The sequence below is a fragment of the Myiozetetes cayanensis genome, unplaced genomic scaffold (genome assembly GCF_022539395.1).
Source record: "Myiozetetes cayanensis isolate MyiCay16 unplaced genomic scaffold, myiCay2020 scf34, whole genome shotgun sequence".
NCBI lineage: Eukaryota > Metazoa > Chordata > Aves > Passeriformes > Tyrannidae > Myiozetetes > Myiozetetes cayanensis.
Genome location: NW_026087566.1, coordinates 457,955 through 599,268, shown reverse-complemented (window position 1 = coordinate 599,268; position 141,314 = coordinate 457,955). Strand labels below are relative to the sequence as shown.

At 44.4% G+C, this 141,314-nt stretch overlaps 10 protein-coding genes, 1 long non-coding RNA gene and 1 pseudogene across 19 annotated transcripts; 8 read left to right on the top strand and 4 right to left on the bottom strand.

Moving 5' to 3' along the window:
• Nucleotides 1–1,083: 1,083 nt before the first annotated feature.
• LOC126646257 (von Willebrand factor A domain-containing protein 5A-like) lies at nt 1,084–12,056 on the top strand. Of its 8 annotated transcripts, none has more exons than XM_050327462.1 (18): nt 1,084–1,146; nt 3,406–3,464; nt 3,809–4,056; nt 4,135–4,384; nt 4,741–4,883; nt 5,041–5,155; nt 5,585–5,712; nt 5,966–6,054; nt 6,492–6,636; nt 6,912–6,991; nt 7,489–7,600; nt 7,913–8,077; nt 8,222–8,325; nt 8,660–8,841; nt 9,021–9,227; nt 10,394–10,617; nt 10,807–10,933; nt 11,098–12,056. In XM_050327462.1, exons 2-18 carry the CDS (start codon nt 3,416–3,418, stop codon nt 11,175–11,177), a joined length of 2,448 nt encoding a protein of 815 aa, XP_050183419.1. In that variant the 5' UTR covers nt 1,084–1,146; nt 3,406–3,415; the 3' UTR covers nt 11,178–12,056. The 8 variants fall into 8 exon arrangements, with proteins under 8 accessions (XP_050183419.1, XP_050183418.1, XP_050183422.1 ...); XM_050327461.1 differs by lacking the exon at nt 1,084–1,146 and adding an exon at nt 1,493–1,682; XM_050327465.1 differs by lacking the exon at nt 1,084–1,146 and adding an exon at nt 1,695–1,889 and having other exon boundaries at nt 8,276–8,325.
• Nucleotides 12,057–18,936: 6,880 nt separating this feature from the next.
• On the top strand, nt 18,937–21,189 carry LOC126646268 (uncharacterized). Of its 2 annotated transcripts, none has more exons than XR_007630254.1 (2): nt 18,937–20,024; nt 20,807–21,189. It is a non-coding gene; the product is annotated as an uncharacterized LOC126646268 (long non-coding RNA). The 2 variants fall into 2 exon arrangements; XR_007630255.1 differs by having other exon boundaries at nt 20,792–21,189.
• A 2,981-nt stretch (nt 21,190–24,170) lies between these two features.
• Nucleotides 24,171–31,040, bottom strand: SDR39U1 (short chain dehydrogenase/reductase family 39U member 1). The gene is made up of 6 exons (XM_050327477.1): nt 30,991–31,040; nt 30,400–30,506; nt 29,983–30,065; nt 29,291–29,412; nt 28,115–28,258; nt 24,171–27,891 (listed from the first exon to the last, which is right to left on the bottom strand). Exons 1-6 carry the CDS (start codon nt 31,004–31,006, stop codon nt 27,476–27,478), a joined length of 888 nt encoding a protein of 295 aa, XP_050183434.1. The 5' UTR covers nt 31,007–31,040; the 3' UTR covers nt 24,171–27,475.
• A 16,765-nt stretch (nt 31,041–47,805) lies between these two features.
• Nucleotides 47,806–50,770, bottom strand: LOC126646263 (acrosin-like). Its single transcript, XM_050327470.1, has 5 exons — nt 50,685–50,770; nt 50,274–50,474; nt 49,672–49,937; nt 49,246–49,391; nt 47,806–48,381 (listed from the first exon to the last, which is right to left on the bottom strand). Exons 1-5 carry the CDS (start codon nt 50,768–50,770, stop codon nt 47,806–47,808), a joined length of 1,275 nt encoding a protein of 424 aa, XP_050183427.1.
• Nucleotides 50,771–56,355: 5,585 nt separating this feature from the next.
• Nucleotides 56,356–67,116, top strand: LOC126646233 (ubiquitin carboxyl-terminal hydrolase 42-like). Its single transcript, XM_050327434.1, has 13 exons — nt 56,356–56,442; nt 61,028–61,037; nt 62,137–62,337; nt 62,745–62,855; nt 62,931–63,033; nt 63,171–63,238; nt 63,393–63,463; nt 63,985–64,067; nt 64,329–64,440; nt 64,775–64,915; nt 65,125–65,225; nt 66,043–66,109; nt 66,412–67,116. The coding sequence occupies exons 1-13, from the start codon at nt 56,356–56,358 to the stop codon at nt 67,114–67,116; spliced, it is 1,860 nt and encodes a 619-aa protein (XP_050183391.1).
• A 2,074-nt stretch (nt 67,117–69,190) lies between these two features.
• Nucleotides 69,191–70,038, bottom strand: LOC126646232 (olfactory receptor 4N5-like). Its single transcript, XM_050327433.1, is given in 5 exon segments — nt 69,191–69,396; nt 69,517–69,633; nt 69,636–69,692; nt 69,695–69,897; nt 69,899–70,038. Coding segments are annotated over 5 exon segments (723 nt in total).
• A 7,062-nt stretch (nt 70,039–77,100) lies between these two features.
• Nucleotides 77,101–78,036, bottom strand: LOC126646231 (olfactory receptor 10A4-like). The gene has a single exon (XM_050327432.1). It carries the CDS (start codon nt 78,034–78,036, stop codon nt 77,101–77,103), a length of 936 nt encoding a protein of 311 aa, XP_050183389.1.
• Nucleotides 78,037–82,151: 4,115 nt separating this feature from the next.
• LOC126646230 (olfactory receptor 10C1-like) lies at nt 82,152–94,655 on the top strand. The gene is given in 3 exon segments (XM_050327431.1): nt 82,152–83,043; nt 85,903–85,964; nt 94,542–94,655. Coding segments are annotated over 3 exon segments (1,068 nt in total).
• On the top strand, nt 90,193–123,373 carry LOC126646227 (olfactory receptor 1009-like). Its single transcript, XM_050327428.1, is given in 3 exon segments — nt 90,193–90,299; nt 122,355–123,069; nt 123,071–123,373. Coding segments are annotated over 2 exon segments (942 nt in total). The 5' UTR covers nt 90,193–90,299; nt 122,355–122,430.
• LOC126646229 (olfactory receptor 6B1-like) lies at nt 106,338–107,367 on the top strand. The gene has a single exon (XM_050327430.1). It carries the CDS (start codon nt 106,411–106,413, stop codon nt 107,365–107,367), a length of 957 nt encoding a protein of 318 aa, XP_050183387.1. The 5' UTR covers nt 106,338–106,410.
• LOC126646228 (olfactory receptor 6B1-like) lies at nt 109,766–111,331 on the top strand (annotated as a pseudogene).
• Nucleotides 116,196–117,131, top strand: LOC126646261 (olfactory receptor 6Y1-like). The gene has a single exon (XM_050327469.1). The coding sequence runs from the start codon at nt 116,196–116,198 to the stop codon at nt 117,129–117,131; it is 936 nt and encodes a 311-aa protein (XP_050183426.1).
• Nucleotides 123,374–141,314: the final 17,941 nt, after the last annotated feature.

The window sequence follows — 141,314 nt, the reverse complement described above, 5'->3', positions numbered from 1 at the left end:
ACATGAGCTGTTGAGAAGAAAGCAAGAAAAAAGGGCCTGTCCCCACTGTTACCCAACTTGCCAGCTGAGCACTGACTGTGCCTGATCCTGGCCCCTCTCTCTGGAACCGGTCCTGACCCTGAATTACCTCCCAGCATCCTGGTTCTGTGTTTGTGAAGTCACTGCTCCTGCCCACCCTGCTGGTGCATTTGGCTCCCAACTCCCCTTCCCTGGAGCAGCAGTTGGTCTTTGCTGCTCCCTGGCAGGGCCCTCCATGCTCAAATCTGCAGCCTTAAGAAACCAGTGGAAACACAGTGCCCTGAATGGTTCCATGGATTTGTACCCAGAGCCACAGTCTCTGCACACCTCAGTTCCTCTCCTTTCTGAGCTTGCACTTCAAAAGAGGTCCAGATTCAAGGGGGCTGACATCCTTCAGAGATGCTCAGAAGAGAGATACTGGAGGTTCAGCACCTGAAAACCATTCACTGGCACAAAGTCATGAGCCTGTGAGAATCTTCAACTATGCATCCAGCTGGACACAAGTTTTGGGAAGGTGAAGCTGGATTCAGAGGTCAGCAGCTCAGTGTTTGTGGCCCTTTTTGACCAAGTGTGCCACTTACTCATCCCCTGTGCCGAGGAAAGGATGATCCAAGAGGCAAGAATATGTTCCCTGGATGCTCAGATGCAGCATGTAACATCTATACCTGGGACTCCTTTGGCTACCCATAAGCATCAGAACTATTGAAGACAACATGGGGTGTTCCACCAGTTTCTGAAGGTCGAGTCATGGGTCTCATCTGCTAGCAGCACACAAATGTTGGTCACCCTCTTCCTCAGAGACACTGCGATAGAACTTGAACAAAGGCAGAAACTGGAAAAAGGCATCTTGAACTGCCTGTGCTGGCCACAGCTGTCACACTGCCAGCACAGCCCTTGGAGTGGTCTGATCTGAGAATCACACCAGTCCTGCAAGGCAGAGTGGGGGAAGCTGCCCAGGTCTGCTGGAGAAGCAAGAGCTCAGTGCTGGGAGCAGCATATCTGAAGTCAAATGCAATTTGGCCCCTTGAGTGTCTAGAGACCAGCAATGAGGTGGGTTGTCTCAGCCAGGGAGGGAAGAGTGTGGGCTGGCTGGGAGGAAGGAGGAGATGCACCATCCCAATTCAGCAGGTGAGAAGAAACACTTGTCTGCCAATTCTTCCCATTCCTCAGCTGGCCAGCAGGCCAGTTTTGCTTCTTTGCAATTCAGTGTCCACTTAACAGCCTGGCACTAATCAGTGAATGGACCTCCAAATGTGCAGCCAGCGCTGCAGGCCTGGCAGGGACAGGTTCCTGGGGTTGGAGTGCCACCTCCCTGCGTGACACAGACGAGACTGCTCTGATTGCAGGGGCCCTTGGCAGCCGCTGCCCATTGTGTCAGATGTGAGGACAGGGTGGAAGGGCCCGGGGGCGGGGGCAGGTTCGGCACACCCGATCCTGCCGGTGCTCTGCAGTCCCGCCCGTGGCCGTGCCCGGATCGACCCGCGCGGGGGATGCTCAGCCCGTGGGTGCCGCGGCCCGCAGCGCAGCGGGGAGGGGGATCCAGGGACCCGGTCAGACCTCTCCGCCGGGGTGTCCCTCACCCTTCCCCATCCCCCAACCTCCCAGGCTCCCCGATAGCCAAGATCTCCACAGCCCGCACGGAGCTCAGCGCCGGCTGCTCGGAGGTTTGCAGCGATCTGTCTCCGCCCCCAGCCCGTCGCTCTGTCCGGCTGCGCTCGCCTCTCCCCATCACAGTCACCGCTCAGCTGATGTAGCACTGCATCTCCCTGTCTGCCTGGACACCTCTCGCTCTGTCTTTCCATCTCTCTCTCCCTCCCTCTTCCATCTCTCCCTCCGTCAGTCGCTCCCTGCTGGCTCTGGCCTTGGTTCTGGTGAGTGTTTACTTGGTTGTGCTTCACCTCGTTATTCTGATCCTCTTCTCTGTGAACTGTCCTTGTTTACATGGAGAGCTGGTGCTTCATCAGTCCATCCCCCTGACCATCCCTCACCCTTTTCCCCCCAGGACTTACACCGTATTTGCTCTGGCTGTCCACTCTGTCAGTGTGATGGCAGGGTAGGGATGTTTCTGGTGCTTCCCACCCTAACATCCGAGAGCAGAAATGGGAAACTGAGGCGTGTCTGAACCAGAGAGATTTATGTGGAAGGGTTTGGGATGGAGGCCATTCCCTTACACCTTCTGGCATTGGCTTGAAGACAGCCAGATATCACACCTTCCCCCACTGCCTTTCAGGGAATCGCTCTGCAATCATGGAATGCCTGAACCTAACCTCATTTCTCTCTTCATCATATTCCCATTATTATCTGGACTTTCAACCTGCCCTCACGAGCTACTCCATGAACATATCCTCACAATAGCTATCCCTTGTGCAGCTGCACTCACACAATACTGTTTGGGATGGGTACCTGCCCATCCATCCATTTCAACTAAAATTCTTATGTCTCTCTGACTGTCCACCCATACATCCATCTGTCCTAAAATAGACCTTAACTGCCAGTCCCTTCCATCCATCCACCCATCCATTCACCTATCCAGTCTTTCTTTCACACCTTCTCCCCTTGCTCTCTCTCATTTCTCTGGTGAATAAAAAAGGTGGACATGAGCTAGCACCCTGTGCTGGCAGTTCAGAAAGCCAACTGCATCCTGGGCTGCATCAAAAGAGGTGTGGCCATCAGGTTGAAGGGGGGGATTGTCCCCTTCTTCTCTCTCCTCATGAGACCCCACCTGGAGCACTGTGTACAGGTCTGGGGTCCTCAGCAGAAGAAGTCATGGACTTCTTATAGAGGGTCCAGAGGAGGTCTTGCAGATACTCAGAGTGCTGGAGTACCTCTGCTCTGGAGACAGGCTGAGATAGCTGGGGGTGTCTAGCCTGGAGAAGAGAAGGCACTGGGAAGACCTCGTGGCCTTTCAGTATTTAAAGGGAGCTTATAAAAACAACAAAGTGCAACTTTTACATGGGCAGGTACTCTGGTAGGACAAGGGAGAATGACTTTAAACTAGAAGAGGGGAGACTGTGTTAGACATTAGGAGGAAATTCTTTACCCAGAGGGTGGGGAGGCCCTGGCACAAATTGCTCAAAGAAGCTGTGGATGCCCCATCCCTGGAAATATTGAAGGCCAGATTGGAGAGGGCTTGAACAATTTTAAACCATTGATAACTCTGTGATTCTTCAAGATTCTCCCATGGTGGGGATGTGGTGCAGAGACACTCCTGGTGACATCTCAGTGCTAATGAACAGGCATATCTCAATCCCTGGGTTTTCTCTGGCAGGGCACAGTGGGTTGGGGCTTTCCTCTATGTTTGTAGGGATGGGCAAATGACAAGGATCATCAGATAGGGGCTGCCTGGTGTGGATCTCTCCTCTTACATAAGACCTTCCTTCTCTGCAGGTCTCCAGAAATGTGGCGTCAAAGCTTTGGACTTCTAGGAAAATCCTACACCCATGACAGTGAGCTGGGGATCAGACAGGGATGTCTGGGGGATGTGGGATGCTCCCAAAATGAAACAAAGAAAGGAGGAGGTTGGGCAGCCTTAGAGGGAAATAGCTGGACTGGATCTTCCCAGAGTGAAACTTAGATGGGAATGATCAAGAGCATTTCCACAGAAAATGGATGGGAAACAGAGACCTGGAGGAAAAGGGAACTTGAGAGGATGGGAGGCAGACACTGTTCTGTGCCAGGCTCACACTGTACCCTTGCTAACATTGGTCACCTGGTTTTGGTTTCATGGGTGGGACCACCTCCTTGTGTCCTTCATGTGTGCCTGATGGAAAGTTTGCCTGTCTCTCTACAGCAACGGGATCCTTTTTGCTGGGGAAGTGGCTCTACACGTCCCTGTACTCAGTGCCTCTGTGTAGTGCTGTGGTAGATGTTGCTATCCAGGATTATGTGGCTGATGTGGCCTCAGAACTCACGTACCAGAACAAGAGTCCCATCTCCACAGAAGTCCTCTTTGCCTTCCCCTTGGGCCCACAGATGTCCATATACTCCTTCCAGGCCTGCAGTGAGGATGCCAAGGTCCAGGCCATGCTGCAGGATGAGGTACGAGCATCCAGGCACGAATGGGCAAACCCCCACAAGGGTGTGGGAGGAGCAGCCCATGGTCTGCCTGGTGATCAGCTCTCTGTGCTTCCCCTTCCCACCCAGGCCCAGCAGCTTCATGAAGCTACAGGGAGCTGGGAGGATCTGGAATACCTTCAGGATCAGTCTAGGTACCCAGGCGAGGTGTTTGCCTGCTTCCTGGGCACACTGTCCCCCGGCAGGGAGCTGGTGGTGTCGCTCCGCTATGTCCAGGAGCTGCCACGGGAGCCTGATGGAGCAGCGCGGTTTGTGCTGCCACGCACCCTGCACCCCTACACAGAACTCCATGGTGAGTGAGCCTTCAGGGAACCTGCCATCCCAGTCACACACCATGTCAAAGGGACACAGGGTCCTCATGTATTTATGAACAGACCTGATGCAACTTCACTTTACATCCATAGGGGACCCACATTTTTCCCCCATGCCGCCCCTGGGCAGATCCACATGACCTTCCTTGTACCCCAGGAGGGGATCCACACTTCCCATACACATTTCCCTTAAACAGACTCATGGACCCCTCTAAGCACTCACTGATAACCCCCAGTTGTCTCCATATGTCATATATACGAATGCCAAATGCTGTCCACCTGCCCACTCCTGCAGGGACAGCCTGTGCCCTACCTAGTACCATGTTTCTCCTTGCAGCCTGGAACTGTCTCAGTAGCCAACTGCCCTACAGCCTGCTGCTCACAGCTAGCCTGCAGTCCCCCCGTGGAGTGGTCGATGTCCAGGCCAACTGCTCCCTCACCCCTTTGATCTACACTGCCCAGGACCGCAGCACTGCCCAGGTTTGCTTTCCTGCATGTAAGGATCCCAGGGAAGCTGGGGATGTATGTCAACACTGAGAAACAGGGGATGGGATGAGAAACTGGGATCAGTGCCTGTGCTCTTGGTCCAAAGATGAGTCTGGTCCCTACTGTGTATCACCAGGCATCTGTTCTTCAGGTCTCACTGGCTGGCAGCCCCCCAGGACAGTGTGATTTGGAGCTACTGGTGTATTTTGGAGACCCCAGTGCAGTCAGTGCTGTGGTGGAGAAGGGAAACCCTGAGGCCCCTCCAGGTGAGTGCAGCTGGAGAGGGAATATGAGGGCAGCTCTGACAGAAGGCATAGGGACATAGTGAGACACTTGGGATTCTGGGGGATAAGAAGTCACTGGACACTGTTTTGGAAATGGAAGGCACTCAGATGGAATCAGCTGGGTCCTGGGTTGTCACTGTGGAATGCTGGGGAAACTGTGATGAGGTATCAGATACAACAGGATGTGTAACAGGAGGTTTTATGTTAGAGATCACTGGCCAGCTCTGTTGGAGGCACTGGGTTGAAATACATGAGCTGTGCAATTTGCAGACAGTGCAGCAGTGCATTGAGGTACCAGTGTGGGGTATCACAGCCTCTGGCATGGGGGAAGCTGAAAGCACGATGAGAGTCAGAAGCAGGATGAAGAGGAGGGTCCCTATCTGGCCTTTATCTCATTCCTCTCTCCTCCAGGCTCCCTGCTTGGTGATCCCATGGTTTTGGTGACACTGGCACCCAGCATCCCTGAGGCAGTGCCTGGGCAGCGCCAGTCTGGAGAGTTCATCTTCCTCCTGGACACCACTTTCCTTGAGCATGCCCAGGTACCCTTGCAGAGCACAGACCAGGGTAGAGAAGCAGGTTGACAGCCAGAGCAGGCATTTAGAGAGGGACAGAGATGTGAGTAGGGGCTGGTGGGACTACTTGAAATGGTCCTGAAATATCTTGGGTGCCCAGGGGACTTCAGTACACTGTCCAGAGGGAGTCCAGAGGCTTTGGGAGGATGAGTCTATGGTCAAAGGTATCCACTACCCCCACAAGTGCCTCCCATGACCTGCCTGCTGTGTCTTTCCACAGGACTCCCTGCTCTTCCTCCTCAAAAGCCTGCCTCTGGGTTGCTACTTCAACATCTACTGCTATGAAGCAGCATCTGTGGGCATCTACCCGTGAGCAAACATGGGGCAGGCTGGGTGCTGTGGGTCTGCAAAGGGTCCTTGTGGGTATGGTTGGATACTGTGGGGCATGGCTGGGTGCTGTGGCACTGACGTGGGCACTATGGGGCAGAGTTAGAAGCTGGAGGGCAGGTATACATGCTCTGAAATTGGCTAGCGAGTATGGGGCAAGGTTAAATGCTGGAGGGCATGAGTGACTACTCAGGGCAAGGCTGGATTTTGGGATGGCATCTTGGCTTTATGGAATAGCACCTCTTGGGGTTCTGTTGAGCAGTCCTGTAGGAGTTATGAAACAAGGTTTCTTCAAGAACTAGTGTGGGGTAGGGACTTGCAGAGGAATCTGGGGCATAGCTGTGGGAAGTGCTGCAGAGCAGAGTTTCAGAGAGAACTAGGGAGGGCACAGAGCTCCAAACATGCTGTGCTTCCTGCAGGCAAAGTGTTGAATATACTCAAGACAACGTGACTGAGGCCATGCAGCTCATCCCTTCCACTGGCTCCACTCCGGGTGACACCAACCTGCTCGGGACCCTCCGCGCTGTCCACGGCACCCCCCGCCCCCCCGGGCATGCACGCCAGGTTTGGGGCAGCAGCATGAGGGGCAGGGGGAGGTGTCCTGGGGAGAGAGGACACACCAGTGTGGGTGAAAGGACCCACCAGAAGTATACTGGTGTATGTCAGGGAATGGAGAAGTGGGTCTGTAACTTTGGGGGTTTCTGTCCCTCAGTGAGTATCTCCCCCTAGTTTTTGTACAGGGCCACTCTTCTTGGCTCCTCTCTCCAGTTTAAGGGCCTGCTTTCCCCATTTTCGGGTTCCTGTGGAGGACCCCACTATTCATGTTTGCTGTCTCTCAGCTCTTCATCTTCATGACTGGGCTACCCTCTGACAAGGAAGCCATCGCAGCTGAGGTCTGTCGGCATCGCAACAGCCACCGGTAATGGGGATTCTCTGTCCTGGGTCCTCCAGTTACCTTTTGGTTGTCCAGTCATTTCCATCCCAGATGAGGGCCCCTGTGCTTTAGTGTCTGTTCCAATCCTTGAGCTCCTTCAGTATCCCAAAGACCCTTCTCAGTCAGCTCTCTAGTGCCAAGACCCCACGAAGGACTTGCTTACTACTCTCACAACCAAGGCATCCTCCCCAGAGTAAGCAGGGAGACTGAGGCACAGGGCTTGTATACCCCAATGTGCCCCCAAGCTCTGCTCCAGCCCCATGAGACTAATCCCAGTTCTATCCCAAGCCCCAGCTCTCCTCTGCAAGCTCCCTATCTAACCCCAGCTCCAACCCAGTCCCTCACTCCCTGCTCTTCTTCCTGATCCTTTGTTCTGCACCCTGGCTTTCTTCCCCCAGCGTTAACTCCAGCCTGTGTATCCCAGCATAGTTGCATCCATCTCTGGCTCTCATTTCTGACATCTTTCCCTACTTTCCCCATAGGTGTTTCTCCTTCTCCTTCTCTGAGGACAGCGCTGCCCTGGCTACAGCCCTGGCCAGGGAGACAGGGGGTGAAGCTACCTACGTCTCCTCCAACAACAGTATGACAGCTGCGGTAGGAACCCAGGAGCCCTAGCAGGTTCCCCTCTATTCAACAGACATGTTGACTTCCAATCACCACAGCACATGAACTACCCACACACAGCAATTGAGACCCAGCTGCCCCAGGAACCCAGGCACACAGACTGCCCCTGACTGTACCCCATGGACAACCCGGGGCTCTGGGCTTCTGCAGCACTGTAACCACAGATCTGGCTGTGCCCAGGGAATCCAGGTGGTGCAGGCTACTCCACACATTCCACTCTCCCCCCACAGAACCCTGACACTGGAAGCCAAGTTGCTGCAAACAATGGTGTTCTGCCCTCAGGTGTTGCAGTGCCTGAAGAGGGCCCTCAAGCCAGCAGCTGAAGTAGTCTCTCTGAGCTGGACCCTGCCACGTGGCCTGGAGGTTGAAGTGCTGGGGGGTACCCCTCAGTTTATCTTTCAAGGTCAACACAGACTTCTCTATGCCCAGATCCATGGACAGGCACAGGTGAGAGCTGGGACCACAGTCACCCTCAGCTATCTCCCAATAGCCTCCCAGTAACCACCAGTAATCTTTCAGTAATTTTCCGATATCCCCTAGTAACCATCTTATGTCCCCAGTAATCTCCAGTAGCTTCCCATGTGTTTCCAGGATATGACGGGGGCCAAGGGGGTCATGACTTTGCAGTGCAGCCTGGATGGCCAGGATGTCACTCACAGGATTGAATTCCAACTCTGCTCACAGGGAGATGGAAGGTGAGAGCCTGTCCTCAGGGAAGATGCATTCCCCTTATTTCTAACATGGACTCCAATCGAGAGGGGGCACAGATAACTTGTGCATTTCCACCTTCCACACACCATCATAAACCTTCAGAGAACCCAGGTGTCCAAGTGTGCCCTCCTTTCCTACTTTGACCCAACAGGGATAAGACCCAGGCACCTGGGCACCACTTTCCTCCAGAAAGACAAGGACCCAGGCATCCAGGTTTTCCCTCTGTCCATCCTCAGCCCTGAGGAGAGACAACCCAGATGTCCAGGCTCTTTCCTCAGTACAGAGATGATCCAGGTGCTTACCCCACTCTGTTCCCAGGCTGGCTGGGCATCGTCTGGCTGCAAGGTCCTTACTGCAGAGGTTGTTGCCCGAGGCTGCGAGTGGGTCAGGGGATGAACCCAGGCATCGTGCAGTGGAGATCAGCCTCGCCTCAGGGATCATCTGCCCCTTTACCAGCTATGTGGGCATTCGTACATCACAGAGGGTCCCCTGGTACCAAGGTAAGGAAAGCCACCAGCAGAAAAGAGCTGGTGGGGCAGCTCCATGGGATGTCCTTATTCCACTGGCACTGGAACCTCAGCCGTGGGGCACTCTCAGGTTCCTGGGGCAGGCCCCATCACCACCAGGTGCTTCTTTCCCATGTGATTAATTCGGTCCCTTTTCCTGTTTGCTCTCAAAGGGCCTCTGGCACTGTTGACACCCTGGCAGTCGCACATCTCCTGCCAGATAGTTGAGCTTCGTGGCTCGTGTAAGGACTCTTCGTGCTATCCTGTGACCGTGTGGGTCCCACCTGGCTGGCTGACAGCGGTGCAGGAGTCATGGCGTGCCCTCCGTCAACTCACCTGTGGCATCACTGCCCTGCCCAACCGCGGGGCTTGCTCAAAAGGTATGGGGCCTTCACTCAGTTGGGAGATGTAGGGAGAATGCGCTGTCTTACAGGAGGGTTATGGTGCCATGTCTTGCTCATGGTGTGGAAACCCATGAATTTTGCCTTTAATCTTGCCTTAGTTACCCTCGTATCTGAAAGTCCTTCGGTAAATACAAGGCCCAGCTCAGGGACACCCAGGGAGGGGGCAGGGATGGTGCTGAACCATACACACACGTTTGAACAAAATTTGTTGGGGTGTATCAAGAGAGCTAGGTATTGGGACATAGCTGACCAGGAATGCAAGGAGAAGAGGCAATGGTCAAGGCTGGGGATGACTTAAGGGTGTCCAGAAGGTGCTAAGGATCGGATTGCTTTGGAGACGTGTAGGGCGAACTCTGGGCAGCAAGAAGCTGCCCAAAGGAGAGCAGAAATAATACCCTGAGACATTGCACGTGTTATAAGTGAATGAAATTAGGCTGAAATATAGTAATAAAATTTATTGAAGATTTATGTAAAATGCAAATAAGCAAAACAGCATGCTGGGCAGCCGGGGAGGCTCCTGCTCCACTCACTGCACACAAGCGCAGTAGGCAAAACCAGTAACTTTTATTTCCTTATCAGTTCTCCTCCCATAGTCACTTGCTGGTTGGCTTCCCTGCAGGCCCATTTCAGTTGCCAGGTGCTTTCCTTTCCATAGTTTTAATTAGTCCTTAGTCCTTGAGGCCTAGTGTGTAGGTATCTCCAGATGTCCATCTTGGACACTCTGTATCGTTCTCATTCTTGACTCTTTGATCCTTGTCCTTCCCTTCGTCACTTTATGCGTGTGCTATGAGACAATAAGCTTTTTATAAAAGTAAGATACAAAATACTTATTCAGCCAGGTACAATAATTTGTCTTTCCAGTTTAAGAACTGCAAGCTGCATGACTATCAGCTTACAATGCTGACAGATTAATGAACCATTCTGCAACATACAGTCTCCTAACCTTAACAGAACATTGATTATAATAACATATATATGTATATAAGAATATAACATGCAATACAATTTAATGAGTAAACTACTACTACAAATTTGATGAGTAAATTTAAACTACTACTACTAATTTATTACACACAGAGGAGTAGAGAGGAGTCAGCTTCCTGTGATTTTCCCAGTACTCCTGTTCACATCTTCTCCCACAGCATATAAACCACTACCAGCATCTGTTTCTTCTCTCAAGTATGTGGATCCTACAGCATATGTGTTGTGCTCTCCAATTTTTGCACCATGGTCCACTGAAGCCTTGGCTGAGTGCCAGAAGCTGGTAGTGCTGCAGAGAGAAGATGGCTCCTGGGCCCTCAGCTCAGGACTGGCCTCTGTGCTGGAGGTCAGTGAAGCTGAAATCAAGAGAAAGATGCCTGGTGAGGTAATGGGGGAACCTCTTATGTTGACAGTGGGACAGTGGGGCAGTGGGAAAACCTTGGCTGGTAGCAACACTGGCATCCCAAGGGATGAATGAAGGGATCAGAAACCATAAGCTCCAATGGACGAGGGGAAGCAGTGAGGGGACAGGCAAGATGTCAGCAGTGCATGGCAGTCCATTGCTTTCCTATAGGTCATGGAACCAAGCATTTGGGCCACGGTGCTGGCTGTGACCTGGTTGCACAGACCTGACAAATGTTACCAAGACTACTGTGAACTTCTGGAGGCCAAGGCCGTGACCTGGCTGTGCAGCCAAGCTGGTAAGTTTTGAGCGTTCTTTTCCTGCTGATTCCCTTCTCTGTCCAGTGGGACCTGCCATGATTTCCTGTGGACACATGAAGAAGTCCTGTGTCCCCTTGCTCCTTCCACCTGTGGGCTCTTCTCCCCTGCCTGAGCCATCTAGAGCCTCTGTCCCTGTCTGCAGGGTCCCAGCTGGACAAGTGCCTGGAGGCAGCCAACAACCTCCTTGGGAGCAGCACACAGCCAAGTATCTTCAGGCTCTGAGTTCACATCTGCCTTGATACAGACCAACAGCACCTGCAGAGCTGAAAAGGGCCAGAAGGTATAACCCCAATTCACATACTGTGCTGGGATACCACTTTTGCTACCAGCTGGAGTCTTACATTACAGATTATTTCTCTGCTTATATCTTATACTGCTTGGACTGGATCTGTATCATGCTGAACTCCTCAAGAGAAAAGCTCCAATTCATCCCCTTCAGAGTGTTTAGTCTTGGTAGAGGTGGGAGTGGGAAGGAAGAATCACATTCTGTAGTACCTGCCCTTCCTGAATTAAACTTTGGCAAAATGGCTACTGGCTCCCACAAAGGTGATGCTTAGGGACATGGTTGGACCTAGCTGTGGACTTAGAAGTGCTGGTTTAACCATTGGACTCAACGATCTTGATGGTCTTTTCCAAACTAAATTATTTTATGATTCTATGGTTTCTGTTTTGACAAGAAAATACTTTGCACACTAGAAAAGATCAGTGTTTAGAGGTGTCAACAGGAGGTACCATTGCAGAGGCTCACAATGAAGGACTCCTGCTGCACCTCAGTTGCTGATTTGCTTTATCCTGAAAGTCCAGATTGTGTCAGGAACTCCCATATCTTTCCTTTGCCATGTAAACCAATCATTTTGTAAGTTAAACTCTCATCTTCATCAGACTCAGCCCATCATAAGGCTTAAAAGAGCTCAAGTGATGTGAGACTGATTAAAAAATTATCAGTATGTTGGAGGTGGAACTGCAGGAGCTCTTGATTAACAAACCAGTCATGCAATTTACTCCCTCTGCCTCTGGGTCCTTAATTCATGGGTGTCACTTCATGTTGGCAAAGTCTCTGCTTCTCTTCCCAATAAACAGTGAATCTTCTGTAATGCAAAAGGTGTGACATAGCCTTGATTTCTCTTGGCCTTATGATGCTTCCTTCCAGGGACCATCTATGATCCACCAGGAGGGACGGGAAAGGACGTCCTGTGTATTGTAATACACAAAATAAGCTGCTGCCATCGGTCTTGGAAGAGCACAGAGTTCTAGGTTAGCAGGACAGGAGCTGAGGACTTGTCAGACTTTTTCTAGACACCTTTTACCTTTATTTCAGCTTTATTCCAGTGGTTGTAGCAACCCTTTGCCCACCAGATACATGACTGATGCCTAATTTATTCTAGCTGAATTATTCTAGGAGAAAAGTTTTCAGGTGATTAATGTTGAACTTGGTTTTAGCTTTAATTTTTTAACTCCATTGGAGTTTACATCTCTGAAACTAAATGCTCTTCTCCCTTGAATATTCACCTCTGCTGTCTAGAGCAGACAGTGAAAATGTCTCTGTGCACTCAAACCAATCTCTTGCCTTGGAAGTCCGTGGGGAGACATAGGAGTCACTTTTCTCAGAGAAGCAAATGCCTTGGGAAATGTGCCCTCCCACAGGGCACATTGGGGTGCAGAAGGAGGAAAGAAGGGCACTGGCGACCTCACATTTTGGAGAGGTGAATCATGACTGTGATGAAATACCCGTAGCTTAGCTTACTTCAGCCACCAACAAATGTATTGTTTATCCAGGAAGAGGTTTTGGATTCTTCCCTCCAATATACTCCCAAGGGTGATTCATCTGATGGAACTTAATCAGTTTACATGGCCTGGAAGAATACCAGGATCTGCTTTCTCCATCCTGACCATTGGAAAGGCTGAAAAGGCAGCCCCAGTGACCGACACAGCTGCCAAATTCTGAAGGTATTAACCCCATTATGGTCTTCTGCAAGATTGGAGCTGAGTGCCCTTCTCAGAGCCTCATCAGGTTCTGCAGCAGTTTAGAAAAGCCAGTGTTTGCTGCCCCACCCCAGTTTCTCTTTCTTAGAGCAGGCTGAAATGCTTTGGAGGTTTGGGAAAGGACAACCATTGCCCAAGATGTAGAAACAGTCTGTGCCAGCTCATAACTTTCACCTTCCACAGAGATACACTTGTGCAGTGCTCCCTTCCTGAAACCCTAAGGGAAAGATTCCTGGACACTGATTACAGCCATAACATTAGGAAATGGTATCCAGCTGCTTCAGGCCCAGAGCTCCATCTGTGGAAGGAAAAATGAAAAAGTTAAACTTTTTACTGTGAGAGAAAGGTTTTCAGACTGAATAGGGAGGGAAGTGACATGGGACAGAACAGGTGACAGCCAGGCCTGAGTCTTCATTTCCAGGCACCACCACAGGAAAGGTCCTCATGCTCTTCATTCAGTGTTGAATGAGGGAACCTCTCCTAATAGGACTTGTCATCAGTGTCTTCAGACACAGTTCATCCTGGCCTGGGGAAAAGTTGTATTAAACTTTGGGACCATCACTTTTTTGAACAAATTTTTCAACCTGAGACTTTTATGGACCACCTGGGCGCTTTCCCATCTCCCTGTGAAAGCTCAAAAGTCATAGGAAGAAAACTAGCAGTAATATCATTGTGCTTACCCACAACTGTTACAGTTCTACACCTTTTTGCTTTGTCCTAGTGAATTTTCCCATGCCAACATCTTCTTGCTAGCAAACTAAGATGCTGTTGTTAGGTGAGGCCTGGGCTTAAGGACTGCTTCACTGGACTGCTAAATAACCTCGACACAGCAGGTAAGTTGCGTGAGGGAAAGCCCATCCCCTGTAACCACCCCTGGGGGAGGGAGGGCTCAGGAGACACCGCCCCCTCCCCTCCAACAGCGCCCCCTGCCAGCCGTGGTTACAACTGCCCCGAGAGGCAAAAAGGACTGAATTGTTTTGGGGGGCAGTCTGGTTACAGGATTGGTTACAGGATTATTGCTTGCTTCTGTTGTGTTACCTGTTATAAGTTAGTATAAGAATTTAGACAACTCAATTCCAATTATAATAATGGCCAGTCTTCGCGAGCGAAGATCTGGGGAAGGTCTTTACACCTTCCAGCCTGTGCATTGGATTTTTTAGGTGAGACACAGTGTGCGCGGAACTGAGCCCACCCTTTAATCCTAAGGTTCATCTGCCGGGGCCAAGCGAGCTTGGACGGTGGCAGCGAGGTCCTTAGGACATAGATGGGTTGCCTTTTTAAGGGTTAACGAGCTCCATCTGCCCAGGAGTGGCCCTGACCGGGAATCAAACCCGGGTCTCAGCGGTGACAGCGTCGCGCCCTTACCACTAGACCACTAGGGGCTCCTCAATTCCAATTAAACATTGATAAATTTATTAAGCAAGCAATAATAAAGCAAAACAGCGCTGGGTGGCCTGGAGGGCAGTGCCCTGCCAAGGCACACACCCAAATAAAGTCAGTGTCTCTTTTTATACACGTTCGTGGTTGTTAAGTACATGTTAAGTGGTGTCTGGCATTGGCTTTTCGGATGTAAATTTGTTTGTTGCTTGAGTTTGGTGGCTGGGTAAGTGGTCGTCTGGTATTTGTCAGAGATGAAAAGGTGCAGTTCTTATCAGTTGTTTATTGACACTTGCTTGATTAGCAAGCTGTCTGTGAAACTCCTCTTGTTTAATTACAACAAAAAGTTTCTGACTCCCTCATACACATAAGATTTTATGGACAAAGTTAACCCTTCTATTACAATCCCTCTTTTTTTTTTTTTTTTTAAATAATGGTAATAAATGTATTAAAAATACATGGTTTAAATGTTAGTTTTAAAATTAATAAAATAAGAGGTTGACAACAGAGTAATTAACCAAGGTACATAGTTAAATATAGATTAGTATTTAAAGGGTTGATGATTATTAGTTATTTTTTTGTGTTTGTTTTTGAAATGCTTACTTTTAAATTATTGGTGGAGACCTTGAGGAAGTATAATTAAGGGTCAATTTTTTTTGTTGTTTGGCTTTGTCCTTTTTATTTTACGGGGTGTTAGTTTTAGTTCAGTTTATTGAGAGGCTTTGTTATATATTTACGGACCTACTCTAGTACGTCTCTGCCTCCCTTCGCCTAACTCGGTGGCATGAATCAGCGAGGTATTTTGTAATCTTCTCGGCAGCAGTCGTATTCTTCAGGGTTTATATGGCCTCTAAGTTTAAGATGTTTTGAAGGAGAAAAAAAAACCCACTCCCAAAGTATTACAGACAAAGTATTTCAATTATTATTGTTTGTTCTTTTTACTTCAAAGGGTAGAATAATTTTTTTTTCCTTAAGTGGCACTTTATAATGTGCTTCCACCAATAATTTTATAGGTGTATATACTTTATAGACATTTTTCATGTCCTTGGGACTGATAGATGTATATTGACAAACTATTCATCCTTTATGATTTAAATGGGGATGTTTTAAACAGGGTATGCTTCTAGGTATTCCATGAAGTACAGGAATATTGGTTTTTATTTTACAACAGTGGGGCAAAGGGATATGGGTTTCTATTATTTTAAAGATTGCCCCTGATTCGAGAGGAATTCTGTTTGGATGTTAAGGTATATAGTGGGTTATTTGTAAAGTATATGGAGGAGGTATTTGGAATCTTTTGTACAGCAGGGGGGATGCTTTCTTAGAAATTTTGAAATGAATCATTATTTATTCACCAGTCTTTTCCTTCTCAAGATTAATTTCAGACCATCCGTAGTTCTCTCCGTAGTCCAACGGTCACTTGGGAGAGGTTCTGTCATTCGGGAGGGATGTGTCCGTCTTTGCTTTGCAGTAGGGATCGCAGTCTCTGTTGTGTGCAGTTCCTGGAATGGATTCTCTCAACAAGGGGTTAAAGATGTTTCCTTCCCAATTCCCAGGGTTTATCCTATGCATTTTGAAATTTAAGGGTGCTGTTTGGGCTAAGGTCCCCCTTTGCTTTCTTTCCAATTCTGTCACAGCTTCTTCCACTTTTACACTGAGTTCAATTAGGATTTAGAAAGTACGAATAGTCCCAGGCTGTGAATATGCTAGTATACAGGAATTAATACAATTAGTCTCAGTCACTACAGTGATCTGTTGACAGTCAGCAGCAGGCTTTAGGTCATAAATATAATTCTGTTTAATTGGGCTGTTACATTGTCTTTTTTCATTTTAACAATATGGGTTTCAGTATAGAATAAATGCTAAAATCACTCTTTAAGGTTGTGTTTAGGAAGGAAAAAGAAAATATTTCTTTCTCTCTTCTTCTCACAATGCATAGAAATGAAACTTTATTTAGGGCAGCTGCATCTGCCCTGCCAGGTAGCCACCCATTTAGGGCAGCTGCATCTGCCCTGCCAGGTAGCCACCCCCCAGAGTTCCCTCCAGGCTAGGAACCCCCAAGAGAAATACGGTAAATAAGTTTATGGAAAAGAAACAAAAATAAAAGTATATGATTCAGTATACAAACTCCATTTTTTTTTTTTTTTTTTTTTTTAAAGATATGTTTATGTACCATACAGGGCAATATAAATAGACTAGTAATAAACAGTTTAGAAGTTATTCTACAGAGCTAGTGAGAAGAAGAAACATTTTCCTAGTGAAATTAGGGTAGATTAGGCTTGATGCAATCAATGGGCACTCAGTTCACATACATGAGGTACACAAAGTCCTCTCTCCAGGTGGAAGGGAGAAGAAGTAAAGGCGATATTAATACTGAAGTTTTTGTTAAAAGTATGGCCTTCAGTACAGAATACACATAAAAGTTATTTCCGTGTACATATTTCAAGATAACGAATAATTGGTACAACTCTAGGTCTGTGAGAATATTCAAAGGCACAGACACATGCAATGAAAGTAATATTATTTTCCCATTTAATACATTTATAAGAATTATGATTACAATAGCCCATGATATTAACAATGGCTCTACTGCATCTCCTTTAAAAATGAAGTTTTTAACAGCAAAATTATACAACATTTTCTTATGTCACACTGGCAAATATAATCACAGACTTATTATATCAGAGTTTCTAATTTCAATTCAGATTTTTAATAAAAGTATTAACTAATCAATTAACTTGAAATCCCATCTCCTTTCCCCAGTTTGTCTGGAGTGGGGAAGTACTTATTCTCCTCTTCTCTCTGACTTTCTCTTCTCAATCTACTACATGCAATTCTTTCTTTCTCTATAGATTCTAACACTGTTCTTATCTTTTCCTTTTAAAGATTACAAAAGTAACTTCCCTCTTCCTAAACCATCAAAATTAAACTTGCAGACTTTTCTTTTCATCACAGTAGACACCGTTTCTTTAGCGCGCTCTCTCTCTCCCCCCTCCCTTTTCTTTTCTCAGTTTTCGACACTGTGGTCTCAATTTTGGCACGATTTTTGTTCTTAGATTTAAACTTGTTTTATGAGAAGCTTGGTACATTTTTCCCTTTTTTTTTTTTTTTTTTAAACAATAAAAAACATTTTATTATTTGGACTTTCGGGCCAATTTGCTGAGACCTGTTCATGTATACTTTTTGGGCTTCTTTTATTAAGTTTTTGAGGCCTCTGTTTTGCTACTCACTTAATTTCTTTAGTGTTTTTTTTTTTTTTATATATATTATTTTAGGTATGATTTATAAAGTAGATTATTAGTAATATTTGACTAGTTGGGGTGTTAGGATTATTGCCTAAATATTGTTGTAAAATTTTTTTTAGTCTTTTTAAGTATGTTTTAGGTGTTTCATCATTTTTTTTTGTTCATTTTCTAATGCTATTATATTTTGTTCATGGGGGTTAGTTACTCAAAGTCCCCAGATTAATGAAGTATAATAATTAGTTACGTGTTGTTAATTTAGGGTTGAGTTATAGTTCCCACTGGGAGGGTCGTTAGATTGCATTTTCTCCCAGGTATAGATATTAGGTTTTAAAATTTGGTTTAACTGTTCTGCTACTCCCAAGAGGTTTTTTAATAATAAAGTTCTGACTTCTCTTGGGGTTGTCCACCTCTTTCTAAGAGTTTTAGTGCTTTCGGGATTTTCGCACCTCTGATCTGATAAGGCAGTGAGATCTGCAGAGGGGATGGGGGGGGGTGTAACAGGGGATTTAGCAGTGCTGTAGAAACAACAGCTGAAGGAATGTGAAGAGAGGTTTGTGGAAAGGGAGGGTTAATGAGGGATTCAGCGGGTGGGGGGGGGTAATGGGGGATTACACGGTGCTGCGGGAATAGGGACTGAAGGAGACTGGAGAGGGGTTTGTGGAAAGGGGGGGTAATGAGGGGCATAGAGGGGGGGTCATAAAGGATTTTCATTTGGGGTTTTTGGGCTTGTTGACATACCCAATCCTCGGAAGATCCGAATATAGGTTATATAATATGGGGATTAGAGAGTGACTTCTCTCCCCAAACTTCGATATAATAATGTATCAATTTTTTTTCTTAGATTCATCTTTTCTTCCTAGGGGAATTACTTTAATGTTTTATCCTTAATCCTAATGGGCTTTGTGGGGAAATATCGGGTAACTTATTCTGTTTTCCCTTCCCCATGGGATCAGAAGGCTTGCTTTTCTTCTGTCCCATCTTCTAAGGTGCCTTGAAACGTACACACACTCGCTTTCTCTTGGTCGTGACTCATTCCCTCGCGGGACATGAGAGCTGCACTACAGGAGAGTCCACACTCGCGTGGTCTCGTATCGAGACCTCTCACACAGGCACACCTTAGGATTACCCCCCAACCAAACGGCTCACCAAAAAAGAAAACTCTATACTTACCCCTCCCTGGGGTCCTCGTTTGGTCTTCGTGCACAAAATTTAAGGGGTCTGCAGATTTCTTTTGCTTTATTATCGAAATTTTACTAGGTTCATTGATCTAGGGTTTGGTGAGAACAACTTTCAGAGCAGGGCTATCCGGAGATAGGGCGCCTCCCTGTTCTGCAGGAGTTCACACCAAGCAAATTGGATTCCCGGCCAACGCACCAAAATTGTTATAAGTTAGTATAAGAATTTAGACAACTCAATTCCAATTAAACATTGATAAATTTATTAAGCAAGCAATAATAAAGCAAAACAGCGCTGGGTGGCCTGGAGGGCAGCGCCCTGCCGAGGCACACACCCAAATAAAGTCAGTGTCTCTTTTTATACACCTTCGTGGTTGTTAAGTACACGTTAAGTGGTGTCTGGCCTTGGCTTTTCGGATGTAAATTTGTTGCTTGAGTTCGGTGGCTGGGTAAGTGGTCGTCTGGTATTTGTCAGAGATGAAAAGGTGCAGTTCTTATCAGTTGTTTATTGACACTTGCTTGATTAGCAAGCTGTCTGTGAAACTCCTCTTGTTTAATTACAACAAAAAGTTTGACTCCCTCATAGACATAAGATTTTATGGACAAAGTTAACCCTTCTATTACATTACCTAAGTATATACAGACATATATTATTTACTAAAGAGCTGTTATTTTTCTTTTCCACACCTTTTCAACTGGAGCCTCTTAATTTTGAAGTTATAATTACTCAAAGGGAGGAGCTTGGTTTTTCTCATATCCCACCCTCCTTAGCAAACATTTCTGTCTCATTAAACTGAGATAACAACATTGGAAAACGCTTGGATAGAGTCTGGCCAGAGAGTTCTGCTCCTCATGCACAGGTGCTGTTATAGGTTACCAGCAATGCCTTAAAGGAATTGAAGAAGCCAATTTACAATAGCAAGCAAATTTATTAATAAGCGGTAGATAAACAATCGGCGCGCCGGGAGGGGGGGAGCTGTTTAGAACAAAAGAGAGCTCTCTCACAACTCGCCGCCGCCCGCCCCAAGCTCTCAAACGTCCCCTTTTGAACCCTCCAGGTTCCTGTCCAGACATGCTCAGTACATAGGTTCTTATCCATACATAGTCCGGGGCATGTGCTTTTTGCACATGCTCAGTTGCAAAGTTTTCCCCATGCATGTTCCTGGGCTGTGTTACCGGCGTCCGTGGTCTGGGGGTTTCTTTGTGGGCCGGGATTTCTGTGATGAAGATTTTTAGTCTTCCTCGATGTCCGCAAGATGAACCCGGCTTGGAGCATGCGCCTTTAATAGGTATTTTTCCTCCCCTTCCAGTCTTATCGTCTATATAAATCACTTTGACTCCTTGTTTAGAGGAAGCTTCTCAGTGTCCCCAGCTGGTGTAGTTTAATTACACTGCCAGACTTCCCTCCCCCCTTTATACTATATCAGCTATATCAGCCTCGGGAACAAACGGCAGCTTGTTAGAAGCAGTTAACAGCTATGTGGGAAATACACACGGAAATCACACATCAATGTCCTGAAGTTTTACTAAGCTTAACAAAAAAAAAAGAATCCCCTTTAAAATATAGTTTATTACAGGTGCTACCTGATGCTTCTTTCCCCCTTCACTCCCTGTTTACTCAGCCTCTTACTGGCAACATGGATCACAGAGTCCCAAAGCCATAGTTAAAAGCTCAGAGGAACTCGGTACTGTAGTGCCAGTTCTTCTACTGGCAGAAGGGCAGCTGACATGACATCAGCTATGTGTTTTCCTCAGTTTTTTTCATGACACAGGGTTTTCAAGATTGTTATAAATTAGTAGTAGTAGTTTAATTTACTCATCAAATTAGTAGTAGTAGTTTACTCATTAAATTGTATTGCATGTTATATTCTTATATACATATATATGTTATTATAATCAATGTTCTGTTAAGGTTGGGAGACTGTAAGTTGCAGAATGGTTCATTAATCTGTCAGCATTGTAAGCTGATAGTTATGCAACTTGCAGTTCTTAAACTGGAAAGACAAATTATTGTACCTGGCTGAATAAGTATTTTGTATCTTACTTTTACAAAAAGCTTATTGTCTCATAGCACATGCATAAAGTAACGAAGGGAAGGACAAGGATCAAAGAGTCAAGAACGGGAATGTTACAGAGTATCCAAGATGGACATTTGGAGGTACCTACACACTAGGCCTCAAGGACTAAGGACTAATTAAAACTATGGAAAGGAAAGCACCTGGCAACTGAAACGGGCCTGCAGGGAAGCCAACCAGAACCAGACCTGCAAAACTCAGATCCAATGGAAGGATAACAAATGACTATGGGAGGGGAACTGATAAGGGAATAAAAGTTACTGGTTTTGCCTACTGCGCTTGTGTGCAGTGAGTGGAGCAGGGGCCTCCCCGGCCGCCCAGCATGCTGTTTTACTTATTTGCATTTTACATAAATCTTCAATAAATTTTTATTGCTATATTTCAGCATAGTTTCATTCACTTATAACAAGATCATCCTACCTAACGGGTTGAGATGTCTAGAGAAGATCTTTTCCTCCTGTACTGCACTCCGAGGTGCTGTTGTGCTGTGGTAAGAAAAGCACTCAGACTCTGTAAGCAATTATATGTTAGGGTTTTCACTGATGATTTTCTTGCTACTCTCACTCCGGGACATTTGAGCTGGCCTTGAGAAGCCCAGGCTGGAGCAGGTGGGTGCAGGAAGGAGGCTGTGACCCCGTGGGAGGACCAGGATGGAGCAGGGTTCTGGCAGGGACCTGCAGCCCGTGCAGAGGGAAGCCCAGGCCGGTGCAGGTTTGCCCCAGGTAGGACTCGGGGGGACCACGCCAGTTCAGCTCATTCCTGAAGGACTGACCTCATGGAGGAGGGACCCACAAGACAGCAGATTGGGAAGAGCTGCTGCCCAAGGGATGGACTCACGCCAGAGAGGTCAGTCCAGGACTGTCTCCTGTGGGAGGAACCCACAGAAGCAGGGGAAGGACTCCCTCTGCAGCAGCAGAAACAACTGATCATAAACCCTATTCCCGTCCCCTTGCACCGCTGGGGGGGAGGGAGAACGTGGAAGGAAGGAGAGGTGGGGGGGAAGGTGTTTTTCAGATTTATTTCTCACTCTTTGGCCCTTATCCTGTCAGTAATAAATTTAACTACTATCCCCCTTTGAGTCTGTTTTGCCCATGCAGGTGATCAGTCTCTCCCAGCTCTTATCTCATGAATCGTTAGCTGGTTTTTTTCCTCTCCCCTGTCCAGTTGCAGGGGGGAGAGTGAGGGAGTGGCTTTAGTGGGTACCTGTCATCCAGCCAGGGGCAACCCACTACATCCCTCTAATTTCCTGCGAGTTTCTGTACTTCCAGTTTCTCCAGACAGCTTGTTATTTATTGTCCCTCTTAAGCCAGTTCCGCCTTTCCCCAAGTTGGCCCTTGTCCTGCAGATGTTCTTTTATTGATGTTATTGTAGGATCCATCCTACATTGTGATAATTAGCTGGGTACACTCATAAAGCAGTTCTGCAATCAATGTTAACTACTGCCTCACCAGCAAAAAGCCAAGTTTATTTGCACTGGACCCTCTTTCACTTACCGTGAATCTGAGATTTAAATCTTCTCTTGCTCATTAAGTTGCCTTTCTCCTGCTGACAGTAAAAGGAATTCTGTCCTTCGCACCTGGGAAAAACATACTGGGAGTAACTTCAGGCATAACAGTTGGGCTGTTAAAACCTGAGCAAATGCCCATTCCTTTTTTGTTCCATAGAGAGTAATAGGTACCTCCACGGGGCAACTCATCTGTCTGCTGGAAAGGAGTGTTCCTAGGATGAGATCTCTCCAAGAACCCTGTCCTTTTTGTGCACTACACATGGAGCCCCTACAGGGAACGTGAACACAGCTGCATGTGTGCAGAACTCTGCTTTCTCTCTAATAACATTGTCCTTCACAAACATTCCCTTGCTTGTAGGCACCCTTTCTGACAAGAGGGGAATAGAAAAATTGAAAATACTGCCTGGAAAAGGGGAATGGGAAAAGCAGATGTCACTGAGAGAGTTTCTCCTGCTAGGATTCAGGAGCACACCTGATTCCAGGTGCTTCTCCTTCTCTCTCTCATTGTCTGTGCTCAGGAACATCATCACTGTGCTGGTGGTGACACAGCAGCACCCCACCGCCCACTGTATTTCTTTTCAGTGAAAATGTGCAACTTGGAGATCTGCTAAATTTCCATCTAACATGCCCAGGCTGCTGACTGGGGACAGGACCACCTCTGCTCAGGCCTGTATGCTTGGCTCTATTTCTCTGAAACTCTTGCAGTGTTACCTGCTGGCCACCATGTCCTACAGTCAGTACCTGGCCATATGTCACCCCATGCTGTGTACAAGCAGGATGAACTGCAAGGTGTGTTTCCAGCTGGTGGCTGGTTCTTGGCTTGCAGGAATGACTAGTTCCACAATCATCATATACATCTCAAACCAACTGAAGATTTGTGGCTCCAGCCCAATTGATCACTTCTGTGATTTGATCTCTTTGTAGAGCTCTCCTCCAGTGACACCAGGTGCTGTAATGATCATCCCAGACACAGTCTTGACAGTTTTGTTCACCCTGGTGTCCTGTGTGTGCATTACAGATGCCATCCAGAGCATCCCATTGAGCACTGGGAGGCAGAAGGGTTTCTCCACCGTGTGTGAGAAATGAAAGCCTTCTCATACATCATTGTGGTCAGCATTTGTAAGGGACACTTCTGTGGCCTTCAAATAGAGATATTGTCTATTTGCTGCCTGAGAAAACTGAACAAAATTTCCTTTTTCTACACCATCCTCATAGCCCTGGTCAACCCACTGTAAGCCTGAGGAAGAGAGTGGTCAAGCAAGCCTGGAAAAGCTATCAGGGAAGCTGTTGCCTGCACTGAGAGCACACTGGCTGTCACTACGGCTACTCCTATTTCTCCTCAAGACTGTAGGGTTGATGTGGAGGGAATATATGATGTATCAGGTCTGTCTCTGAAGGTGTCTGGCTTTAAATCCCTGGGTGTTTGAGATAGTAAAAAAAAAGAATATCAAGCATCGTAGCCTAAAGGTGGTGAGACAAATGTCATAGAAAAACCTGTTTAATAGTTTGTGAAAGCCTTTGAAGTTTGGTAAGTTTGGGAAGAAAAAACTTACAGAGACCAAAACCCTTTGGTGTTTTGTTTTTGCCAGTGTAAATATTTGAAACTTCAAATGGAAGCTGATGTAACTGAGGTAAAGCCCAAAATGAGGAAAGCTTCTGTATGAAAGCTCTTAAGTCAGTTTAAACCAAGATCATCCTATTTATTTACTGTTGTAAAAAATTCCCTGGTTCTATGCTGAATCAACATGAGCTGCTGCTTTTTGCTGTCAACAGGGTTAGCTTCCTATGGGCACTGAGGAGAAAATGAGGCTGCACATGCACAGAGTTCAATTTCAGGACTTGTCCACCCATCCTTTTCGGTGTTCCCGTTTTATTCATATTCTCTCGTAAGCAGCACCTGGTGTTTTTCTTTTAGTCCACTGGAATTCCCAGGATTGTCCCAAACCAGTGCCTTGATCCCACACATTCACACTCACATCATGTGGTGGCTGTGTTCAGCCATGAGAGAAAAACACACACTATCATGCAGACTGTTTGAAGTAGTTTTCCAATTTGAGACATAACATTCTGTCAAAGCACTTAGCCAAAGTCGATCCTCCTTTTTGATTCCAATTAACTAAATGCAGGTGCAGTGACTCAGCTTGTTCCCACAGTTTACTTAATAGGCACCAAAGTCTTTATCAGATCATTAATGCTCCCCTGTTTTGCATATGTAGATATCTGCTTTTATTTCTGCATATCTGTGCAATTATGTGCACAAAATACTCCTGTCCTGTCCTGTCTGTCCTCAACTGTGCTGTCTGTTCATAATCACACAGCAATCTACACTTCTTCACAGTGAAAACAGCTTTGGCTTTTACTTTCTCTTGGCACTGAAGGAATGTAATGTTTTAACTCCCAATGGAAGCTTTCAACTTAAGTGTCAAACAAATCTCAGAACATCCAGAGCCCATCACCCACGGCCTCCCATTCAGAGCAAGTGGATGTGCTCCTTCCTTGTCCAAGGACTTCCTTCAGGAGTGCTGAGATGGGAACTAAGCAGAACAGAGACTGTGGGATACAAACCCTCTTTCAGAAGAGTAGCAGATTGACAGTTCTTCTCCAGCCACCTTGTTTTCATTTCCGATCACAACCCAAAGCTATTGTAATCACCAAGGTGCATACTGCTAGAAACACCTTAACTGGGCTGGCTAATCATCTTGGAGGACAGAAGGATGCTGCAGGCCACAGCATTTGTGAGAGATGACTGAAGCCTGAGCCCGAAAAAAAAGCTGGAGTAACCAGAGCAGCACTGCTGATTGTCCCACAAGGAACTGGGTCTGTACCTCACAGTAGGTCAGCCTGCTCTCATGGACAGGAGGCTGAAGCACATGGGAAGAAGGAACCTGCACCTAACTTACAGGCAGCACAGACACAGTGCAAGCAAACCACATTTATCTCAGACCACGTTGCTTTCATGGCTATTCCTGAAGTGCCATTTCACCTACCTCTTCTTACACTGACTGCAAGGACTATCTCCAGTTCCATCTAGACAGTCACATTCTAATTTTCCTGCCTGGAAAGTCAGCAGATTGCCATTCTATTTCCAGTGCAGACTGAGCAAAGAGGCAAGAGAGTGGACTTCACCAGTTCTGATCCTTCAGCTACTGCAACTACATTAACCTGACCTAAACCAGAAATACATGGATTGCTTTGTTCTGGATGGTTTCTTATTTCAGAAACAAAGCAGGTTTTTTTATCTGCCTGAACTACCTTTTAATGGAATTTTCTAGCCCCAATTTACATCACACTAAGAATATTTCCCCAGAAGCAGTGCTATACTGAAGGTACCTGCTCTGTGGATTTCACAGAGGGTTAAGGGAAGCAAAGGGATACCTTTCCTTACAGTATGAGATGATGAAACTGCAGTCTTCTCCATGAGAGGTACTGCTCCCCAATGCAGCCCAGGCAGCCTGGATATTCTCACTGCCCAGTCAGGGGGAACCCCCTGAGCACAAGTACCACCTCATGGGATGAACACAAGAAAACCACACTGGTCTGAGATAAGTACAATGGCAATAGCTGAAAATGCTCCTTCAGACTAAAGCAGTGACTGGCACTTTCTCACACCAAGATGAACCCAGTTTCTCCTCAGCACAAGCTCGGATGTAGTGGGCATTTAGCCAAGGCCTCAAGAGCAGTCCAGGGACCACAGTCCCATTGCACCCTTTTCCCTAAAAAAGTAGTGTTCTCCTTCATCCCTGCCACAGCATGAGGGGCATGCAACCCTGGAGGGGTGTGACTCTTGGGATTTGACTCACCTGGAGGTACCGACACATCAGCTTGGTACCAGCCACAAGAAAAGAGATGGCAGAGTCTCCATGCAATTCAGCACCCTTTGTACTCCCAGAGATAATGGATCTGAATCTCACTGCATGGTTGACATGGGTTGGAACCAACTGTGAGTGTGTGTGTGAAGAACAGCTGGGTGTACACCTGCAGGAACACTGTAAGGCCTGCTGAGAGCACCTGGCAGAGCTGAGGGCCTGTAGCTGGGCTGTCAGTCAGGGCAGAGCTGAAGGCAGCCCACCCACACCACACCCCTGGAGCCTGTCAGTGGCTACAGCACAACTCACTCTGGCCTGGAAAGCTCTAAATGGTGATATCCTGCCTGGGAGGGAAAACTGAACTCTATAAATACACGAGACTCTACATGAGCCGCCGCCTTCTCTCCTTTCCTGCAGCCTGAACTATGTGAACCATCAGATTTTGTCAGTAACCATTTTTGCTTTTCTCTCTCTCTCCTCTTTTCCTTCTCTCTCTTTACTCTTTTAATCCCTTTTCTTCTTTTACTCTTTCCCTGCTCTTGTGGGTAACAACACCAATGAACTGTGTTTCACTAAAGCTGGTATATTGATTGATTGTAGTGAGTGTTTTCTGTGGAATGGGTTTTTGTGCTGAATGTTTTAGTGAAATGCTTTTTTCCTGGTTGTATTTTACTCCTGTAAAACCCTTTGCCAAAATATCTTATTTTCCTCACTAAATTAGAAGAATTTCTCTTAGAGAAGAGTGTGTGACTCTTTCTCCAGACACTAATTTGAGGTTATAATGAACCAAAAGGCTTTTTAAAAAGTCTTAAATAAAAATATAACCACTCTAGGCATCTTACAGCTTAAAAACTGGAGTGTAACATCCTCTAAAGATGGATCTTCTCCCACAACCACTGAGAATGAGACAGGCAAAGCAGAAGAGCATAAGTAGGTTTCTATGTCATCATGGAGGAAAGACAGGAGGGAAAACTTCCATGGAAGAATTACAAAGCTGATAATTACAACCAGTTTCCTGATGCCAGCCACCTCTCAGGGAAGAAGACATTACAGCCCCAGCTGCTTTGCCAGCAGTTCACATGCACATTGTGGAAAAGGAGATATGCAATTCCACAGACACAATCCTTAGAGGGGCTTGTGCCCTTCCCCAAATACAGGTAACGCAGAGATTGCAGATGGCAGTAAGAGGGATGACTCACACTGGGAGTGCATACAGTGAGGCAGAGGGGGAAAACATCGCTCACCCTCTCTGGATGGGAATGGGGAAGTGTCCAGGGGCAGGGCTCCTCTCCTTCACCCAGGGGAACGCATGTGAGCTCACAAAAACAGGGCCCAGCCCAGCCGAGGAGGCCTCAAGACACAATGTCCTTCAGAGCTCCAGCCAGGTCAGGGAAGATGAAGTGGTAGCCACTCTCCAGGGTGCGTTTTGGCAGCACCCTCTGTCCCTCCAGCAGCATAACAGCCCGCTCTGCCCCAAAGGCAGCCCGCACAGCCCAGGCAGGCACTGGCAGCAGGGCTGGGCGCCCCAGGGCTGCAGCCAACTCCCGAGCAAAGGTGCCATTGGAGGTGGCAGGGGAGGATGGGGCGACACCGTTGAGGACACCTCGCAGGCTCTCACTCTCCAGGGCGTGACACACGATCCCAGCCAGGTCCCGAATATGGATCCATGGGAAGGGCTGCAGCCCAGAGCCCAAGGGGCCTCCAAGTCCCAGACGGAAAGGCCAAAGCATCTGAGAGATTGCACCACCACCTCGACCCAGCACTACACCTGTGGGGACAAGAGAGTGATACCAGGTCCCCTGCCTAAAAGGGCAAAAGTACCCTTCATGCCCAGACCTGCAAGCAGGAGACAATCCTTAGAGGGTTGGACTGGAACAAGACCCCAGCAAGAACAGATGGAAGAACTCATGTCCTTTTCCCACCTCCTCACCCTCCTGCCCCCAAACCAAAGCAGAGTCACCCAAACAGGCCCCTCAGGGACCTGATCTCACCTGATCTCACCACAACTCCACGAGTTGGGCTCCCAGGGATGAGAGCTGCAGCCTCCCAGGAGCTCACCAGGCGTGAGAAGAAGTCAAAATCCCCTCCGGGACTGTCTTCAGTATACTCAGCTGTGGGGCTGGGGCAGTAATAGCCTGAAGGGTAACAGCAGAAATGGGGTCAGGGTTGAATGATGAAACCAACCCCCCTTCCCCAATGGACCATCCCCCCTGCCTTCAGGAGCCCAGAACTCCTATGAGAAAAGGCTGAAACAATTGGGATTGTTCAGCTTGGAAAAGAAATGGCTTCAGGCTGACCTACCTGTGGCCTTCCATTGCCTGAAGGGAGCTGACAAGAAAGCTGAAGAGACACTATTTACAATGACCGACAGGAGAAGGGTGAATGGCTTCAAACAGTAGTTTTAGACTGGATACAAGGAAGAAATTCCTCCCTGTGAGAGGGGAAGGCACTGGCACAGGTTGTCCAGAGAAACTGTGGCTGCCCCATCCTTGAAAGCATTCAAGGCCAGGATGGATGGGGCTTGGAGCTACCAGGTCTAATGGAAACTGTCTCTACCTATGGCACAGGGGTGGAACTGGATGGTCTTTAAGGTCCCTTCCAGTCCAAACCATTCTGGGATTCTATGATTCTCTGAACTCCATCACTCCACCAAGGACACCCCCATATGAATAGCACAGGGTCTCTCTAATGGCAATGCTGAAGAGTTTTTAAACTACCAATGTGCTTAACGAGTTCAGTGGGATACACTGATACTGAGATTGAGCTGGCAGCCCCAAAAGCCAAATAGGCCTGCAAGCAACACGCTGAACTGGCTGCACAGAACAGCACCTGCTCTAAAATTGGGCATTACATCAACTTTCAAGACTGTAGCAAGCAAAAATGCAAAGCTGTAGATATGCAGAGGGATTCAGCTGAGGCCCTACAATTTGTCTAAACAAACTGGTTCTACAGGATACCGAAAGGCTTTCCCAGAAAAACACAGAAAAGGTTCTGTCCTAATGACACCAAGAGAAAGCTGATCAAGGCTTGCCTAAACACAGTGACACTGATGGCAAAAAAGTTGACATTTCAGGGCAAGATGTGTTCCCCTGGAAGTGTGTTTCTGTCTGGAGGTAAAACCTCTCCAGGTCAGCACGAGTCATGTCCTGGCCGGGCCCAACCAATACCTACGCCAGTGACGAGGACCCAAGCACGGGGTGGCTGTTCAGCATCAACAATGGCTTTGGCCAAGGTCTTTGTGGTCTCAACCCGGCTGCTGATGACTTCCCTGCAGAAGGCAGCACCCCATCTGGGAAAGAGAGAGCCACAGATGATACTCCTCACAAGGAGGAACCAGGAAACAACAGCACCAAGGAGGGCCCCAGCAGACACCTGCTCCCAAGCACAGGAGAAGTCATGGGAACTCCCCCCACCCCAGAGCAGTGGGAGGACATGTGATCTTACAACTTAAATGCAGGGGAACTTTGGGAGATGGTGGCTCTTCACTTCCTTCAAAACACTGTGAGTTTTGGACTGCCTCAGGACAAAGGCAGCAGAGCAGCTGGACACCAGAGATGGTGTTCCTCATGGAAGTCAAACTTTGGTTCTGATTTTGCATTATCTAATGCCCTTTTGGAAATACGAAACTAATTTTTCTGACTTCCAGCTGTAGATTCAGAATGGAATCTTTCTTCCAAAGGTCTCTCAGGACCTAACAGACCCACAGAAATGTTTTGGATATTTAAGGCTACAGATGTCAACAGTTAGTTAACCCAAGAGCTTCCTGGACATGTTGTTTCCTCCCTTTCCACATTCTCTGACAACACAGGACTGTCTTGCCTTCACCTTGTCCCAACAGCACTGTGGGAGATCAAGTCACCTGCGGAAAGGGTTGAGCACATTTTCGCCAGCCAAGTTGACCACGGCATCGCACAGGGGCAGTCCAGTGCGGGACACGTCTTCCTAGGCAGGAGTAACAGAGACACCACATAGCAAGCCTGCCCTCTGCTCAGGCCTTCCCAACAACCAAGCAGGGCAGGCTCCTGAGAACTCCAGCTAATTCCTTCCTGACACTGCCTGGAGCACAAGCATGAACCGAGAAGGTTTTGCTCCTGGGAACTACAGCAGTACCCGTCCCAATGACTGTGACCCATGGAGCACCCAGCAGCCCAAAAGTACATCCACAGGAGCCAGATTCCCTGCGGAAGATTCCCTCTATGCCACGGCAGGTCAGGGCAAGCGGGCTCGTTCTTCAGCCCTGCCAAGGCTCCCTCCTGTGACCGCTCTCCTCTCGCACCCAGCTGATCCGATCCTTGCCCCCCTGTCGAGACACATGGGTCACTTGGTGCCCGCGGCTCCGCAGCAGCTGGGTCAGAGTTCTGCCCACGAAGCCAGTCCCTCCACCTGGGGAGAGATAGACAGGCCGTCACCCGGGACCTGCACCGCGGCTGGGGGGGCATCCCTGCGGGCCAGGGAGCCCCCGCCGGGCCCCGCACCACGGGCGGGACAGGGGGCTGGCTCTCTGCAGAGCTGCGTCCCGATCACAGGGTCCCCCGCTCACTGACCCCGCACGCTCACTGTCCTCCCCCTCCCTCACTGTCCCCGCACACTCACGGTGTCCCCGCACACTCACGGTGTCCCCGTCCCTCACTGTCCCCGCACACTCACGGTGTCCCGCACACTCACTCACGGTGTCCCGCACACTCACGGTGTCCCCGTCCCTCACTGTCCCCGCACACTCACGGTGTCCCCGTCCCTCACTGTCCCCGCACACTCACTCACGGTGTCCCGCACACTCACGGTGTCCCCGTCCCTCACTGTCCCCGCACACTCACGGTGTCCCCGTCCCTCACTGTCCCCCCCCCCCAGCAAAGCCCCCCCCACTCACCCACCACCACCCTCATGGCTGAGCCGCGCACGCGCCAGGCAGCGCCGACAGCGCACGCGCCCTGCCGCCGCGCGCAGACGGCGCCCCCCGGCGGGCGGGAGGGCACCTGAAGGGCCGGCCCCGCGGGGGAGGCTCCGCTCCGGGACCGGGCTGGGACACCCGCCGGGAAAGGACAGGGGCAGCAGCCACAGCGCGGGGCTGGGCGGGAGCGGGCAGACGGCAGCCCAAGGAGTTCGTCAGGGCGTGAATTAGTTCGTTAAAAGAGCTGAAATAAATGCTCGGAGAAGCTGTGGCTGCCCTGTTCCTGGTCGGACGGGGCTTGGAGCAACGTGCTCTAGCGGAAAGTGCCGGTGCCCATAGTAGGGGCGTTGGGCAGGATGGCCTTTAAAGGCCCCTTTAAACCCAAACCCGTCTGGGATTCTATGATTCTGTCATCCTATGAACTGGTTATTGCTAATCAAAAGCAAAGAACTGTGCGGTTGGGAATGAGGCTGGGGCTGTTCTCATTGACCCCAAGCTTCCCTTCCCTCTTGACACCTTCCTTGCTGCATGTCTCCTCACGGGCATGGGAAAAGAAATTCCTTCGAGGGTGTAATTCTGCCACTGCACTTGAAATGTCCATTCTGAGATGTGATAAAACACACACTGGAGACACGACTGCCCATCTGCAGGTAGCGGGGTCAGCCTTTGCTTCACGCAGAAGCCTGTTGTGTCATCTGCTGTTATCCATGGCCTGTGAGGAGCAGAGGGTGACACCAGCGTGTAAGCAAGATCTCTATGCATTGGTACCCGTTCTGAAGCAGTAAGTGCTGGAGATATTTCTGCCTACCTATCTGCAGCTCAGTCTGTCCTTGTCTGCACACACAGCCATAGCCATTGCTCCACCTCTCTGTCCATCTGTCCTCCTTCCCCCATAGCCCGCTCTGTCATAGAGTCACAGAATCATTAAGGTTGGAAAAGACCTCCAAGATCATCAAGTTTGACCAAATACCACCATGTCAGCTAAATTGTTGCACTAGGTGTTGTGTCCACTCTTTTCTTTGAACACTCCAGGGGTGGAAGTGGCTCCACCACTTCCCTGGGCAGCCCTCAGCTGTCCTTATCCCTTTCACCACCAGCTGTATAAAAGAGGCAGGTCCTGTGGTAAGCAAAGCAGGAACTGGGTTTCTAGGAGGAGCCAGCTGGAAATATGAGACTAGGAGTTATTTGCACAGGAAAAGGCATCCCTGTGGTTCGGAGGATGAAAGGTGGAGATGAACACCTGGTTTCTTGTGTGGCATGTACTGGTAGATGTGTGGGTGAGCAGGAGCTACTCTCCATACACAGTGTGGTCTGCTCAGCCTCTGTCTGCTGGATGGGTCCCAGTGGTGATGTTAGCTGGAGGTGCTTGCACATTCTCCTTCTAACTCCCCCATAAAGTACAGATGGCTGTGCCTGAGTGCAGCCTAGTAGGTCCTACAATGTAAAATGTCAAAAAAAACAGTTGTAAGGGACCTTTGGATATGTCTCAAACTTGTATTTTCCCTCCACATGCATCTATCTCATGGAGTTTCACTGGATAGAACTTCCTAGAAAAACAAAATCCAGCATGCCATTTCTCACTTCCTCCTCACAACTGCACTTATCCATTGTTGTGGTTTTGCCTTGGGTTAATTTGCATTTACACCTTCCATACAATTACCATTAGTTGAGAGAAGGTTTATGCAGATAAAAGAGACTGAATTTGGGGAAAATAGTATGAGCATTTATTACTAATAAGTTAAAACTAAAGAACTATATCTACGACAATTCTATTTAAGTAAAAGGTGCTATGTATTTACAGAAAAATACTTCTCCCCCCCCCTTTATATCAGTCCAAGGAGGAGAAGCAGTTTCCATCTCCATTCTTGGAGTTCCAGCTCTCTCTCCAGTAACTCTGCAGCACCCTCGTCACAGCTGGAACTCTTTCTCTGTGTCGGCCTCCAGGGCTGGGCCTACCCCCCACCTCCTGGGTTAAGGCCGGAGGCTGGGGGATTACTCTGGTCCTGAAGGTTTTTCTTCTATAGGCTTGCAAGGGGACACTTGCTTACTATGCATCTTCTTCCACAGGGTTACAGGGGATAATGGTTTAAGAGTCCACCCCTGTTTCCCTATGGAGGTCCTTCTCCATGGGAGAACCGTCCTTGATAGACCTCTCCAACACGGTCTAGCACGGATCCCTTACTTGGATCTCCACATCTTACCCGGGCCGTCCTTGCTCTGGCGTAAGTCTCTTTCTCAAGGATACAAATCTTTAGTAGTAGCATGGATCCCTCACTTGGATCCCAAGCTTACCCGAGCTGTCTGCTCTGGCGTAAGCCTCATTCCTTTAGGGCTATAAATCTTTAAGAGCAGTATGGATCCCACACACAGATCCCAGTATCCCACCTGAGCCGTCATCACTCCAGCATGGGTTTCCCTCAGGGTCACAAAGTCTTCAGCAGGACTTTGCCTTATCTCAGTCCTTTTCGTGAAGTTTCAATTCTCTGGTACATCCACAAGCTCCTCTGTGAGCTGCATGGGGGTCTCCTCACCCCAACAAAGTTTCACAGGTAGCAGGGATTTTATTTTTCAGTCTTTTCCCTGATGAAGGGAGGGAGAGCGAAAGGGGGAAGAAGCAGCCCCCCTCCTTTGAGTCTTTCTTCTTTCTCCTCCGGCTGCCAGCGTCGACCTTGAACACTTTGTTATCTCTTCACTGGAATTTCTCTGCAGCGGTTTCTGTCCAAGTAGTCAGTCTTTTAAACTTTTTTTTTTCATCACTCTCTTACAGAAGAGAAGGGGAGCTTCAGTGCCGCACCTGCCCCCCACCCCGACCCAAGCCGGGGGAGGAGGGGACCTGGCTCTTCTCGGGCCCGCTGCTCTTCTGCATGGCTGCTGCCCCTAATTTCAACTGCGACACAACCCTTCTCTTCCGTTTTCTTAAAGATGTAATTAGCAAAGGCGTTACTGAAAGTTTTGATTGTTTTTTATGTCCGGAAACCCACTTGGACAAAACCATCCACAGCCCCAGGGATGGGCTGCTGGGCAAAACCACGACACAGTCCCCCTGTATTCCAGGAGGAAATAGTCAGTGACTTACTGAGCCACCTGGATCCACACAAGTCCATGGGACCAGATAGGATCCATCCTAGGGTGATGAGGGAGCTGATGGAAGGGCTCACCAAGCTGCTCTCCATCATTTCCCAACAGCCCTGGCTCTCTGGGGAGGCCCCAGACGATTGGAAGTTGGGGAATGTCACACCCATCCACAAACTGGGCTGCAAGGAGGACCCGGGAAACTCCAGGCCTGTCAGCCTGACCTCAGTGCCTGGCAGGGTTATGGAACAGATCATCCTGAGTGCAATCACACAGCACCTACAGGATGGACAAGGGATCAGACCCAGCCAGTACAGGTTTAGGAAGGGCAGATCCTGTCTGAGCAACCTGATCTCCTTTTATGATCAGCTGACCTGCCTGGTAGATGAGGGGCAGGCTGTGGATGTGTCTATCTGGACTTCAGCAAAGCCTTTGACACCGTCTCCCACAGCACACTCCTGGAAAAGCTGCAGCCCAGGGCTTGGACAGGGCACTCTCTGCAGGGTTAGGAACTGGCTGGAGGGCCAGGCCCAGAGAGTGGTGGGGATCAGGGCTGCATCCAGTTGGGATCCAGTCACCAGTGGTGTCCCCCAGGGATCAGTGTTGGGCCCAGTCCTGTTTATCATCTATATTGATGATTTAGATGAGGGGATTAAGTCCACCATTTCCAAATTTGCAGATGACACCAAGCTGGGGTGGAGTGTTGATGAGCTGGAAGGCAGGAGGGCTCTGCAGAGGGACCTGGACAGACTGGAGAGTTGGGCCGATTTCAGCGGGATGAGGTTCAACCAGGCCAAGTGCCGGGTCCTGTCCTTTGGCCACAACAACCACTTGCAGCGCTACAGATTGGGGACAGAGTGGACGGAGAGCAGCCAGGCAGAAAGGGACCTGGGAGTTTGGATCGACAGGAAGCTGAACATGAGCCAGCAGTGTGCCCAGGTGGCCAAGAAGGCCAGTGACATCCTTGCCTGGATCAGGAACAATGTGGCCAAGGAATTGATTCCCTGAGTCCAGGGAAGTGATTCTTGCCCTGAACTCAGCACTAGTGAGGCCACACCTTGAGTATTGTGTTCAGTTCTGGGCCCCTCAGTTCAGGAAGGATGTCGAGGTGCTGGAGGAGGTCCAGAGAAGAGCAACCAGGCTGGGGAAGGGACTCGAGCACAGGTCCCATGGGGAGAGGCTGAGGGAGCTGAGGGCTGTTTAGGCTGTAGAAGAGGAGGTTCAGGGGAGACCTCATCAAGCTCTACAACTACCTGATATGAGGTTGTAGCCAGGTGGGAGTTGGTCTCCTCTCCCAGGCAGCTATCAGTAAGACAAGAGGGCATGGTCTTAAGCTCTGCCAGAGCAGGTTGAGGCTCGATATTAGGGAGAAATTCTTTGCAGAGAGGGTAATCAGACATTGCAATGGGAGGCCCAGGAAAGTGGTGGATTCTCCGTCCCAGTAGGATTTTAAGATGAGACTGGATATGGCACTTTGTGCCAGGGTCTATTAAGCGCAGTGGTAGTGTTGGTAGTGTCATCAAGACTTGGACTTGATGATCTCAGAGGTTTTTTCCAACCCAGCTGATGCTCTGATTCTGTGATTCATTGTGTGACCGACCTTTTGTTCTTTCTTTCGAGGTGGGATGCAGGCAGTTGTTGGGGCTATCGGCACCCGAGGTCAGATGAGCAAGATGAGCATTTTCCTGCCAGTAAGAACCAGATGGTACTTCTGGCGGGTTGTATTTTTGGTGACTCCAAGCATATCCTTTGTCATTTGTTTTTTTCCAGTGGTGCACAACCTGACAAGCGTCAGCAGAATGGGAAGTAGGTCCTTGCAGTAAGAGGTGAGCGTAAAGGAACTTGAGAGGGGAACTTTGGTGAGAATGTTGCACTCTAAGGGGATTCGTCTGTATGTGCCTTTGCCTCTGTGATTTCTTTGCAGTGCCCATCTGTATTCCCAGAGGAGCAGAGCCACGGGCTGAGGAGCCGAGCGACAAGGTCAGGTGCTTTGGTGCTGGCCTTGTGGGCAATGGCAGGGACTTCAGGCCTGGGCATTTAAGCATTGCCCTCTTCTCTTTGGAGGTGCCAGCCTGGTAACCTTTGGAAAGAAATGAGCGTCCCAGGTGAGTCGGGGAGGTATGGAGGAGGAGCAGGGGCCCAGGGAAGTGTCAGAAATGCCACTGAAAGCTTTTTTTCCATGTTCCAGGTATGCCATGCAGTGGGAGCTGCAAGTTGCAAATCTGTCTGGAGCCAGTGACACAAGGACCTTGGTGCACTTAGGAGATGGTGAGTGTGGGAATGGTTGGGGTTTGGGCAATGTGCTGCTAAAGTCATGCATTGATTTTGGTTTCCTTTCTTGGCACTGAGGAAGAGAAGAATCCAGGGGTTGCAGGAACTCCTGAGCCAGCTGAAGGGACATGCTTTTGGAAAGTGGATGGACATGCCCAGCTCTCTGCAAGATAAGTGGAGGACTCTGAGCCAGAGAGGGGATGAGAGCCCAGTATAGGCTTGGGAATTGCCAGGAGGGCTTTTGAAATGAGCGTAGGGAAGGGGATGTCTAGGAACAAGTCCCTTAGGAGAGGGAAGTGGAGAGGCTGAGTTTTGACCCCAGCACGAGGGTGTGCAGGGCAGAGCGGAGAATATCCCCCATGTAAGATTCTCGTGGTTCTGTCTTTGCAGTTCTGACAGGCACTACTTGTCATGGCCTATCCTCGCCATACCAGAATAGTCCCAGGCAAGCAAAGAACCAACACCCCACACCAGCACAGTCAGACCCACCCATGTGCTTTTAGTCCTTTTGTTATGTCACGGCCTATCCTGTTCATTCTGGAATAGCCTGTGGATACCTAAAAACTAAGCCCTCAGCATGTGACAGTTCAACCCTATCCGTGTGCCAAAGGCTCCTTTGTGATGTCACAGCCTACCCTTCTCCATTCCGGAATAGCCCCTGGCAACCAAAAACCCAACGTAACAAAACCCCAAAATGCAAACCCACTCGTGTGTCCTGGGCCCCTTTGTGATGTCACAGCCCGTCCTCTCCATTCTGGAGTAGCCCCTGGAAACCAAAGAACCAACGTCACAGAATGTCACAGTGCAGCCCCCCCCATCTGCCGTGGGACTCTTTGTGATGTCACGGTCTTTCCCCCAGGAAAGAAAGCCTGTAACATTCAGGTGGGACACCTTGGGCACTCCATGGGCAGCAAGAGCTTTCTGTCCTGGCACTTTTTGTCTGGCAAGAATTTTTGTCCAGATTCAAATTTGGGAGTCAGGCTGACAATTTCAGCAAGCAAAGGATAGCCCTGCCCTCCAGGAAAGAAACCACTTACCCTTGGTCTCTTTTGCTGTTCCTCAGAATACAACCTGCAGGGCAGCTTTCTGCCATCTCTTCTCTTGAGGATTGTGAAGATAGACCCACTCACATGTTCAACACCTCAGGCAAAACCACCCTGTTAACACCTTTCCCAACCTTCCCCAACCTTCCTCAAAGCTGAGATGTGGAAAGAACTATTGTAAGATTATTAATATATTAAATAAGAAGTCTGCATGGTCCAAGAGGCACCAATATGGTGTGCAACAGAGTGCTTTATTGAGAAAGAACAAACTCTTAAGTAGCAGTTTTGAATTGTAACACATCCCAACAGGTAATCCTCTCAACCAATCCTGCCAAGGTTCTTCACTGCTCATGTGCATCGGAGTCCCGCACACTTCGTTTCCCAGAATGCTCTGCTGGCACTCCCCCTGAAACCCCAAACACTGCATCTCCCCCCTTTTTATTACAACAAGATACAGAACAGTGCAATTCTGAAACCTTTTAGTTAACTATTATTTAACATAACATTTCCCATTTAACATAGTAACTTTATTAACTGTATTACCTTTATGGGCTTGCAAATTGCAGCAAGTATTTACTCAAGACTTTCTTTTAGGGGTCTTGGGGATAACTTGGTAAGAATCCTAAACTTTATTTTCTTAAGGGTTTTAGTGCAATTGGGTAAAAACAAACACTTTATTAAACAATAACTTTATTTACCTAAGGATTGAGTGCAACTGGGTAGAGCAAAAGCTTTATTAATCTGAGGGTCTATATATAACTGGGGAAAACTCACATTTACTTCAAGAAAAAAGGGATAGGGGAGGAATCTTGTGTTCTCAGCTGTCCCCTATTAGGGTGATGTGGCAGAGGTAGTGTTTGTAGTGTCAGTATAATCTACTCAAGGCATATGAAGTATAAAGTATTTTGAAGTCCACACATGTATGTTCACACAGCTTCTCTTACTCATACAGCTCCTTTTTTTCATTCACTCAATAGGTGGCCACCTCAATCACACTTCCCTCACACATAGCTAGAGATTTTATTATATCTTTGCTTTTTATCCACACATTTTAGATTTTAAGTAGTAATTGTTCGTGTGCTTCTCAGTCTGTCATTTCTGGTATTCATGTTCAACAACTGTACCTGTTTTGAAGGGGAATTGGTATAAGGAATATAAAAGCTTAACAAACCTAAATGAGATCTGTTCTGATCCAGCACCTGTTTATGAACATGCATATTCTCTTCCCCACCTTTTTTGTTTCGAACACTAAAGTTAATGAATTCAAAGATATAATACTGGCAAGTAGTGTTTGCATTTCTGCATCTCGTAGTAATTTGAGTTTACATGCAATATGACAGAAACAATGTCATTCAAACTAAAAGAACACAAGAAAGCAATGCTGTACACTTTAAATTGCTAACTGAAATGTACCTAATTTGTTTCAAATTATAAATACCACTGTTATGACTGTTATCTGCTGATGTTATTTCCTTTTAGGTGTTAACTTCTAGTCAAGTCAGAGTTAATAAGACAGTATTACATAACAATTATGTCAAAGTAGATGATCACGGGACATCATCAGAAACTATACTTTATGTGCTATATAAATTACTTAATTTTATATTTATTCTCATATTCCCTGGAGATTTATTTTCACAAGTGCTCAAGTCAGTCTGCTTTGGAGACGAAGCACATATCACCCATATCACACTGCTGATTCAGTTCAGCAAAGAAGAAAAAGTCTAACGTTTCAAGTTCATTGTAGGGAGGTATAAACTTAATGCCGGGAAGGGGGGAAGGAAAGAAAGAAGGTGTAACTTGCAGTCATAGGACTATAGTAACTCAGTCTAGTATTAAATTAGTAGAACTTCTGAATTGTTCTGAATTACTCTTTCAGTAATATATAGAAGGGTAAAAAGGAAAAAACAATTTAAATATCTGAAATTACTGCAATGAGATAAGAACTGGTTGAATAATAAAAATCTCAACACTTTTTAAACATCAGTATGAAATAATAGAATCAGTATGAAATAATAGAATTTTCAATACTCAGAGATTCAAGGAGAAACAACAATAAAACCTCTACACTGGACTTCCAGAGGGCAGATTTTGACCTATTGAGAAGTCTAGTCCAGAGCATACCCTGGGAAACAACCCTTGAAAACAAGGGGGTCCAGGAGGGATGGATGTGCTTCAAACAGGAAGTTTTGAGTGCACAGGAACAGGCCATACCGGTGTGCTGAAAGGCAAGCCGGCGGGGAAGACAACCAGCCTGGTTAAACAGGGAGATTCTGAAGGAAATCAGGGATAAAAAGAGAGTTTATCAACTATGGAAGAGAGGGCTGGCTACTTACGAAGAATTCAGGAAGACAGCTAGATCATGCAGAAAGAAAATCAGGGATACAAAAGCGCAATTTGAAGTTAAATTGGCCACTTCTGTTAGGGATAACAAAAAGTCCTTCTATAAATATATTAATAACAAAAGGAGGGGCAAAGACAACCTACATTCTTTGATGGACTCGGAGGGAAACATAGTTAATAGAGATGAGGAGAAGGCTGAGGTACTTAACACCTACTTTGCCTCAGTTTTTACCAGTAAGACAGGTTGCCCTCAAGGCAACTGGCCTCTGGAGCTGGTAGACAGAGATAGGAAACCAAATAGCCCCCCTGTATTCCAGGAGGAAATAGTTAGTGACTTACTGAGCCACCTGGATCCTCACAAGTCTATGGGACCAGACGGGATCCATCCTAGAGTAATGAGGGAGCTGGCAGAAGAGCTTGCCAAGCCGCTCTCCATTATCTTCCAACAGTCCTGGCTCACTGGGGAGGTCCCACATGATTGGAAGTTGGCAAATATCACCCCAATCCATAAAAAAGGCTGCAAGGCTGACCCTGGTAACTACAGGCCTGTCAGCCTGACCTCGGTGCCTGGCAGAGTTATGGAGCAGATCATCCTGTGTGCAATCACACAGCAGCTACAGGATGGACAAGGGATCAGACCCAGCCAGCACGGGTTTAGGAGAGGCAGATCCTGTTTGACCAACCTGATCTCCTTTTATGATCAGGTGACCCACCTGGTAGATGAGGGGAAGGCTGTGGATGTGGTCTATCTGGACTTCAGCAAAGCCTTTGACACTGTCTCCCATAATATACTCCTGGAAAAACTGGCAGCTCATGGCTTGGACAGGGGCACTCTCTGCTGGGTTAAGAACTGGCTGGAGGGCCGGGCCCAGAGAGTGGTGGGAACGGGGCTGCATCCAGCTGGGATCCAGTCACCAGTGGTGTCCCCCAGGGATCAGTGCTGGGCCCAGTCCTGTTTAACATCTTTATCAATGATCTAGATGAGGGGATTGAGTCCATCATTAGAAAATTTGCAGATGACACCAAGCTGGGGGGGAGTGTCAACCTACCAGAAGGCAGGAGGGCTCTGCAGAGGGACCTGGATAGTCTGGAGAGTTGGGCTGACTCCAATGGGATGAAGTTCAACAAGGCCAAGTGCCGGGTCCTGCACTTTGGCCACAACAACCCCCTGCAGCGCTACAGGCTGGGGACAGAGTGGCTGGAGAGCAGCCAGGTGGAAAGGGACCTGGGTGTGCTGATTGACAGGAGGCTGAACATGAGCCAGAGTGTGCCCAGGTGGCCAAGAAGGCCAATGGCATCCTGGCCTGCATCAAGAACAGTGTGGCCAGCAGGAGCAGGGAAGTGATCCTTCCCCTGTACTGTGCGTTGGTGAGGCCACACCTTGAGTATTGTGTTCAGCTCTGGGCCCCTCAGTTCAGGAAGGATATTGAGGTGCTGGAGCGGGTCCAGAGAAGAGCAACCAGGCTGGTGAAGGGACTTGAGCACAAGTCCTATGAGGAGAGGCTGAGGGAGCTGGGGTTGTTTAGTCTAGAGAAGAGAAGGCTTAGAGGTGACCTCATCACTCTCTTCAACTACCTGAAGGGAAGTTATAGCCAGGTGGGGGTTGGTCTCTTCTCCCAGGCAACCAACAATAGGACAAGGGGACATGGACTCAAGCTCTGCCAGGGGAAGTTTAGGTTAGATGTTAGGAAGAAATTCTTTACAGGGAGGGTGATCAGGCATTGGAACGACCTGCCCAGAGAGGTGGTGGATTCACCATCCCTGGAGGTTTTTAAAAAGAGATTGGACACGGCCCTTAGTGCCATGATATAGTAATTAGAGTTGGATCAGGGGTTGGACTTGATGATCTTGGAGGTCTTTTCCAACCCAATCTATTCTATGATTATATGATTCTATGATTCTATTTCAAGTATAAACATGAGTTCCTGTTCCTCTATACAGAGGGTGAACTTCACTAGACACCAATCCCATGGTTGGTCTCTGTAGGCTAAAATAAAAGGTAACTAAGTCAAAGTTTCTGTTTCTAATTGAACATTCCTGTATCACATTTTTTACTATAAAACAAAGTTAATCAGAAGCAGTTATTCTAGTGAAAATTTCTCAAACTGGAAGGCTCAAGTCACATGTTTTTTCTATTTTTCTATGTAAAGCTAGTACTTAAAAGCTTTATTTATTTTCTGAGATAGCTGCAAACATGTGTGACCTAACTGAAATTTAGTCTTTAAGGCACTAATATCTATTTTTCTATTCTAAGAATTATGCTTACATTATTCTTAACATTAATTGAAAAGGGCATAGAAATTCTGTATGAAATGAAGTATTTTATAAAGTAATTTCTATTCGTGTGTAAAAATTAGGGTTACGTTATTCTATTGGAACATTATTTAATTTTACATTTTTGCACATCTTTTAGCAACATGCTGTAAGAGCTGTAAACTAGTATAAATGGTCTTTCACTTTTTGAGTTTAGTAGCTCATAATTTACATCTTGATAAAACTGAAGGGATATTGTATCAAGTATGGATTAAATGAGCTTGCACAATAAGTCATCATGGGCTTGTCTACTCTACAGTATTATTACTGAATAAGAAATTTTTACACATCTATATTAGGTATATCACAAGAAGTTTCTCAGTAGCAGTCATTAAAAGAAAAGTTATTAAAATTCACACAATATTTTGCAAATAATTCTGTTGAAGACATTCATATTACCTCATGCTAAGTATAATGTTGCAATCTTTAGAGATTGATGCCAGATGTCTGTAGTATGACGTGTTTCGACCTGCAAGAATTGTTTTAGCTTTTGAAAAACAGCAGATTAGAACATTACTTGTCTTTACAGCTTTTAAGACTTCTTAAGTTGTGGAATAGTTAAATTAACACGTGAATTCTATGAGTGGTTTGTGACTGGCAGCAATGCATGATTTCTGTCTATAGTCTGTACCTACAAAAATGTAGGCTGGCAGAGTCCAGAGAGTTCTCCTTGCCGCTGCCACACAGGAAAGCGAGACAGGGCAAAAGACGTCGCTGCCTTCGCCCTGCTCTTCGTGACCATTCAGCTACACCCTGAACTAAGGTGAGGGGCCGGGAGGAGCAGGGCAAAGGTGGTGACATCTTTTGCCCTTTCCCGCTTTTCTGTGCGGCAACTTCTCTGGGCAACTTGTGCTAGGACCTCTCCACCCTCACAGGGAAGAATTCCTTTCCAATATCCCATTTAACCCTGCTCTCTGGCAGTGGGAAGCCATTCCCCCTTGTCCTGTCCCTCCATCTCTCATCCAAAGCCCCTTTCCAGCTCTCCTGGAGCCCCTTTAGGCACTGGAAGGGCCTCTAAGGTCTTCCCAGAGCCTTCTCCTCTTCAAACTGAAAAACCCCAACTCTGTCCCAAATTATGATTCACACAGCACCACATTGTTTCTAAACAGCAGAAACTACTCTAGAAAAGTCTTCAACAGAACTGATTTTAATCTGAATCTTCTATAGGATGACTTTTAACCTATAGTTCTAGTCTTGAAGTCCTACCTGCATAAATATTGCATAAATATTCCATACACTGAGAGGTAACCATGGACTACAGAATTTTCAGCAAGCAAATGAAAGAGCCTCTTGGACCAATAAAGTAGCACGCCAAGCAAGTAAACTTGAAAACAGATATAAACACACAAAAATAGCATAAATAGTGACAGTCTATATTTTATCACCTTGTAACTAGTAATTGAAATTCCTTTGTAATAATTTTATGACACAGATAAGCATAATTATGGGGAGAACATACAATATCTAAGGAGAAAACATCCTAATGTTAGAGTCAGGCAAATGAAGTATGGAAAAAATGTGCACGTGAGAAAATCTTCAAGATGAGAATAGGGGGTGGCAGGAAAGGCAGGTGATGGGCCCAGAATAAGCAAGAAAGAGGCCTAGCAAAACCAGATCAGAACTGTTTCTGACTTCAAGGTACTAGAAACAATGCTGGGACCAGATGAAATCATGTATTTTCTTTTTTAGAAGGTGTATAAGCAGCATAGAATACCTGTGATGAGAAGGAAAGATGGGAGAGAAAGAAAATGCCTGCTTGGATTCCAGCTCCCCTTGACTAAGAGATGTCCAGCCTCATCCCTTTGACCTTGGTGGTAAGATCACTGAGGACCGCAGCAGTGAGGGATAACAGCATCAGCTCCCTGGGATTGTACACGTAACTTTGGATAAGCTTAATAATTGCTTGATGTGATATGATTAATAAAGAGTAGGAACTAACAGTCTATGATGTGTATACTTAACTAATATGAAATAAAGTGCTGTTATGAAGTTTGAAACTGGTCTGGATTTTTAGTCACAATACTGTGAAGAATATAGTATCAGTCTCTGAAAATAAATGACGTTCAGATAGATGTACATTTCCTCATTCTGATTTTCTTTGCTGCCAAAGAATAAGAGGAGAAAATGGAAAGCACATTAAGAGCAACCGTTTGGTCTTTCAAACATGATAGCATCATAAAATCATTTGACATCAGGGATTACCACTATTAATGACAAGAGAAGGTGGAAATCACCCAAATTAACATTGCCATGACATTCTATACCTTATTATTATCCTACTTTCTCTACAGTAAATAAGAAAATTCTTCTCTCTAACAAAGAAATTCTCTGTATTTTGCATTAGTGTTCACAGAGCTCAATACAGGTTCCTTGACCTGCTACTTGTATCATTTTGGTAACTACTCCAACAAAAAGCAGTGGGAATATGTGCGTAATTGTGTTGCTCAGCACAGAAGTTATGAAATTGCTCTGACATTTCCCCATTTTCCACCTCGTGACTTCAGAACTCCTTGTGATACTGGTTTGTGTCATTAGTCATAGTTTGATATGCACTGACACTGTACTTCAGCTCCTCAGTGTCACAAGCACAGTGGTTGTGTTGCTCAGTGTGTCCCTCCTGGGCTGTCACCACTGTGTGGAAACGCTGACCACAAGTTCTCTGATAATGCCTGATAAGAGGCTTCCAAGTAATTTTTAAGTAATGGCAGTTGCAAAAGCTTGATTAATTATAATAATTTCTCATTTGTTTTGGACAACAAACTCTAGTTTAATATGATGAAATATTTTTTAATATTGCAGAATAATCTGAACTGTGAAAATAGAGACATTGTGTTTGAAATAGCTCTATAAATTAGAAAACAGATTTGCCTCTATACAGTAAAAGAATGTATGGTTTTTGTAAGACAATATCATTCTGAAACATCTATCATTAAGCAAGTTGTTCAGATCCCTAACTTATGCGGATACTTATCTAGTGAAATTTCCTAAATTATTATTGCATTTTGGATACTGATCTGTGATATGTCCCCCATCCCCAGTGGGAGAGGGGCAAAAAGGAAAGGGTGAGACCTGCTAGACTCCACAAAATTAGGGTGGGGGGCCTTATTGGGTTTTCCCCAGGGCCCGCCACCTCCCCCTCCCTCCCTATTTTGAGGGTCCCTCCCCATTTTTGGAGGAGTTTCCCTGACATTTTAGTTTCCCTCCCTGACATTTTTGGAGGTCCTCACCCATGTTTTGGGGTTCTCTCTCCCACTTTTGGGGGTCCACCCTCCTACTTCTGGGGGTCCTCATCCACTTTTGTGGTTCCCCACCTATTTTTGGGGCCCCTCCTTCACATTTTGGTGCTCTTCCTCCAATTTTTCTTGTCCTTGGAGGTCTCCCACCCATTTCTGGGTTGCCTGTCCAATTTTTGGGGTCATCCCTCCATTTTAGGGGTGACCCCCAATTTAGGGCTTGTGGGAAGAAGGGATTAAAGGACATCTCCAAAAAGGTTTTTTTCTCTTCTATTTCAATTTTGTTTCATTTTTAGCTTTCTTGGGTTTAATTTTTAATTTTTATTTTCCTTTTAATTTTCTTTTTAGTTTCCTTTATATTTCTGGTTTTTATTTTCTTTTTTTATTTTTAACTTTATTTTAATTTTATTTTTATTTAGTTTATTTTTAATTTTAATTTATTTTATTTCTTATTTTGTTTTTATTTTTATTTCTTATTATTCCAGAGAGGGAAACACTGCAACTCCTCTGGGCAAGGAAAAGGCTCCTCTGCTCTTCCCTTAAACACAATGCCTGGAATTAGTGCCCTGGGAGCCCAGTCCAGTCATTCCAGTGAATGGGGGCCACCCAGAGCAACTTTGCCAGCATAAAATGAAAATTACACTGTGGTCAAATATATTCCCAGCAGGATTAGAAAGTCCTGGCCAAGGTGACCAGTCCATGGAAGTCTGACCAGTGACAATCAAGGGGGGGTTTTCAGTGGGATACTTGTAGGTTTTACTGTCCAGAAACTCCAGTTCTTTTTGGCACCTTCTGCTTAAATGTTTCCCTGTTGAAAGAGGTCAATTAGTTTTTTTAGTGACCAGATTGCCAAAGTTCAGGAAATACAATCAGCATTCCCTCACACCTCCAGCGCCTCCACACCCACCTGGGATCCGGGGCCCATGGGCAGCAGCCTGCCTTGCACAAGCTCCAGGGGTGGTGGTCAGTCCTTTATTCCCATGCCTTGAATACCAGCTATTTGCAACAATCTGGGCTTTTGACAAAGGCTGCAAATCAATCACCGTCATAACCTGAGTAGTACTATTAAATGACACTGAACTCTGTATAAATATTAATTAGTTTGCATGATTAATTCCTTAACTATTTTAAGCAGTGTACAAAGAAGAACTGGACTTGAAGGGGATGTGTGGGGTCTGAGAATCACCTTTCCCTGCAGAGACCACCTGAGATGCTGAGTTCAGCCTGGTGGGTACCAGGCACACAAACTTTGGGGTACAACATGATCAGACGCCTACCTCCTGGGAGGGTCCCTGACTGTGCCCATCACCTGCTTTCTGCCACAACCCTCAAGAGCTTCCCACCATGCTGCACAAACAGCAAAACTGGTTTCTGCAATTGGCCCCCAAACCAGCTCACTTAGAGCACATTTCTGAGCCCAAAAACCCAGCTGCTGAGCCTGCGTGCCCGAAAGTGAAGCACTTCGCCTGTTCCTAAGCACAAAGGCACACAACTCAGTCTCCTGTGCCAGGTTCAGAAAATGCATGACTCGAGCTGTTTCTGAGCCCCAAAATCAGCCACATGAGCCTGCTTTCAACAGAAGATCTGGTCTCCATTTTCTGGCGCCAAACCACCTTTCTGGTCCCATTACCGTTCCCTGTGTGCAATGCCAAAGGGTGCAGGTAGTGCAGCCAGACCACAGTGCTGCACCCTAGGGTCCCATACACAGTTCAGGGAGTGCCCAGCCCTGAGCCTCTGCAGGTCAGCAGGAGCACAGGCAGGGCAGGCATCACTGCACTGCTGCTGTTTCTGCCTGCTGACAGCCCCTACCCACTGCCACATCCCCTCCTGCCCTCTGAACTATCCCCTGCCCTTCATGAGGGAGGCATGCATGGTATCTGAGGGTAGGGGCAGCCTCAGGGAACCACTGGGCCAGCTGCTCTGGGTATGGGACTGTGCCACAGGGAGGCAGGCACGTGGGAGCCAAGGCGGGGGCAGTGAGCACGGGGAGCTATGGGAAGGGAAAGTACTGTTGCTTTCCCATTTTTCCCACAGGCTGATTCTCTCTTCGACGCCAAGTCATCTCCCTGCTGGATGTCAAGCTTCTTACCCAGTCCTTGGGGCTAACCTTAGGTCCTTCTAGAACTGAGTCATGAGAGAGTCCAGTTTTGTCACACACACAGGGATCCCACTGATAAGCAGCCTAAAACAGCATTCTAAACTTCTGCCTTCAAGAATTGTAGCCCCCTATGACTTGTGTACCCTTCTGCCACTGCCTCATTTTGCAGGTGCCAGGCATGGGACTCCTAGCCTTTCATAGGAGACTGAATTCGATTGAAAACATGGCTAATGGTGACAATAGGAAACTTTATTTCCACAGCTAAATCAACTTCAGCATTTGCGTGCATGCAGAGGAGGAACACAGGCAGGACAGAGTAGGTCTTTGACCCTGAGGCTGCCTTTGGGTCAGCAGGCACTGCCCTAGAAGGAAATGGTTGTGGTTCACTGCAGCCTGCACTGGATCCTCTTCATCCTGCTGCTCAAGTCTTTTTTCCCATTAGGTCGTGTAGAATCTCTTGCACCCGAGTTAGGAATTGTACCAGTATCTGGTATGGATGTGGAGCAGGTGTAGACCAGCCTGATTGCGTTGCTGTTGGCCTTGGCCCCTGAAAGGGGGTTGAGCTGAAGACTGGCTCTGGCACTGGCGTAGCTGTTACAGCTGGGCATGGATGTGGAGTGGGTGTAAACCAGTCTGATTGTGTTGGTATTGGCCTTGGCTGCTGAAAAGGAGTAGAAGTGAAGGCTGGCTCTGGCTTTGGAGTGGTTTTTACAGGTGTTTGTGGATGTGGAGTGGGTGTAAAGCAGCCTGATTGTGTTGGTATTGGCCTTGGCCGCTGAAAAGGGGTTGTGCTGAAGGCTGCCTCTGGTGTTGGAGTGGCTGTTACAGCTGAGCACAGGCCCATCTGGACCAGGATCCAGTCGTAGAAGTGCTGAGTGGATGTGTAAACTCCAGGCCGTTTTGCTCTGGCACAGCCTTTTCCCCAGCTGGTCACTCCAACAAGCCAGAAGTAGTTGGCACTGTTATCTTTGCACACCAGAGGACCTCCGCTGTCACCCTGCAGCAGACGAGAGAGGATTAAGGTGCTGTTGGGTGGCTGCTGTCAGTACTAGGGGCTTGCTTCTCTCTTGCAGCCCCTGCCACAGCTGTATTCCTGGCATAGAAGGGCTCTGCTCAGGTGCTGGATTCTTCAGAAACTTAGCTGGGAACAGGTTGGGGTTCTGTAAGATAAGGCCCTCTATCATATCTGAAAAGTGATCCTGGATGTGTGGGAGGATGAATGACCCAGCATATGGATATCTGGGCTGCCAAGAGCACTGAATGGGCTTTCACGGCAGAGTGCCAGGCCTAAGGAACACGGGCACTGGGCAAGAACCTGTAGATACGGAGAAGGGGAGAGAAGCCCCACAGTGGTGGGGAGCCAGGGTTGGAAAAGTGACTTGCTAGGCAGAGCACACGCTGGGCTGTGTTTGGGCAGTGGTTTTGGAGCTTTCTTGGGGCATCCAAGTGGACAAAGTGAATAGGAATGAGCAAAATGCCTTTGCAGAAAAGGGTAGCTATAACCTGGGCTGTGCTAGCAGCAGTGATGCCACCATGACAAGTGAAGGGATTCTTCCCTTTTATTCAACACTTCTGAGATCCCATCTAGAGCATGGTGTCCCATTTTTCTGCTCCCTAGAGCAAGGAAGATACTCCCATACTTGAGTGAGTCCAGAGGAAGGCCATAAAGATGGTGAGGGAGCTGGTACACAAAATGCACAAGGGAAGACTGAGAAAGGTGTGTTTTGCAGGTTTGAAAGGAAAAGGTAATGGAGATCTTATCACAGAATCACAGAATATGCCGAGTTGGAAGGGACCCACAAGGATTATTGAATCCAACTCCTGCTGCTGGGGGGCTGGATGACTCATAGTACAGTCCTACCTGACAGGTGTCGATGCTGCCCTGTGGGTAGCCAGCACATAGGTTGTGGGCGTGGATGGTCCCAGCATACCATCGGCTGCTGTTAACGAGTTGGATATCAAGGAGACGGACCTTGGCCTCCTGCAGGACATCACCTGGTCCCTGAGCTGTGAGCACAGAAAGGAATGAGCACTCAGCAGTTCACTTTCAGTTCTTCTGCTCTGTCTGGGTGTGGAGCCCTTCCCTAGGGCTTTTCTTTGCCTCTGGAGCAGCCATCAAAGTGCTGTGGTCCTTCTGCCTGGCTTTGGGTGGCAGGCCAGGCCCATCTCTCCAAAGGCATACGTCCTGCAGCCTGACTCTGGCTTTGGCCTCTGTTGTTGAACCACAACTTGTGTCCCCAGCGTCCCCAGCTTGCCTTCAGGGCATGAGTTCTTTTTGGGAACTCACCTTTTGTACTAGTGGAACCCCAACCAGCAATGTAGCAGGTTTTCAGCTCTGACACTGTAAGAGAGGTGTTGGGAACACAGGCAAGCTGGATGTAGTCACTGCACTCCACGGGTTGGTCCAATTCCACCAAGGCAATATCATTCTGCTGCGAAGAAGCAGCGTAGTGTTGGTGAACCAGGAGCCGCTTGATATGGCGCAGCTGGGCCTCAGGGCCCAGCTGAGTCAACTGGGTGGCCCCGATCAGCACGCGCCACATGGTGATGTTCCTGGAAGGCAGAGAGAGAGGGGTGAGACGAAGCAGAGCCATGTGCTGCATCAACTCAGCACTTGCCTGCCTTCTGCTTCTCAACACAGAGAGGAAAGCAGTGCAACTGCGGGTGCAACTGCCTTAGCATGCCTTAGCCTCCAGGAATGTCAAGCTGGAGGCTGCTAGGCAGCAGTGGCAGGAGCCCAGCCCTCTCCTGAGCAGTCTCTCAGCTGGGCTTTCTACTGCCCAGGCACTGGGTTCATTGCAAGGAAAAAGGATGGGAGTAGTACGTGGAGCTGTGGACTAAGCACCTGCCTGTATTGTAGGGATATCCATATTCTCTGCTCCTCCTTACCTGGCCTTGTTGAAGCAGTGGGCTGCTGTGAGGACCCACTGTGGGCTGATGAGGGACCCTCCGCATGTATGACCAGTGCCTATTTTCCTGGGATCCTGGATGCTGACAATCCAGGGCCAGGCCCCTGGCTGGGCACCTGTGCCACCCACAGTATGTTGCATGCCGTAGTCAGAAGCCATGGGCCGGAGCCCGCACGTGTCTCTGTAAGCAGAAAGTCATTACTGCCCTGCCTGACTGCTGCTACTGCTCAGGCTATGTCTTTCTGCCCTAGGACCTGGGTGCTGGCAAAAAACTGAGGCTCCCACATGGGGTTTGGGAAGCTGTGGTGTGGTGAAGTGGGAAAAGTGGGCCCCCTCCAGGGAACCACCTAAGTGTTGCCCAAGCTCCCTCCCGGAGTCTGGGACCACTTACCCGCAGGTGTCCCAGGTGCCATGTGCAGGCCTGAATATGGTCAACAGGATGAGGAAGTACAGCAAATTCATCACTGCCAGCAGCATATGTCAACCGAAAGAAACAAAAGGTTGTCTCTTCCAGTGCCACTGCTGACCCAAGTGCCCACAGCACTCATGCTGCCCATGGCACCGTCAGCCCTAGGGCTGATGTCACAAAGTGTTGTTCCAGGTTCCGGGAATGGAGCCCTCAGGGGATGGGGGAGGGGCAACACAACCTCATAGAACCATAGAATGGTTTGGGTTGGAAGGGACCTTAAAGATCCCGTAAGGAAAAAGTGGTCCCATACCCAGCACCTGCAAAACGGGTCTACTGTGGGCCATCAATTTGGGCACAATGGGAAAGAGTCACTCCAAAGAGAGTGCTTAGTCAGAGAGTAGGATACTCATAGTGACAGAGTGACTACCAGAATGCTTTCCTCTGCCACCTCTCTAGCAGTCATATCTGCTAATTGATTTCCAACATTAGTTGGTGTGTTTCCAAATTGATGAGCTTTACAATGCATGAGAGCCACTCCGGTTGGTAACTTCTGAACACTTTCCAGTAATAGTTTAATGACATCTTCACACTTGACAGGAGATCCTTGTGCTGAAAGGAGCCCTCTTTCTTTAAAGATAGCTCCATGGACATGTACTAGTCCAAAAACATAGTTGGAATCAGTCCATATGTTGACCTTCTTACCTGCAGACAATTCTAGGGCTTGCTGCAGAACGATGAATTCAGCCTTTTGTGCAGAGGTGTGAACAGCTAATGGGTCAACTTTCATTGCCTTGATTTGGGTCACTACTGCACACCCAGATTTCCGCTCTGCTCTGCACACAAAACTGCTCCCATCTGTGAACAGTTCCCAGCCTGGATCTTCTACTGGAGTGCCTCTTAAATCTTCCTTGTAGGAGTAAACCTGCTCAACAGTTATAAGACAGTCATGTTGTGAGCCTCTTGGCATTCTAGCACAGATTCAAGGAACATATCTGAGTTCTAGGTGGTAGTTGTTTTCAGTTTTGCATCATCCTGTTCCAACAGTACAACTTGATATTTATGAATTTGATTTGTGAATAACCAATGACCAGTTGTTTGGAAAAATACCCCACAGCCCTTCTCCATGCTCCCAACCTCTGAGCAAGTACACCTAATGCAAGGTGTGAGCATTGATGCACAAACAGTATGTAAGGTTTTGTCAGGTCAGGTAATCCCAAAGCAGGGCTGGCATTAGAGCTCTAAGTCTCTTAAAGCTGTCTGGTATTCTGGAGTCCACTGTAGTATTTCAGGGTTTCTCAGGGCCTCATATAAAGGTCTTACCAACAGTCCATAATTAGGAATCCATAGCTGATATCAATCAGCTATTCCTAAAAATGTCCCTAATTCACATACAAACCTTGGCTCTGGAGTTTCACAAATTGCCTCCTCTGTTTCGATTCCGAGGCTTTGAAGTCCCTTAAAAATGGTGAATCTCAGATATGTAACCTCCTTTCTGTCAATATGGGCCTTTTTACTGGACACCCTGTAACCCGTTTGTCCCAAAAAATTTAGTAAACTAATAGTCATTTCGATGCATCCAGTTTGAGTTTCTGTAGCTATCAGTATATCGTCTACATATTGCAGCAATGTGATTTCTTCATTTTCCTTTTTCCATATTTCCAATTCTTTTGGCTGTTGGTTCCCAAAGTGGGGCTATTTTTGAAGCCTTGTGGAAGAATAGTTCATGTTAATTGGTTTTTACAGCCTGTTGGGGGACCTTCCCATTCAGAAGCAAACAAGGGTTGACTTTCAGTTTCAAGGAATATGCAGAAGAAAGCATCCTTAAGGTCCAAAACAGTAAACCACTAATCAGATTCCTTAATTGTAGTTAAAAGTGTATAATTATTTTCTACCACTGGGTGTGTTCTTTATCAGTAGAATAGGAGTATTATATTCTGATTCACATTCATTTAGTAATCCATGTTGCACAAGTTTAGTAATTAATTCCTCTAACCATTGCTTAGCTTTTAATTCCAAAGGGGAGCCCCTGGTGGTCTAGTGGTAAAGGCGCGGCGCTGTCACCGCCGAGACCCAGGTTCGATTCCCGGTCAGGGCCACTCCCGGGCTGGTGGAGCTCGTTAACCCTTAATAGGCAATCCATCTACGTCCTAAGGACCTCGCTGCCACCGTCCAAGCTCGCTTGGCCCCGGCAGATGAACCTTAGGATTAAAGGGTGGGCTCAGTTCCGCGCACACTCTGTCTCACCTAAAAAAAAAAAAAAAAAAAAAAAAATCCAATGTGCAGGCTGGAAGGTGTAAAGACCTTCCCTGGATCTTCGCTCGCGAAGAGTGGCCGTTATTATTATTATTAATTCCAAAGGATATTGATTTTGCCTTACCAGTTTGGAGTCTGGTTTCAACTGTATTCTTACTGCTTTTGCTGCCCTTGATTCCCCAGGAATTCCACCAACAGAGTAACAGCTTTTTCCACCTCCTCTGGGATTTCCTCTGTAATACTGGGTTGCTGTAACAACATAAAATCCTGGGCCTCCAAGATCTCACTGTCAAAAATTACATAGTTGAATTTGTTTATTTTCAAATATTATTTCTTTCCTAACAAAGGCATTGACCATGCAGGCATATATAGGAATTGATGTGTTAACCACTATTTACCTATGTTGAATTTTAAAGAATGGAAAAGTGCCAAACTGAAGCTTTTCCTTGTCACAGCAACAAAGCAAGGGAAATTACAAAGGTATTGTTAGAAGAAATAATGCCTTGACTTGGAATTCCACTGTGAATTTCCTCAGGAAAAGGACCTCAGTTTATAGCAGAATTTGTGCAAAAATTGTCTAAAATATTAGGAATCAAATGGGATTTACATACTCTTAGGAGACTACAATTTAGTTGGGAGGTTAAGAGAATGAACCAAAGCCTAAAAAGGCAAATAAACAAAATCTGTCAAGAAACCTCACTTAAATGGCACATGCTCTTCCTCTGGCATTGTTAAAAACTAGAATCCAGCCAAGCTCCAAGGAAAAGGTAAGCCCATGGGAAATCTTTTATGGGAGGCCATATCAAACTGTAACTGTTCCTGGAGAGAGGCATGTGATAGGTAGTCACAGTTTAAGAGAATATGTAATCTCTTTGGGAAAAATACTTTTATCACTGCATAAATTTGTTGTTTTAGCCTCACTGGAAACCTTGGATATTCATGCACAACCTCACCAGCCAGGAGACTGGACATGAAGTAAGGAACCACTCAATCAGAAGTGGAAAGCACCACTTCAAGTTCTCCTGACTACTCATACAGCCGTGAAAATGATGGGTGAAGACTTCTGGATTCACTACACGTGAATCACGCCAACTCTGGACCCAGAAGGACCACACTGAAAAGTGCAGCAAACAGCAAATCCGCTGCAGATGAAGTTGCAATGGAACCAGAGACTCTAAATTGAGAGATGTTAAATGGTTTATCTTTGTGTTGTGTTGTTTATTCTCAACTTTCCACTCATTCAGATGAAAGTATTCAGATGGTGGGTCTTCTAACACTGTGTATCGCCCGCCCTCAGGAGTTTCCCTCTGCTGGTAGCTCAAAATCCACAATCACTCGCCCAATGCTGGCCCCGCTCACATATAGGGCAATTCCCTGGAATGGGGTTCTTTGGACAGTTTTTCTTAAAATCATCAGACTCTTGACATCTGTAACAACCCATCACAAGCTCCAGCTCTTCTCGGTGCACGTAGCTTTGCTGCTAATGCTGTAGCCAAGGAGGTAGCACGATAGCCAGTAGTACCTACATTTTGACATGCTCAAACTTCATTAATTAATATTCTATCTTGGTTATTCATATCTCGCTTCTCATGCTAATTAGTCCATAGTTTAGGTGCTTTCCTTATTTCTCCCAGATAATGCAGCCCAGCACTGTGCTCAGCTCAAGCACCAACTGTGGTGCTCGCTGCCCTCATGGAAGGCCCCCTTCATCGTAGCAACAGGATGCCCATGGCCCCCTGTCCTGGGCTCCCCCATCCCTGGCCTCACATCCTTGTGCCCAGGACAGGCCCTGCTATAGAGAGCAGAGGGGCTCTGCTGCCACCCTGGGGGTGCCCATGAGCTGTGCAACAGCTCCAGTGGCCAAGTGCAAGGCTGAGCTCTCCATGGGACTGTGTCTGGCCTCAGGCAGATCCACTGGCCTTTCCTTGTCTCTATTTCCACTCATGTCCCAAGAATGCAATTCAGGTATTAGTCAAGATATGATTTTCAAAGATCTTTCAAAGCTCCTGCCTTTCCTGACTTCGTCATTAGTAAGGTCGTTATAAGGAAATTTCTGCGGAAGAATCACACCTAACTTTCTCACTACGTGGGACAAGAAGGAGATTTCCCATTTTATGCTAAGGCCCAGTACTTGGAAGAAGGTGGTTTCCTGGTTCTTATTTGCTCCGATGTTGCTTTGGTCATCCACTGGGAAAAAGGCATGAACAGGCTCTCTCCCTCCCCTACTGCAATAACTTGTTTTACACCCCAGGTCTTTATAGCCATTGATGCGGCGCACGGGTTCGAAGAAATGAAGCCGCAACACTTCTGGGGCGATGAACTGAAAGAACTTTTAGGAATGTAACAGAAAAGACTTGGGCTGATCAGCCAACTTAGGGGAGCAGAAGGAGAAACTAAACTGCACAATCAACATGGCTCCTGTCTTTTATAGGGTAGGGAAGGGAAGATCCTGGAACAAGAGGCAGAGCCATATCCTGAGTTCCTGCTCTTGCCGGTGCATGTAGCTGTGCTGCTAATGGTGTAGCCAAGGAGGCAGCACGATGGCCGTTAGTACCTACATTTTGACGTACTCGGACCCTCTCACCCATAGTACTGCTCTCCCGCTTGGGAGTTGCCTGCAACACTCCTTTACAATCCCCACTTGCATTCGCAAAAGCTAGGTGCTTAGGAAGCAATTCCCTCGTCTGCACCTTTTCTACCTACCTGGGCAGAGTAGGGTTTGCAATCGATGTAAAACTTGTGTGTATGTCTCATCAGGCTCCTGCAACACCTTAGTAAACGACATATTCATGTCCCTCTCAGCACTAGGAAGTTTTCTAAGCACTCGCACTACAAGCTTTGGAATCAGCTCATCAATCTCCCAAGGGTAATCTCCTTGGGTCCCCGGGGTTGCGTAAGCTTCCTCCCCTGCTCACCGCTCGTAAGTCTCTCCCCCTTGTGGATTGTTAACCACGTAAGCCTTACAGTTTTCCTTAAATTCCGTGGGCCGCACCCTAATCTGAGTTCTTCATAAAACCATCCTGAACACTGCACGCCAGTCATAAGGTGTAAAAGCGCAAGAAACGTTCAGATTCTCCACAAACGTAAGATCACAGGGAGATGAAATTCCGCTTTCCTTAACTATTTGCCAAATGTCTTTAATTACTTGATATGGCAAATTCTGATATTGAGGGCACTGCTGGGGACGACAGATTACTGGGCAGGCGTTAATCACCTTCCATCGCCTGCACCAAGGCCTGCTCCCAGCATTTCACCCACTCTATTGTCCCCATATCCCCATGTGACCACTGCTAGTCTGCGGGACTAGAAGCATCCAAATCTTGTTCATTCCTCTCGGTGTAATCCTCATCTATCAACTGCTCGCAATCCCCACAATGCTCAGACTGGGGCACAGAGCGGCATGGTGGCAGAAGCCGAGCTTCCGCAACCGCTGCTGGACGAGATGGTCAGCTCGCCTCCCTGTCTCCCCCATGACGGCGTGCACAAGGTGACGGTGTCGTGGTTTTGCCCAACAGCCCATCCCTGGGGCTGAGGATGGTTTTGTCCAAGTGATTTCCGGACAAAAAAAACCAATCAGAAAGTTCAGTGACGCCTTTGCTAATTACATCTTTAAGAAAATGGAAGAGAAGGTTGGTTGCGCAGTTGAAATTAGGGGCAGCAGCCATGTAGAAGAGTAGCAGGCCCGAGGAGGGCCATGGTCTCCTTCTCCCCAGGCCTTGGGCTGGGGGAGGCAGGTGCAACACTGAAGCCTCCCTTCTCTTCTGTAAAAGAGTGAAGAAAGAAAAAGTTTAAAAGACAAACTGCTTAGACGAGAAACCGCTGCAGAAGAATTCCAGCCATGAGGTAACAGGACTTCCAAGGTCAAAGTTGGCAGCTGTAAGAGAGAGAAGAAAAGTTCGAAGGGGGGAGAGCTGCTTTTTTCTCCCTTTCCCTCCCTTCAGCAGGGTAAAGACTGAAAAATAAAACCCTGCCACTTGTAAAAGTTTGTTGGGGTAAAGAGACCCCCCATGCGGCTCACAGAGGAGCTTGTAGATGTACCAGAAATTTGTGACTTTGACAGAAAAAGAAAAAGCCTTATGCTGGAGCAGGAGTGGCTCAGATGAGGCAGAGTCCTGTTAAAGACTTTGTGACCCTCGAAGGGGACGATGCTTATGCCGGAGCGAGACGGATCGGATAAGCTTGGGATCTCAGTGAGAGATCCATGCTGCTGGTGCTGGAGATTTGTGACCCTGAGAGAACCTACGCTGGAACAGAAAAACGGCTCAGGTAGGGATGTTGAAGATTGATGACCCTGAGGGGGATGAGGACCTACGCTGGAGCAGAAGACGGCTTAGGTGGGATACTGGGACCCGAGTAAGGGATCCAGACTAGACCCATGCCGAGAAGTCTATCAGGGACTGTTCTCCCATGGGGAGGGACCTCCATAGGGAAACAGGGGTGAACTCTTAAACCATTATTCCCTGTAACCCTGTGGAAGAAGATCCATAGTAAGCAAGTGTCCCCTTGCAAGCCAATAGAAGAAAAACCTTCAGGACCTGAGTAAACCCCAGCCTTCGGTTTTAGCCCAAGAGGGGGGTAGACCCAGCCCTGGAGGCCTACACAGAGAAGGAGAAAAAGTTCCAGCTACGACGAGAGTGCTGCAAAATTACTGGAGAGAGAGACAGAGAGATGGAATTCCGAGAATAGAAAAGGACTGCTTCTCCTCCTTGGACTGATATAAAAGGAGGTGGGGGGAGAAATATCTTCTGTAAATACATGGCACCTTTTACTTAAGTAGAATTGCTGTAGATATAATTCTTTAATTTTAGCTTGTTAATAATAAATACTCATACTTTTTTTTCAATTCAGTCTCTTTTTGTCTGCATAAACCTTCTCTCAACATATAGTAATTGTATGGGGAGTGTAAAAGTAAATTGAGCCAGGGCAAAACCATGAAAGACGGTGGCCCCTCTCCCGTCCCGGGACGAACGCAGAATAGCGGCTCGTCCGCAGACACACAACGGGCACGGAGGGGCAGCTCATCTGCGGGTACACGCCCAACACCGACAGCGGCAGCCGTGCTGCCATCCCAAAGCAACGGGACACCCATGCCCACCCCACAACACGCAGCTTCCCTCTCTCCCCGGGGGGGCACAGACCTAAGGTTTATCCCAGGCCCTAATCAGCAGCTTGAGGGCCCTAATGCATCTTCCCCCCACCACCTCTCCCCAAGCGTTTGGCACGTGGCACTGTTTTTCCCTAACCTCTCCCTAGCTTTGATGTGTTAGTCTTCTCCACCCCATTGCTGCCAAATACCTGTGAAATTGTCGGAATAAATAGGACCCTCTAACTAACTGGTGTTTTAGTGTTAGCGAACAACTCATTGCTTTTCTTTGCAGCACTGGCTGTGCGTGTGGTCTGCAGCCTTTCAGGAGGATTGCCAGAAGAGCATTCTGGGAAACGAAGTCTCCAGGGCTCTGCTGCACATGCACAGGGAGGTGTCTTGTCGGGATTGGTTGTTAAGGTCACAGGTGGGACGTGTCACTGTTTGAACCTCACAGATGAGCCCTTGTCTCAGTTAATGAGGGATGCACTGAGTAATTAACCCGCTGTCTGGGGCTGTGCCCTGACCTGGGGTGTATTATATTAATATTTCCTACAGTGGCTGACCAAATCCTGCCTCCATACTGACAGCAAGACATCGCTTTTCACCTATTTATACACTTTTGGCAAACAAAGAAATTAATGTTCCTTGGTTCCAAATTACATCGCTCCCTTTCATTAATTAGTATTCTACCTGCTCGTGGTTATTAATTTCTCTTTCTACTTTCTACTAGAACAACTTCATAATCTTTAATCCTTTCTGCCTATTTTTCCTCCCCTCGGAATTTCTGACACAAATACTGAGCCTTTGCTAGTCTTCTTAATCTCCTAGTTTCTGCAGAAGGTCCTCGTAGGCCATAGATCTCGTCTTCCAGATCTCCTCCTTCAACAAGACAGCTTCCTCTGACAGGCTTTCTCCACTGAAGCATAACAGGGTTATCTTCAACAAAACTTACACTTTTAGCACTTTTCCCAAGCTATTCTTTCACAAAGGAGCTGATGACAATTTTTACTCCATGTTGGCTGAAACTGATTTAAGGCCTAACACACCACCTATGATTACTCAAAACAACTAATCAAAAAAGTTCATGAGGAACATTACAAAAATTAAAAAAGTTTTATCATTTCCAACAAGCCCAAAACGACATGGGCCAAGTGCAGTGGGAACAAAACTGTCTCTGGTCATCCAGAGTGGGAATCTGGCTAAAGCTGTGGCTCATCAAAGCCTAACCAACCCTGGAGGCAGGAGTAAATGTGAAGCTGCTAAAAAGCCACTGAGGAATGCTTTCAGAGCCTGAGGACAAGACAGCAGCTGGCTGGGGGCCACCAGCCAGCCAAGGTCCTCCCAGCGCAGCCTCTGAAGGGTTCCTTTGGTAGTCCCAGTTCAGGGTCAGCCCATGGCTGTACCTTGGGGGCAGATGAAATTAACTGGAAATGAATCTGTAAGAGCCCAGGTGCTTTGCCACATGAGCCTCACAGGCACATTCCTGTACCTGACAGGAGTGGGAGTGAACCCCTCAGCACCTTGTGCGCCAGAAAAGCTGTGACCTGGCTCCCTTACAGCCCTGGGCAGGCTTTTCCTCCTCAGGCTTTGGACCCCAGGGAAGGTGTGGCAGCTCTGCCAGAGGATGAATTGCCCTTTCCCACCAGCACAGGGGAAGGTCCAGTGGCTCCCACCTGACGGAGATGCCATGGGGGTTCCTGTGCCCAAGAGCCATGTGGCTCCAGGTGGTTTCCTTGGCCTGGTACTTTTGATTTAGATGATCAATGGAGCATAGAGGGATGAGAAAGTGGTTGTATTAGCAGGTGAAACCAGCCAGAGTATTGTACAATGTAACTTTATTGCACTAGTTGACTGTAAGGTCTATTGTGCCTTTAGCAAAGTTAACTGGATATCCCTTACTATCATAGCTGAGTTTCTCTTTTGCTTGGTTGCGTCTTGCAAGATAGATACAAATACCTTAGAAACACAATGGTAGAGGTTGACAATAGTCATGAGGAAGGTGATGGAAGAGGAAGATGATGTGGGCAGGGGTCGTTTGCCCCCTTTCCCTGCAGTGGGGCATGCACAGACTGTTGCCATGAGGTGATGAACGGGCGCTGTTTGGCTGCCACTCAAGCATCACCTTATGCTGCGTCCTGGCCCTACGTAGTGTAATGTAGAGCTGATGGAATGGGGTGTCAGCACTGCTGGATGGAGCGATGCTCATCCTTCCATCCACACTGTGTTGCTCTGCGGGGACACCGACTAAGCATGGGCACCAACCAGTCGCTGCAGATCCTCGCAGCCCGGGCCTGTCTGTGCAGGTAAGCACAGTTTATTGATAGGAAGCAATTGAGAAAGCAAACATTTTATAGCCCTTTTCTATCCCTTTCATTCCCTTCTCTTCTACTAGCTAATACTGTAATAGAGGCTGTCTGGAGTATAGTATGAACGCCAATAGATAAAGTAGTATTTTTGTATGCTTTTTTAGCTTTTGATTCTCTTTGCTAATACTTTATTTTTTGCTCTCACTGCAATAAAAGATGTTTTGTAGTGTTTGAATGACTGTCCTACTTGTCTTTGTTCCGGGCATGCATCCTAATGAACTGGTAGACAAGGGAAGAGAGGCCTCTGTGACCCCATGTCAGCCGGTGATTGTGACCTCACCTGCCCAACACCTGCTATCCTGAGGAGTGGACCACCAAAAAGTAGTTGGAAAGAGTTGGTCTTCGGGATAACTCAGCTCCTTCCTTTGCTACAGGCGTGCCTGCCTTTTTCGGATAGTTTATTGTTTACTGACCACTTCTCCTCAACTTTCATCCTCTTTCAAGGGTAATCATGGTTTCACTTTTGGCACAGATCATAAGGAAGGATATATGGGATAAAAGTATAGGCTGATTTATACCTTCCTAGGTAGGCTGAGCTGTTACATTACAACTCTTACAGGCTGGCCATGTATGGCCTAGGCTAGAGTTCCTGTTTGCTGATTCTTGTTTTTTTTCCATAGCCTGGGATAGGTAAGCAGGGAGGTGACTGCGGTAGTCTGAGGGGATGGGCTCAACGAATCCTGACTGCCATGGGAGAGAGGGAGACAGAAAAAGGAGAGCAGCAAAGGCAGCAGTTAAAGGAGTGTGTGAAGGATGGTCACTCCTAGGAGGTGGGAAAGCCAGAGGGCTCTGCTGCTGAAGCAGCGACAGGAGAGTTGCAAGGCCTCTTCAGAGAAGGTAACATCCATTGGAGCACATCAAAAGGGCCTTTGAACCTGCTGTGACTTGGGGCCCTGTGACTGATCATAAGGGCAGGAGCTGAGGCTCAGCAGCAGGCACAAGCACCACTGAAAGACTTGGTGGGGGATGCCATTCTGCGTTTATTGGGAGGGTTTATACCTTCATGAGCGACAGTAATTTCTTTGCAATTAGGTGACGGGGTTGGTGCTGTCCTCTTTCTGGAGCAAGTCCTGACACCCTTGGTCATCTAAAGCACTGCGCTCTCCTTCTGAGAGAGGCAATGGCCACAACAGGGAACGACTCCTGTGAGTAATAGCTTCACCAGCAGGTTTGGACTTTGGGAACTGCCACAGACAACTGACACGGCTGCTGGTCAAATGCCAGAATGATGTGCTCACAACCTGGAGTGATCGCTGGGACGTTTTCAGAGAGCAGCCAAAGGGACCTCAGTGTTTACAGTTAGACCCAGGAAAACACCTTCTGTCACTCCTCCGCCACTAGGTGCGAGGCTTTGAAAGATGCCATTGCTCATAAAGACGTCTGACATTCCTTGGCTTACCTTCTGTGCTCTGTACTTCCTGGTTTTCAACAAGTTACAATCAGGAAAAGCAATGGCTTGAGCTGATAATCCAGTCTACAGCTCCACTGAGAAAGGAAGGGAGCCTGAGGCCCAGAAATCAGACTGTGGGCTTGTTGGACTCTGGGTTAAGTAAGCAGGGGAACGGATTTTTCCAAAACAGCACATTTAAATGGCAGTGTTTAGGCTTCCCCTGATGTTGCTGGGTTGGAAGTTGGAACAGGTGGTCCTGAGTGCTCCCACAGAGACCTCAGGGTTTAAATATGCCTTTGTGCCTCATTTAATCTCTTTTCAAATGGAATTTCCCTGCAGGCATTGTGGAGGGAATGACTCCGCCACAAAGGCTCCTCTTTCCCCCAGAGAAGATCTGCATGGCTTGGAAGCAAAGACAGAGTGCGGGAGCAGGACTCCGCAATGTGGGCAACACGTGCTTCCTCAACGCTGTCCTGCAGTGCCTGACATACACCCCGCCGCTGGCCAACTACCTGCTCTCCCGGGAGCACAGCCAGACCTGTGAGTCCTTTCAGGAACATCTCCTTGCAAATCTGTTCACCAAATCCCAAGGATTCCCAGAACCTGGAATCTGATTTTGGACAAGAGCAGCCCTTTGTCAGCCCCATCAACTTGTGTTCTTTGTACACTCAGGAGCCACCTGTCCTATCCAGCTGTCTTATGATTCACGAAGGCACATCTTTCTAGCTCTGGGTGTCTATTCCTGCAAGTTAAAACCTCTTGGCTTATTGCCCAGGAAACTGTCAGTTTAGCATTCCTTTGAAGAACGTCTTCAGTGCACTAAAATGTCCTTCCTGTGCTTGTTGACACATTGGCAGCAGTGGCGTATTGCACTGCAGTGGGAGTGGAAGAAGAGACCCCTAAGCATATTTTGCTAACCAGAGGACCTTCTGTCCCTCCCTCCTCAGGTCGCCAACGAGGCTTCTGCATGATGTGCATCATGGAAGTGCACGTTAACAAGGTCCTGCATTCCTCCGTCAGTGCCATCCTGCCCTTGGCTGTTCTCAGGGGGTTCAGATGTATGTCATGTCAGGTTCTTTGACAGGTTTTCTTGCCTTCCTGTACGAGACAACTACTGACATCCTGTTTCTTAGTCATAGGAGAACACTTTCAGCTTGGCAGGGAGGAAGATGCCCATGACTTCTTATGCTGTACTGTCAATGCCATGCAGAGAGCTTGTCTGAGTGCAAGCAACGAGTAAGCACAAGCACGTTCCCTTTACAAAGTTCTCAGCCCTTTGACCTCCTTGATGTGGTGCCATCAAGGAAAACCTACAGCCAGGCAAAGCAAAACTCTTGGAGGAAATAATGCTCTGTCTTACCACTTCTTTCCAGCTTGGACCTCTCTTCTCAATCTACTACCATTGTCCATCAAATATTTGGAGGCCTTCTGAGATCCAGAGGTATGTTTCCACAACTATTGCTCTCCTGGGCATTGCCCGTGCCCTTCTGTCTGCCTGTGCCCAACAGCTGGTCCCGGGACTGGCAGGACAGGGACAACGAGCGCAGAGCAGAACTCAACTCACCATTGCTTGGCATTTTGATTTTGCCTTCCAGTCATCTGCTTCAGCTGCAAAGCCATTTCTGACTCCTATGAGGCCTTCCTGGATGTGCCTTTGGATATCAAAGTAAGAGGTTTGGCAGCTGTGCTTCAAGACTTTGCAAGGCTTGTCAGAGTCAACGCAGTGGTCCTAAAAGTGTTTCCTGGGTACACAAGAGGTCTCGGTGGTGGGTGGGAAGGGGAATGGACGTTGTCCTCCTGCAGAGGCCATGGCTCTGGTCTCTCTGTAGGTGCTGGCTTTAAGCTGGACAAGCACCCATTACGCTCTCTGCACCCTTGACATATCCTCATCCTTCTTCCTTTTGCCCTCCTTCAACACCCATCTGGCTCCCAGGCTGATGGCTTGGATTGTTTTCACTCCTGATGACCCTACACGACATCAGTAGCAGAGAGGGAGCTCTTGATGGCCCCTGAAAACCTCTGGGACAGGGGAAATGTTCGGCACCACACTCTCTTTCTGCCTCCTTCTGGACACTGCTTTGTGGGTCTCCTCAACATCAGCTCCAGGGGTTTTCTTGTCAGCTCCTGGAAAATGTTTGGGCGAGGGCATTGGCTGCAGCTCAGGGCACTCATTTCTCAATTCTCCAGGCAGCCTCATCCCTCACTGCAGCTCTGGAGGACTTTGTGACACCTGAGCAGCTGGATGGTGAAAACTGCTTTACGTGTAGCAAGTAAGACAATTACTAACAACACAGGAACACCAGAGCCTGTGTGAGGGGGCTGTAAGTGATCGAGCAGAAGTCATCTTCCCAGGGAAGTTTACTGCACGCTAATGAGACACAGTTTTGGTTGGTATTTTCTTTTCCTGTTTTTAATATGGCACTGAATTGTTTTAAAATAGCATAAGGATGTGTGAGACAAGAAAGGTTGTCTGGCTGCCTGGGGGGAAGATGGGGTGCATTTCAGCACTGTGCTCTGTGCTTGGTTTCAAGGTGTGAGAAGAAGGTTGCTGCCTCCAAGAGGTTCACGGTCCACTGTGCACCCAAGGTTCTCACAGTGTGTCTGAAAAGGTTTGACTGCTTCACTGGCAGCAAGATCAGCAAGGTTTGTACTCTCTTGGTGGGCAGCTTTCTCTTCAAGGAGCCGATTTCCTAAAGCATCGCGCTTGTCACAAGCTGTTTGTGGTGGGTTTGTCATGTTCCCCTTCTGAGGAGTGCAGAGTTGCTGTGGGAAGACAGGCAAGCACTGTGCTCTGACAGAGCTGCTTTGACCCCAAACAGTTTCCTGCTGCCCAAACCGTGACATGTTGCTTTATGGCAAACCAAGTGTTTATGAGCCCCAGAGATGTACTGATAGCCCTGGCCTGGCCCCTGCACTTGGTAGGCGATTTCATGTCCCAGACCAGGATCATTTCTGAGCCCTCTCGGTCTCTCCATAGATTGTAGAGTATCCGGAGCACTTGGATCTTCGCCCGTACATGTCTCAGGACAATGGAGATCCACTCCTCTACTCCTTATATGCTGTGCTGGTGCACAGTGGTGTCAACTGTCTCGGAGGGCACTATTTCTGCTACACAAAGGTAACGAGAGCAACTTCCTTCCCCATGGGGAAAAATGGGTGCTGAGGAAGATCAACGTTCCTCTCAGTGTTACTGACAGCCAAGGTTTGAGGGCCGGAGGCCTCCTTAGCGGCTGGACTGCATGTGTTCTGACATGCTCTTGGTTTGGCAGTTTTCTGCCTGTGTTTTTGGAGAGAAACCACGCAGAGACGCTTACCTTTTCTGTACAGGCCAGCAATGGACTGTGGTACCGGATGGACGATGAGTCTGTGGAGCTGCGTTCCATTGACACAGCTCTCAGGCAGCAAGCCTACCTGCTGTTCTATGCTAGGTAATAACCAGGATTCAAATATGCTCCAAATACAGTTCCTTTTCCTCATTTGAACTTTTGCTTCTCACCTTCCTGAGTGCTGTTCTCATGCAATGCAACTGCTACGTGCATCATTCAGTGCTGTCAAAGCCAACCTACTCCATGTCTGTCCTTTCCTGGGCTTCAGCCTGCGGCCCGGATGCAATCTGCTACTTGTCTGGTCTCTGATGCGGACTCATGTAGATAAGAGCACTTAAAAAGCGCCTCCAGGAAAGATGGGGAGGGACCCTTTATCAGGGAGTATAGTGAGAGGATGAAGGCTGTCAGTTTTCAGCTGACAGAGATTCTATATTAGGAAGGAATTCCTTGCCATAAGGGTGCTGAGACACTGGCACAGGTTGCCACAGCATCTGTAGGTGCCCCATCCCTGGAAGTGTTCAAGGCCCCATCGGACGGGGCTTGGAGAAACCTGGCATAGTGGAGGGTCTTCCTGCCCATGAGAGTAGGGTGGAACAAGACAGAGTTTAAGGTCCCTCGCAACTCCAACAAATCTGTGAATTTGTGAAATGGAGGCTGTAGGAGGTCTAGAGAGGAGAGTTTTTTGGGACAGAGGTAAACCTGGTGGGAAGACCGTAGCTGAGTTTCCCATTAGTGGCCTTGGTTAAGCCTTGTTTCTGTCTTAGAAGCCCCTCTGAGAAAATGAATGAACCCCAGAGGAGGTTGCAACAACAGCCCGAAAATGAGATCACTCTTTTTTTTGGTCCAGATGCTCTAATCTGAGAACTACAGAAAGGGCTTCTTCCTCACTGGCACCATCACATGCCCCTTCTCCCCTCAGTCAGTGTGAGGCCAGCAGCAAGCAGGCAGGTTCTGCTGGACCACGGGGTCAGCCTCGCAGGACTAAGGTAACTTTGGGGACGTGGGTCAGGGCATCAGAGGAACAGGGGATTTCTTCCTGGGATCTCAGCATTTCTCCTTTGTCCCTCACACATTGCACCTCTCTTCACAGCCACAGCGCTGCTCCCTCTCAAAGCATCCCACCTGGATGCATCTCCTTTGTGCACCTCTGGCCCTTTGGTCTTAGCAGCCCTCCAACAGAGCCTTCGGGAGGCCCCAAACTGTCCCGTCCCAGAACTTATAGGGCTTCCCCACTGCTCTGATCCTTTCAGGAGAAAAGGGCAGAAATTCTCCACTGCTCTCTTTGCAGGGCCTGAAGGACACCGGCAGGGAGAGGGCCCGCAGCAGATCCCCTCTGTGGGGCAGGAATCTCTGCAGCCGCTCTGTGGACACCACGGACTATGACCACTCTTCAGGGAGGACTGGTCCTCCAAGTCGAGCCCGTGCTCCGAGGGATAACACAGCTACAGGGCCTTCCCACAGGAGTGACCAGTGGGCTCCTGCTCCCAGGGCTGCTCAGGAGCAAGCCCTGCTGAGGCAGAGGGAGCTGAGCAGATCTGCATGGGGCACCTACAACCTTCGCCGCCGCTTTGTGCACTACACAGACTACGACCGCTCCCTGAGGAAGAGAAAGAGGGAGAGGACAAGTCCTCCACGTTGTGACCAAGCCCCAGTGGACGCTGCAGTTCCAGGGCCCTCCAACGCCAGCTCCAAGCAGGCTGTCACGCTCAGAGCTGCTCGGGAGCGAACCCCACAGAGGCAGAGAGAACAGAGAAGATCCGCGTGGCGGAGCGATGATCACCACAGCCAGTCTGTGCAGTGCACAGACTACCGCCCTGCAGAGAAGAAGAGGAGGCTTTCCCTGACCCAGAGATGCATGTCAGACAACCATTCAGGGCACTCTGGGAATGATGGCCTTGGATTATGGCCCTGGCTCAAGCAGAATGCAAGACTAGCACTGCGTTTCTTAGCCAAGGCATCCTCGTTTTCGACACGCCTTTTCAGACATCAGTGAATGATTTATCCAAGTAGATGATAGGGATAAGAATATAGAAATATTAGTGGGATAATGATAATAGTGATAGTGATAGAGAAATATTAGAATAGTTTAGAATACATTATGACATATTCTATATATTCAGTAGATAGTATTATAATAAATATTAGAAAAACAATAAAAGAAAAAATATGGAAATTCTTTATTCAGAATCGTTTATTCCACAGTGTAGATAATTATAGCTATTAACGTAGTGCAGTGTTTGGAAACAGTATGGAAGCACTTCTATTCAAGTGAGCAGAACAAGTGTTAAGCAGAGATTGATGTTCCCTCTGCCAAGGGCCATGGGCAAATCGCTTTCTCTCAGGCTGGAGGAGTAACCTTGATGACAGGGCCTTTCTAGACTAAAGTGACAGAGTGCCCATCAGGTGCTGCTCGGGGAGCTGTGCCAGCTGGAGCTGGATGCTCTGCCTGAGCAGGGATATAGCAGCTCCAACTGTGTCTCAGGGTGTGACTTGTCAGTGAGGGCTTGAGCCAGGACAGTCTGATGATCACTGATAGGAGGGAGCAAGGAGGCTCTGCTGTTTTTAGTGTTGAGGAACGCTGAGACCAGCTTGGACAAACTATCAGACCCACCGCTGGAGCCCAAAATCTCAGGAGAAATCAAACCCTCAAATACTAGTTTTAGGACTAGGAAGCAGGCAATACTTTATTTCACGTGGGATCACTCCTCTAAGGGCGCACACAGTGTTCCAAATTTTCACTATTTATACATTTTATCAAACAAAGGAATCAATGTTCATGGGCTGTAAATTGCATCATTCCCTTCATTAATTAATATTCTATCTTGGTTATTGATTTCTCGCTTCTCATGCTAATTAGTCCATGGTTTAGATGTTTTCCTTATTTCTCTCAGATAATGCAGCCCAGCACTGTGCTCAGCTCAAGCACCAACTGTGGTGCTCGCTGCCCTCCTGGAAGGCCCCCTTCATCGTAGCGACAGGATGCCCATGGCCCCCTGTCCTGGGCTCCCCCATCCCTGGCCTCACATCCTTGTGCCCAGGGCAGGCCCTGCTATAGAGAGCAGAGGGGCTCTGCTGCCACCCTGGGGGTGCCCATGAGCTGTGCAACAGCTCCAGTGGCCAAGTGCAAGGCTGAGCTCTCCATGGGACTGTGTCTGGCCTCAGGCAGATCCACTGGCCTTTCCTTGTCTCTATTTCCACTCATGTCCCAAGAATGCAATTCAGGTATTAGTCAAGATATGATTTTCAAAGATCTTTCAAAGCTCCCGCCTGTCTTTTCTACGGAAGAATCACACCTAAATTTCTCACTACGTGGGACAAGAAGGAGATTTCCCATTTTATGCTAAGGCCCAGTACTTGGAAGAAGGTGGTTTCCTGGTTCTTATTTGCTCCGATGTTGCTTTGGTCATCCACTGGGAAAAAGGCATGAACAGGCTCTCTCCCTCCCCTACTGCAGTAACTTGTTTTACACCCCAGGTCTTTATAGCCATTGATGCGGCGCACGGGTTCGAAGAAATGAAGCCGCAACACTTCTGGGGCGATGAACTGAAAGAACTTTTAGGAATGTAACAGAAAAGACTTGGGCTGATCAGCCAACTTAGGGGAGCAGAAGGAGAAACTAAACTGCACAATCAAAATCGCTCCTGTCTTTTATAGGGTAGGGAAGGGAAGGCTCTGGAACAAGTGGTAGAACTTAACTATATAAGGAAGAAATTACCATCTTAGTCTGGTACTGCCATGCAGCACCACTGGCCAATAGAGACACAGGATTTGAAGGTGTAGGGAAAACAAGGGCAAAAGGGGGTGCAATGAAGGGAAATAATACAATACATAATGCAATAACATAACACAAAACTATAAACATATTTTCTCAGAAATCCGCCTCCCAACACAGTAATTTATAAAAATCTGATGCTTCTCACTCACTGTGTTGGGAATATTTAGACCCAAAAAAATAGACCTATTACTCTCTCCTGTAAACTCTTCCAAAAGGAGAATACTATCATTCTGTGCTTTATGAATTAATTTCCTTTCTGTTTCCTTCTCTCCAGAAAGTACTGCACCAATAGTCATTTCATGGCACTGAAGATCTCCTTCTTCCTCAGCGTGTAGATCATGGGGTTGCTGAGGGGAAAAACCGTGGTGTGGAACACCATTCCCAGAGGTAACGTGTAGAAAGACCGGCAGTAGATATATGTAGCTAGTACAAACATAACAAAGACGATAATGATGTGGGTAGCACTGGTACTTGCTGCTTTGCTCTCCCCTCTGGACACTAAGTGTTTTCAGACGGATTAGTAGGACATTATAGTAATCAGCAGAAAAATGAAACATATAAAGATGGCTAGGTCACTGTTGATAAACACGATAAACTCCAGTATGTAAGTGTTGGTACGTTCTAACTTAATCACTTGTGTAACATCACCAAAGAAGTTGTCAAGTCCATTTGGGCCACAGAAGGGAAGATGAACAACAAATACAACCTGAATGAATTTGTGAATCCAGCAGCCTGTGCTATCCCCACCAAGATCCAACAGAGTGTTGTCCTCATTAAGGCTGCATAATGAAGATAGCCACAAATCTGTCAAAGGTCATTGCTGTGGGTAGGAAGACCACAGTTCCACCAAGAAAGTGAAGGAAGAAGAGCTGTGCTATGCAGCTTTTAGAAGAGATGGTTTTCTGTTGTTAGAAGAAATCAGCCAGCATCTTAGGTAGAATAATAGAAGAGTAACAGATATCCAGGAAATCCAGATGAGTTAGGAAAAGTACCTTGGGGAATCCCACTGAGAATCTCCCTGGACTGTAAGGAGGATGGAGGAAAAATGACATAGAAAAGGAGGAAGAGAAAAAAGATGAAGAGTTGCATTTTATGTGCCTGAGACAATCCTAACAGTACAAATTCTGTCCCTTTTGTCATGTTTTCTATCATATACCTGAACATCCCTAAAATAGAATAAATATAAATGAGATATAAGACTGGACATCTAAAATGCAGAATTGAATCTTGTGGGACATTAAGAAAAAAGAAAAAAATCTCTACCAAAACCAAAACCTGAGAAATTCCCAAATGGCTTCCTTAAAGACCAGTGTCTGAGTTCTTATTTATCTGGTAGACAGACATCTGATATAGTTTAGCAATGCTTTTCCCTAGAAATGTCTGATGCATCCCACATTCCCACTTCAAACCTTACCATATGATAATATTATGCATAATATAATTACCATACTTAGTGAATAATGGATCAAATAATTCTGATTAAGGATTTATGCATAATAATTTCAAATATTTTAAATCTGACTTTTTTTCTCTAATGTAGTAATTTATGACAGGTAAAATCAGTGGAAATAGGGATTACCCAGTGTCATGGTTTTGACCCTGGCCGGATTTCAAATACCCACTGAAAGCCGCCTTTCCCTTTCCTCCCTCATCTGCTCTCATCAGAGGACAGAAAGAAACAGTCAGAGAATTCCTGAGTAGAGATGAGAGCTGGGAGAAGTCACTTACTGATCACGGGCAAAACAGATTCAAAGGGAATAGAACTTAAATTTAATGCTAACAAACTAAAAGCTGAATTTATTGCTAAGAGAATAAGAACTAAAGAGTAAAAGAATAAAACAGTCTTAAAACACAGCACCTTCCCCCCATCTCTCGTTCCTCCATGTTCTCCCTCGTCCCCCCAGCAATGCAGGGAGACGGGAAAGAGGAGGAAGTCACAGCCAGCAGCTGCTTCTGCTGCTGTTAAAATCCATCTCTTAGACAGGAACTCTTCCCAGTTCACTGTCCTGGGGGGTCACTCTTCCATCAAGTGCAAGATGTGTGTGAGGGTCTCTGCACTGATGGTCTCCATTAGCTGCAAGGGGACAGCTTGCTTCACCATTGGTCATCACCATGGTTACAGGGTAATGGCTTTGAGTCCTTCCCCTGTTTCTTATGGGGTCCCTTCTGATGGGAGACAGTCCTGAATAGACCTCTCTGGCGTGAATCCATCCCTCAGGCAGCAATTCTTCCATAATCTGCTTTCCCTCGGGTCACGAATGAGCTGCACCAGCGAGGATTCCCCACAGGGCCACAAGTCCTACCCAGGACAACTTGCTCTAGCGTAGGTTTCTCTCTCCGTGGGCCACAGGTCTCCAGCGGGACTCTGTTTTATCTTGGGCCTCCCATGGGATCTCACCCTCCTCATGCATCCACTTGCTCCAGTGTAGGCTTCTCCATGAGCTGTAGGGGGTCTCCTCACCCCAATAATCTTCCACAGGTGGCAGGGGTCGCAGCTTTAAGTCTTTCCGCTGCTGGAGGGGGAGAGGGGGGCCCCCCCGGGCCTCTCCTCCCCCCTCCTGCTACACTGACCTTGGAGAATGCATTGCTATCTCATGCTCTCCTCTCTGGCTGGAATTTCTTCTGCAACACAAACCTTCTCTTCCTCTATATTCTTAAATATGTTATCACAGAATTGCATACCATTGGCTAGTAGTAGGAAGTCCATCCTGGAACTGGCTATCATTGGCTTTTTATAGAACAGCAAAAGCTTCTAGTAACTTCTGACCGAAAACATCTCTGTGGCCTCCTATTACCAAAATTCAGCCACTTGAACCCATGACACCCAGTTAATTTATACACTTTTCTTTGGAGAAGAAGAATGAGTTTTTAAAATTATTTATTTTGCAATAACAACAGTAAGGGGACAATAAAGGAAAGATAGACTAATTAATTTGAACTAAGTGCTTGAGTCATTTGCATATGACTCAAAAGGAATCTCATCTCACTTGAACTTCTTAATATTTCTTCACAGGTTTCCAGTCATCACTGAAAAAAATCACAAGTTTTCACTTGACTTTCTTCTTATCTGCACACCCAACACAAAGCCTTAGTTACCCTATAGCATTTCAAATGAAACAAACTGTGTAAAAAACCAAACCAAAATAAGCTCAGGTCTATACTGTCATACTTGTGTGTAAAACCTCAAGATGAATCCTGCCCTTGTCATTACTAAAATAATGCTTCATACACAGTTTAGTGTTATGGTGTTATAATCTTCAGATGAATTTTATTCCTCAGATATGTACTTGGGTTGTGTTTGTGAAGAAGGTTAGGTTGAATGTTCTACAGATTCTCCAAGCCTGTATGTATTGATAGTTTTCAGGTAGAACTGAGACCAGACATGGAAGTAAGAAATCAGACATCTCATCTATTGTTATCTAATTTGCACTTAGATAGGAATTTCTTAATGAAATGGGGTGAATCCCCTACTATGCTGAACATTCTCACAAAGCCAAACCAAATGATTCATTATATATTTTTAAGTAATTCCAATTTATAAACAAATATGTTTAATATATATTAATAGGAATTCATTTAAGTCATATTCCCTTTCTCATTAATGGAATCTGGGGAAATATTCTGCTCATCTACAGACAGTGAGGTTTGGTCTGTGGCATAGCTAATAAGATTTAATGACTTACTGACTTGAATTCTGTCAAAGCCAACTTAGTTGGGACACATGCAGGCTTCAATACAATTAATACCAAGAAAAGGAAAGCCTTATTTTGAGTTGGATTTCTGTAGAATATCTGTAGAATATTTCTAACCTCATATTCCCTTTTATTACAAATTGCAAGAGTCATCTTTATACACCGTTAGTGACCTAAAAAAACCTTTGTGGTTCCTCTCATAAATGCCTGACCATACTTTCCTGAAATTGTCCCTCATTCTTTGAAAATAAGAACCACAATGACATTTCCCTCGTAGGGTCTTACAAACATAATGAAAAATACTTTATCTCTAAAAATAATTTAATTTCTAACACCTCTGCTACTGAACATAAATAACATAGACTCTTATCTTGTCCTTACTAATAAGCGCATAGGAGGAAAATGGAAGGAAAAGGAAGGGAAGGGGAAAGGGAAGGGGAAAAAGGAAGGGGAAAAGGGAAAAGAAAAGGGAAAGGGGACAGACTCACTCTCTATCTGGAATGTAGTAAAACTCCACAAGAACATGTTGTCTTCTGGATATGCAGACTTTCTTTCATATATTTTTTTCACTCCGAAGTTAGGAGGCACAGACAGCTAGACCGCAGAGAAATGTAGACACATCTTGACTGTTGAGTGAAATTTGTTGACAAATCAGCAGAAATTTTTTGACAAATCTAGGACTTCCCAGAGAGGCACAGCTGCACAAGGCCATCAGGTCATCAAGGGAAAAATAATTACAGACTCTGCCACATACACTAGCTGAGCATTAGATTTGGAATTCAGTTAGTAATGTCTCCAAAACATTTCTTATCTTCAAAGAAACAAAATCAGGAAGGAATATGCCCCAAATCATACTATGCCATGGAGGCATGGTGCAGAAAGGTTCTGGCTACTGTTCTGTAACATATTGTATCACAGACCTACTGGAGACGTGAACAGGAGAAAGAGATTGGCTATTTCTCTGCTTCATTGAGAGCATCCAAAATGCTGAAGGAAATTGCCTTCATGGAAATCTGATCTTGGGTGTCTCTGTAGTTTTTACCTGAATTTTCCCTATAAGGAAAAAATATCAGAGGAGAAATTGCAACAGTTAGGGAAGCAGGAATGCAGAAGCACCCTGTAACTGCTCCAAATTGTGTGGACCTACTTGAAGATTGAGCAACATGCTGCAGAGAACCTCTGCCACTGACTTCTACTGATGCTTCAGAATACTGGAAACCTTAAGCCAGGCAAAGTTCCAGGGTGTTGAGACTGCTGTAGAGGTATTGGGCTGGGGCTGGCGTGGCCTCTCTTATGTGAAAAGTACTTCAGACAAGGCAATGTAGTGAGGTGAAGGAACATGAGGGGTGGGTGAAAAGACCATGCATCATCAGGGAAAATGCAAGGGAAATCAGCAGGATCTTTTCAGACAAGAGGTTGAAGCACAGAGAGAAAGGAAGGCATAATGCCCAGAAACCATGGTGAAACAGTGAATAGTTTGAAAATGACATCTGCTACAAAGAAAGGCAGAGGTGCTATTCAGGGAAGTTTTGAATCCATGAGAAAAGACTGAAACTTCATGAAGTTCAAGAAAAGCAAATATAAAACCTTGTATCTTGGATCAAAATTCTCAAACAATGGAACAGGCTGAGGTCTCACTGGTTAGGAGGGAACTTTGCAGAAAAACATCTGGGGGCATCCAAGTAGACAAAGTGAATATGAATGAGCAAAATGCCTTTGCAGAAAAGGGTAGCTATAACCTGGGCTGTGCTAGCAGCAGTGATGCCACTGTGACAAGTGAAGGGATTCTCCCCTTTTATTCAACACTTCTGAGATCCCATCTAGAGCATGGTGTCCCATTTTTCTGCTCCCTAGAGCAAGGAAGATACTCCCATACTTGAGTGAGTCCAGAGGAAGGCCATAAAGATGGTGAGGGAGCTGGTACACAAAATGCACAAGGGAAGACTGAGAAAGGTGTGTTTTGCAGGTTTGAAAGGAAAAGGGTAAGGGAGATCTTATCACAGAATCACAGAATATGCTGAGTTGGAAGGGACCCACAAGGATTATTGAGTCCAGCTCCTGGCCATGCACAGGACCATCCCCAACAGTTGGAACTGAGATATCATCTAAATATCATCTGAATATCATCTAAATGCTTTTTGAGCTCTGTCAAGCTTAGGGTTGTGACCACTGCTCTGGGGAGCCTGTTCCAGCATCCAAGCACCCTCTGGGTAAAGAACCTCTTTCTCGTACCCAATCTAAACACTCCCTGACACAACTTCAAGGTCATTCCCTAGGTATTCCCTGTTACTGGTCCCCACAGAGCAGAGATCAGTGCCTGCCCCTCCTTTTCCCTTCCCAAAGAAGCTGTAACTGCAACGATATCTCCCCTCAGTCTCTTCTTCTCCAGCTGAACTGACCAAGTGCCCTCAGCCGCTCCTCACACAGCTTCCCCTCCAGGCCCTTCCCCATCCTTGTTGCCCTCCTTTGGATGCTTTCAAATGGTTTGATGCCTTTTTTTTATTGTAGTGCCCAAAACTGCCCCAATAGTCCAGGTGAGGCTGCCCCAGATCAGAGCAGAGTGGGACAATCCCCTCCCTGGCCCAGTCAGTGATGTTTGGCCTCATGCCCCCCAGATCACACAGTTGGCCCTCCCGGCTACCAGGACACTGTTTACTCATATTGAACTTGCCATCAACCAGGACCCCCAGGTCCCTTTCTGCAGCACTGCTTTCTCTGTACATCCTAGGTTGCTCCAACCCTGGTGCAGAATCGATCACTTGCTGTTAAACATCATACGGTTTGTGAAGTCCTCAAGTGAAGTCCCAGCCCTCTAATTTGTCAAGGTCTCTCTGCAGTCCTTTCTGCTTTCCAGAGAGTCAACAGCTCCTTCCAATTTTGTATCATCTGTAGACTTAGTATCCCTTCCAGTCCTGCCTCCAAGTTTATGAAGGTGTTCAAGAGCACTGGGCCTAAGATGGAGCCCTGTGGAACCCCACTATGAATAGGTCACCAGTCTGATGTCACCCCACTCACTGTTACCCTCTGTGTTTCACCCATGAGCCAATTGCTTACTTATCACATGATGTGTTTATCCAGTTGTTGGTTGGACATTTTACCTAGAAAGATCCTGTGAGAAACAGTATCAAAAGCTTTAGTGAAATACAAAAAGATTTCATCAACTGGCTTCCCTCGGTCAAATAGGTGGGTTACCTTGTCCTAAAAGGTCAGAAGATTTGTCAAGCATGACTCCATGCTGTTTGTGACTGATGACTGCATTGTCCTTCAGGTGTTTTTCAGTACCTCCTAGTGTCCCAGTGTACAGGTTCCCAGAATCTGAAGTGATGCAATTTTATTATCCTCTTTTTAATAGTGTAAACTCTAATAAATTGCTTTTGAAATGATCCTTGACACAATCTGTATCCTTGACACAACCTTTGTGTCTGTCTTATTGGGATCAAAATGAACTAGCAATTCCTGATGAAAAACATTCTCGTCCACTTCTCCCATCTGAATGACTAATTCCACATCCACTGTCTTAGCTTAGCAAAGAAAAAGTGAAGAGTGAAAGGGTAAATTAGGATCCCATGAATCCTCCAGGTGAGTACATATTAAAACCAGAAAAAAAAAAAAAAAGGAAAAATAATTAGTTTTAGCCTCACTTTTAAAAATTTTGTTTCTCAAATCAGCTTTCCTATGACCACCCATTTCCTTAACACTCAAGTAGTTTCTGTCATTCCACAGCCAACCTTTTATTTGCACAAAAAGAGACACTGTTTCCTGCTTTCAAATCAGAAGCCTAAGATATACATATGTTGGCATAAATTCATTATTTTGACTTCAAAAACAAACATACAGCAATGAAGATGTCTAAGTGATACGTTGTCTCTTTCTATGGCAGAAATCTGGTTTAGAACAGATAAACTGTGTATTTGAAGTAAAGAGAAACCTTACCTGTTCAAACTTTCAGATAAACTTTCTTCACAAAATAGAGCTGAAGAGTTCTAGGAAATTTCTTCATCTAGGAAATCTCTTCATCAGAACTCACCAGATGATTAATATCTTAAATATTTGTGTAGTACTTCTCATTAGGTCCATTGTCCCCTACTCTGATAACTTCTTGCACTTGTCATAGTGTAAGTGTTTTTAGAAAGCTAGACAGAAATATTTCCACAATATTCAGAGAATATAGTCCATTTCATCTTATCACAGGTAAACAAATCTAAAAACCAAAGAACTATTTCTGTATGGATGGATGGGACATAGAGGATACAGTAGCACGTGATTCACTTGAGCTGGAAGCCAAACCTATCTTAAAATGATAAGAGAAAGAATCTGAAAAGAAACAACCTGTGGTTTTGTGGTTTTTGTTTTTTTGGTTTTTTTTTTTAGGCTGAGTTATCTGGAGGATTGACTCAAAGCTGCAAGGCAGAGGTGAATTTTTGGGTAAGTGCTGGCAAATCATGTTGTCCTTCCAGTAACACACACAATATCAAAGCTACTACTACATTTAATATAATTCATAAACATATTACATATTTCTATTTTTGACTAAAAGTCTTTTAAAGGCTTGTTTCACCTCTTTGTTCCTCAAGCTGTAAATCAAGGGGTTCAACATTGGAGACATCAGCATGTAAGAAAGAGAAAGCAATTTGTTACTGCTGCTTGAATAAGAAGCTTTGGGTCTCAAGTAGGTCACAGTGCCAGATCCGTAAAACCGAGTGACCACAACCAGGTGAGAAAAGCAGGTAGAGAATGCTTTTCTCTTGCCCTTTGCTGATGGTATCTTGAAGGCAGTGTGGAGAATCTGGACATATGACACAACTATGAATAAGAAGGGGACCATGATGAAAAGGACAGCTATTATGTAGGTAGTGATTTCATTTTTGTAGGTGGGAACACAAGCCAACTTAAGCAGAGGCAGCAGGTCACAAAAGAAGTGATTGATCCCATTGGGACCACAGTATGGAAGGGTAAAGATGAAAGTTGTTTGCACTAAGGTCACCAAGACCGCAGTAAGCCAAGACATGGTTGAAAGCAGGAAGCACATGTTCCAGCTCATCATGGTCATGTAGTGCAGTGGGCGGCATATGGCCACATAGCGGTCATAGGCCATGGCAGCCAACAAACAGCATTCTGTGATCCCCAGCAGGGAGAAGGCATACATCTGTGTGGCACAGCCCAGAAAGGATACGTTCTTCCTTTTTGTGAGAAAGTTCACCAGCATCTTGGGGATGGTGGATGTGGTATAGCCAATCTCCAGGAAGGAAAAGTTCTTGAGGAAAAAATACATGGGAGAGTGAAGGGCAGCATCTACAATAGTGATTGTAATGATGAGGATGTTTCCCGCCAAAGTACTGAGGTACATGAACAGTAGCAGACAAAAGAGAGAGGCTTGGATCTCTGGAATGCTGGAGAAAGGTAAAAATTGAAAATAGGTCACCACAGTGTGATTACTGCTGTCCATGTCCCTCAGGTGTCTTTCAACTGCAGAAGTCATTACATGTCCATTTTCTAGTTAATCTAAAGAAATACAAAATAGTAAATTGAATCTTTAGATATATTACTTTCTAATAGGACAAGATCCCAGAAAAGGAAGTGCTGTGTTTAGGTGTTTTTAGTGCTAAGGATTGTTTAGTGGAGAAAGACAAGGTGTGTTCCTTCACAGTTTTGATAAATAAGAACAGCTTTTCCAACCGAGTGTCCTGCACTTCTAGTCAATAAAAAGAAAGATACATCTTTGTTATGACTTTACTCTTCCTTTTGGGATGACGATTATACTGTACTGCCCCGGTTTTTGAAGTGGACTTTTGTCCCATTATCCAGTAGAGATTTGCAACTATAAACCCTCTGCCAAGCAAAGAAGGCTGGTCATTAAAACCCAGAAATTTTAATTTGTTGATAGAATGGGCGTTTGGCAATGAGCCCCTCTTGCTATCATTCTGTGAGTGGGGTTCATTCCAGGAAAGAATTACCTACTGAACACAGATAATCCTGTATACCCTGCACAGTACCACACAAAACTACTAAATAATGTGGATTGCATCCCAGGAAATTGCATTTGTTCCAGGCATTCTTCAGGAGGAGCAGCTTTTTTCAAGAATTAAAAATTTCTTGTAATTGATCTTTTATTCCAATAAACCATTCACTTCTTAGGCAGGTAAGTCTCCCTTAAAGACAAGTCCTGTGTAGGTGGCAGAGAACAATAACATGTAGAAGAAGAGACAGAAGAATGGAGTAAAATAAGGTAGCTCACCTGTCAGTAGGAGAAGGCTGCGGTTAATAATTTTGGAAAAGCCACACTACAAACCTTAAGTATTTCTATTTGTCTGTGTTCCCACTGGAAAACAATCTTTTGGGTATTGACTTCTTGCAATTGTAGGAGTCAGTTGTTTTTTTCTCATTGTTTAGGTATGACAGAGCCCTCTCTCTGGTTTTCCTGTTAGCTCCTGGAACAAACTAAAGAAAGACCTATGGAGCACTTGCATATCTATTTTAATCTGTTATATTTTGACCATTCATGGCATTAGGCCTGATCCTGTCTAAATTAAGGGATAAAAATTTGGTATGGAAACAAACTGCATAGACTAAGCAGAGGAAAAAAGTTTTCAGGGTTTTGCAGGAGGAAAGAACATGTGCATTGCTCATGTCTAACTCTGGCTTTATACTCTTTAATTAATGGTGTGGGAGAGGTGTCCCCTGAGAGAACACATCATGCCAAGTCAGATAGGTCCTTCAGATTTCTCAGAACTTTTCCTCTCTGGATATTTCTATTCCTCTATGGATATTTCTGTCTTTATTTGGGTGAATCATACTATCCTTCTGTTTAATGAAACAAAGATACAGCACTTTGTAGTTGTCACTTATCTTATTATGTCCAGAGGACACCTACATCACATTAGGTGGTTCTTCCCTGGAAAATCACTTTCTCTTTCTTGTTCACAGAAGATGACTGTAATGCAGAGGTCAGTCTACAGTCAATGACTGAAAATAAGAGTGGACAAAGACAGTTCTAAGGCCAGGTGAAATAGGATCAGTTTCAATGAGAGATCAACACTGCCAGTGTGGATATCAGTGAGTAATTCCCCTTTTAATCAAATATATCCCCAGATTTCTGGAATTGGCTGAACTTTGGTCAAAAATCTCTGAACATTAAGAGTGGAAGGTTTCTGTACTCATTAAAATAAACAGTATCTATTAAAAAAAGATCTAAGTCCATCACCTGGGCCCTTTTCTGATCAGAGGGGCTGGGGAGGGGCCAGGAGGAGAAGGGGAAGCTGTTCTCCATCATGCGATTTGTCTGAAAAGCCACAGTACGTGTCTGTCAGAGTCAGACCTGGGGATAGTCAAATCTCAATCCAGATTTACTCTGATCCAAGTTTAGCTGGGGACTGCTTCAGTGATAATGTCTGATCGAAATGACATCATGCCAGTTAACAGACTTAGTCACGCTGCTTTACCTCTGACTATGGAAGATAGAAGTTGTCTCTTTGGTATTTAAAGGGACATTGTGCTAAGACAGCTGATGCAGGGTTGCTAGTGGATCTAAATAAGAAACCACATAATAAGACCACAACAAATAGCTAAATAAAAAAGATTTTTTTAATAAGATATAATAAAAATCAAGATGAGTAGCGAAAAAATCTTACATCCCTTCCGCTGCTGGGAACTCTGCTCTCATGCAGAAGGGGATGAATTTTCCCACAGTGTGCTGCGTAGATCCTGCCCATAGAGGTAGCTCTCCCTTTTGGTCACTCAATCTTTTATATAATTCTCCTATAATAAAACAACTTTATTCTTAAAGGATGTTCTCATGAGAACTTGTTTCACTTCCAGACTCAGGCCAGGCCATGCAGGTGGTGGTGTCACCACTAAGAGTGGAAGTTGCCTGCTTACCATGAGCTGCTGAGTTTAACCTGTGGCCAAGGGATGAGCACAGCCCAGACCTGAGTGCCATCCTGGATGTTCAGCACAGCAAAGACTTGGGCCTTTTCAGGTGAACTGTTACGTGCATCACTACTATAAACACACAATGGTCTCCTGCTAAGGATCAATATAAGGTGAAGTGATCTTAAATGAAGACCATGGGCTTGTGGACAGCATGTATGGCTAGAGACTATAGGGCAGGATCCTTAAGGCCTTTCTGTGCACTCATGGTCTTCATATGTTGCCGTGCAATTTACCATCTCCCTGCAGATACCTACAAGGTTGTCATAAGATGCAGGTCCTCTAGGTTTAAATGACCAAGTTGATGATAATTCTGTGTCTGCATTCTTGGTGCAGGGGTCTGAATATCTTTTATAATCAATGGAGAAAAACAGACACTTTTATGGTTTGTTTCAGCTGATTCTGATGTACTGTAAAGATGATGATCTAAATTGTGGAAGTGACCAACTCTGCCCAGAGACTGTAAAGGTACTCCAGATGACTAACTCTGGCCAAGACCTTTACAAGGCAGACGGTTTTACTGAAGTGATTTGCTTATGACTTGTAACTTGCAGCCTTCCTCAGCAGGATTTATAGTACCATGTGAATGTGGACTGTTCCTCAGTTTCGCCTTCAAATTTTGTTGAGAAAGCGTAAATATGACAAGCCTATGTGACTACTCTCTCACAAATTTGATGATAATTATGAAGTAATAGTAATTGCTTCAGGGTCAAAGACAGCTCTTGATGTTGCACAAGAACATCTAGGTTTATATAGAAGTGTATTGCAAATTATCTAAAACTGGACAGACCAAAAAGGGTGTCTGTGAATCAACTAATATATGTATACCACACTTAGTAACCAACCTGTGAGTAACAACCATGACTTCCTGCTCTAATCAGCACTAGCAAGTCTCAGTGGACTTTATAAATATATATATAGGATCTAGTGCTGGGGAAAAACACCTCTCTCAATTCATTGCAGAATGCTCAGGGTAGAATGTTTTTCTGGAGACCTCATGATTTAGGATTTTTTTCTTCCTCTTTTCCACTACACTCCCCACAAAGTAACTTCAGAATACATGACTGCCATAAGCTGTGTATTCCACAAGTAAATCCTTGTGCATGCAAAGCCTGTCTCCTAGGGCCCTTTAACCCTTTTCTTGCTGTATAGCCTAGCCATGAGTACAGTCACAAGATGCTTTGGACTGACTGACCTTGCGTGCAACAATCATCTCCAAAGTAGATCACTTAACTAACAGAGAAATTATCTTTGTTATACTCAAATGTTGCTACTGATGCTCTTGGAACTTGAACTAATTAGTCCATAAAAAATATTTGTCTTTTTTTGTTTTCTTGTTCTGCAGGGTAAAAACTGTAGCTGAGCATTGAAGATGCTAGTGAATATGCAAACTTTGAAGGCAGTGCTACGAAAAGAAACCTCAGTCAAAAATAGAGACAAAAATATATGCATAAGACCACTTTATCTGTTTAGAAGACCTTTTCAAAATCTTGATAATTTCTAAATTCTCCTCAGTTTTTTGCCTATTCAATCAGGCAATGGTATTTGGATTGCCAATTTGCCTGTTCATTTACAACTTCATCAACTACTGAGTGCTAAAACGAAGAGAATAGTTCTACTAGGTACCAAAGAGGGATGATTCTTGGGAATCTCAGTGAAGTGAGTGAATTCAGACTCTTGGGTTTTTCTGAAATCTCTCATTTGCATCCTTTGCTCTTTGCAGTTTTATTATCTCTTTATATTCTCACCTTGATGGCTAACACAGTGATAGCTCTGATAATAAATGGTGATAACACCCTTCATTCCCCTATGTATTTCTTCCTCACTCAGCTGTCCTGTTTGGATATGTGCTATTTGTCAGTCATAATTCTAAATATTCTTGAGAATCTGATGGTGGGAACAATAGGTATCTCCAAGGCGAGATGTGCAATGCAAATGTTTTTCTTCCTTTTCTTTGGAGTTGCCGAATGTTTCCTCTTGGCTGCCATGTCACTTGACCGTTTTCTCGCAATTTGCTACCCCTTGCATTACACTCTTGTCATGAACAGTAGAGTCTGCAAAAGTCTGGTTGCTGGGACTTACGCTTGCAGAACTACCGTAGGTTTGGTGCACACCATCATAACATTCCGCTTACCCTTCTGTGTCTTTTTCTGTGAGATTGAACCCCTCTTGGACCTGCTTTGTGGTAACACTTTCCCAAGTGAAATTCAAGTCATCGTGGTGGCTGTCTTTGCTATTTTGTGTCCCTTCTTGTTGATCATTTATTCATATAGTCACATAATTTCCACAATTCTTCAGATGTCATCAGCTGAAAGCCAACAGAAAGCATTTTCCACTTGCTCCTCACATCTTTTAGTTGTGATTCTTTTTTATGGTACAGCAAGCTCCATGTATTTGCGGCCAAAATATACCTATTCTGCATCTGTTGATAAATTTCTCTCACTTCCTTATTCCATGGTGACTCCTTTGTTGAATCCTATTATTTATAGTTTAAGGAATGAGGAGGTGGAAAGGGTCCTGAAAAAAAAAAATTGAGAAATATTAATTTATTGTGGAAATGAAATAGAATATTTGCATTGTTTCAGGTGGTTGTAGTAGTATTTTTTACTGTAAATTCTTATTCAGTAGAAGTAATTTCCAGATAATTCCCAAAAACACTTCAGCTTTTGGGGAGGAAAGAAAGAGAGGAGATGTTGAACTGTAAGAAAGAGTGTTAGATGCTACGCTAGGATTTTGAAAGAAAATTTCTTCCACATACTGAAGAAATTCTTAAATAAATAAACCTTTTTTTCTTTTTCTTTTCCTTGTTAATTTGTCAGAAAATTGTGTTTTACATGTTTCTGACATTTTGAACAAAAGAGTAACGTTCAAGATCATGATTTTACCGGAAAAACTGAGAACAATAAATTTTCATCAATTTACATTTATTTCCTGAAAATGTTTAGTAAATTTCTTTGGGGAAAGAAGAAGATATAATTCAAGTTATAATACAGAGCCTAGGAAATTACTGAATACTGATTATGAGTTCTGAGATTGCTATTGGAAAAAAAAAAAAAAAAGGTGTGCAAAATTGCATTTCTGCCTCAAAGAGCTTTCTTTAATTTTAAAGTCATTGTTATAAACGTTTTATGCCAAGTCTTGGCTAAATCTTTTTATATGAAGAACAGACTATTTTGTATTGAATTTGTATCAAAATCTGTTATTTCATACATGGGTTTTGCCTTTAATATTTCTATTACAGGTTGTTATGTTATTAGGACATAATATTATATATTATATATTTACTAACTATAAAGTTTTGCACTTCATGACTGACAAGGTAGGATTTGCGTTCCCTAATTTAAAGATATAAAGGTCACTCATTGAAGTCTGGGAGAATAAGTCTAATATTTCATTGGAAATGGAGGTAAATAATTTCTTCCAGAAAGAAAGGTTTCTACATCTTGTAAGTATCTCTTTTAGAAGATGAACCATCTTCTGCAGCTATGAATTTGGAGACTATAGAGGTGAGAGTCACTGGCTTAAGGATGAGCTTTTAATTTCTTCTTATATACCTTAACTAATCACTGGCATTTATTAGATATGACTCAGGATCTATAGGAGACCCAAACCATTCTGCAGTGATGATCAGAAGACAAGCAAGGAAATTTTAAACTATTTAAAATGTACCCAGGTGGTGTTTTTTATAAGCAATGGATTCTTATCATAAATCAAACCTGGAGTCCTGTTCAAATATGCCTAGTGAAGGTAAATGAATTCCACACTGAATACAAAAATCCACAAATTAGAGAAGCCAAATTAGCACCATTCATAACAGCAAGAAGAAAGGAAACTGTCTTCCATATATTTGAAGAGAAGGCAAGTTAGTTGCCTCACCAGAACACCAAACAGCTCTCATAGCTGCTTCCATAGCTGCTGGAGGTCATTTGCAGGCACCCGATTATTTTTTCCCCACATAGTCCATTATTGTGTTGCCAAAAGTCCTGAGATGAAAGGAAAGCAAAACTTACCACAGACCAATAAATCCACCAGCTTGCTTCACCAGCAGCTTCTTTCTTTTAAAGGATACCCTTCTACTACCCAGGCTTTTAATGATTTTGGGACCCTTTTTCAAGATGTGTATCTGGTGCTCCTCAACCTTTGTTCTGTGAATATTTTATGAAGATTGCTTATTAAAGGTAAAATTAAAAAAAAAAAAATAGAAGTATCTTAAAAGTGATGAAGTATTTGAAGCTGCTGAAGTTGCCCTTGAGATACTTGCAGTTCTTCATCCATACTGTTGTGTCACTTAAAAAAGATTCTTCTGTAGCTATCCAGTTCATCCAAGGGTGTGATATTTGCAATCATAGACAGATTTCTCAGTGTCTAATTTTTTTTATAAGTGAGAGAGTGGGTTGTTGTTTTAATTCTATCTTTACTTTCACTATAAAGGTAAATAGGAGTGATTTAGTGGTAGTCATTAAAGGTTGGATAGAGATTTTAAAATAAATTTAGAAATTCTGTTCTTTGGGAACAATTGGTTTAATCTTGGACTTATCATGCATAGTCTATGAACGATGGTTTCAATATCTATCAAATGATTATAAGCATGGATTCCTAATAGATTAGGTACGACATTTCTGACATACAGCTGGGAGCTACAATCACTATAAGAGGTTCATATTGTTTTGGAATGGCATTTGTAGGACAGATGCAATATCTGGGCATGTAAAATTATGCTGAACATTGTTATTTAGTCATTAGAATATCCAAATACCTACACTTGAAGTTGGTGTCTAAGCTGTCACTATGGACTATAGATGTCAGATACACTTTTGTAGTAGATTTGGTCACCAGGTTCCATTTACTTCATGGATTGATTTGTTTTGTCTGTGTTGGGAATTCAGACATCCAGCAGGCAAATGCCCACATCTGGATCTGAAGTCAGATCACATTCCAAATGACTGGTGTCTATGTGCCCAAAACATCATGTGATAAAGACCAACCACATCCATAAAGCTTGGGATCTCCTTCTCCAGGCTTGACTTGATAGCCTGAAGACACACTTCTATTAATATGCATCCTAGGAAGTTCTTTGTCATATTCAGATGGAATATTCACATTCAGGTGGATTCGATGCATCAGTTTCTGCCTGATACTTCTTGTCCTGTTGCAGGGCACCACTGAGCAGAGCCTGGTCCATCCTCTGACACCGTCCCTGCAGATACATTGATGAGATCCCCTCTCAGTCTTCTTGAGGCTGACCAGACCCAACTCCCTCAGCTGTAAAAGAGATGCTCCAGTCCCTTCATCATCTTTGAAGCACTCCACTAGACAATGACATGATTTGTCACCACATGTGTCATGCATGCTACTCCTATAAAGAAGTTTGTTTGAAACTGTAGACCTCTTGGACTTCTGAGAGTTTAATTGCTAAAGAAAATTTATGGAACTCACGTCCATATATCAGTGAACCTTACACTTGTTTTTTTGATTTTTTTTTTAGATTTTTTAAACTTTATGGTAAGGTAAAGAGATAGAAGGGTATTCATTGACTTGCTACCTAGTATCAGTACTCCAATTATTATTAAAATATGAGATTTCAGAAGAAAAAAAAAGTCATGGAAGCAGCTTTCAAAATGCAAGATTTAGACAACCAAACCAGTCATCCTAGACTTAAACAATCAGTGGAGAGCAATAGGCATTTTAGATCAATGTTTATTGAATTGTTTCAGATGTTAAGTCTGATTAGATTGTTTAGGATGTTGAATTACACAGCAGTTGTGCTTCTTCCCCCCAATAATTGTAAAGGCAGTCCAACATGAGTAGTTCAGATGGCCCTTTCTACACTAGTCCTGTTCCTCTTCTGTTCCTCCTGCCTCACAGTGTAGTCTGTTCATCTCTTTCCAGAGCTCCTTCACCTGGTTACTCAAACACAAATCCCCCACATAAAGCTAACATCATTCCCAGCCTCAGTGAGAGACACCAGGCATACTTTATAGCCAGGGACCTGGATGCTTCTTCCTCAGGAATTCTGGGTAAAGGCCTCTGATGAGTCAGTCACAGTTGGTTGCCAGAAAAGGTGTCACTAGTTTCTCTAATATGTTAATTCATATACTCTGAATCCTGTACCCCACAGAAATCCCAGATGATTAAATTTCTTTCTTGCACCATGTACATTTACGTAATAATGCAACTTCAGCTTAATCAAAATAAATTTTCAACTATGAATCTTCCTACAGACGTATGTATTGAACAGGAGGAAAAGGGTTCCTTTCATATAGAAAAACCCACAACTAATAATAAAAACTAAAACTTTGTTTAACTTAGAAACAACTTATAAGCATTATTCTGGGATCAATCTTTAGCTGGTAAAACTACTACAAACATTTGTAGTGTCACTGCACGTAACAAGATTTTTAATGTTTCAAGGCCCCATTGACTCTTAGTGGACCTGTCCTGACATGAAACACAGTGCCATGAAGAAATTTACACATTTTTAAGGACTTTGAAATTCAATGCTTCATAAGATGTTGAAAAAATTATAGAGAAGGCTATTCTGGGTGTTATAAGTAAAATGAAACTGAGTTGAAATATAGTAATAAAAATTTATTGAAGATTTATAGAAAATGCAAATAAGCAAAACAGCATGCTGGGCGGCCGGGGAGTCTCCTGCTCCACTCATGGCGCGCAAGTGCAGTGAACAAAATCAGTAACTTTGATTTCCTTATGGGTTTCCCTCCCATTGTCACTTGTTGTTTTTCTATTGGATCTGAGCTTTGCAGGGCTGATTCTGGTTGGCCTCTCTGCATTCTCACTTCAGTTGCCAGGTGCTTTCTCCTCCCATAGTTCCAATCAGTCCCTAGACCTTGAGGCCTAGCGTGCAGGCATCTCCAGATGTCCATCTTGGATATTCTGTATTGTTCCAGTCCCTGACTCTTCAATCCTTGTCCTTTCTTTTGTTACTTTTTGCGTGTTGTGAGACAATAAGCTTTTTAGAAAAATAAGATACAAAAATATTCACTTAACAAGGCACAATGGTTTGTCTTTCTAGCTTTAGAACTGCAAACTTCATGCTTTTTTCAGCTTACAATGCTGATAGATTAATGAACCATTCTACAACTTACAGTTTCTTACTCGTAACAGAACAGTGATTATAATGACATATATATATAAGAATATAACATGCACTACAGTTTAATGAGTAAGCCACTATTACTAATTTGATGAGTAAATTAAACCACTACTACTCATTACATGGGAGTTATTAAAAAACACCTGAAGGTCATCAGTCACAGTCAGCAAAGATTCATGAGGGGAAAGTCCCGCTTGTCAAACTTAATTTTCCTTCACAACAAAGTTGACCAAGGGAAGCTGGTTGATGTAATCTTTCTGCATTTACCAAAGCTTTTGACATTGCCTCACACAGGATCCTTCTGGACAAACTGTCCAGACCAGAGCTGGATAAACACATCATGTGATGTGTGGGCAATTGGCTCATAAGTCAGGCACAAAGAATAAATGGGTTTATACCAAGTTGGTGACTGGTCATAAGTGGAGTTCCATGGGGTTCCATTTTAGGCCCAGTGCTCTTCAACATCTTCATGAACAACTTGGACACAGGACTCAAAAGGATTGTAAGCAGGTTTGCAGATGATACTAAAGTGGGAGGAGCTGTTAACTCCCCAGGAGGCAGAGAGGCCCTGCAGAGAGACCTGGACAAATCAGAGAGATGGGCAATCAGCAACCATGTGGATTCCAACAGGGCACCAATTCTACACCCAGGATGGGGCAACCCAGGATGTACAGACAGGCTGGGGAACAAGGTGTTGGAAAGCAGCACAGTGGAAAGGCAGGTCCTGGTTAATGGCAAATTGAATACGAGTCAGCAGTGCCCTGGCAGCCAGGAGGGCCAACTGTGTCCGGGGGACATCAGGCCAAGCATTTCTGTTGGGGCAGTTTTGGGTGCCACAATATAAGAAGGATCTAAAGCTATTGGAGAATGTGCAGAGGAGGGACATGAGGATGGTGACACGTGTAGAGGGGAAGCCATATAAGGAGTGACTGAGGTCACTTGGTCTTTTCAGACTGGAGGAGACTCAGGGAAGACCTCATTGTGGTCTGCAGCTTCTTTGTGAGGGGCACTGGAGAAGCAGCACTAAATTCTCCCCTCTGGTGACCAGTGATAGAACCAAGGGAATGGCATAAAGCTGCATCAGGGGAGGTTTAGGTTGGATATTAGAAAAAGATTCTTCACCCAGAGGGTGGTCGAGCGCTGGAACAGGCTCCCCAGGGCAGTGGTCACAGCCCCAAGGCTGTCTGAGCTCAAGAGTTGTTTGAACAACACTCTCAGACACATGGTATGATTCTTGGGGTTATCCTGTGCAGGGCCAGGAGCTGGACTTGATGATCCTCATGAATCCCTTCAAACTCAGGATATTCTGTGATTGTATGACCTTGAAGACCCTCTTTTGCAACTGCCTTTCAGACAGCCTATTTGCCAAAGTCCTCGCAGAACTGTCCTTCTTTGTCATCAGAGAGACATGTTGCGTCAGCCCTGGAAATAAAAGGTCTTACAGCAAATATGCTCTGAAACAAGACAATTATTGTTGTGCTAATAAGCAGATTAGTTTGACCTCTAATTGGGACAGATCAGGAACTAATTGCACCATGTCAGTGTTCAGTCACTGAGATTAAAAATAGCTTGAATTTGCCTCTGCCTTTCAGTTTCTCCAGTTCTCCCCTGTGGCTTTGCTCACATCCCTTGCTTCCCTCTTCTCAAGACAATGAAGTTTCTTTCTAAGATGTTGAATGCATACATCCCAAGGCACTAGAGTTTCAACAAGTTTTAAGTAGGCCTTTGTGTTTAGCTGAGTCCCTCTCAGGGGAGGCACTGGGCTGTAGAGGATTGAGGAGAGGACCAACGAGCAGCTAGGAGAGTTCTTAATCTCAAGAGTCAGTCTAGTCCCAGAAGTCCTTGTTAGCTCCAGGTAATTGCTCTTAGCTTTATGCCAAAGACAAATATTTCATTGTCTGAGAGAATGGCAGGATGACATCAATACAAATCTAGATGAAACTGAGAACACTTCTCTCTGATGTTACACCCTTGTAACATCAGAGACGGAGAGAGCTAGGATTTTTCAAAAACTTCAGAACAGCTCCAAGTGCTGTCATGATGTTGGATTGGGTTCATGGGGCCAACAGGCACCTGCATTATTACTGGCTGGTGTAACTTGCTGTAACCAAAGCTATCACACTCCTATTGAATCAGGCTCAAAAGTTCAAAAACACATGCTCCAGTGTAAACTCTACTAGAGGAAGCAGGGGAGAATGTCCTCCTGTATGTCCACTGTAAAACAGCAATGAGTGTCCTAGAAACTCTCTGACTAAACTTCCTCTTTCTCACCATTACCAGGGCATAAAGAGGTAGATTAAAAATTATCCCTCTCCTATCAATGTGCTGATTCTCTGTTTTAAACCAGAATCTACAAGTGAACATTAGGAGAGTGATGTTTTTGTTACTGCTGGGCAGTGCTTACACTGAACAAAGGCCTTTTCTGCTCCTTGTACCACCCTGCTGGCAAGGGAAGCTGGAAGGAAATACAGCTGGGACAGCTGACCTCAGCTGACCAAAGGAATATTCCATGCCATATGACACCATGTTCAGTATATACAGTGAGGGGAAGAAGGAGGAATAGAGGGATGTTTGGAGTGATGGTGTTTGCCTTCCTAAGTCACCGTTTCATGGGACGAGAACCAGCTTTCTTGGAGGTGGCTGAACACCTGCCTGCCCATGGGGAAAGGGTGAGTGAATTCCTTATTTTGTTTTGCTTGTGTGTGGGGCTACTGCTTTCCCTATTAAACTGTCTTTGTCTCAATCCATGAATTTTTCAGCTTTTACCCCCCTAATTTTCTCTCCCTGATCCCATTGGTAGGGAACTGAGTGAGCAGCTGCATGTGGCTTGGTTGCTAGCTGGGGTTAAACCAGAAAGTTTGGTGTCCCCCCTCCAGCTGTTGTCTGAATTAATGTAGAACCCTTGCCCCATTGCCAATTACTTATTCTGAACTAATGCACTCCTAATCCACTGCTACCCCAGCACGACCGTTATGCTCTATCCATTGGCATCAGATATATTCCTCTTCCTTTGCTCTCTGCACCGTCCACACCAACTCTATTCTGGCCTTACCTGTTTTTTATTCCTTCTCTACTTCTGTTCAGCACATCTGAGTCAACCTATTGATGTGGCCTTTTCCAACCCTGTCAAAACAGCTTCTTGTCTAGTGAATACATTTGATTCTGGTGTCATTCCTGGCCTTTGATCTGAAATCACTGCTCCAAAATTCCCTCTATGATATTTTGTTGTTCTGACTTGGCCTATCCACTTTAAGGTATGCCTGTATCCTGCTCCAATTACGATTGCCATACCACTGACAGCTGTTATTTCATCAAGCATCGTGGCCTTGTGACTGACACCCTCAGCCTTCAAAGTCATCTCAAACATGTGCTGTATAATCCTATTAGCCTTTCCCCCACAAGCCACATGAATTTTTGTTGTCCACTACTCCAGCTGACTCTGTTATAGTTCCATGGTGGACTGAGATACCTCTTCCATGCCTTTGTTCCTCCTTTTCCTCTTTACACCTTAGAAAATCACACTGGATTAAAACTTACTGAAATAAAGGTCTCATTCAGCAAATGGAGCTATAAAAGGCCGTATGATCTGTGCTGTACTCTGTTGATAATCACATACAAAAAAATCCTTTGGAGTTCCTAATCCGTGATTTTCAGTGTGTACCTTCAGTGTGACCCTTCTGATGTTTTGCTGTGTGGAAAAAACTTTCACCAAACTCTGTAGGCCCAGATCAGGAAAATGGCCGTGAACATATTCATCCATAAGATGTTACCAGGAAAACAAGAGAGGTCCCAGTGACCTGAATGGTGATAGGAGTCTTTGTTCTCCTTCAAAAGGTTCTGAGGCTTCACAAGCCTTTGTCTTACAGGGCCAACACTCTAACACTCAGGTGTTAAAAGTCAAAGATTTCTGAAGGTAGTATAGCTTTTAAGAAGGAGAGAAACAAGCATGATTTCCACTGAGAGCATGGATGATAGTTTATACTTCAGCCTTGCCCTAGTTCATTCAGTTTAACAAAATGATAAAACTGACCTGCAGTGTCCCTTTGATTTGGTGTGTTGAATCCTAATGCACTTCCTGACTTAGGCAAATCTTACTATTACATACAAATTTGATTCCAAAAATCAAGCGATTGCCTGACCTCATTCAAAATGAAAGAAAAAAGGAAAAAAAAAACAAAACCAAAACCATAACAAAAGACACTACTATTATAGATTTGTCCACTCCTGGTAACATAGTAACTTGGCATGAGACGTGGAACTTACTGTGATGATCTGAGTTAGCTCACCTGAGGCACACTATTGCCTAGCCTATCTGTCTGTGGTCAACACTACTCTCTAGGGAAGATGATTATGTTTAGATAGAGGATTAATTGATTAGATAATGAAAAGGTTATGAAACAGGTTTCTGATGTCCATTATAATCTCGAACTTCTTTGCTCTGAAATTTTACCCTTGCCTTTTCAGAATAGATTCTTTGCCCTAAAACAGATGAACTTGGATCCACTCACAAGGAATAACCTGTCTAGTCATGTTTGAAAGTACTCCAAGGTAATCATGGGTGACCTGGGACAAAGGTTTTCTGAGAAAAAACTCTTAGTAAGGATATTGTAGCCCTATTTCAGCCTAATTAGAAGGCAGAGTGAATATCATAGCCCTCCTATCATAGTAATTGATATCAGTGCAGAGAAAGCAATGGACTGTCTTGATTATATAGACATGACATTTTACTTCATCAGAGTAAAAACAATAAGATCCAGATATCTTGTGCACATTCCCTGCCCTAGAATCAAAATTATTTGCTTTTTTGAGTACTGATGGGAGGAAGAACTGGGAGATTATCTTAAAACTGTGTCCTGGTGTTATCCATAGTTTTTTGTTTTCTGCTCTGGCCTGGTCCTACTTATTACCATTTGTGCTCAATTTTAATCCATCAGGTTTTGTTTCAAGTCTGAAGACCTGAGCCTAATCCAGTACCCTTACGTGTCAGTCAACTACCCTACTGTTTTCTTGCCCATATCCAGAACTCTTAGATCATTAGTTTAGTTTGTTCTGTCCATTTTATACCCATTTTCTCAATCTCATTCAAACCTGTTATTTCACTGACATCTGTCAGCCCCCACAAAACAAAATACAGTCTCCTCTGGGCTGATTTATTCGTGTTCAATTTCTATCCACACTTAAGAAAAACAAGTAGATTTAGTGTGGATGGAGAAAAAAGTAAGAATGTTGTGATAGCAGTAAATTATCCGTACTATCTGAACCTAAGATTTAACAAGAACCTCCTAACACATAAATGTGGATGTCTGGCTCTCATTCACTCAAGTGAAATCATCTATTTTCATTTTACAGGGACCAGCAACTTTGCCACACATTGAAGCGTGCTGGGTTACATCAGTTAGATCACAACTCGTTCATGTCAAAGAAGTAGCAATACACCTCAGAGATATCACTAATGTGTTTCAAGAGATCTAGTCCACCTAGCTTATATCACAGAAGCACTTAAGCACAAAGACACTAAGGGATCAACAGCAATTTTCTCCAGCTTCCAGCCTAAGTCATAATATCCTGACACACATTCAAGTTTGTGAAAATCTGGATACAAATTTTTCATTTGCAGAATCAGTGTAGACAAGTACATGGAGCTAAAAAGATCTTAGATATTTGTTCTAGGTGGTGTGACCTACTAAGGAATGTAAGTAAATGACTGATTTCATTTTCCTTCCTTAATTCTCTTTTAAGCTCTGAAAGGCATCTTGGTCAAATCTTTTTCCTAGGTTAGGAGCAATGAAGACTTTCTGCACTAACTAGGATAGGTTCTAACCCATCCATGTTAACTTTCTCTCCTGGGCTCTTTCTCCCACATTAACTTGATGGAACTACTGGCATATCCCAATTCACTGTCTGGACTGACATGGTTACACCAGTTCTTTTGTTTCTTCCTGACTTCTGAAGCAAAACTACTCTATCTCATCTCTAAACATCCTCATTACCAGGTCCTTATATCTCTTCCTGTATAAGAGGTAGAAAAGACCACAAGAGTGAGTTACAATATCCATAACCCATTCCATCTCCGATAACGGAAGGCTTTGGCCTTGCCAACACACCAATCTGTGTGTCAGATTGTCCAGGAGGCTAAACCATTTGCTAGCATTTAAAGACTGACTTCTTATCACTAATGGGACTAGATTTTGGAAGTTAGTGAGGTAAATCTCATGAGAAATCTTTCTACAATCTTAAAAGTTAAATTACAACTCAGCATAGAGTCCCTGTTTTACCATTCCTTGCAGTCAGATGTTTGACTGAAAGGAAATAATAGAAAATTACATTATGGCCTTTGCTCACTCAGAGAGTCAAACTGATTTGAAAAGAAGAGGAGAAAGTTTCACAGATGTGTAGAGTATTTTGCAGTGTCTAAGTCATATCCATTAATGGCTATAAACTGTTTCATCTGTATCCCACAGATATCACTAATTCACTTCTATACACTGTACTTCTCTACATCACATTGATAGTTGGACACAATGGCTGCAACTGGGTTAGTAAATTCAGAACTGTTAGCCACGGGAACATGATCACCCATGATGCTACAAGTATCAGACAGAGGGCTAGTGCCAGAAACTGAGTGCACTGATAGTCTTTAATTGCTCTGAGAAGCTGTGCTTCAGGTTTCCACGCCCACACTCTGACGAGGGTCTCTCTGTGCCTGTCAAGCTGTCTTTCCAAATTGCTTTCTGCATTTCCTGAGCTGACCTTTGACACGGTTTGTAGTCTGTCTTTTCCTGAGGAGCACTGATTGTTGGCTTGTTTTGGCACCACTCTGCTCTGCTCACCCCTGTCTAGGTCCACAGGACTGTATCCTGTCACTGGCCTTGTGTTGAGGCCACCCTCAACTTGTGCATGTCTTCCTTTAGGGAGCAGCACCACACATGCCACTGTCTGACATGAAGAAGAGCTACTATCACCCTGCCAACTACAGTCTTGCTGATACAGCTATAATAAAGTTGATTGCCTTTGTTGTGAGGTAGAACTACTGACATTTGTTCAACCTGCTGTCCACAAGGACCTCTAGATGCTTTTCTAAGGGCAATTTTCTAGTCAGTCATAGTCTAACCTGTCCTGTTGCATGGCATTACTCTGGCCCAGGTACAGGACTGTGTATTTGTTGACATTTATTCTATTCATACAGATGCAGTACATTTTGCCATGACCCACATCCATTAACCCTCTTTCCTGGCCGTGTTTAACCCCAGCAATCGGTATTAATTTGTATGGTGCTATGATTTTTAAAGATTAGCCAAATGTTCTTACCTTACTAAGATGAGGGCTGCTAGAAGCAAAGCATTTGGTAGTCCTTACTCGTAGTTGCCAACTCAGCTCTTCTCTGTGCATTGTGTGTTCAATCCTGTCTGTGAGGGGGGTAGGAAACTTGTCTCCAGTTTCCAGAGGCATTGGGCAAGGAAGTTATATGGAGAGAGAAGGCATGGATAGGAGAGATCTTCCAATCTTCAGGCTGCTCCAAGGGAGTGGAACTGTAGAGCCTGTGGAGGTCTTTGTTCTTCACTGAAAAGTGGGAGTGGGACGCTTGCAGTGTGGTGTCTCCCATGGTGTTAAGTTTCACTTGTAAAACCTGTTTGGCAGTGCCAGAGAGTATGGCTGAGAAATCGGACTGCAACAGAGGATTAAGCCTGGCAGAGGGGAAATTCTGCAAAAAGAATATTAAATTACTCCCCTCACTAGTTCAACACTATTATTTCACTGGACAGTCCTCATCTATGCTTTCTTAAATGATTCAGAAGGGTTGGTTCATACTGGTATGAGATCCTGGATCTGAATCTCACTGGATTATTGATATGGGTCAGAATCAACTCACTATGTGTGTGCATGTGGGGAAGGGCTGGGCCTGGACCTGCAGGCACCTGGCAGAGCTGAGGGCCTGTAGCTGGGCTGCCAGTCAGGACAGAGCTGAAGGCAGCCCACCCACACCACAGCCCTGCAGCTTGTGAGTGGCTACAGCACAACTCACTCTGTCCTGGAAAGCTCTAAATGGTGATATCCTACCTTGGAGAGAAAACTGAACACTCTACATACAGGAGACTCCAGGTGGTCTCTCTTTCTCTCTTCTCCCTCTCCAGCTGACACCATGTGAATCATCAGATTTTGTCGGTAACCATTTTTTCCTTTCCTTTCTCTCCTTCTCTCTTTCCTTTACCCCTTTTAATCTGTTTTCTTCTCTTTTCCTTCTCTTGTTGGTAACTTAAAACCAATGAATCATGTTTTACTAAAACTAGTATACTGATTGTTTTTAGTGGGTGTTTGCTGTGGAACAGGTCTTCATGCTGAAGGTTTTAGTGAAATACTGTTTTCATGATTGTATTTTACTCCTGTAAAAACCTTTTGCCAAAATATCTTCTTTTTCTCACTAAACTAAAAAGAATTTCTCTTAGAGAAGAGTGTATGTCTCTTTCTCTGAATGCTATTTAGAGGTTATAGCAAACCAGAAGTCTGTTAAAAAGTCTTAAATAAAAATGTAACCATTCTGGGAGTTTTATAACTTAATCCGGAGTGTAACAACTGCGACTGACTCTCTCTGAGTCTTAGAACTCAATCTGTGTCCTGTTCCATTAATCTTAAATTATCTGATTACTTTGGCCAGTGTATGATAACTCAATTCACCAGAATGCTTTAGCTGAACTTTCACACTAATCTTTTTCACAAAACTCCAAATATCACACAGATTCCTCTTGTCTGGCCCCTTTTCAGTACCTTTTACTGCCCGGTCCTTGGACAAACCAAGTTTGACTATGATGTTATCTTCTTGCACTATTTTCAGATCTCAGAAACCACTCTCAAGGAATACAATTGCAATAAAACAGATAACAACATTAGAAGACCAAACAAAATTTGTGGAGCATAGAACAGCATTCATGACAGATATTATGACAGACATATAATCTAGACAAATGAAAGACAGTCCCATTCACTTCAGCCTTATGCATAGTGTGGTCTATGCATGTGTCCTAAGTATTGGTCAGGTTTACCCATGCTATCCCATGTTCTGATTTGTGCTATTCAGCTGATTATAGAGCATGGAGGTTTATTCCTGAGGCAAATGGGACTTCTTTATGCAGACCTCTTTCCCTTGTTCCATGCCTCGCAACTCACTGTAGAACAGGCACCTGGAAGAAATGAAGTGAGATACTGGGGGGAGGCTTGATGGACTACCCTTAAAACACCCTTTGGAAAAAGATCAGTCTAGGTTTTCTCTGTCAGCACTAAAGTTTCCTGTAATTCTTAGCTATGAAATTATGACATCTCTGTTTGATACATCACCCATCAGGTGGGTTTGAAAGTGATCATTAAAATAATTGAGTTTTAAAGTGACACAATAAGTAGAGAAAGACCGAATACTTCCATAGACAAGGACAAATGAATTCTCCCTATTTCCAGGTCCTGTCTTGATCCACCTTTGTTAAATTACTTCCCTTGGCAAATCTGTTTTTGACATCCACTTTTACACATCAGTGCTAACTCTCAATTTCACTTTGATCCCTCAAGCTTAATGTGCTAGCAGTAGCTCAGCTTTGCCCTGGTCTAGTTCAGCCACAATGTCCCATGCTCTCTCTTAATTGGGAGATTTAACCACAGTGCCAAATTGATGGAACCATTGTGACACGTTATTCCAATTTCTTCTTATCTTAATAGCCTAGTCTTCATCCTCTGTCACAGCTAGGTATGAATCCTTGAGTGAACAGACTGAGATCTGAAAGGTGATGAAAATTCAAGATACATGTTAGCCCTCTGACTCCCCCTTGCTCTTCTGTGTTTATGTCCAGACTTGGTCCACTACCTTAACTTAGATCACAGTGCTTCAAGTATCCTCCCACACTGATTTCACTCAGCCCTCACACAATACTTTATAGAGCACTTTGAGTGGAGACACTCAAACAGCCCAGCCGATTTGTAGCTGTTGGTGACATCCCCAGGCTTGTAAGAATAATATGTATCATGCTTCAGATCTTGCCGGGTCTTCTCTTGCTCTGAACTTATTTTTAGTTATTTTTAGTTTTATGTGTGAAGTTATTTAAGAAACTGACTGACCCTTTAACTTGGTTTGGGATCAGAGCTGTCCCAGCTGCAACAGCAGAAACACTTAATGATCTTGTGTTTATGACAAGCCAAATGTTTTGTGTGTTTTTTAGAACAAATTGTCTAGCTATCAATGAAAGAATTTTTCATTAAATTTTATTTATTTAGGTTTTCCTTTGCACATTTGCATGTTTTCAGTCCAAAAGAAATAAAACCATGATGGGGAAGGTTTATTAGACTGAAGCAATTGCATAACTAAGTTAGCCAAATAGAAATAAGTGCTGGCAAAAAGGCTGTTTGAAACATAAAATAACCCTGAGTATTCACACAAAAATAAAAAAGGAGGAAAAAACCATCCCACTGGTGACACTACAGTCCTTCTTGGCTATGGAATAAAGAATGCAATAATTCAATATTCTTTTAATTTGCTGCTATTTGATTCAGGAGCCAATGCCACATAGAAAGCTAAGAGTATCCTGGGATGCATTAGGCAAAGTAATGCCAAGAGGTCAAGGGCAGTGATCCTTCCCCTCTGCTCAACACCGTTGAGGTCACACCTGAAGTACGGTGTTCAGTGCTGTGCCCTTAGTGCAAGAGAGACACACACTCTTGTTCTTCATGGAAGAAGAGAGTCAGTGCAGGGGAAGGGGCTGAGATCATATTCAGACTCTTCCTCCTGCCAAAGAGCCAGATATATCAGGCTTGTCACAGCAGTAGGAACTTTCTTTTATTTTACTTTAAAAGTTCCAATGCATAATTGTGGTGGGTTGACCTTGGCTGGATGCCAGGTGCCCACCCAGCCATTCCATCACTCCCCTTCCCAGCCAGACAGGGGAGAGAGTAAGGGGGAAGACACCTCGTGGGTTGGGATAAGGCAGTTCATGTAAAGCAAAAGCAAAGTGGACACCTGCACATGCAAAAGCAAAGTGAAAGACAACACAGTTTGTTCTCTCCTTCCCACGAGCAGCTGCCCAGCCACTCCCGAGAAGCAGGGAGGGCTTCAGCACGGGAAGCAGTTCCTCAGCAGGCAGCCCCTGGAGACAAGGAGTGCCTGCCTTCCTGCTCCGTGCCCCAGCTTTTATATCTGAGCTGACCTCATGTGCTCTGGAATATCCCTGTGGTCAGCTTGGGCCACTGGCCTACTTGGGTTTCCTCCCAGGATCTTGCCCTCAACTGAGGATGGAATGGGACAGTGCTGATGCTGTGCCAAGCCCTGCTCAGCAGTAGCCAAAACACTGGTGTGTTATCAACACCCTTCCAACTGCCAATGCAAAGCACAGCACTGTGAGGGCTGCTGTGGGGAAATGAACTCCAGCTCAGCCAGAACCAGTTCAGTAAAGAATGTGGTGTAGATTAAATACCACCACTGATTGAGGCTATATATCTAAGGATGAAGACCATGAGATCCATCAGCTGAAAGTGAGACACTCCTAACTCCTGCTCAGGAAAGGGAGATGCTCAAGCTCCTGCTGTGTGCCAGCATTTCTCTCTGGGAGATACATGTGAGAAGACAGTAGGGAGACTTTCTTATTGTTTGAAAAACTTCCCTTCCACTACAGTTTCAGATAATAGCTCGCTTGATCACTTGAGGGTAATAAGGTAAATAATGTAATTTAGACTGACTAATAGTACCAGCTGAGTAGATCTGGGTTTCATCACAGCTACATGGGATAAATAAACCAAATCTGTTTTTCTGATGATACAACAAAAGCCAGATCTTCCGTGTTCAATAGAACTACTGTGGGAGAGAGGTACCTCCCACAGGATTATAGAATTATAGAATTATAGAATGGTCTGGGTTGCAAGGGGTCATAAAGATCATCTAGTTCCAGCCCCCATGCAATTGGCTGGGACAGCTTCCACAAGATCATGATGCTCAGAGGCCCATTCAACCTGGCCTTGGACACTTCCAGGGATGGGGCAGCCACAGCTTCTCTGGGCAACCTGTGCCAGGGCCTCACCACCCTCACAGGGAAGAATTTCTTCCTAATATCTAATCTAAACCTACTCTCTGCCAGTTTGAAGCCATTCCCTCTTGTCTGTCACTCCAGGCCCTTGTAAGTAGTCTCTCTCCATCTCTCTTGTCACTTGCTTCAGGTACTGGAAGGCTACAAATAGGTCACCCTGAAGCCTTCTCTTCTCCAGGATGAACAATCCCCATTCCCTCAACCTTCCCTCATAGCAGAGGTGTTCCAGCCCTGTAATCATCTTGGTGCCTCCTCTGAACTCGCTCCAACAGGTCGATATTCTTCTTGTGCTGGGTACCCCAGAGCTGGAGGCAGCACTGCAGGTAGGGTCTCACCAGAGAGGAGCAGAGGGTCAGAATTCCCCCCTACCTGCTGCCCACACTGTTTTTGATGCAGACCAGGACACAGTTGGTGCTTTCAGGGCTGCCAGTGCACATGGCCGGGGTGTGTCCAGTCTCTCATCCATCAGCACCCCAAAGTTCTTCTCAGCAAGTCTGCTCTCGATCTGCTCATCCTCTAGCCTGAACTGATACCCAGGTTTGCCCTGACACAGGCCTTTTATAACCTCATGAGGTTCCCATGGGCCCATTTCTCAAGCTTTTTCTCAAGATTTTTTTTCAGAATGTGGGTATTTTTCTAAGAGTTATTTATGCTAGATGTAAATATCTGTACTGTAGACATTTCCAACTGCACTGAAATGAAAGTACTTTCTTGTAGTCACAGGAGAGAAATAAACCTTTTCAGGACATAATTACTTTAATCTTACAGGAGACCTGCAGAGTCAGTAGCCTAGATTCACCAGAACTAAAGGATGTTTAAGACACCTGGCCAAGTGAGTTTTTCTCTTATTTTACTTGTGGGAAATGCAGTTTTTTATAAAGAATTATTCAAATCCTACGTAGGATGATTCTGTTGGGTTGGTGCCAGTCTGTTAGGTATATTTTGCTATGTCCTGCATGTACTGAGATGAAGCTTACCCCTAATTTAAAATCCTAGGAGACAGAAAGTTTATGAGAAATAATGAAAAATGTAGGCTAAAGAAAAGGTAGAGGAAAGGTAACAAGAAAATAAGACATAAAAATGGAGTGGTCACATATGCAAAATGTTTTGCAGAGTTCTAGCATTATTCCTGTTTAGATCCCTGAAGGAGCATTAATTTATCAGAATGATGAGAAACAGGAGGAGGGGATGAGAATTAGCAGGTCATAATTAGACTAGAAAATACCCAACTTTTCTTAATTTCATCCTCCTAGTTTATTCTCCAGGCATCCAAAAGTAATGTGTCCAAAATTGATTATATATGACTTTAATTATGCTTGGTACAATTCTAAATGTCTATCCATAGTTCCAGGTATTAACATGTATGCCATCAGTGCATTGATAAATACAACAAACACAAAGTCTGTCTATAAGTAAGCTATTAGTAACTCCCAACCCCAAGTGATTGTGGCCCCCCTGTTCAAATTCACTTGGGATTGAACCATATAAAGTTGATTTCTGTATCCACATTACATCAGGTCTATACACATTTCACTCAGGTCTTCCCTGTGCTCTATCTGGTGGTTTTGTGACTTTTTGAGATTTCTTTTTGAAGTTACTACAAGTTGTATTACAGCCCAAAAAAGTGCAGTTTCAGTTCCACGAAACAGAGCGTGTAAGTTCTGAGTTCTGTGACTTTGCATGGAACAGGTGCGTTTAATGGCAAGATTTCCTTGGACTATGTTAGAAATAGAATTTACTTGCTAAAATAGATATAGGCCTGCCAAAAAACTGTGGTCTTTTCTGGAGTGCTTCACTATTCTTTTTTTCATTTACCAATACTTTGAGATAAGGCCTGAACATTCTGACTGTCTGCCTGGGTTACATTTTTTTTGCACATTACTTCTTACATGAACCAAATTTCCAGAGATGAAGACTTAACTTTTCAAACCAGTGGATTTTCCAGCAGCACAAAGTTGAAGTGACTATAGTCACACACAAGTGTCTGCTTTATTTTATCCATTGAAGAAGGGAACAGATTGTTAGTTCTTTGGGTATCCAAGACATCTACATAGGTCTGGAAGATACAACTCAGAAAACGGAGCTGAAGGTTATGAAGATCCCTCAACAGTGTTGGAAGAGACACACATTCTGGAAAATAAATCCCAAACAATTTGGCTTCCTTTTAATGATATGAAACACTGTCCATACTTTATTCTATTGACTCTCCCCATTGACTGCAACAGGGGTTTAGGCATATTTCACTTATGGACACTTGTGGTATTGTCACTTGTATTGTGCTTTAGTCTTCAGGCTGAATCTCACTCTGAGTTGTAGGCACATGAGGGAGCTGGATTTACCCTCTGAATGGTGTCTTTCACACCTGCAATCTTATTCATAGCTTGGGTACTGCTTTCCCTGTGGAACCTCAAACAATTTTCAAGATGAGTAAAATCACTGTTTTATGAATGGAGAAACTAAGGCAATGATAAGTGAAGAGTTTTATTGGTCAAAGCTACCCATCATGAGCCAACAGCAGAGTCGAAGTGTTCTGAATTCTAGTCTGATGTCATAAAGACAGCATTGACTTTGGAGAAAGGAAAAAAAAAATCAATAGTGCTACAGTAGCTGCCTAGCACATTAAAAAAATAAAAAGCAAACAAGCAAACAAAAACCCATTACGTGATCTATATCTGCCGTGAGGTTTAGAAAAAGGAGGGAAATTTATTTCCTCTAATTTTGTTCTTAATTCTCTTGAGCTTTGAAGGATAATATGCTGCATGATATTTTACCATCCTGGGAAATCTTACACTCAACCAAAGCTACAAAAAGCTTGCAGGAACTGCATATGCTCACACTGTGCTTTTTACAAACCTGCCTGCTTTCAACCATTCAGAGAAAAACAGAGAAACAAAGGGGTAAGGTTTTAGCTAAAGAGAAAGAAACATAGATGCTGATCTTGTGTTCACACAAAGACCATTTCATTTCTTTTTCTCTAGATTTGTTAGAGGTCTTTCTTCTCATCTGCACTCTGAGAATACCAACAGAAGCTGTGAATGTCTTCGAAATGGGCATTCCAGGTTGTCCTGGTTTTGCCCACCAGCCCGTCCCTGGGGCTGAGGATGGTTTTGTCCAGGTGATTTCCGGACAAAAAACCAATCAAAAAGTTCAGTGACGCCTTTGCTAATTACATCTTTAAGAAAACGGAAGAGAAGGTGGTTGCGCAGTTGAAATTAAGAACAGCAGCCATGTAGAAGGGTAGCGGGCCCGAGGAGGGCCAAGGCCCCCTCCTCCCCCGGCTTGGGCCGGGGGGGGCAGGTGCAGTACTGAAGCCTCCCTTCTCTCTTGTGAGAGAGTGAAGAAAAAAAAAATTTAAAAGATGAACTGCTTAGACGAGAAACCGCTGCAGAAGAATTCCAGCCATGAGATAAGAGAACTTCCAAGGTCAAAGCTGGCAGCTGAAGCTGCAACAGGAGAGAGAAGAAAAGTTCGAAGGGGGGAGAGCTGCTTTTTCTCCCTTTCCCTCCCTTTTCGCTCTCCCTCCCTTCAGCAGGGTAAAGACTGAAAAATAAAACCCTGCCACCTGTAGAAGTTTGTTGGGGTGAAGAGACCCCCCCGTGCGGCTCACAGAGGAGCTTGTGGATGCATCAGAGATTTGTGACTTTAACAGAGAGAAAGCCTTGTGCTGGAGTAAAAGCGGCTCAGATGAGGCAGAGTCCTGTTAAAGACTTTGTGACCCTCGAAGGGATCGATGCTTATGCTGGAGCTAGACGGCTCAGATAAGCTTGGGATCTCAGTGAGAGATCCATGCTGTTACTGAAGATTTGTGACCCTGAGAGGACCTACGCTGGAACAGAAAACGGTTCAGGTAGGGATATTGGGATCCATGTGTGGGATCCATGCTGCTGGTGCTAAGAATTTGTGATCCTGAGAGAACCTACGCTGGAGCAGAAAATGGCTCAGGTGGGATATTGGGATCCGAGTAAGGGATCCAGACTAGACCCATGCCGAGAAGTCAATCAAGGACTGTTCTCCCATGGGGAGGGACCTCCATAGGGAAACAGGGGTGAACTCTTAAACCATTATCCCCTGTAACCCTGTGGAAGAAGATCCATAGTAAGCAAGTGTCCCCTTGCAAGTCTATGGAAGGAGACCCTTCAGGACCTGGGTAACCCTCAGCCTTCGGTTTTAACCCAGGAGGGGGGTAAGCCCAGCCCTGGAGGCCAATACAGAATAAGAGAGAGAGATAAAGAAGTTCCAACTGCGACGAAAGTGCTGCAGAGTTACTAGAGAGAGAGAGAGAGCTGGAATTCTGAGAACAGAAAAAGACTGCTTCTCCTCCTTGGACTGATATAAAGGGAGGTGGGGGGAGAAGTATCTTTTGTAAATACATAATACCTTTTACTTAAGTAGAATTATTGTAAATATAATTCTTTAGTTTTAGCTTGTTAATAATAAATACTCATACTTTTTTTTAATTCAGTCTCTTTTTGTCTGCATAAACCTTCTCTCAACCGGTAGTAATTGTATGTGGGGGTATAAAAGTAAATTGAGCCAGGGCAAAACCACGACACAGGTTCTTGTCAGGAACTGTAGTGACAAGACAAGGGAGAATGTCTTCACACCAAAGATCAATAGATTTATATTTAGACTAAGTATTGGAAAGAAAGTCTTCCCTGTGAGGGTGGGGAGGCACAGGTTGCCCAGAGAAGCTGTGGCTGCCCCTGGATCCCTGGAGGTGTCCAAGGCCAGGTTGGACAGGGTTTGGAGCAACCTGGGCTAGTGGAAGGTGTCCCTGCCGATGACAGGGGGTGGGACTGAATGGGCCTTAATTCCTTCTAATGCAAACCATTCTACAATTCTATGATTCTATGAGTAGTTTCCAAGAGAAACAAAGTGTGAGAGACAAGAAAGGGGGGTTGCTTGGGAAGGAAAAGAGAAGTGGATACAAAAGATTAAAAGTGTAGAAATATGGAAATTTCTTATTGTAGTTGATGTACTTTTAAAAATCCTATGACCTCTGTTGAGAGTAGGAGTTAAATATATATATATGTTTATATATATATATATTTATATATATATATATATTCCTTCACTATTTCTTTCTGTATTATATGCAAGATATTTATGTGGTAAAATCTGGCACTTGTATTCCACTTTCACTGGACTAAAATGTAATAAAGATTCACCCTGAGAAGCTTCATTCTTGAAACATGGAGAGTGATCTGGTATTTGAGAACAGGTGCCTGAAATACTCCAATTAATCACCATTTTTTATTAAATTATTGCTAGGCAATATTCAAGGGTACTATGAGGTACATCTGGAATTTTTAAAGCCTGTATTAGAATGTGGGACCATAATTATTATTTTCTCTTTTTGACATCCTTTTCATTCAGGTACTTTTCAATTATGGTTTGTATTCAATAGCATGCTAAGGTCATTTAAGCTAGATTTTTCCCTTGTACTGCTTAGATCTCCAATGGTTATACTGGAAACCAAGTTACCTGCCTTACCTGTCAGCATTGACCACAGCTTAAATCTCACGAAAGGTACCTACACCAAGTTATTAAAATAGGGTTGAAGAGTCCCACATACATTATAAGCTGGAAAATGTGAAAGCCACCCCCTTAGAAATGAAGTTGTATTGTATCTGCTGTCACTTTATTATTTGGCAGCAGAGATGTTCTTCTAATGAAATATGTAAGTTATGTAATTAGACCTATTCTATACAGATTATCTATAGGCAAGAGAAAAATCAAAAGTGAAATAGATATTTTGAAACTCAAAGACAAAGAAATAATGAAATCACAAAAATATGTGGTTCTCCTTCTTTGTTTCATAATATTAATAGATCTTTTTCTTAATGTTTTATATGAAAAATATTTTGTGAAACATAAATCCTGAACACCATTCTAGAAAACCAGTTTATTATTGGATAGGAATGTTCATGAATAGTTTAAAAAATGTTACTTGAAACCTTCCCTAAGAAGTGGAAAAGAAGAAGAATAAACATCAAACTTCAGGTATTTTGTGATAAATCAAGACAAATTTTATAAATTAAGTAGAAGAAATTTTTTTTAATGTGTACTGTAATTACTGCAGTCTAAAACTATATGAAAGCTGTTATTTGGGATGAGAAATGACATAATATTTTAGTCAATCCATCAATATACTGAAAATGAGAAATTTTGAGGTGCACAGGTCCTTTCCAATTTTGAAAGGAAAATAAATACATACATCCCATAACCCTAGCAAACTTAATTAAAGTTCTGTGTTTGAGAGAAAAAGCACCTTTTCTCTTCTGCAAATATTCAAGAGCAAGGAAGAGAATAAAACAGCTCAGGACAAGTTTCCTTTACACGAGTCCAGTCACTCAGAAAGGCTGTGCTTTTATCTGGATCTCTTGTCATTAGCAGCCATCTGGGGGCCAGCTTGGAACTGAGGTCAAAAGCACATTTCATAATGTTGTCTCTTCCCTTTGACTGCCTTTTAAGTAAAATTAGGGGTAAGAAGGTCTGTGAGGATATCAGTGAAGACTAAGCATTTTCTTGAAGTGAGGATCTGAATCACCAATTCTACTGTAGGCCTCAAACATTCTCAGAATTGGTTAAATAATAAAGAATGTCAACTAAGCAACTCGTGTGGAATGTCTACTTAAACTGGGTATTTGTAACTCCAATATGAAAAGGATGGTCGAGGGAGATAATACATTGCTTTATTTTTCCTCCTTATACATTCCAGGTCTTCATGATACAAGAAAATAATACCCACATCCATGAGTTCATCCTCTTGGGATTCCCTACCATCACAGAGTTACAGGCTCTATTGTTTGTAATTTTCCTCGCTGTATATTTGCTGACTGTCATTGAAAACATAGTTATCATCACTTTAGTCATAAGGCATCCCCAACTCCACAAGCCCATGTACTTTTTCTTGGGTCATCTAGCTTTTCTAGAGGCCTGGTACATCTCAGTTACTGTTCCTAACTTTCTGGTGAAGAATAAGAACATCTCCTTCACAGGATGTATGGCCCAGCTCTACTTTTTCATTGTCCTGGTCTGTACTGAATGTGTCCTTCTAGCTGTCATGACCTATGACCGCTGTGTGGCCATCTGCAACCCGCTACACTACACAGTCATCATGAACCACAGCGTCTGTGTTCACCTGGCCATGGGCTCTTGGCTGGTTGGCTTTCTGATGTCTCTGCTAAAGGTCTTCTTCATTTCCCAGCTCTCCTTCTGTGGCCCCAGTGTCATCAACCACTTCTGCTGTGACATCAGCCCGTTGCTCAACCTTTCTTGCACCAAGCAGTTGGTTGCAGAGATGGTGGACTTTGTCTTGGCCTTGCTTATTTTGTTGATTCCGCTCTCTGTCATTGTAATTTCTTACATGTGCATAATCAGCACCATTGTGTCCATTCCCAAGGCCCAGAACAGGAAGAAAGCCTTCTCCACCTGTGTTTCTCACCTGGCCATCGTCATCATCTTCTTCTCAGCCACCCTCTTCATGTATGCCCGACCCAGGAGTATACACTCCTTGGATCTCAACAAGCTGGTTTCCATAATTTACACTATAGTCACTCCAGTGCTAAATCCATTCATTTACTGTCTGAGGAACCAGGAAGTAAAAGACATTTTATGGAAGGTTGTGGCTGCTCTCCCAGAGTTTCAGCATCTGATCACTAATGCAATGCTTGGAAGATAAGTCTTCTGACTGAACTTTTCTGAACCCTATGAAAGTCTAATAAGACTTTGACAGAAATGGGTATTACGGTTTTCTTTCAACATCAGTGGTTAAGAAATCCTTCTCCTGAGTCAGTCTGCATGTTCAGCTAACATCAGTGAATGCTAATACTACATGAATGTAAAAGAAGGTATTTTACTGAACATATTGCACATCATTCCTGAGGAGTAGAAAATACAATAAACATCACCTTCCTTTAATGTATATCTTTGGTATGCATCAAAGAACAATATTGCGTTCTGACCCTGATCCAAATTAAAATGAAACTGTGATTCAAAGAACTTGAAGCAGTAAATAAATAGTTATGTCACCTTTTTTTTCACAGCGATTAGGATGGGAACTTCAGTAATTCAGATAATATTGGTCATTTTAGATAGCTGCCATAGGAGAACATGAATCAACACTGAGAACTTCCTTTGTTACTAACTTCAAATATAACTTTGGGAAGTAGTTGAGACTCACAAAACAAAGTTTTAAGTTTATAGAAGAGGGTTGATTTGCATAGTTTGATTTCCATTGTAAATGCGAAGTGAGCCTCCTGATTTCCAAGTGCTATTTTCCTCTGGTCCTTCTATACTGCATGAGGAGATATAAGTGCTGAAGAAGAATTGGTTGTCTAAACACAGGCATCTAACAGCATTTCTGATACCATCTGGTATCTATGCAGACACTGGAGCTGTAGGAGTCGTGATCTTTCCTAAAGTAACGTTCACGTTTCAAGTCATATTTCAAATGTCCTTCTCTCCAGAAAGGTTAAGATCTTGCCAAAGGTCTTGAGTGATATATCAGACCCCTTGTTTATGAAATAGTCACAATACATGAATATGTAGACAAATCAGTTCCACTTGCAGGGGTATTATGCTTTGTGAAAACAGTTGATCATGTAGGCATAATAATAGATAACTACTCAGGTACAGATTCATATTACACAGTTCTGTGTAGTTCCTGAAGAATTTCTGTCAGTGATTTATTCATAGGGAGAATCACTAGCCAGTAATTGAGGAATTATCACCTCTAGAAGACATTTCACAGCAGTTAAGTTAGGTTATTGTTTTGTTTCCTGCAAGTGCTATGTAGAGAGCATCAGAAAGCCAGAATTAGCCTTCATGATTTTCCTTCCTGGACCCCTTATTTATACACAAGAAAAGTAAACACTGCAATTCCATGAGTAATTACTTATGTAATCTTATACTGAACTGAAGAGACAATAAAGTTTTTCACAGTTCTTCTTCAGGAATCTTTGTAGGGCAATCACAGCCTTCCAAGGAGGAATTTATCCACTGGTATTTCACTGTGTACAGCACACACAGGAACTACAGTGAGCAACATATGTAAGCTTCTGAGCTGGTTGTTGATATGTGCTTATAGAGTCAAGGAAGAGAGGAATAGATGTGGCTATGGAATAATTCCTCTGACATGTTTTCTTCTTAATGGGAGAAGTACTACCTGGAAATGCCTGTATTTTTTTATTCCCTAGAAATAAAACAAGCTGACTCTATTATATACTGGATAATTAAACTGACAGCTATCTAAATTTCATGAGATGAATTCCAGCTTTTCAGTATAGTCTTCTTACGTTAATGTAGCTCAGGTCTTTTCTCCAGTTCAAATGACAGAGAAATATAAGTATTATATTTGACTTAGGAGACTCACTATCAGTCTCTCGCAATTGCTTATTCAGAGATTTGACTGATGCGTAAGATGGACAATTTGAAATTTGAAATACTCAGATATCCCTGGTTTTATAAGTAGAGTTAATACTGTCTGGGTAAGGAAGTACTGAATATATGTGCCAGGGAGACAAATGGGTTAATAATGTAATTTAGGCTATGAAAAAAGGGCAACATTTTTCAGCTTCTTTTTAGACTTCTGGAATTTCTCATGGTAATAAAAGCTAACCATCATATGGTTACAAAGTTATATGAGTTTGCACATTACAAGTCTTAAATTATGTTTTATATAACCACTTTGCAGGTATAAAATATTTTAAATTAACAAAATCTGGAGTGGTATTTCAGTGTCAATGAGTCATTTTATGAGGATGAATGTTTTTTCATCACTGAAAATCTAGTTTATTATATGCTCTTCTCTAATAAATCCGGGAAAGGGAGAAGAGGTGGTTTGTTTCTTTGCTTTTAACAAGAAATAAAATATTACAGTAGTAGAACTTTAAAACAAGGTGTTTTAAATCTTATAATAAATCTTATATTAGATTACAGGATGGCAAGCTTAAAGGAGAGAAATGTTCATTTTCCAGTTTGAGGGGTTTTTTGTCTTTTCAATTTTGATCTGTAGAAATTAGGAATTTTATATGAAAATGAGAATTACAAAAAAAAATTAAAGGTGAGCAGACAGAGAAATGGCAAACCAGGGTATGGAGTGGAAGGGACACAGACATAGAAATGAAATGCATTTCTCCAAAACATAATTCATCTTCCCGAAGAGCTTTATTTAGTATAACACACGATGCTCTCTGGAAATAGCTGGTTCACTTAGTGAATATCTTGAGGCTTTCTATGCTGTGAAAATGTAGCAGGGACAAAGCTCTACTTCACAGGCAGTGCTGGAATGACTTAGATTTCCAGAACTAAGCCCAACTGTCTAAGTCATATAGATGCATCCTGGATATTCAGCATCCCCTGCAAGTTAAAGACAATTGTGCATCCAGCTGTTCTATGGGCATTAAACAGCCATGGATTTCACTAATAATCTAGTCCACTAATTATGAACCAGATATCAAAATCTCATTTGTCCCTATATTTTCAAAATGGTGTATGATCTGAATGTAATAATGCTCTTCCTTTTCTCCCTCCCCTCATGTTTTTCCTTTTCTTACTATTATCATTCTTTCTCTCTTCTATCTTGCCATTTTCTCTCTTCTTTCTCTGCAGTTTTTCTTCTCATTGTTTCTTTGATTTCTAAAATATTAATACATTTTACTTTTCATTGCCTTTATTTTTTCTCTGAAGCTTGATGCTCTTCCCTTTGTCATGAAGGACAAAAACAATTTCCAGGAATTTGTCCTCTTGGGATTTCCAATTACTGTGGAATTTCAGATGTTGATCTTTGTGATATTCCTGGTGGTCTATATGCTGACCTTCCTGGAAAATACACTCTCAATTGTATTCATACATATGAACTACTTGCCCCATTAGTCCATGTATTCCTTTCTCAACAACCTCTCCTTCTACGAGGCTTGGTACATCTCCGCCACTGTTGGTGAAGTTTCTTGTTGAAAGCAAGAATATATCTTTTGAGGCTGTATGATGCAGCTTTACTTCTTCAGCTCCCTTATTTGTACTGAGTGTGTCTTCCTTGCAGTTATGACTTATGATTGTTAGGTGACCATCTGCAATCCCCTGAGCTATTCAGTCATCATGAACCACCAGCTCTGCATGTTACTTGCCACATGCTCTTGGCTCAAGGGCTTCTTTACCTCCATGCTGAAAGTAGTTTTCATCTCTCAGATGTCTTTTTGTGGCTCCAATATCATCAAGCACTTCTTGAGTGACATCAGCCCCTTGCTGAATACATCATGTGCGGATATGACAGTGGCTGGAACAGTGAATGTCATCCTGGCCTTACTTATCTTGCTGGTTCCACACTCTGTCACAATTATTTCCTATATATGCATCATCAGCACCATCTTGCATGTCCCCACATCCCAGAGCAGGAAGAAGGCCTTCTTCACCTGTGTTTTTCACCTCACTGTAGTCATTATCTTCTTTTCAGGCTCTCTATTCATGTATGCTTGACCCAAAAGAATCCATTTTTTGACTTCCACAAGCTTGTGTCTACTGTGTTCACTACTGTATATCCCATGCTCAATCCCTTCATTTACTGTCAAAGGAACCAGGAGGTTAAAGTGGCTATGAAAAAATCTTCATTGTTAGGCAGATGGTCCCCAAGGTCTCTCAAACCATAGCTGTCCACCATAAAGATTGTTCCTATGGACAGAATGTGAGAGTTAGAAGGAAAGGCTTTAATATTTAGGTTGTACTTAGTCGGATCTGCAATCACAATAATGCTGGGTAACTCAAGACACTGAGGCATATATATGACCCCTTATCTACTTTGACTGACATGCACTTCAGGGAACAAAAAGACATGTCTGGGATATCATACATCAGTGGCTTTGAGAACAGAATTTACATCTTCTGTTAATATCTTATATCCAAATCCAGGCAATATCTGACAGATAAGGTGGGATGCATATGCCTAACTACAGGCACCTGCTTAATGTTTTAAAGACCTTGGGTATTCTTCTTTACACATTTACAAATGTGATTTTAGAAGGGAAGAGCCTTTTCTGCAGTTCCTGCATCATATCTGCCAGTCCAAAAGGGGAGGTCTCAGGGCACTCCACACTGTTTCATATTCTTCAAGAAGCTTAGGAATTTGGATCAATCCTACTGGAAGATAGTAACAGTAGAAGGTAAGAAAGTGTTTACTGTGGAATGGAAGAAGCTCGACTTGAGGTTGAAATAAATAAATAAATTGAAGACTTTAAATCCTCTACACTGCAAATAAAATAACTTTTTTCCCTTTTATATAGGCCATTTTCAATAATTTCTGTATATATTCTGCTGAAGACACTGTGTCTTAATTTGAATATGACTCAACATACAGTTGTTTTGGAATTTTGTGTATTTTAGATTAAGTGGCGTCATCTCTGCTGCCTTTGTCAACATCTCTACCAGTAAATTCCTTTACTCTAGGAAGTGATCTGTGGCCATTTTGCTAAACATATCATAGTGTCAGATATATTCTGACAGGCCCTTTTTGGTGAAGGTGGCCATGCTAACGAGCAATTCCTTGATTTTGACCTACTTCAAAGCCTTTTGCATCTGTTCACCCAGGTCTTCTATCAGTCTGTTGTGTGCTATTCACTGTCACTTCTCTGTTCCACAACAGCAATATCAACTTCTCAGCTTCCCCCATGGATCTTAATATGCATTTCTTTTAAGGGATCCTTTTTTTCCATTTAATTTGGTTTTTACTTGTTTGTTAATTTATTTAGAATGACACTCTGGTTAAAACGCTTCTGATGCAACTACATTAAAATTCATTTAATAAGACATTCACCTTTATTTTGACAATGTTTGAAATTGTTTGAGTATTAAATATTATATACAACAATACAGTTCCCCAGGATAGGTGGCCCAGAATGTCTAGATTTCACACTCTTCATCAACCATCCCTTTTAGAATGGTCAGGCTGTGCCTGAGTTGCATTACAGAAGTTACACACAAAAGATCAATTAATCCTCAAGCTTTTAACTACCCAAAAGACAGATGCATGCCATGCACATCACTTGTCTGTTCCACACCTGTCATTTGTTAGTGCTCACTGTGAATATATGAGTGTTCACTTCCAATTCATCTTTTCAAATGCCAGTTAAACGTTCAAGGTTACTCCAGCCACAGAGGATGAAGCTGTTTTGCCTTATCTATACAGGCAGTCACAGAGGTTCCTGCACTTAAAATTCTCATCTTCTCCCTATCTTGGGACTAGGGAAGGACATAGGACACAGTATGTATGAAGGCTTGTGGTTCTAATTCCAGCCTCATGTGGCCCAACTCTATCAGAGGCAGTCTGATAAAAAGCTTAGTTTGCCCTCTGGGAAGGAGTTATTCCCTTCTTCCCTGACCAGCACTAGAGAAATCACTCCATATCTCTAACAGTGAAATCAAGTCAAATACATCATATGATCAGAATAACACATTTGTTGTCCTGCATCAGGCTGTACTAAGTATAGGGCTGATGAACATAGATCCCAGAACAGCTCTAATTATATTGTTTGCTATATTCCTTTTTTGTCCTTTTCCTTCCTCCAAATAAACAAGTTATTCTTATGGTTTTCTCAGCATTTGCTTTGGTTTTGCTGATTTTGCAATCTTACATGATAACTACATCCTTAGTATGTGACACCTTGTAAGACAGCAGCCCTTTCTCAGTATCTTTTAATATCTTTCACCCTACAGAAGTTCCCAATACTCCCCTTTCAATGCCAGAGAATCAGGTCTCTTCTCCCAATGTTGTTTTGTTACCTGGACTTACTAAGTACTCACAAAAACCAACAGGCTTTTTAAACTTAAATGACAGACCTTGTTGTAAAATATATAATGTTTATGAACTTTTCTAATACAAAAAGTCTCAAAATTATCTGCATTAAATAGGATAGAAGTAATGGCCAGTCTTCGCGAGTGAAGATCCGGGGAAGGTCTTTACACCTTCCAGCCTGCGCATTGGATTTTTTAGGTGAGACACAGTGTGCGCGGAACTGAGCCCACCCTTTAATCCTAAGGTTCATCTGCCGGGGCCAAGCAAGCTTGGACAGTGGCAGCGAGGTCCTTAGGACGTAGATGGGTTGTCTTTTTAAGGGCTAACGAGCTCCATCTGCCCGGGAGTGACCCTGACCGGGAATCGAACCCGGGCCTCGCCGGTGACAGCGCCACGCCTTTACCACTAGACCACCAGGGGCTCCAGGATAGAAGTACAATGTGTTTATAAGCAGGTCCTTTCACTGTAGGAGGCAATAGCTTTGCAGCTTTTCTGATTTCAGGCCACTGGCCTGTCTATCTTCATAGAAAGTAATTCTTTCCCCTGGATTAAATGCTTATTTCCCTTCAACTCTTTTGCCTGTTGTAGATGTAGATCTAGACCCCTTTGGGATAGTAGAACCAGAACCTTCAAGCATAGAGATTGAGTCATTTTCTGGATATGATCTTGCCCAACTCTGCATTTTGCCCTATGTTAGTCTTTCTGCCACAACTGAAGTTGCTGAAGGCTGCTATTAGGTCCCCTCTCAGCATTCTCCTCATCAGATAAAAAAAGACTAGCCATATTCTTACCATCTGTCCTGTAAATAACTGTTGGCTATAGTGGTAGATCAGAGAGAGTCCATTATCTCCATTATTCTCATTATCTTATGCTGATTTGATTGATAATAAATTTAGATAATTTCCCCAAGTTGAGTCTGATTTTCCCATAATGACAATTGGTGAGGGATCTCTCCCTTTCCTTATCTCAACCCAGGAGCCTTTGATTATATTTTCTCTCTCCTGACAAGTCAAAGATAGGGAGTGATAGAGAAGTCTTGGTGGGAACCTGGTGCTAAGTTAAAGGTAAACCCACCACGCTACCAAAACTGCTTCCTGGATTCCTATGGCTATGCTTTTTTTGAGTCCCTTTAAGTGGAAACGAGTAAGAATTGAGACCATCCCAAATGACACTAAACTGCTGTGCTTAGGCAGCTGAACTCAGTCTTAAATGTTTGCGTATTAGGTGTTTAAATTGGTACAAATTAATCCTATATCTAACATATAATTAAATGTAAATATATTTATAAAACTCCATTTTGATGGTGGGGTTTTAGTTGATAATTATTGTACATAACTGTGAATACTTAAACAGGTACTCAGGCACTAAAGTGAGTTTCCATATGTCAGTGAGACAGATCAACCTGAGAAACTGAGTCTGTCTACTCTAATAGAGAGACTAGTGGAGGAATCATTTCAGCATAATATTTGTACTGTATTGTACTATTCAGAAAATGCATATCTTGTCTATTCATAGATCTGAAGGTTGTACAAGTAACTCCAGTGTAGCTAAAAATACTCTGAAGTGATCACCAGTTAAGGCTCTGGATTTAGATTAGGACACTAAAATATTTTTCTACATTAGTTTTTGGTAAATGACTGCCATATCCTCTGTCTCAGGGTATGTTTTTATTTTCCTCTGCCCTACAAAAATCAATAGGCATTACCTGGTATTATTTCATTGTTCAGTGTCTCAGAAAAAATGTTAGACATTTTCAGAGTTTCTTACTTCTACTCTGCATGGAATCACAGAGGAAACAATCCCTCCTCCTTCTGTGATTGCTTCCACTGGGAGGCTATCTACAATTTCTTAATAAAATCTCATGAGACACCAAAGGTAAATAAAGTGACCTTTTTATCTGTGTTGGTATAAATCATGCGACCAACACAACAGTCTACACTTCCTCTGTCGCCTATTGATCATATGCTCTAGGATGAACTAAGGCAGTGGATTCTGCTCTGAATTCCCACTACAGAAGGTTGAGAACAGTTTTCTTTTTAATAGCACAGTCTGAGTTCGTTTTATTTCTGAAGGATTAATCTGAGTTAGCTGCAAACAAACCAGACCCAGAATTATAATTCGCTTGCAGTTATGCTGTATCTCAGATGCTTTATGTACTTTTTATTTCAATAAGCTTTATGGAGACGTAAGTCTCCTCAGAGCTAGACACAGAAACCTCTAATGGGCTCCTTCAGATATGTTTGGAGGGTTTTTTAAATATCAAATTGAATATATCCATGTGGGACTTCACAATTCCATTACAGTTCATGGGGTATACATGATATAACCTTAGAAATATTTAGATGTAGAAAATAAAACACTGGCAGTGTGAATGTCTATCTATAAGCTCATAACCTATAATTTCTTTATACCGGATGGACAATATCGTAGCATCATTCATCTGGCTTATTTTAGACCTGCATCTTAGATGAGACAGGACTTGGAATGCATATTTATCTCCATGAAATATAAAGTAAAAATCATGCCTTAATTTTTAAAATTAAAATTCTGAATTGAGCAGATAGATTTAAAAAAATTGATTTCCAAAAATGCAGCAACAAAGTGTTTGAACTTTTACAATGTCTTTAAGTGCTGGTGTAACATATTGCTATGAATTTAAGCCTGTGTAGTTAGGTTTCATTGTATTAATTTATTACAGGTGGATAAGCTCATCTTTCTTCTACAGAATGGGTGGGAGGAATGAAACCAAAGTCATGTATTTCATTCTTCTGGGTTTTCCCACCACTGCTGAACTGCAGCTGCTTATCTTCTCTGCTTTACTTCTGGCTTATTTATCAACTGTGTTGGAAAACTTCCTTATCATTCTCGTAATCCGAAATAACCACATTCTGCAAAACCCCATGTATTTCTTCCTAGGGAATCTGTCTTTCTTAGAGATCGGGTATGTTTCTGTCATTGAGCCAAAGATGCTTAGAGATGTCCTCTCTCATGACAAACATATCTCATTCCAGGGGTGCATGACACAGTTGTATTTCTTTGTGACTTTCATTTGTACTGAGTATGTCCTGTTAGCTGTTATGGCCTATGACCGCCTCCTGGCCATATGCAAACCTCTCAGATATTCACTCATCATGAATCATCAGTTTTGTGCTCAGCTGATAGCAGGCTGTTGGATGTGTGGTTTGATCACTTCTTCTATCAAGCTGAGTTTTATAGGCCAGCTCTCTTTCTGTGATGTAGGTGCAATCAATCATTATTTCTGTGATATTTCACCCTTACTGAATATGTCCTGCAGTGATTCCTCTTTGGCTGAGCTAGTGGACTTCATCTTGGCCCTGATGGTCATCATGGTACCTCTTTGTACTGTGGTGACCTCCTATATTTGCATCATATTCACTGTGTTGAAGATCCCCTCTTCTCAGGGGAGGCAAAAGGCCTTTTCTACCTGCAGCTCCCATTTGATTGTAGTGTTATTGTTCTACTCCACCACTCTTTTCACTTATGCCCATCCTAAGCTCATGTATACCTATAGTGCTAACAAGTTGGTATCAGTCCTGTACACAGTAGTTGTGCCACTCCTGAATCCTCTTGTATATTGTCTTAGAAACAAAGAAGTCAGGTTTGCTCTGGGAAAGGTTTTTACTTGCACAAGACACATCTGAGAAATCAAATACAGACTCCTGGAGAAGGGGCTTAGCTCATGGAGATTAACTGGCAGTGCTGATGAGCTAAAGTCAGGAGGTCCAGAGCTTAATCCATGCCAAAGTGAAACTCTCCTATTCATGCATGCGGTGCTCATATTTCCTGAACTAGAGCTTAATAAATCTAAGTTAGATCTATGTTTATACTATGCCTTTGGTTTGAGATGAGTGGGGTTTTTTTTTTGTTTGTATTCCCCCAAAGAATCTATGTTGTCACCCATTCTTAAGTCTCCAGTTGAATGACTTCTCCAGTTTTCAAGAGAAGTTTTGGAAACGTATGAGCCTTGGATCCAGCAGTATTCCAGCAGTAGTCATGATCTTGTGCACGAGTCTGGAAAGACTGAGTTAAACACTGATCTTCTGGTGAAATGGTGCCTCTAAGAAAACTACTCCATATTCAGAATATCAAAGTGCTTAAAAACATTTAATATTCTGTAACAAACAAGCCAACAAATAAACATGTCAGCTAAATACATATGACCATTTTAAATATGGGTTTGAGTTTGTGACTGAGACTGTAGTTTCTGGTATTCTATGCTCTTTATTAGCATATGGTCTTTTCAGATTTTGCACTTTATGAATCATCCAGTTTTCCAGGGAAGAAACTGTAAGACGCTTGCTGGAAGAACTTGTCTATTCATATTGTTGCCACATATTGCCACAGATACAACTGTTTTAAATCAGACCTTTGTAAGTACTTGAGCACAAGGTTAAGGAGAGGTGTCAAGAACAGCCTGAAGTTAACCATAATGGGGAGCTATGACCAGAAATGTGGGGCGCTCGCTGTATTACAGGCATTAGCAGAAAATCTGTGATGAGAAAATAGGTAACTGACACAATATGAATATACATTACAGTATGAACCATTGGAAAGGAGCCAAAAATCCAGTGGTTCTTTAAATCTGCATTAGAGATCAACAGCTACAGATACAGGTAGATAGAGATTCCTCCAAAAATACCTTAAGTTTAGGCATTGAAGTCTAATGTCTATTTAGATATCTAGGCAAACTACCTTAGGCTCCTTTACCTCTCATGCATATGGATTATCACCCTAAAGGATATTTATTATCTTTATCTATAACATATGCCTTTATGTTCAGCCATCTCTAGGAAAAGAGGAATCATGAGTTACAGTTACTTGGAAAGACAAATGCAATCACTCCAAACATCCCTGCATCCTCTTTCTTTCCCCAGTTTTTATTGCTGAGCATGATCCTATATGGTCAGCTGGGGTCAGCTGTCCCAGTTGTGTTCCCTCACAACTTCTTGCCCACCTCCAGCATCCTCACTGGCAGAATTGTACAAGAAGCAGCAAAGGCCTTGACACTGTGGCAGAGCTGTTCAGCAATAACTAAAACATTCCTGTGTTCTCAACACTGTTTTCATCACAAATCCAGAATTTAGACCCATACAAGCTACTATGAAGTAATTTAACTCTATCCAAGCCAAAATCAGTACAGTGTTAGGTTACTTTGTTCTTCTTACAGTATGTTAAATTATTTATACACCAATAATCACCTAATCTATTTCTTCTCTCATTTCAGTTTTTCATTTACAAAGTGCAAATGATAGCATTTCAGTACTCCATAGTGAGTTTTCCATTGAAGTATTAAATTTTGCACGGTGTGAAGTTCCTTTAATCCGGTGATTTGGTTACACACATTGACACTGGGTTAAAAGCACTGATCTGAAGGTGATTGTTTGGAAATTAATGTCAAGAAAATCTTTCAAATACACTGTGTAGACGATTACCATCCAATTATTATGGGTTTAGGTACACTAATAATGATGTCATTAGATAACCTGAAACAAATAATTGATTACCTATTCAACAGAGGTTTCTAAGTGTTCTTAGGGAAAGAGAAAACACAGAAAAGTCTTATACAAACACAGTCTTTTTGAGAATGCAAGCTATCTCTTGCATCTAAAAGTTCATGTCTGAAAGCTTTCCTAATAAACGCTTTCACAAATTCAAGGTTAGATGTAAATAAGTCACCTCCCACAAGTAATGTAGGTAAGACTGGAAGTCCAATTTTAGCTTTTAAGACTCTTACCATCTCTCTCAATCTTGCTTTCTGCCCCTGGGAGCTGATGGGAATGTATGCAAATGTAAAATAGTCTGGTTTTAGCAAAAATTGATCTATCATGAGTCACAAAATTTGAGAAGCTTTTTTATCAAGAACATCTATTTCATGTAGATTTATTTAAAACTACAGACCAAAACAAGGAAAATTTAATATAGTCTGCTGTAACTAAATGTGATTCTCCTGTGCTGAGAAGAATGCAAATTTGCTTGAAAAACAGTAGCATGTCCTAGGGTGTCTGAGGTACACGCACAGGAGTTGTGAGATGATGCTTTTCTTCCTGGAGTGGCTCTGGATTCCAGAGCAGTTTTCCATTAGAGGTTCGATACTAATGTGAATCACATTTCTAAGCTTTAGATGGTGAGTACACTTTCCCTCCCAGTCAGAGAAGAGAGCACATTTAGTGGAAAGTTGTTTTTGGTTAGAGAAGAGAAGAATTTTGTTTGGGGAGAAGGCAAGGGTGTCAGTTCTGTTTTCATAATCTGGAAGGACAGTTTGCAATGGCTGACAGGGTTTGGTCCTAACAGGGTCCTAACAGGGTCCACAGTGTTTTGCTTAGCAGAAGGAGACCTACAAGGAGCAGGAAGAATTCTACATAAGAAACAATGAAAAATAAGGGGTAAAAGAGATACTGAAGCAGCATTAGACATAATTGTTTGTGGTTTACTCTTGGTTTTTCTTCTTCTGCAGGCAAAGACAAATGGCACAAGGGAAAAATATCTCATTTGAGGTTCAGATGTCTGCTGTGAAGATCCAAGATTCTAGAAACTAAATCCCTAGTGGTTTTATGCACATCTATTTAAGTATATATAAGCAACATGCTAAGGAGAATCCCCTTAGAACCAGTGAGATGAAAGGCCAGTGATGGATCGATTACCAAGAGACTACTGAAAAATTAGTTGAGTAGAAAACATGTTCAATTATTTTGACTGTGTTCAAGAAATCTGAATTTCAAAAACCAAACCTGGCTTTAATCACAGCATTACAAGGTATGTGTATTGTGCTTTGTGAACTCTGAGCTTTGCTTTGCTAAATTTAGTGATAGAACTGGACTAAAAGTGGTTTCCTCTTTTTCTGACTACATAGCATGTAGTAATCAGGGCTTATGAATACAGTTAGCTCTTCTGGAAAGTAAGTCTGCTAACAGGAAGCCAGTATTTAATGTGTCTACATCCTAAACTTCCTGGTTTTGATCAACCAAGAGACAGTTCCGGAGATTCTTCAGATCTCAGGTGAATCAGAAATCTTCCCCTCTCACTGGCTAGAAAAGTATTTCCAGCATCTTCACTCTTAGCTTAGGCTTTTGTTAAAAGACATCTCTTTTAAAAGACATCTACTTTAAGCAGTAATAATTGTTATTTCAACTTAACAATTTTGATAGTATATAGGATCCCTTTGAGTTGAAAATATGTTTGATTATTATGAAATTATTTCATAAGTTTACATCTGTTACATTTAAATCATTGATGGTTACACAGAAAACCAGAATAAAAATAATAATTCAAATATAAGGTCAGTTAGGTCAGACAAGATCACACATCCATCACATGGCTGACCACAGTAACACGTAATCTTGAAATTTTGAATTTTGAAATTTTGAAATTGCAATTTCCTTTCCATTATTGTGGGCAAAAACACCTCTTTTTTCCTTATTATTTTCTTGCTAGCTTGATTCCTTTAAGAAAGACAGATACCTCTAAGGGACTGTTTTTCTCCTTTTTTGAACAGGTATGGTGGGGGTAAAAGGATCACACAGTGGATGCTTCTATTTCTCTCTTTTAACAATAGGGGAAGCTTTAGCAATAGTGGAAGCTACAGACAACAGGCTTGAATAAGCTTTGACTAGATGCTTGGCCTTTACTGTCCAAACTTGAGTTCTCTGTACACAAAAATCCCAAGCCAAATAGCCAAACTAACCAAAATATTTGAAGAGCAAGCTCAGACAAGAAGTTCCTTCTCCAAATTTATTTCCCTTTTCTAAGACACGTGTAAATAAGAACGAAGAAGTAAACAGAGCTTCCAAGGGCCCCCAGAGATGAGGGGACATTTCAAGGACTATAAAGGGAGGGCTGAAGTAATGTGTTAAAACTGATTCAGTGTTTTAAAAAGATTAGGTATGTGTAGGTTATGAAAAATTATCTAATGGAAATGACAGCAAATCAAACAAAATACCAGTAACTGGATGGGGATACCTATCACTCAGCTTTATACACCTATGTACATCTTTATACATGCAGCATATTTAGCTATGCCTGAACTGGGCTTCCCTTTAGGTCAGTAGAGAAAACCAGAAAATCTTCAAATATGATTCATACCTTCTATGTAAATATTCTAAAGTGGGAGTGCTTAGTTCTGGATTTAAAGGTAATCTAAACTATGAGTTCTAATGTAGGCATCGACTCACTGAAAGTATTCAAGCCTAGTTGAGATGACACCCAGTTTATGAAAATAAAATTACTAAATAGAATTGAAAAGGAATTATTTGAAATGTTCTGTCAGTTAGTGTGTGAATTAATATTTGAATAGAGAAAACTGATTTCAGAAATCTCAACATTTGAGGGTTTTGTTTCAACTACTTTTAATAAAAGAAAAACCTCAATTTCTCACATAAAGAAGTGTTACCTTTTTTTAATAACAGGCTTTAAAAAAAAATCTACATTCTTTAAATGCATTCCTTGTTTTATATATATTTTTAATTGTTTTGCATTATCTGAAGGAGCATATTCTTTTTGTTTGTTTCTTTAGGGGACAGCAGTCTTTTGTGGGTAGTTGCAATCTTAGGATAAGACTTTTTCCTGCCCAGTTAAACCTGAAATAGGTCTTTAACTGTATAATGAAATTTCTGTTTCTAGTTGATTGTAAAGTTGATTAAATGAAAATAGTTTAGATAAGCTGCATGCAGAGTGTTTCATTATACTGAAGATAATATCACAGTGTAATTAGTTTATGAATTTTTAAAAATTAATTTACAAGTAGTTTACAAAATCTACAGATATGATAGATTCATCAATTTTGTATTCTTTTCCATCTGTCTATTTTTCATACTTCTTATTTTTCATATATCTCACTGTTTGTCTTATTCTTCTAATTGCTTCTCCAGGCAAACTATTTGAAATCCACTGCTTTCCTTTTGGAAATCCACTGATTTCCTTTTGGAACATGATCTGAAAAAAAATATGGAAAACCACACCAAGATAACCAAATTCACTTTGTTTGGGTTCAAATCTCATCCAGGATCACAACTCTTCCTCTCTGTTCTCTTCTCAACAATGTATGCTGTCACAGTTGTAGGAAATGTCTGCATGATCCTCATCATTAGAATGGACTCCAAACTGCACACTCCAATGTACTTTTCCCTAGAGAACTTGTCAACCTTGGACATCTGCTATTCCTCTGTCATCACTCCCAGAGCAACACTGATATTCTCACTGGACAGAAGAAACATTTCTTACAATGGCTGTGCTTCACAAATGTTCTTATTCTCTCTCTTTGGTACAACAGAAGCCTTCTTTCTTGCTGTGATGGTTTATGATTGTTTCACTGCCATCTGCAATCCACTGCTGTACCAAGCGATTATGAATAAAAGACTCTGTGTTTTCATGGTGATGGCCTCTTATCTGTCAGGTTGCATCAACTGCACCATCCAGACAGGCTTTACATTCAGTTTGTCCTTTTGTGGGCCCAAAGAAATAAACCACTTCTTCTGTGATGTTGCTGCAGTGATGCACGCTTCCTGTTCAGACACACTTGTCAATGAACTAATAATGCTGACTGTGTGTGGATCCATTATTGTGGGCACTGCCTTGGTAGTTTTTAATCTCCTATGGTTATATAATCATCACAATTGTCCAAATGCCTTCAGCTGAAAGCAGGCACAAGGCCTTCTCCACCTGTTCCTCTCACATGATGACCATCTGCGTGTTCTTTGGGACAGTTTTCTTCATGTATGCTCAGCCTGGGGCCACATCTTCACCTGATAAAAATAACACCATCTCCATCTTCTATACTATTGTTATTCCCATGCTAAACCCTTTCATCTACACCCTTTGAAACATGGAGGTAAAAGGGTCTCTGAAAAAACAATTAAAAAGGAAAGGGTTTTTTTGGCACCTTAACTAAGGTTGAGAATGACCACAGTGATGAATTTGGTACAGACAAGTGCTTAGAATGTAAAAAAAGAGACATCAGAGGACATCAGGGCTTGTTTTCAAGAGTCTTTTGTGTTTCCAGATGGTCAGTGTCATGGATGAAAACAGAAGATACCAAAAAACCTAAGGGAATCTAGATCAGATGAAGGTGTGGATTTGTTTAACCGTATTTAGACATTTACAATCCATTTGAGCTGTAATTTAGAGCCCTCTTATAGCCATTCAAAAGGTAAAAGCATTTTAAAGCCATAATCAATCCAATTGGATTGGACAATCTGAAGTGTATCTAAGTGCATTGGATATCTAAAATAGGACATAAAACTCAGACTCTGATAGTATCTTATTTGTGTGCCTCAGAACACAGGCAGTTCAGGTGGAGGTCTCATTGCAAACCTTCACAGCTAAATTACATCAAACAAGAGTAAACTGAAAGATTTATTTCTCTGTGACTCCTCGTCTTTTTAATTAATTTTTTTCCTTTTTTTCCTTTTAATCACTTCTCTTTCAGTGGAACCACTGAAATTAAGATTACAACCATTAAGCATTACTGGGCAATTGAAATATTGTGCTTGAAATGCTCTTTGACAACAAACAAACAAACAAAAAATAAAAACCCAAACAGATTCTTTTTCCATGTATTCGTGTGCATGTTCATGCAAGGGTTTGTAAGAGGATGGGAGCTATTTCTCTGTGATAGGTAGACTTGTAAAAACAACCATCTGACATAACATAAAGGTAACATTTGAGTTCAACTTTACAGCTCTTGCAGTGGTTTGAAATTCTGGTTTAAAAAAAATGCACATTTCAGAAAATACCAACTTGAAGCTTCAGCATCAAGTGTCTGAACTATGAACTCTTGTTACCAAGTAAGCACTGTCCTACCAGAAGACTGCTCAGTTCTCATTGTATTGCAACATAAGATAGAGTCTGCTAGAAATCAGAAATCACCTTCCAGAGAAATTAAATATTAAAATGATTTGTTTACTTTCTACTTAAAAGAAATAATACCACTTTGAAATAAATCACTACCCATAGTTACCTTTTTCTCTCTTTTGGTATAAAAGGTATCTGTGCTACAAGCTCAAACACATGTCTATCTTCCCTTGCCAACCATCCTATTTGGTACAGAAAAATACCAGAGGAATATCCATCTGTGTAGATTGTGAACCATTGTAATTTCTATGAGCATTTTCCAGTAGCCATTATTGTGACTTCAGTGCCCACTACTCTTCCAAAGAACTAAATTAGTAGAAAACCTCTGTATGGAATGCAGCTCCACTCTCCCATATCTGTGTTCAGGTACAACAGAGATCTCTGCACCTGAAAGTATTTTCTAGCAAGCCTCAGCAAAGGGTCCCTTCTGGTTACCACTACATCTGGTAGTTAAAAAACCTGAAGTGGTACTCATACATAAAGGTTTTACTTCATTAGCATATGCAGGGCATGAGAAGTAATATGTATTTTCAAAATGTGTATATACTTTTTCAAGTGAAAAAATATGTATTTTTAAGTTAATGAAACACCGTTTGGCTTTTGGTCACTGGTTGGGCCATTCCTGTGGCTCAGCTCCAATCAGCTGCATCGTTTGAAACAGAGCACATCCACAGCTCCCCCTGTGCTGCTCCTTTTCAACCTCTCTCAAGACAGCACACCAAGCTCCCTAAAGGCTCCTGCTTCCAAGGACAGCTTGTTTCTGCTGAATGATTGCCAACACAGACACTTCTTGCTGAGCTTTGTCTTCTAGTGCTTCTCCACAACCTTGTTCACAAGGCTGCATTTCTTTAGCATTTGCAGTTGAACAATGGTGGTTTCATGGCTGCATTGTGGGTATCTGCTTCACCATGGACCTCCATGAGCTGCAGTGGGGGGAACACTAAACCATGGTCCTCTCCATGGGCTGCAGGGGAATCTCTGCTCTCTGATCCCTGGAGCACCTCCTCTCCCTCCTTCTTCACCGACCTTGGTGTCCAAAGGGCTGTTTCTCTCATACATTTCTCATCCCTCTCTCACACAGCTGCTGTGGTTTTAACATTTCTTAAATATATTATTGACAGAGGTACAACCAGCTTCAGTGATGGGCTCAGTTTTGGACAGTGATGTGTCTGTTTTGGAGCCAGTTGAAACTGTCTGAGATGGAGAGAGTCCCGAGTCTGTTTACACAAAGGCCACTCTGCAGTCTTTGCATCTCCAAAACCTTGCCACATAAACCAAATACACTCCATTTCATTTGTATTCCTGGGAGATAGAGAATTCAGTCTACACAGAATAATAACTAATGATTATTATGTCCTTGTTACAGAAACGTATTCACATTATTATAAGCATCACTGCATTGCCCAAAACAAAGTCTATGCCAAAAATAAGCCAGATAATAATTCTAAGTCATTCTTCAAGCAGAGTAAGACAAGTCCTGAGGTCTGCAGAGCTAACATAAAGTCCAGGACTTTCCAATTGCAATGCTAAGACCATATTTCTTTACCTGTAGCACTGTGTCAACTTCCTCCTGTCAGGGCTTGCAGTATAATTGTGGTTTTCTCAAACTTAGCTTGGTTGCCTGCAGGCAGGGCCAATTAACTCTATATTGGACATGTTTATTATGGATATTGAAGAACTGACATTTCTTTCACATGGCAGCAAATCCAGAGGCTTCCCTGACAAGAAGCGAGCAAGAATGGATCATCTGTTTTCTCTTATGCAAACCCAGACTCATTCTTCGATCAAAATGGGTGTGGAAATGCACTGATTTCCAGCCTCAAGGGTGTGCCCAACACAGCTGTCCTAGGGCAACTTTAGATGAGATAGGCATAAGCATTGAACATCACCCCTCCATGTTACACATTTTAGGACCTATGTACCAAGCAGGATGGCTAGAGCAGGTGGACACTGATGTTCTTTCATATAAACAGAGGTCTGTGCACCACTCCTGGCTTCTGATCCAAGGCTGCTTTGTGACTGTACTGTTTTTCTCTAGGATAGAGTTAATTTTCCTCAAAATAGCTCACAGGGTGCTATGTTCTGAATTTGTGCTGAAAACACTGTTGGTCATACAGGTATGGTTCAGTTATTGCTTACACAGAGACAAGGCCTTTTCTGCTTCTCACACCACCCCACCACCGAGGAGACTGGGGGTGCATTAGAAATTAGGAGGAAACACAACTGGTTCAGCTGACCCCAACTGCCCAAAGGTATATTCCATACCACATGGTATCATGCTCAGCAATAAAAGTAGGAGGAAGGTGCTTGGAGACTGGCTGGGCATCAGTAATTTGGTGATGAGCAATTGTTTTCATGTGCATCAACACCATTGTGGTTCTGGTGTTTTATTTCTCTCTTTTTGTTATTGTCATTACAATTTAGCATTATTATTTCATTTCAATTATGAAACTGTTTTTATCTCAACCCACAAGTTTTCTCACTTTTACTGTTCCCATTCTCCCCCTCCCATTCCTGTGGGGAGGAATGGCAAGTTCTGGGTTCCTTAATTGCCAGGTGGAGTTAAACCATAACAGTTCTTTTTTGTGCCCCCAGTGTGGCTTGAACGCACAACCCCAACTTTATGAGTCTCATGTTCCATTGACTGAGCTGGCTGGGGGTGGGATACTTGCTGCAGCTGTCGGAGGTGTCCAGATCTGACTGGCAACTGACCCTTCCATGTAGCAGTTCTGCTGTGAGAACGGCCCTGGGCACAGTGCTGGATGTAGGCAGATATATTCCCCAGGAGGTTATTGTTGTCACTATTTAACACTTTCTAATGGAGACATGCAACAAAAGCTGTCAATGACTTCAGCTCATGTCAACTGGTGAGAGTTTTGTCAAATCCAAAGCCATCCTCACCCTGGTTATGACCACAGTCTGGTCTCCCTCTTCAAGTATGCCATAGAGGTGGGAAATTGTGAAGAGTTCATTTGTGCTTTCTTGGGTTTTTTTCTGCTTATTCCGACCATTGCAGCATGTCAGGGGCAGTCCAGAGCTTTCAGGTAACCCCATCCTGTAGCGTGGATCTGTGCTTGGTTTGTCCATCCAGCACTAAAAGAAAATCATCTGGTGAGCAAGGACTGAGAGCAGCCTTGCAGAGAAAGACTTGGGGATACTGGGGGATGAAAAATTGAGCTGGTAATGTGTACTTAGAGCTTAGAAAGTCAGTCATATCCTGGGTTGCATCAAAAGAAGGGCAGCCAGCAAGTCAAGGGAGGCGATGCTCCCGCTCAGCTATGCTCTTAAGACCCCACATGGTGTGCTACACCAGGCTCTGGGGCCTCCAGAACAAGAAAGACACAGATCTGTTGGAGTGAGTCCAGAGGAGCCCACAAAGGTGCTCAGAGGGCTGGAGCACCTCTGCTATAGGACAGTCTGATAGAGCTGGGGTTGTTCAGTCTGAAAAAGAGAAAGTTTTGGGGAGATCTTATTGCAACCTTTCAATATATACAGAGGATTTGTGAGTAAGACAAAATGACCTTTTAACAGAGCCTGTGGTGACTGTGCAGTTTTGAATTGAAAGAAGGCAGATTTAGATAATATGTAAGGAAGAAATTTTTTATGAAGAGGGTGGTAAGACACTAGCACAGGTTGCCCAGAGAAGTTGTAGATGCCACACCACTGGAAAGGTTTAAGACCAGGTTGGATGGGGCTTTGAGCAACCTGGTCTAGTGAAAGATGTCCCTGCCCATGGTAAGGGGGTTGAACAAGGTCACTCTCTGGAACTTCAGGACTCTGAAGGTCACTTCCAACCCAAACCCAAACCATTCTCTGATACTATGATACTCACATGTATGAACAGCAGTTTTGGGCAGGCTTTTTTTGACAGAAGCAGAAGTGTGGGGCTTCATCAGTGATGGTGCTCTGTTACAGGTTGGGACTGACTGGGGGCATGTTTCTTCTTAGATGGATGTTGTGGTTTTGCCCAGCAGCCCATCCCTGGGGCTGTGGATGGTTTTGTCCAGGTGGGTTTCCGGACAAAAAACCAATCAAAACTCTCAGTAACGCCTTTGTTAATTACATATTTAAGAAAACGGAAGAGAAGGGTTGTGTTGCAGTTGAAATTAGGGGCAGCAGCCATGCAGAAGAGCAGCGGACTCAAGAAGGGCCAGGCCCCCTCCTCCCCTGGCTTGGGTCGGGGTGGGGGGCAGGTATAGCACTGAAGCTCCCCTTCTCTTCTGTAAGAGAGTGAAGAAAAAAAAAGTTTAAAAGACGAACTGCTTGCACAGAAACCGCTGCAGAGAAATTCCAGCGAAGAGAAAAAGGACTTTCAAGGTCAAAGCTGGCAGCCAGAGGAGAGAGAAGAAAAGTTCGAAGCGGGGAGAGCTACTTCTTCTCCCTTTCGCTCTCCCTCCCTTCATCAGGGAAAAGACTGAAAAATAAAATCCCTGCTACCTGTGAAAGTTTGTTGGGGTGAGGAGAACCCCCATGCGGTTCACAGAGGAGCTTGTGGATGTACCAGAGAATTGAGACTTCACGAAAAGGGGGGGGGGGGGATGTAACTCAGCGAGAGAGCGCTTGCTTTGCATGCAAGAGGCCCTGGGATCAACCCGCAGCATCTTCATGAAAAGGACTGAGATAAGGCAAAGTCCTGCTGAAGACTTTGTGACCCTGAGGGAAACCCATGCTGGAGTGATGACGGCTCAGGTGGGATACTGGGATCTGTGTGTGGGATCCATACTGCTCTTAAAGATTTATAACCCTAAAGGAATGAGGCTTACGCCAGAGCAGACAGCTCGGGTAAGCTTGGGATCCAAGTGAGGGATCCATGCTACTACTAAAGATTTGTAACCTTGAGAAAGAGACTTACGCCAGAGCAAGGACGGCCCGGGTAAGATGTGGAGATCCAAGTAAGGGATCCGTGCTAGACCGTGTTGGAGAGGTCTATCAAGGACGGTTCTCCCATGGAGAAGGACCTCCATAGGGAAACAGGGGTGGACTCTTAAACCATTATCCCCTGTAACCCTGTGGAAGAAGATGCATAGTAAGCAAGTGTCCCCTTGCAAGCCTATAGAAGAAAAACCTTCAGGACCAGAGTAATCCCCCAGCCTCCGGCCTTAACCCAGGAGGTGGGGGGTAGGCCCAGCCCTGGAGGCCGACACAGAGAAGGAGAAAGAGTTCCAGCTGTGACAAGGGTGCTGCAGAGTTACTGGAGAGAGAGCTGGAACTCCAAGAATGGAGACGGAAACTGCTTCTCCTCTTTGGACTGATATAAAGGGGGGGGGGGGGAGAAGTATTTTTTCTGTAAATACATAGCACCTTTTACTTAAGTAGAATTGTTGTAGATATAGTTCTTTAGTTTTAGCTTGTTAGTAATAAATACTCATACTATTTTCCCCAAATTCAGTCTCTTTTATCTGCATAAACCTTCTCTCAACTAATGGTAATTGTATGGGGGTGTGAAAGCAAATTGACCCAGGGCAAAACCATGACAGGCTGTTTGGCTTCCTGTCCCTGTCTACCAGCTCCAGACGCCAGTTGTCCTGAGGGCCACTGGTCCTACTGGTGAATACTGAGGCAAAGTAGGTGTTAAGTACCTCAGCCTTCTCCTCATCATTGTTAACTGTTTCCCCCCAAGTCCAACAAGGAATGGAGGTTTTCCTTGCCCCTCCTTTTGTTATTAATATATTTATAGAAGTGCTTTTTGTTATCCCTGACAGAAGTAGCCAAATTGACTTCAAACTGCGCTTTTGTCTCTCTAATTTTCTTTCTGCATGACCTAGTTAATACTCCTATACTCATCCTGAGAAGCCAGCCCTATTTTCCATAGTCTGTAAGCTCTCTTTTTATCCCTGATTTCCTTCAGAATCTCCCTGTTCAACCAAGCTGGTTGTCTACCTCGCTGGCTTGCCTTTTGTCACACTGGTACAGCCTGTTCCTGTGCACTTGAGACTTCCTTCTTGAAGCACGTCCATCCCTCCTGTAACCCCTTGTTTTCAAGGGTTTTTTCCCAGGGTATGCTCTGGACCAGTCTTCTAAACAGGCCAAAATCTGCCATCCAGAAGTCCAGTGCAGAGGTCAAGGCTTATCAGGAGCTTCTGGGATCAGGCCCAAGGAGGGTGGGGGGGATCCACCCCCACACACCTTCCCAGTCTGGCTATAACACCAAGGGCACAGTCTGACCTCCTCTGCCCTTCACCTGCCTGTCTCACCTCCCCTCCAGGAGCCCTGGCTCTGCCCCACAACCCCCCTGAAATGAGCCCTTACACAACCCAGGGAAATGCACACTGATATTTTCCTCCCTCAGCAACGTTCCAGCTCACAACAGTTCCCTCCAGGCCCTCCCAGCTCCCCTGCCACCTCTCTATCCCAGCCCAGGCTGGGCTGACCCCACAGCATTGCCCCACCATTCATGGGTTTTAGTAGCAGGGGGGGCCTATAAGGTGATTTCAGTTAGAAAGTGCTAGAAGGTTCAGTGTTGTATGAAAGAGGCAATAATAGCCAGCTCCAGGAGGGAATTTCCTGCTCCTGACCAAAACTGAGCCAATGAAAAGGTGCTTTTGTGATAACATATTTAAGAACACAGGAAGAGAAGGTTTGTGTCACAGAGAAATTCCAGCATGGAGGAGAGCAGAGGAGAACATGGAATAACAATGTAGACTCCAAGGTCAGTGCAGCAGGAGCAGGGGAAAGGACTTAGACCTGAAGCCCCTGCAGCCTGTGGAAGACCACTGAGGTGCAGAGACCCCCATCCCCTGCAGCTTATGGAGGAGCCCATGCTGAAACTGGTGGTTACATGGAGGAAGCCATCACCCCAGTGGGAGGCTTGAGATGGAGCAGAGTCCTGCTGGAGACCTGAGACCTGTGGCCTGTGGCCGGTGGAGAGAGAAGCCCACACGGAAGCAAATTGTCCCAGGTGGGACTTGTGGCCCTGGTGGGGCAGTGACCCCCATGATCCCCCTCTAAGCTGTGGGGAAGACTATGGTGAAGCAAGTTGTCCCCTTGCAGTTCATAGAGAACCATCGAGGTGCAGAGACCCCCTGCACCCCCCTGGAGAAGTGACCCATAGGACAGCAGATTGAGAAGAGTTGCCGTCCCAGAGATGGACTCATTTTACCAGCGGCAGAAGTAACAACTGCCTGTGACCCTGAACCCCCTTCTCCATCTCCATCACTACTGGGGGCAGGAGGGAGAACATGGAGGGAAGCGGGGGTGGAGAAAAGGTGTTGTGTTTTAAAACTGTTTTATTCCTTTACTCTTTAACTCTTATTTTGTTAGCAATGGATTTAACTTTTAGCCTGTTAACAATAAATTTACCCTCCCAGTGCTTATCTCTACTCAGGAATCCTCAGCGGTTTTTGTTTTTCCTCTTCTCTGTGGAATTGCAGAAGGAGGGGGAATGTAGCAGGTTTTGGCGGGTATTTAAAATCTAGCCAAGGTTAGAAGCACGACACCACCCCAGAGAGCTGCAGAGCTCTGGGCACTCCCTCTGAAGGGTACAGCAGCTCCTGGGAGCAGAGGAGTCAGCACAGAGATGGGTGGGCAGAAGGAAAAGGAGGTCCATGGCACCCTGCGTTCCCTATGCAAGGTATCCTGAGAGCTCTGTAGCCCTTCTGTGCCAGCACTAGCCCTGCCCCTGCTATTCCCATGAGATAAAGGAACCAGCCCCAAGCTGGTGCAGCCAGAAAGGTGTTTTTCCCTCCCATTCACTCCTGCCGTGCTGAGGATGAATCTCAGATAAAGGAGTTGCTGAAGGTTCATTTATTTTGCTTAAAGGAAATGGTTTCCTGTGGGGGAGCCCAGCCGGTTCTGGACTCTCAGTAAGCTGAGATATCGAAGATGGAGCTTCTTACACTTGGCAGAAGGTTAACCAGGGACAGTAGGACTGTAACACAGAGTGGGTTTCCTGTTAGAGTGTCAGCCTATTGTGTTAGGACATGTGGCTGTGTGTCCAATCATGAGTTGTTATGACGTGCTAAACCAATGCTGCGTGTACATGTGTCACCCCAGAACTGTATAAAGGTAGCTGCACTGTTGCAATAAAAGCTGCTGGTATCCTGAAACCCATGTCGCCCCCCGCCTCGACTGCGACATATGGTGATCCCACGGCGTGATTGTGAAGGAAGATAGAAGAGAACTCGACAAGAAGCAAATGAAGAATCGCTCGGGCGGGACCTCTGGAAGCTGCTACCGGGAGGATCAAGCAGCCGTTGACCCCCCCGTTTCACTGCTTCTCAGCCCGAGAGATCGCACGCTGTTGAGCTGCCTTTTGCTACTACTGAGATCTTTTTCGCTGCTGCTGAGGCATCGCCTTTGCTGTGCGTAAGTTATTGGCGTGCGCACGTATCCCTGCAGGCAGCACGTCCAACCTCTGTCCCGCTTCGCTCGGCTCTGCTCCGCTCCCAGCCTTCCCACAGGGCTGCCCTGCTCTCCCCCTGGAGCATTCCTTATCTCGCTCCACGTTCCAGCTGCAGCCCTACGGACACTGCGTGGCTGCCTAAGCAACCTGCATGCTGCCGTACGAAAACTGCGTAACCCTCGCTCCTGACATCCCGGTTCTGTGCAGCGCCCCAGCCCGCTCTGTGCCCGGTTCGTGCCCCTCTGCTATCACCGCACGCCCCTGACTGTGTGTGGAGCAGCTGAGGCCGCACCCCAAACGTGCCCTGACTCAGCAGTGCTGTTTGTTCCCAGTGGACCTGCTTCGTTACTCTCGCAGCTGTGGGGCAGGCAAACTGCTGTTTGACGCCCTCCCCCGCTTGGCTCGGACTCTTGCGAAATCTCGTATCCCGGCAACCGGTGTTTATCAGCATTCAGCTGCCTAAAGCAGCATTCCACCTACCGTTCAGCTTCGCTTTATTATTGCTCTGCTTGTAACTTACTTTAATACCTCTTGAAGCAATCTAGAAAGTTTTCACGTCCCAAGCAAGGACGGAGAGAGACAGCTCCGAGAGAGCTGTTGGAGGCGGGAACTCCGGTGTAGATTTTAAAAGCGACAAGAAAGTTGCAGGGGACCGGTCCAGATATTTTGGAGACACCTGTCTAGAACAGGTGAACCACCGGAGTATAATAGGTTTCATGTTATCTAGTGAGGATGACTCTGTCGTCCAGACTGGCAGTTACTGCTAAAGAGAAACATGGAATCAAGCTAGATGCCCTGCTCCTGCAAAAATGCTAATTTGGAGCAGAGGTCACGGGTACCAGGACTTCTAAAGTTGCTTTCAGGGGAGTCATGGAATTATTAACTTCCTGACACCTGCTTTTTGAAGCACTGAAAGACTTTAAGAAGTCAAAGACTACCAATTATAATATGAAAAAAAAAAAAGGAAAAAATAAAAAAAGAAAAAATAGAAAAAAAATAAATAAATAAAGAAGAAAAAAAAACAAAAAACAAACAAACAAAAAAACAAACAAAAAAACAAACAAACAAAAAAAAAACACAAAAAAAAAAGGACGGGGGGGAGGATACCTGTCTCTTCAGCTAGCTTTTGAGGAACAATATTCTTATCCTCCAACACTCTGCTTTCTACCTGCCTGTTGTACACGCACAAGCTACATGGACAACTCATTTATGGACATTCAGCACTGAGAAGAAGGAATACAATTCTTGTGGACTGATGAAAGAAGGACTGGTTAATTCATTGCCTATGTGTGTAATTGTATTGTATTATTGATATTGCCATATTGCTAGTGCAAGGGCCCTGTATTAGCTGATGCTGGCATTTTCTATAATACAAAAGAGGGGGAATTGTGGGGGAGCCCAGCCGGTTCTGGGCTCTCAGTAAGCTGAGATATCGAAGATGGAACTTCTTACACCTTGCAGAGGGTTAACCAGGGACAGTAGGACTGTAACACAGAGTGGGTTTCCTGTTAGAGTGTCAGCCTATTGTGTTAGGACATGTGGCTGTGTGTCCAATCATGAGTTGTTATGAAGTGCTAAACCAATGCTGTGTGTACATGTGTCACCCCAGAACTGTATAAAGGTAGCTGCACTGTTGCAATAAAAGCTGCTGGTATCCTGAAACCCATGTCGCCTCTCTGCCTCGACCGCGACAGTTTCCCATTTATACGAAGTCAAAGGGTCACACAAGATGGGTGGATATTTAAGGGGAGAAATAATTATTTTTATTGAAACCATCATAAAAAGTGGATAAAAGGAAAAAAATATAAAAAAGAAAAAGCAGACATGGCCAGTCATGATGTACCCTGGAAGTCACTGCACAGGAAGCAGGTGATCCATGTTTCCAGAAAACACTCAGTTACCAGTTTCCTTAGGGCATCCCTGAGTTCCTGATTCCTCAGGCTGTAGATGAGGGGGTTCAGTGTTGGAGGGACCACCGAGTGCAGAACAGAGAACACCAGGTCCAGGGATGGGGAGGAGATGAAGGGAGGCTTCAGGTAGGCAAACACAACAGTGCTGATAAACAGGGAGACCACGGCCAGGTGAGGGAGGCACATGGAAAAGGCTTTGTGCCGTCCCTGCTCAGAGGGGATCCTCAGCACAGCCCTGAAGATCTGCACATAGGAGAAAACAATGAAAATGAAACAACTGAACACTAAACAGGCAGTAACCACAATGAGCCCAAGTTTCCTGAGGTAGCCTGAGTGTGAGCAGGAGAGCTTGAGGATCTGTTCCTTACTTATTGCTTTTGGTACACATGCTCTAAAAGGAACAAGTTGTGCAATCTTGGCTCCAGCATAAATGGTGACAGGCGGTTGTATTACTTGGACCATGATTGATATGATTCCTATGTAGTCTGCATCTATTACTCCAGGAATGACTAAAAGTCCTTGTTTTGAGGAGGATGATCGTCCAAGTAGCAAAGCACTTAGTCCCCGCCCTAATGGTCCTGTAGCTGTGGATGGGATCAGATGTATCTTATTGTCCATTATTGTTGTGGTGGTGGCGGTAGCCAAGTCGACTCTGGTGCTGCCCAGGGTGCTTGCTCGCAATTCATCGAGGCATCCGGAATTGCTGGGAATACTGCCGGGGTCTTTTTTGTCGTCGCGCCCCTCCGGTTGGCGCTGTTGTTGAAGTTTCCCAAGAGTGGTGTACCACTCCTGTGAGCTTGGGAACGACACTCCTGTGCTTTATGACCAAATTTATTACATCGATTGCATTTTCCTGGGAAAAATTCTGAATTAGGTGATGTTGTATGTGCCTTCTGTGGACAGTTTTTCTTTAAATGTCCTGCTTTTCCACATTTAAAACATGCGTTGTATCCACCCTTATTCGAGGGCTTCCCTTGCTGTATGAGAGGTTTAATAGCAACGGACATGGCTGTAGCATAGGCTTGCGCTTGTACTTGTGCCTGTCGTTGTTCTTCAGCCAAGCGTGGCACACGGGCACAGGCTTCTATCATTTGTACAAGAGAAGCATTCTTAGGTAAGGAGGCTAGTATTTGCTGGCAACTTTTATTAGCATTGAGCAGGGCTAAGTCGAGTCCGACAGATTTTCTGGCATCAGGAGTTAGATGTGGAGCTCTTTCAATAGCCTTTTGCAGATGATCAATAATAATAATAATGGCCAGTCTTCGCGAGCGAAGATCTGGGGAAGGTCTTTACACCTTCCAGCCTGCGCATTGGATTTTTTAGGTGAGACACAGTGTGCGCGGAACTGAGCCCACCCTTTAATCCTAAGGTTCATCTGCCGGGGCCAAGCGAGCTTGGACGGTGGCAGCGAGGTCCTTAGGACGTAGGTGGGTTGCCTTAAGGGCTAACGAGCCCCACCTGCCCGGGAGTGGCCCTGACCGGGAATCGAACCCGGGTCTCCGCGGTGATAACGCGGCGCCTTTACCACTAGACCACCAGGGGCTCCAGACGATCAATAAACTCCATATAAGGTTTGTCTTCTCTCTGCTTTACCTCTGTATATGGAGGTACAGGTTGTCCCACCTGAGGCAGCTCTTTTATAACCTCTAAGGCCAGCTGTTGAGCCTGCTGCAGTATTTGAGGTTGCAAAGCTACTTGGACTTGTGGTGTTGAAAATGGTCCTGTACCTAAAAGCTGCTCGACTGTAGTAACCAATAAGGGGTCACCGACTCCCCTTTCAAGATTTTTAACCTGTTGTTCCTCTATCTTCTCACGCCATCTGTCTTTGAACAGCTACTGTAGGGTAGGTGGAAAGAACATTTCCACCATGAGTATGATATCAGATTGAGTTAACACTTGTTGCTTAAATACCTGCTCCAGCATATTTTGAATATAAGGATTATGCACACTGTAATCCATCACAGCCCGATGTGTATCTTTCATCATTTTCCAATCAAGAGGGGCCCAAGTTCTTCTGCCTTGCTGATTAGTAGTCACTGGCATGGACATGATAGATTTTGGGAGAAACACCCCTTCAATTTGTGCATTTTCAATTACCCCTTTCCACCTTTGCCCAAGTGAAAAATCTGGGTCTGACGGAGGTGGCGGTGGTGGTGCAGGTGAGGCACTAGGCTGAGGTCTCTCCTTCTGAATTGCTATTGGCGTGCTGTAACTACCCGGTGGATCTGTTAGCCGGCACATTCCCCGATACCCGTCTACCTTGAGGTCAGAGGGTGCACAATACTTTCTTAACAATTCTTGATCGTCTGGCCATTTACTTAACACTTGCCGATATGCCTGCTCCTTTGTCAATGTTCCGTCCTCAATACACATATCCATCCAACGTACTGCCCGCTTCTTTCTCCCTTCCTTATCTTGTTCTGACAGACTCCGGGCTGCGTCCACAGAGCTGGCAATTTCTTGTCTTGCATTACCATCTAGCAGCGGCTTGCTTACAGTATCAGCTAGGGCATCTAATGCTGAGGCAATGGTTTTAGACGCGCGATCATACGCCTTTCGTACTGCTGCTTTACTACTTTGCCCTCCGTCTAAGTTTTTCAAAGCATCTAGCACTTCTTGTAACTTCTCATTATGACGCCTTATCTCATCTTTCAAATCGTTATCACGAGGGTCTGGATATAACTGCGATCGAACTTCCTGGCTTCCTCCCAAATCATTATCTATCTCCATACTTTCATCTGCTGGTAAAGGTATATCTGCTACACAGGGCGTACTATCCAGCGGCGCAGAGGGGACGACAGAGGAACTCCCCCCCCCAAAAGTCCCGTTCTCCATCCTCCACAGGCATAGAAACAAGTCCCGATTTCCCTTCTTCTACAGTTGTCTCTATTTTTAATATCTTTTTCACTGCATCAGCCACCAGAGCCTCTCCATGAGCCCTTGAAATTATATCAAGACAAGCCCTCCAAGTCGTAGCTAACTTGGAGGCAGTTTTATCTCCTACAGACACAGACTCCCACAACTCCTGACCGAAAGCCTTCCATATATCTTGATCAAAGGCATTCTGTGGGTCTTTAAAGAATTTCTTACATTTTCCTAGTGATAACAACTCCTCCACTTCCTTCGCTTTCACCTCAACTTCGACCTTTTTTGCTAAATATAGCATACATTTGAGCGTCGCTGGCTCAACTGCGGATTCCGCATTCCCCATGTTGTCTGCTGAATATTTTGCAAGCTTGCACTCACCGCCTCTCTCCAGACGCAGCCTCTCTCGGGCTCCTGACGCTGCGTTCCACAGTTCCGCCAGCCAGCAGACACCTCGCCTTTTCGACACGGCAGCAATCTTTTGGTATGAATATGTGCCGTCAATTCCCTGGCCTCCCGTATAGTCGAACTTCGTTCCTCTCACGAAATTCCTCACACGGGGCACCAGATGTTGTCACGTGCGAGACCCAGTGGAAACTTCACACACACCAATATGATGTTCGGAAGCTCCATCTTTATTGGAAATTACACTTACTTTTATACAATTCAATAATTACCACATATTTGACTACTTAACCTATTATTGGTCACACACACAAAACATACACTGTTCACACGATTATTATTGGCTAGCTAACATATCTTATTTTCTAAATTCTTTTCCTTCTAAATCTAACTACAACACTTCTATTCCCGTGCCTCCTGGCAGGGTCCAACTCATCCTCCCATTGCAGGTGCTGTTTTTCTTCCTTCTTCCAGATGTCCAGCTCTCAAAACACTTGTCATGTTCTCAAAACACTTAGTCCTTGAAGTTCCTCAGATTCCCATCAGCTGGTCCACTCCTGCCTCAACCCAAAAGGTTCCTAATTCTCCTACAGTCCCTTTCTTGGATTGGAATGAATGGAAGGAGTACTTCACTTTCCTTGATTGGAATGAATGGAAGGAGTATTTCACTTTCCTCAATTTTGACATCAAAGGCCTGCTAAAGGAGATCCCTATCATTACAATTGACTCAAATTTTTACTTAAATTGTTTAGTAACAATCCTAGTACTAGTGAAGGCGATGAAAGAGTTATTTAAAACTGGAAGAATGGTGTTGTGTTGCTTTTCATCTTGTAGAAAAGGCCAGACCTCTAGAGAATTCGCTGGAACTTTGGGAAGGGTCTTGGAAAGGCCAGTTTCTGGATGGCAAGGAGCATGAGTAAATTTTGGCAAACTGGTAGGGCATGTGGCACCTCCCATTGTTTGGGACTACACTCCAGAACATGTGCCTAATCCTGACGAGATGGCACGTTGTTTAGCTGAAGGATGTCTTTCATATGATGACCCAAATACGCAGCTCTTTGCTTTATACTGGGGTCTAGTGACAGCTTATGGAGCTGCCCTAGATCACTATCAAAAGCCTAGGACAGAGGCAGAAAGTCAAACTATGTTGCCTGAAACAAATGATGCCCTTATTGAGTCTACAGACGTCAGGATCCAGACTCAACCTGAAGTCAGCACCATCTCTGTTAAGTCAACTGAATGTGGAACACAGACTCAACCCAAAGTCAGTACCGTCTCTGTTAAGCTGACTGAGTGTGGAATACAAACTCAACCTGAAGTCAGCGCTGTCTCCGTTAATTCAACTGAACATGGAACACAGACCCAACCTGAAGTCAGCACCATCTCTATTAAGTCAATTGAGTGTGGGACTCAGACTCAACTTGAAGTCACCATAGCTTCTACTAAATCTGTTGAAACTGGAGTCCAGACCGTAGATCTCATGGACACTGGAACTCAAACTACAACATCTAATGTTAAGACTACGACAGAGATGAAGACCCAAACTACCAATCCGAGAATCACTGTTGCCCCCCTAACTAAGAAAAAGATATGGATAAGGAATACTGCAGAAGCTACAGGCCTAATTCCATGATTAAGGTGTATGGAAGGAGAAGAAGAAGAAGAAGAAAAAAAAAAGAAGAAGAGGAAGCAAAGGGACTTGCCAGCCCCATGGAACCTATCCCATCCAGCTATGTAATAGTGGACGAATGGACGGCTGCAAAAGAAGAAGAAGCAACAGCGAGAGAAGTAGCGTGCCCAAAAGAATTAGGAGTGCGTCCAAAAGAAAAGGGAGTGCACCTAAAGGAAGAAGGGGTGGCAGCACAAATGGCCAATAAACCACCAAAGACAAGGCTGATACCCAAATATTCTCTTCCTGACTTTCCAGCAGAGGATACAGAAGAATGATTGAGACCTTCATCCCAAAGTCTGAAGGACTACTCGCTACCTCCACCCCGTGGGCTTAGACAACGGAGTAGAAGTCTATCCCCACTACATGCTCAGTCTCTGCCTCCACGTGAGAGAGGCAGAGAGAGAGAGAAAGCAGTTCCACATAGAAGCATCGGAAGAGAAGTGGAAATAGTTCCACCTAGGGGAGACCTTTATTCTGGAGCAGCAGTTGTGCAAACGAGTGAGGTACTGCGAACAATGACCCCAGCAGAACTCCGGGATCTACGATGGGATTACAGCCGCTGGCCTGGTGAACAAATTCTCACCTGGCTGGTACAATGTTGAGATAATGGAGCCAGAAGCCACTTACTAGAGGGTAATGAAGCACAGCAACTAGAATCCCTCACTCAAGACCGTGAAATAGAACAAGAAATCGCAAGAGAGACATACAATCTCAGTCTCTGACTCCGAATCCTCCATGCTGTGAGGGAAAAATATCCATTTAAAGAATACTTAATAAGTTCTCCGAAAAAGTGGACAAATGCAGAAGAAGGCATCCAATACTTACGAGAATTAGCTATGCTGGAACTCATTTATTGCAACTCAGATTATTATGACTGTTTAGAACCAGAGAAAATTTCATGTACAGAACCAATGTGGAGGCAAGTGATTAAAGGTGCCCCTGCATCATACCTCAATTGCTTAATATCAGTATATAATCCAGAAACGGATGAACCGACTGTGGACACCATGTGTTCATGGATACAGACCATAGCAGAAAATTTGGAAAGGTCCTCCGATGCCTGACACTGACCTACCCATCCTAGGGAAGCAATGGAGAGGCCCTATGAGTATTTCAGATATGAAGACGACTATAGGGATAAAGATGATAGAGTCTATATAAACTATAGAGACTTTAGAAACAGACCAATAAAATAGTTTCAACCACGATTTCGACCTTGATCTTGGTCCCGGCGTCGTTCACGGTCTCCTTTCTTAGTACGCAAAAGGAGAAGAAACCCCAGATGAAGATCACGTAATCAACTGTGGTCCTATCTGCGAAGCAAAGGAGAAAACATGAAGAAGTGGGATGGTGAACCCACTTCCAAATTCTAGGCCAGAGTGAGAGAGTTACAACAAAAGGAAAACAACAAAAAGGTTGTCTACATGGTTGATGCAGATGCTCTGCAACCTCTGAAACAGAAAAAAATGGAGGTCCACTTTGACAATAACAAGAAGACTTCCAAGAAGACAAAGTCGAAGTTGGACGATGAATACTCCGATCAAGACCGAAAGAGGGGCCCTGCCTTCTACCAGGAGAAGGATAGGGACCAGGAAAATAATAGGGTTTACTGGGCTGTGCGGATTCGATGACCTGGCACATCGGATCCTCAGAGATACTGGGCTTTAGTGGATACTGGTGCCCAATGTACTTTAATGCCATCGGAACATAAGAGTGTGGAGGCTGTTTCTATTTCTGGAGTGACCAGAGGGTCTCAAGAATTGTCAGTCGTAGAGGCCAATTTGAG

What these genes read in the sequence shown, in the direction of transcription:
- LOC126646231 (XM_050327432.1), bottom strand. Translation starts at nt 78,036, where the DNA reads ATGGACAGCAGTAATCACACTGTGGTGACCTATTTTCAATTTTTACCT.
- LOC126646257 (XM_050327462.1), top strand. Translation starts at nt 3,416, where the DNA reads ATGTGGCGTCAAAGCTTTGGACTTCTAGGAAAATCCTACACCCATGAC. An exon ending in CCCCCGGGCATGCACGCCAG is followed by an intron (nt 6,637 to 6,911) that starts GTTTGGGGCAGC and finishes GCTGTCTCTCAG; the next exon opens with CTCTTCATCTTCATGACTGG. An exon ending in CGGCATCGCAACAGCCACCG is followed by an intron (nt 6,992 to 7,488) that starts GTAATGGGGATT and finishes CTTTCCCCATAG; the next exon opens with GTGTTTCTCCTTCTCCTTCT.
- LOC126646229 (XM_050327430.1), top strand. Translation starts at nt 106,411, where the DNA reads ATGATACAAGAAAATAATACCCACATCCATGAGTTCATCCTCTTGGGA.
- SDR39U1 (XM_050327477.1), bottom strand. An exon ending in GCAAGGATCGGATCAGCTGG is followed by an intron (nt 30,066 to 30,399) that starts GTGCGAGAGGAG and finishes ACTCCTGCCTAG; the next exon opens with GAAGACGTGTCCCGCACTGG. An exon ending in GTGCTCAACCCTTTCCGCAG is followed by an intron (nt 29,413 to 29,982) that starts GTGACTTGATCT and finishes TCTCTTTCCCAG; the next exon opens with ATGGGGTGCTGCCTTCTGCA.
- LOC126646233 (XM_050327434.1), top strand. Translation starts at nt 56,356, where the DNA reads ATGGTGGCAGAAGCCGAGCTTCCGCAACCGCTGCTGGACGAGATGGTC. An exon ending in AGGCCTTCTGAGATCCAGAG is followed by an intron (nt 63,239 to 63,392) that starts GTATGTTTCCAC and finishes TTTGCCTTCCAG; the next exon opens with TCATCTGCTTCAGCTGCAAA. An exon ending in GTCAGCCTCGCAGGACTAAG is followed by an intron (nt 66,110 to 66,411) that starts GTAACTTTGGGG and finishes CTCTCTTTGCAG; the next exon opens with GGCCTGAAGGACACCGGCAG.
- LOC126646261 (XM_050327469.1), top strand. Translation starts at nt 116,196, where the DNA reads ATGGGTGGGAGGAATGAAACCAAAGTCATGTATTTCATTCTTCTGGGT.
- LOC126646263 (XM_050327470.1), bottom strand. Translation starts at nt 50,770, where the DNA reads ATGCTGCTGGCAGTGATGAATTTGCTGTACTTCCTCATCCTGTTGACC. An exon ending in GGGTTCCACTAGTACAAAAG is followed by an intron (nt 49,392 to 49,671) that starts GTGAGTTCCCAA and finishes CTGTGCTCACAG; the next exon opens with CTCAGGGACCAGGTGATGTC. An exon ending in GCAGCATCGACACCTGTCAG is followed by an intron (nt 48,382 to 49,245) that starts GTAGGACTGTAC and finishes CGTCTGCTGCAG; the next exon opens with GGTGACAGCGGAGGTCCTCT.